Consider the following 141,497-nt stretch of genomic DNA (forward strand, 5'->3'; position numbering starts at 1 on the left):
AATGAGCTGTTGCTAGCACAATGGGCTGAAAAGCCTCCCACTGTGACATTGGTGTGATAACAGCGATGCACAAGGAAAATGAGATAGAAGGGCACAATCATAAAGTCATACAGTAAAGATGCCATTCAGCCCAACAGGTCTGTACCACTTCATATTATATTGCTAGCTATGCAAGTCCCACTTTCCCATAACATTCCAGGCTATGGGCCTGGCATGATACTTTAAGTGCTCATCCAAGTACTTTTTAAAGTTTGTGATGTTTTGCATCACAGGTTATGCTACAAGAGTTAAATAAAGAGAGATGAGATAAGTCTCGCATAAAATACAAGCACACACAAAAACTGGTTGACCCGAATCACTGCAAACTCAAGGTAAATAGATCAGAGAGGAAATTAAAAATGGACATAAATTGAGGCAATTTGAGAGCAGTCCCAAGGAACTGTGATACAGTCACAGCACAGTGAGATGGTCGGGTGGTGAAGCAGCAGGGACAGCTGCCAGTACATTGCACTGGTTAATGCAGAGGACAGAGAACCTTGAGAAAGAGATTTATGAAGATTGGTTGGGTCTCTCTTGGAGGGTCATGAGGTTTTGGAACTCTTTCCTTCAAAATCTGATAGAAGCAAAAGATGTGGGAATGGTGGTGAAAAAAATATCAGGGTGTAGGGGGCAATGTGGAGTAGTACCATAGGCTGTGATGTTATTGAATGGGGCAGCAATCTCCAGAGCCAAATAGCCTACTCTGTTCCTAACACAGAGAAGTTGGTTCTGCTATAAAACAGAAGTAATGTCCTTATGTAATTCCATGTTATAAGAAAATCCTGAATAGCAGCTCCATTAAATTAATAGAACTGGAATTGCCTTATAACCAACACACATTTCAAACATTTGCACTTTAGAAACAGTGTCCCCAATTGTGTTACAGTGAATTTGCATTAATGAAACGTGTGTTAGAGCAGAACACCCTAGATATGTATATGCAGGTGTACTGTATTCCCAGCTATGTAATTGGAAGAACAGAGCACAAAACTGAGGAACGTACAATGGAACATTCATAAAACACTGTTTTGGTCACAACTGGAGTATAAAGTCTAATTCTAGTCATCTTGGGAAGAATTTGAATGGTTTAGAGTCAGTGAACATTTATGACAATGTGTCGAGGGAGGCATTATTGGAGAAGCTGGGTTTGCTCATGGAGAAAATTGAAGAGATTTTACAGAAATTTCAAAATCATGAGAAGTCTGCCTGGGTAAGATCGGGAAAAAATGCCCACATTTGTGAAAAAGTTGAGAACTGGAAGGCAGAGATTTAAAGGAGATTGGTGAGAGATGCAATGACCATAAGAAAAACATTTTTATGCAGATTTGGTTGTGGGTTTGGAAGGTATCATTGGAGGATCAATGTTGGAGAGTTGTTGCAGTGCATCGTGTAGATGGTACTCACTGCTGCTACTGAGCGTCGGGTGGGGGAATGGAGTGGATGTTGCAGGGATGCCAATCACGTTTGCATTAATGTTAACACCAGTATTTATAGAGTTGGTCCAGTTCAGTTTCTGGCCAATATTGTTGGCAGTCCTAAATGCTCTTGATGAGAAGGTGGTTTGGCAAAAATATTGTATGATTTGGTTGGTGAGAGTATGGAATGAGCTGCCAGAGGAAGTGGTGGAAGCTGGTACAATTACGACATTTAAAAGGCATCTGGATGGTACATGAACAGAAAGGGTTTAGAGGGGTATGGGCCAAGTATTGGCAAATGGGTTGAGATTAATTTAGGATATCTTGTCGGCATGGACGAGTTGTACCGAAGAGTCTGTTTCTCTGCTGTACATTTCTCTGACTCTATTATCCATGTTTAATAAAATGGGGCGATATTCAGAATGTCAAGGGATATGGGTTAAAAAAATCACACAACACCAGGCTATAGTCCAACAGGTTTATTTGGAAGCACTAGCTTTTGGAGCGCTGCTCCTTCGTCAGGTAGCTAGCAACCTGATGAAGGAGTTGTGCTTTGAAAGCTTGTATTTCCAAATAAACCTGTTGGACCATAACCTGGTGTGTGTGATTTTTAACTTTGCTGACCCCAGTCCAATACCGGCACCTCCACATTAAGGGATATGGGGCAGTGCAGGAAAATGACTTCAAGATAGATCAGCCATGATGATATGGAACAGCAGAGGGAACTTTATGGGCTGAATGGCCTCTTTCAACTGCTATTTCCTAATTTTGGGTCTTTTGGTTTGAGGGTGGGAGAGAGCTGTACATCATCGTTAATGGGGAGGTAAGGAGAAATGATGAAGCAATTGGAAAATTAAAAGGGACTGCTGATCCGATAGACATAAACAGACACAGTTATGCATTGACCTTGGATATATGGAAACGACATACCCACAGACATCAAAGTATGGCTGCAAGATATTTCAGTCCTTCAGAGATTGCTTAAGGTGCAAAAAAAGCTCACTCTTCAGGCTCCACTCTGCCCATTTCCGATCAGCATTCTAGAAAATTCAGCAGTATTTGGAGAGGAGGCAGCAAATCAGAACATAGGTCCCAGAAGATGGCAGGGATGAACCATAAGGAAAGATTGGAAAAACCCACAGAGGGGCATTGAGAAGGGACTGAAAGATTAGAGTTAAACAACCCAGAATAATCCAGGGGAAATAAATTATTTGCAGCTTTCATAACCTCAAAGCATCTTATAGCCAACGTATACTTTGTTGAAATATCGGCTCTGTATAATGTCTTAAACATAGGTGCACAGAAAGCTCACACAAGGAGCAATGTGCTATTGGCTGCTTAATTGGTTTGTGTTGGCCGTGGAGTTAGTATTGGCCATGAATCTAGGGTGGAGAGACAGTGAGTGAGAGAGAGAGCGTGCGAGAGAGAGAGAGAGAGAGAGAGCCAGTGAGTGAGTGAGAGAGAGAGCCAGTGAGTGAGTGAGAGAGAGAGCGCGAGTGAGAGAGAGAGATAGATATCCCTTCAGCTTCCTTCCTCTCCTTAAGAATAATGCCCTGGGTTCTTTTAAGGGGAGGGGATGGCCTAGTGGTATTTTCACTGGACTGTAATCCAGAGAGCAGCGGACCTGGTTTCAAATCCAGCCAAAGCAGATGGTGGAATTAAGAATCTAGTGGCAACCATGAATCCATTGTCAATTGTTGGAAAAACCTATTTGTTCCTTTAAGGAATTAAAATATCATCCTTACCTGGTCAGACCTACCTGAAACTCCTGACCCACTGTTACCTGCCCTCTGGGCAATTAGGGATGAGCACTAAATGCTGGCCTAGCCAGTGATGCCCTCATCCTATGAATGAGTAAAAAAAGACATTCAGGGGCAGTAAAAGCCTCACCTTTACAACTCACCCCAAAAAGATAGCTCCTCTGACAATGTTGCATTCCCTCAGGAGTGGGGCATAATTCCTCGTTTTCCTGACTTCCCATAGCTGGAGCATTACCCATTGGCACCTGGGAGTCAGCCTGGTGCCCATCACTATCCTGTCACCCCTCTCCCATGGACGTCAAGGTGAACACCCATAAACATGAGAAAAGACAAGACTATGTAAAGGCACCAAAATTAGGGATGCACACCTCTCATTCCAAAGTTTATTCATTTTTTTGCAGAGTACAAAAGAAACTGGTACAGTTCTCACAGTTTGCATTAGATCAGGCATAACATCTTCTAAAAGACCAAATAAACCCAAAATACTATTTGTACTGAAATATTATTTTTAAAAAATCTAATATTTCCCATCGTTTACAGTGCATTCTTTTTCAACAAAAAGAAACCAAATTCTTCATATTTACACAAAACTGAATTCATTTTTGTCAAAACAAAACTGAGAAATGGCACTCGTCTCTCAACTTTCACCTGGATTGGCAACTGGAATATTTTCTCAGAGGCTCAAGGGTAACTGTCATGTGGAAGAATTGTTACCCCTGGGTAAATAATTGGAGCGTTGCCATTTATTGTCGGAAAGTACTCACCTTAAAAAAAGGGCGGGGGGGGTTACATTGCAACATCCCGCGAAAGCTGGGATTGGAAACAAATAATTAATCACCTAAGGAAGTCTCGTACCTACACAAAATCTTAGTTGGAGCAGGAGGACAATGGGAGTTTTGACAGTCCGTGATATTGCGGTGCCGTTAAAATTGCCCAGAGGAGAAATCTTTGCGTGAAGCCCTCATAGCCCCAACTCCCAGACTTGGAAGTGTGTACAATGACTCTTTGCTGTTCTCACTTCCCCTGACGTCTGCTGGCCCCCTCTCCCAAAGTCGTGATTTCCAGCAGCTCCCCCAAGCCATGAAGCCCCACTGCATGTGGTCTCTGAGATGCACTGCCCTGATTTTCCTGTGCCCCTGACTCCTCGCTTGCCTTCCTGAGCCAGAATCCTGACCCTTGCTGGTCTAACCAGTTGGTCCCCAATGCCTATTCCTCTGCCTCCTCCGTCGCCTGATTCCTGCTGGTTTGGTGAAATTAAATCCGCCACGTCAAAAGCGGTGTCAAAACGACACCCAGGTATCATACTCCGTAGCAAGCCACTTAGTCTTTTATCTGAGCTGTCCTAGGAAGCTGCAGGCCGCAGAATACCAACTCAAAATCCTCAGCCAGAATTCCAACCGCAGTTTTATGCAAAAGACAAAAACAAAACGTCAAACACGGATTCCCACAAAAACCAAGTGTTCAGTTGAACGGAAGAATCGTGTGGTCGAGAGCAAAGGGAGCTTGGATCGCCAAGATCTTCACTTTTAAATGAAAAGAAAAAAACAAACATAAATAAATAGGCCCACCCACTTGAGAGAGCTGGTGGCGGAGAAATAGGACGGGACAAAGTCATCGGATTCCGGGAGTGAATGTTGCTCGAAACACTTAAGGGAAAAGGACGATTAACTTTTGGAATATACCCTGCTATCCACTTCTTCAGTGACAGGCCACACAGGTACAGACAATGTACACACAATGTACACAGACTGATCAAGTAAGTTAAAGTTCGATTATTAAGACATTAAATTCTCTTTCTATCTCTTCTTTTTTTTTTAATAAACACATCACATCTTTTTTTTGTGCATAGGGATTCCACATGCTTTTCATTCCATGCGGTTCGTAGAGTTAGAGGGATTAGTCTTCTATTTCTTTTAACAATAGATTTGGACAAAATATGCATATATAACTATACAATATTTTAAACACTTGCAAATGCAGATACATGCAACACAAAATAGGCATCTTCCCCCATCCAACATACGGACACGCACTGTGTCTGTGTGTGTGTACACACACATATACACACACTTTTTACATACAATTTACACTACAGTAAGGGGAGAAGAACAGCCCCTGGCTACAGAGGGCAAGTTAAAATTTCCAGTGGAGGAAATTACTAGTGAGAAGTATGACCTTGCTCAGAACAGACATTAACCTGGTGTTGCAGTGTGAACAAAACAAAACCAGCTCATTTGAATTGACTGATTGTCTGCTTGGCACCTTTTGTGTTTACGTTACATCAAATCACAAAAAATTAAGATTCCCTCCGACGGCTACTGCCATCGAGAGATTGCGGCATGTCGATCCACTGTGCCACCCCACACGACCAAAACCAAAACAAACATCTTGTGCCTCTGACTGACAATGTCACCTCAGAATAAAAATACAAAAGGGGTAAAAGTTTGTGGAGGCATTACGTGCAGAGAGAAGGGGCGAAGCGAAGGGGAACCAAGCAAAAATAAAGGAATCAGAATGTTCAAACGCCTGTCACAAAGTGGCATCCAGTTTCTTTCTCACTTCCTGGTACAGGGTTGGCACTATGTGGAGGGCAAGGGGCTAACCCATGAGGGGCAAGCGGTGACCGGGTGGCATCATTGCCGGGAAGACCAGGTGCAAAGAAAAAAAGATAAGGGATGGGCTTGGGATTGGGGTTGGCGAGCTGTGGGTGAACAAGGGCTGTTTAAGAGGCCACCAACTGGTGCCAGTACCCCAAAGAGTGGTGGCAGGGCTCTCAATGGGGCACATGGAACTTAACGCCTATGGCACCTTGAACATGATTATCATGCCTTTCAGTACGGGTCACGACAGGGCAAAACCAAAAACAAATGGCAACATCCTCCTTATATTCATTTTATATATATGTACATATATATGTGTGTGCATATACATATGTGTGTATATATAAAATTACCATATAAAAACTGGTGGATCCCAATACCTTGGCATTCCTGGCAATAGATACAAGTTCCAATCATGCCAGCCAACAAGCTGCCTGTTAGCGCTGATATACATATATATCTATATTATATACACTTATACATATATATTATATATGCAGCATTTGTCCTTCTATCTAGCTGACCCAGATTGTATTGCACAAGACTTGGTCTAATGGACAAGATTGTCTTCTTGCTTTCGTTCCCCTCCATCCCAATGTCCACTCAATCAGGCTCCCGCTTTATGGCCGCTACTTTCTCCAGAATGCCGCTGGCGATTTCATTCTGATCCCGTAGCATACCAGGGACCGGGCCCTGGAGGTTACCCAGAGAGTCCTCGGGGGGCTCTGCTTTGACCGTCCGGCGACCAGGCAGCACTCCGCCACCGCCACTGGGCCGCTCCACCCTCTGAGCCACCGGCTGCGGCCTCCTCCTCCTGTCAGCCTCGGCGGTGCCCCCTTCCCCTGCTCTGGACCGGGAGGGCACCAGGCCCAGGCCGCCCCTCTGCAGCATGTAATAGAGGATGGGATTAGTCTTGGTCAGCCACGGTGGCTCGGTTGGCGTTCCGAGGGACGGGGCACGGTGCTCTGGCTGGGATTGTGCCAGGGCGGTGAGGGAGGTGGAGTTTTCCAGCGGGTAGTGTGCAGACGAGCTGGCAGCAGGCAAGACCCCGAGGTACCTGGCAGGCTCGAAGGCCAGCGCTGCCTCCTTCTGGTGACCGTTGAGCTGCTCGGGCTGGCTGTAGAAGTGAGTGGGGCGGTCTCCTCCCAGCCTTCGGTCAGGCCGGGAGCCTCGGTCACTGGCAGAGCCACCATTGTGAAGAGTCCTGTGCCCGGGCAGCACTTTGATGCCATTCTCGGACAGGAGGAGCTGTTTCAGGACGTTGAAGCCTTGGGGATCCTTCATGCTACTTCGGGACTCCAGCTCCAAGCCACTGCCTGGTTGGAAATCCAGCAGCCTGGCTCCGCAGGACGGAAAGCCATCCAGGCCATTGGCATCCTCTCGGAGTGGGGCGCCGTGACTGTTCAGCCCCTCCCTCCGGTCGAGGGTCTTGTGCAGGTCGTCCGGTTGGCTGGGGGAGCTGGGTGGGGGTTTCCTCTTCTTGGGAACGCTGCACGGACTGCTGGAGCCGGAGGTGGGGGCCCGGGCCTCAGAGAGACCGCTGGCGGGCGGGTGCTGGCCGAAGGCGTAACCGCCCAGAGGGGTCAAGGTGTTGTCCCGCTGCAGAAGTTGGCTCAGGACGCCCCCTTTCTGACAGGGGTGGCACTGAGCCTGTGCCGAGGGTGCAGCTGGGCTCACCACCTCTTGCTTCACACTGCCCAACGTGAAGGGTGGGTTTTTCTGCTCTGCCTTGCATTGTATCAGAGGCTGGCCATTGGCACTTTGTTCCGCCGGTTCGGCACCGGAGGAGAAGCACCCATCCTCTTCAACGGGTTCAGTCTTGACCTTGACCATGGATATTGGCTTGGTGCCAGCCGCTTGCCCGTTGCACTGGGCGTCTGGGGGCTGCGGGCCCACTGATACCTGGTGGCCCCCTCTCCTCCCCTGCAGGCAGGCCACTGGGACCCTTTCCCTCTCGGGATTCCTCAGCAGGAGTTGAAGGACGCTGCGTCTCTCGAGCAGGTTCTCAAGATCAGAGCTGGGTGCTGGGCGGGGCTGGAGTGGTGGCCTCTCTCTCCTGGCATTGGGCTCCAGCAGCACCGACTGCTGGAAGCAGAGGGGCTTGACGGACCGACCGAACGGGAGGCTCTCGGTGCTCTCACCCATCCTACTCTCCACCGAGGTCAGGCCGGCGTTCCTGTCCTCCCCGTCCGCTTGGGAGGTCTCTGGCGACTTGTGGAAGCCGGTATGAGCCAGGTCTTGCAGGAGCTTGCTGGCGCTGAAGGAGAAATTGGAAAGGGGGCTCTCACCAGCCAATGACTGCCGTGGGACATACTGAGTATTTGCCGCCAACTCCCCGGGGACGAACCGTTTGGGGAAGTGCTGAGCTTTGGCGGACTCAGAGGGGAGCAGAGGTTCCAGGGCCCGGTGACCCTTCGCAGCTTCCAATGGCTGCGGGAAGCGTTGAAGGTTCCTTGAGGGCTCGCCGTCGCCCACCAGCTTCCCCTGATGGGCCAGGAGGTGGTGGGTGCCATCGCTGGCGTGGCACAGTGCCGGGAGCTGGCGAGCGGCCGGCGGGCTATGGGTCAGCTTCACCACGGCGCTTCGCTCTGCCCCTGGGAAGGACGAAGACAACGCGGAGGACGAGGAAGACGAAGAAGAGGAGGAGGAGGAGGAGGAGGAGGAGGAGGAGGAGGAGACGGAGGAGGGAGCAGGAGGAGGAGGAGGAGGGAAGTGTTCCGGTGGCCGCTGGCCAAGAGCCAAACCAGTGGACAAAGTCTCGGACACGGTCACCGTGCTGCCGGGACGTTCTGGGGCTTGGGGTTCAGGTGTGCGGTTCCCTCTCGCTCCGTTCTGGTGACCCAGCAGCAGTTGGAGGAGAGTGACCTTCTGATGGCTCCTAGATTCAGGCCGGTTGCGCTCCTCCTTGGCTTCGGGGCTGCGGACCCTCGGGCCTTTGGGATTCCAGCTGAAGAGAAGGGACTCGGTCATCTGCTCCAAGCTGCGGGAGTGCAGGGAGATGGGCTCGCATATCCGGGGCTTGGTCGATAGGTCCATGGGCGTGCAACTGGAGCGGGAGCTCTCGTCGCTGCTGTACATCTCCTCCAGGGAACCAGCCTCCTGCTTAATCACCTTCTCCCAGGCCGGCAGACGGTAGTCAAAGGAGGGGCCGCCCCTCCTCTCAGCCCCCGGCCACCGGTGACCATTGGTGCTCTCGGTCCCACCGTCGGCCGAAGGCTTGGGGACGGTGTTGGTGTTGAGGAGGTGCATGAGGAGGCTGCTGCCGCCACTGTTGTTGGGTGACAGGGGTGACCTGTCCCGCTCGCTCCCCGCGATGCTCTTCTCCCTGGCACCGGACGGGCTCCTGGTGTGACCCGCCATCCTCAGCGATCGCTCGGAGACTCGCGGGTGGCTCCGCGACGCACTACGGCAGCGCCCGTCCTTCGAGGGTGGGCCCCGGGCCTGGTCGTGGGGCGGGGGCGAGGGCTCGGCCCCCTTCTGGCTGGCGATGGCCGCTAGCCTCTGGCTGGCGGAGGGGGGAGGGGCGCGGGCGCCCAGCGAGTGCTCCCGGGTGTATTGCTGCAGCTGAGTGTCGCTGGACAGCAGCAAGGCCAGTTGGCTGCACGCCACGCTGGGCTTGGGCGAACCGTCAGAGCGGGCGCCATTCTCCACCATGCTGGCCACCGCCCTGAGCCGGGCTGAGCAGGAGATTGGCTCGCCGGGGGCCCCTCGCCCATCCGCCGCGGGGGAGCTGGGAAACCTGGTGCGCTCGGGGGGGCTCTGGTACACTCCGTCCGCCTCCTCGCTCCGGCTCGGATCCCGGCTCTTCAGCAGCGCCCGCAGGTGGCTGGACACCAGGCCGTAGCCCCTCAGGTCGTCCTCAGGCGGGGTGCCCGGGGGTGGGGTCTGTGCCTGGCCCAGCCTGGGGACAGCCCCGTGCTGGGATAGTGCCACGTTCTGCAGCCGGGAGCTGAACGACTGCAGTAGGGAGGCCAGCAGGGTGCTGTGTTGTTGTTGCTGCTGCTGCTGCTGCGTCTTGCCCAGTTCGCCCCGCCTGGCGGTGCCATCTTGGTCATTGGACTGGAGCCCGTGCCCGCCTACTCTTCTCCGCTTGGCACTGTCACAGGCTTCAGCTTGCAGGAGCCTGGCCTTCTTCACGTTGAGAGCAGAAGCAGCTTTCGATGCCCTCTGCTGGGAGGGAGAGGCAGCAAAGTCTTCACCACCACCATCACCACCTCCCCCTCCTCCTCCGCTGCCGTGCCCATCGGAGCTTTTGCAAGCAGCACCTTCCCCCTCGGAGGTGCCCTTGGTGGATGGGGTGCCCATACTGCCCCCGGAGGCTTGATGCATTAAGACACTCTCGAGGTACGTTAACACGACTGAATCCTGGTGCATCTCAGAGCAAAGCTCCTCTCCATGGGTCATGTTCAAACAAAACCAAAACAACACGAAAAAAAAACAATGGAAGATGCGAAACAAACAAAGAATCTTGCTCCCAGGTTATGAGTCCATTTATCCACGAGCTGGATTAGATTGGGTATCCATTTTGCAGAGTGAATGTGTGGGGGAGTTTGGAATTGGGAAAGCCATTCCTAGGATTGATGGTTGGGGAAGGTCCAGCATAAGGCTCCAGGAAGAAAGCGTTCCTTCAGTTCTACAAGAAATTAGTTGGAGTTTGTAGTAGATCCCATTTCTCAATGCCCCGGATGTCCTGAACATAACCAAGCCGATCGCCAACACAAGGATAGGAACAGAATTCCCATTTGTTGCCCTTCATGGAACATGTGGAATTCCCCAGCGGATCAAGCCTCTGACATTTTCCTCGATAACTCCTTGGAATGGAAAACCAGCACCTGCAAACTGAACAGAAAACAAAAATCAGGAACTGCCTATTTAAGGAAGTGAAGTTACAGCCTTTCTAAAAGCTTCAGAATTTTGTTGAGAGGGACAGTGAATGAAGCACAAAATGCTTTTTAATTCCACTGATGACATCAAACAATCCCAGGACAGGTACACCCTGTAAAGCTTCCTCTTACTGCCTCCATCAAACACTCCCAGGACAGGGACAGCATGGGGTTAGATACAGGTAAAGCTCTCTCCACTCTTTTTAAAACAGGAAGTCAAAAGTAATGATGAAGCCCCTGCTGGGGCTCTGTGTTGAAATCATACACAAATTAACAGTTGAACGGAAGCTTATACACTGAAACAGAAACTTCCTCAATTGAAGTTGTCTGAGGTGACTGATTGATTGGTTGTTGTCACATGTACCAAGATACAATGAAAAATGTTGCTTTGAGTGTTACACATGCAGATCATACCGTACAAAGTGCATTAGAGTAGCACATACAAGAGTAAAACTTTCTCTAGACTGTCCCTCACCCTCAAGGACAGGGACAGCACAGGGCTAGATACAGAGTAAAGATCCCTCAACTCTTTTAAAGCTTCCCCCAACACTGTCCCCATCAAACACTCCCAGGGGAGGGACTGCACAGGGTTAGGTACAGAGTTAATTTCCCTCTACACTGTCCTCATGAAACACTCCCGGGACAGGGACGGCATGGTGTTACATACAGAGTAAAACGTCCCTACACTTATACCGCTCAAATACTCCTAGGCTGTACAAAAGAGTAATCGTTGCTTTTGCCTGCTCCAAACATTAGGTTTAAGCTTCAAGCTCTGAGGCCAACATGTTAAGCCACAATTGCAATATTTTACCCAATCGCCAGCTCACATTACTGTGCCCTCCCTCAGTGCCAATGCAGATGGATGGCAGACTTGTGTAGAGCTTTCTTCAGTACCTGTGTATAGTCTACACAGGAAGAGGACTTCTGCCATTAGACTGATGACTATAATCCATGCTCCAGATCTTCCAGTTAAAAGATGTTCATGCGTCTAAGACCAGACAGTGTAAGTTTAAGATGAGCAGTTAGTAGTTTGAAGGAGATCTGAGGGAACATCTTTTCACTCAGAATGTCCGAAAAATGCAAAGTGGCTGAGACAGGTACTCTCACAACATTTAGGAAACAGCATGACAAACACTGAAAATGCCAGGGCATAGCCGTGTTATGGACCAGGCCAGACCCCCTCAAAATATTTCAACAAAGGTAGCCTCAATCCTAACTTTGTTAGTTGTTTTAACCAGGTGTAAGGTAGATATTCCAGGAGGGATGCAGCCAGTCAAACCACTTAGTTTTAAACAAAACAGAATTTATTTACAAGATTACCGAATGAAAACCAAATTAAGAGAGAACAGAGTACTGAATTACTTAATCCATCTGAAAACCCAATAGATTATTCCAACTTAATGATACTGCTCCCAATACTTGCAACAATCCCCAAAAACACCCCTTGGCACAAAAGGTAAAATTAAACACACGGTCTTACAGGAGAAAGGGAGATGGCAGCATGGAACACCCTCTTCCATGGAGCTGTTTCTTGGACCAGCAGCCTCCAAACTGCCTGACTGCTTTCAGTGCACAGCCAAAGTAGACAAGCAGGAGGCCGGAAGAACACAGCAAGCCAGGCAGCATGGAGGAACAACACCTGACCTCCCACCTGGGCAGCCTACAGCCTGGAGAACTCAACATTGAGCTCTCCAACTCCAAATAACCTCCATTCCCATTCCAGTCTCGCCCCCTCCTTTCCGCTCCTCCTTGCCACCAACCGGATCAGTTCCTCCCATTTACCAACCAGGTCGCGCCCTCTGCCTGTCTTCACCTATCCCCATCTCACCACCCTGCTACCCAACCCCCCCACACCTCCACCCCCTTTATCTGGAGCTTCCCGTACACCCAGCCCCAGTCCTGAAGAAGGGTTATACCTAAAATATTAACTTCTCCACCTCCTGATGCTGCCTGGCTTGCTGTGATCTTCCAGCCTCCTGCTTTCAGTGAATAGCCAAACCAAACCAGAAAAAAGCTGAGCTGGGAGAACTGGCCATTTCCATTTCATTGTACAAGAGTATTTTTTAAGTCTTGAAAGCCTTTAGCCTGACGCAGTATCTGTTAGCTATAATCAATTTGATCCTAAAACCCACCCAAGCCATATTTTTCTGAATCGCTGCTTTTATGAGCTCTCTGTAAACAAACCAAGGACAACATAGCCTTGTTAAAGGACCATTATCATTATCACAGGAGCCTCTGTACCACATGCAGATAAATGGGAATAGTGTAGTTTGCTGTTTATTGGTCAGCAGAGAGATGGTGGGCCTGTTTCTGTGCTGTATGACCCTATATTTCATTGTGCACATCAGTATAAGATGAAACACAGCCTGGTATGGGAAATTCTGGTAAGTTAATTGTTAGGCCACTGATTAGATTAGATTCCCTACTGTATGGAAACAGGCCATTTGGCCCAACATGTCTGTACCAACCCTCCGAAGAGTAATCCACCCAGATCTATTCCCTTATTCTATATTTACCCCTGATTAGCACACCTAACACTATGGGCAATTTAACATGGCCAATCCACTTGACCTGCACATCTGTGGACTGTGGGAGAAACCAGAGCACCTGGAGGAAACCCACGCAGACACGGGGAGAATGAGCAAACTCCACACAGACAGTTGCCTGAGGTTGTAATTGAACCAGAGTCCCTGGTGCTGTGAGGCAGCAGTGTTAACCACTGTGCCATCGTGCTACCCACTTAAACAGGTGCCGGGACAAGGCAAGTTGAGGTTCTATCGAGATTCGAACTCAGATCGTTGGATTTAAAGTTCAGAGTGCTAACCATTGCATCACAGAAACAGCAAGGCCAGTGATCCGGTTTATAATTATTACATTATGGTGACCAATCAAGTGAACCACCAAGCAAAGATTTTTGGATGTTTTAAAATCACAGATCATATAAAGCCTCACAACCTGGTGTGTCAAATCTATTTTTTTTGTGGCAAACTCTTAGCAAATGAACAATGACTGGTATTCTCACCCAACCGACACTCCCAATGCCCTAGGCATTATCACCGACCTGAAACTGAACTGTGAGGAAGTGAGGACTGCAGATGCTGGAGAGTCAGAGTCGAAAAGTGTGACACTGGAAAAGCACAGCAAGTCAGGCAGCATCCAAGGAACTGGAGAGTCAATGTTTTCGGCATAAGCCCTTCATCAGAAATGTTGACCGTCCTGCTCCTCGGATGCTGCCTGACATGCTGTGCTTTTCCAGCGCCACACTTTCCAACTAGAAACTAAACTGTATCAGGTACACCAATACAAAGACTACAAGGGTAGGTCAGAGACGGAGATTTCTGTGGTGAGTAACTCACCTCCTATTTCCCCCAGGTCAGGAGTGTGAGAGAATGCTCCCTACTTGCCTGGATGAGCGCAGCACCAACAACACTTGAGAATCTCAATTGAGGGCGAAACCATGTTTACGGCCCCCTGATCAACCACATTCAACATTCACTTCCTTTCTCACTGACACACAGTGACAGCAGCATCTACCACCTACAGGAAGCACTGCTGCACGTGACAAAGCTCCTTTGACAACAATACAGAAACAAAGAGTCATGCTGCATTGCAACAGGCCCTTCGGTCCAACATGTCTATGCCGACTACAAACACCAAACTGCAATAATACCATTTACATACACTTGGCCCATAGCCTACTACGTCCTGACATTTCAATTGCTCAAGAAGATAATACTTAAATGCTGTGAGTGTACCTGTCCCCACCACACCCTCAGGCAGCACGGTCCAGAATTTTACCACCCTCTGGCTGAAAGGACGTTTCCTCAGATCCCCTTGAAACCACTTCCTCCTCACCTCAAACATGCACCTCCAGGTTTAGACACTTGGCAAACCCATTACCTCTATCATCTAGAAGGACAAGGCAGCAGATATTTGCGGGTATCACCACCTGGAAAATCCACTCACCATCCTGAACTGGAAATGTATCACCGTTCCTTCACTGTCACTGGGTCAAAAGCCAGGAACTCCCTCCCAAATGACCGTGGGGGTCAACATGCATCCAAAGACTGCAGCGGTTCGAGACTGAAGCTCACCACCACCTTCTCAAGGGGCAATTAGGAACAGTGGTCCAGCTAATCCAGCCAGAAATGCCCTCAAATGAATTACAGAGAAATACCCAGCACCCTTTCCATTATCCATCCACCAGTGACAGCCCCTAAGGAACATAGAACATAGAACATTACAGCGCAATACAGGCCCTTCGGCCCTCAATGTTATGCCGACCTGTGAAAATAATCTGATACTCATCTAAATTACACCTTTCTATTACTATCCACATGTATGTCCAATCCCCATTTAAATGCCCTTTACATCGGCAAGTCTACTCCTGTTGCAGGCAGGCCGTTCCATGCCCCTACTACTCTGAGTAAAGAACTACCCTGATATCTGTCCTAAATCTATCACCACTCAATTTAAAGCTATGTCCCCTCACATTAGTCTTCACCATCTGAGGGAAAAAAACTCTCACTGCCCACCCTATCTAACTCTTTGACTGAAGAAGGGCTTATGCCCGAAACGTCGATTCTCCTGCTCCTTGGATACTGCCTGACCTGCTGCGCTTTTCCAGCAACACATCTTTCAGCTCTGATCTCCAGCATCTGCAGTCCTCACTTTCTCCTAACTCTCTGACTATCTTATACGTCTCAATTCAGTCACTTCTCAACCTTCTTCTCTCCAACCAAAACAACCTCAGTTCCCTCAGCCTTTCTTCATGAAACCATCCTTCCATACCAGGCAACATCCTAGTAAATATCCTCTGAACCCTTTCCAAAGCTTCCACATCCTTCCAGAACTACATGCAATACTCCAGATGCAGCCTGACCAGTGTCTTGTACACTGAAGCATGACCTCATGGCTCTGAATCTCAATCCCCCTACCAATAAACACCACCATACCATATGCCTTCTTAACAACCCTATCAACCTGGGTGGCAACTTTCAGGGATTTATGAACCTGGACACAGAGATCTCTCTATTCATCTACACTGCCAAGAATTTTACCATTAGCCCAGTACTCTGCATTCCTGTTACTTCTTCCGAAGTGAACTACCTCACACTTTTCTGCACTAAACTCCATTTTCCACCTCTTAGCCTAGCTCTGCATCTTATCTACGTCCCTCAGTAACCCACAATATCCTTCGGCACTATCCACAACTCTGCCTACCTTAGTGTCATCTGCAAGTTTATTAACCCATCCTTCTATGTCCACATCCAGATCATTTATAAAAATGACAGCAGTGGCCCCAAAACAGATCCTTGTGGCACACCATTGGTAACTGAGCTCCAGGATGAACATTTCCCATCAACCACCACTCTCTGTCTTCTTTCAGCTCGCCAATTTCTGATCCAAACCGCTAAATCACCTTCGATCCCAAAACTCTGTATTTTGTGCAATAGCCTACTATGTGGAACCTTATCAAATGCCTTACAGAAGTCCATATACACCACATCAACCACTTTACCCTCATCCACTTGTTTTGTCACTTTCTTGAAGAACTCTATAAGGTTAGTGAGACACAACCTACCCTTCACAAAACTGTGTTGACTATCCCTAATCAAATTATTCCTTTCCAGATGATTATAAATCCTATCTCTTATAACCTTTTCCAACGCCTTACCCACAACCGAAGTAAGACTCACTGGTCTATAATTACCAGGGTTGTCCCGGCTCCCCTACTTAAACAAGGGGACAACATTTGTTATCCTCCAGTCTTCTGGCACTACTCCTGTCGACAATGATGGTATAAAGATCGAAGCCGAAGGCTCGGCAATCTCCTCGCTGGCTTCCCATCCCATCCGACCCAGGGGTCTTATCTATTTTCAGATCTTGCAAAATTGCTAAAACCTCCTCTTTGTCAACCACAATCCCATCTAATCTAGTAGCCTATATCTCCATATTCTCACTAACTTGCCCTTTTCCAATGTGAATACTGATGAAAAGTATTCACTAAGTGCTTCCCCATGTCCTCAGATTTCACACACAATTTTCCATTACTGTCTTTGATTGGCCCTAATCTTACTCTAGTCATTCTCCTATTCCTGATGTACCTATAGAAGGCCTTAGGGTTCTCTTTGATCCTATCTGCCAATAACTTCTCTTGTCCCCTCCTGGCTCTTCTTAGCCCTCCCTTTAGATCTTTTAACTTATAACTCTCAAGCCCCCTAACTGAGCTTTCACGCCTCATCCTCACATAAGTCTTCCTCTTCCTCTTGACAAGAGCCTCACCTTCTTTAATAAACCATGGCTCCCTCTCTCGACAACTACCTCCCTGCCTGACTGGTGTATACTTATCACAGACCCGCAGTAGCAGTTCCTTAAATAAGCTCCACATTTCAAGTGTGTCCATCCCCTGCAGTTTCCTTCCCCTTCCTATGCAATCTAAATCTTGCCTAATCACATCATAATTGCCTTTCCCCCAGTTATATCTCTTCCCCGGCGGTACATACCTATCTTTGCCAATTGCCATTGTAAACATAATTGAATTGTGGTCACTGTCGCCAAAGTGCTCACCTACCTCTAAATCTAACACCGAGCCGGGTTCATTCTCCAGTACCAAATCCAATATGGCCTTGCCCCTTGTTGGCCTGTCTACGTACTGTGTCAGAAAACCCTCCCACACACATTGAACAAAAACTGACCCATCTAAACTATTTGAACTATAGTATTCCCAGTTAATACTGGGGAAGTTAAAGTCCCCTATAACAACCACCCTGTTATTCTCGCTCCTATCAAGAATCATCTTTGCTATCCTTTTCTCTACATCCCTGGAACTAATCAGAGGCCTATAGAAAACTCCCAACAGGGTGACCTCTCCTTTCCTGTTTTTAATCTCAGCCCAAACTACCTCAGTGGATCAGTCCTCAAACATTATCTCAGCTGCTGTAATACTACCTTTGATGAACAATGCCACATCCTTCCTCTTTTACCATCTTCTCTGTTCTTGCTGAAATATCTAAATTCCGGAATCTGCAACAACCATTCCTATCCCTCCTCTAGTCATTTCTCTGAAATGGCCACAATATCGAAATCCCAGGTACTAACCCATGCTACAAGTTCACCCACCTTGTTCTGGATGTTCCTGGCATTGAAGTAGACACATTTCAAAACCCAACATCCTGATTGCCGGTGCCCTCTCGTGACCTTGTGAACCTATCTCGGGGGTGTTCCAGGCGGGCTTAATGGGAGTTAAGTGTTGCGTTCTGGCCTTTCAGCTAGACGATGATGAGGAATCGCAACACAGTCTCCTGTCTTATGGCCCCTCTTTGGGAATGCTAGCGAATTGCTGCTCTGTTGATTTATAACCCTGTGCTCTTGTTGTAATATGTTGCAAATTATTCTTTGCGGTGAACAGGCACCACACTACCCTCAACCTCCTCTACAGTGGAACTACAATTCAGGTTCCCATTCCTCCCCCACCCCCCCACGCTGCATTAGTTTAAACCGCTCCCCCCTCCCCACTCCGAAGAGCATTAGCAAACTCCCCCCCGAGGACATTGGCAACCCGCTGGTTCAGGTGAAGATCATCCTGTTTGCAGAGGTCCCACCTTCCCCAGAATGAGCTCCAATTATCCATGGATTTCTGGTTGGGACATCATATTTCTCTAACATAGCCTCAGGGACCCACAAGTGACCCAGATTCTTCCGAACACATTTCGGAGGACCTCTCGTTGACAGACTCTCCAATTGGCTTCACTCACTCATTCTCAACTGAAACTGGACTTGGGGACCGTCAAAGACAGAGCAAGAGGTTACCAGCAATCCCAGACTGGACAGATCAGTCCCCAGAAGAAGGATGAACCAGGAGCCTTGTGGTCCTGAACGTTAAAGTAGAGGGAACTGTGCCTGTTCACCGCAAAGAATAATTTGCAACATATTACAACAAGAGCACAGAGTCATAAATCAACAGAGCAGCAATTCACTAGCACTCCCAAAGAGGGGCCATAAGACAGGAGACTGTGTTGCGATACCTCATCATCGTCTAGCTGAAAGGCCAGAACGCAACACTTAACTCCCATTAAGCCTGCCCTGAACACCTCCGAGACTCAACATGGAAGAACAGCTCTGGGTTTTGCCTCGTCCTATTGCCAACCTGCAGAGGGTTTGAGATTCCCAACAACCCAGTGCACTGAGCTTTGAAATCTGAGATCATCCCAAAGACTCCTAATTCACTTTCCAAGTCTCACTTCAATCCTGCCTGCCTAACCCAGCTGGCAAGCGCAGGAAGGAAGTTCGAGTTTAAACATAAACACATTCATCCTGAAGACAGTGACTCACAGTGTGCTTACGGTCCTTGGCATTGCCAGGTCAAAAGGAACTGCTGCATTTGTGAAACGTGACCTTATTCAAACCGGGGGCTTCAGTGACATCTCCTCAGCCCCAACTTCTGCTCCCTGACACAGGTCACTTCTCTGGCAACGAACCAATCGATGTTCAGCACTTGAGAGGGAACACATTAATTGTCCTTTTTAAATCCAAGTGTCCCCATCCTGGGCAGCCAACTCCCATTGCTGGCTCTCGTCTCACTATGCCTCACAGGATTTGAGACATGACTCATTGTGGGTGGATATCTCATTTCTAAGTCAGGGAAGGTCATGGGGGGTCAGTTTCCACTCCACAGAGCCGATTATAAAATGCTAGGCTAACGCAGCCAATGGAGCACTGCGGGAGTGTGACATGGCCAGGGGGAGCTGCCTCTTGTGTGAGCTGTCAATTCGCCCTGCCACATTTGAAGAAATCATCCAGGAAATATCCTCAGCCACTGTTTACACTTCAACCAACAACATCGAAAAAAACAGTCATTAACATTTGTCACACACACACTCACTCACTCACTCCAGTACAACAGTAACTTTATTTTTCTTTTCTTCATGGGATGTAGGCATCTCCAGCTAAGTCAGCATGTATCGCCCATTCCTAATTACCCAAAGGGCAGTTAAGAGTCAACCACATTGCAGTGGGTCTGGAGTTACATATTGACCAGACCAGGTAAGGATGGCAGCTTCCTTCCCCAAAAGGACATTAATGATCCAGATGGGTTTCATGGCAATTGACAACAGCTGTTATTAGACTCTGAATTCCAGATTCTCTTGCTGAATTCAAAGTCCACCCAGGATTCGCACCGGACCAGCAGAACATTACTGGGGTCTCTGGATTAATAATCTAGTGACAATATGACTACGCCATTGCCTCCCGCTTGAACAATAATTAATTCTTCTGAAAGTGTTGAGGCCCTGAGAGGGGCTACAGACTGACAATATGGAGAGAGGAGGTAAATATTTGTGAATCAACAAATTACAATCTGGGATATGCAGCTTGAAAGCACATCCAGTTGCAACATGCAAAGGGGAGGTGGAATAAAGTACTTGGACAGGAAAGAACTGCAGAGCACTGGGGGGGGGGGGTAAGAGCGAGGGTTATTGGACTGATTGGGATGACACTGTCAGCAGACTGTCAGACTATAGTAGGCTGAATGGCCTCTTTCTGTGCTGGAAGAGTCCATGAAGATTTTAAAGAAAACATCAGGAAACTCACTCATAAAACTCATCGAAGAGAGGCAGAAGCTGCCGGGGAAACTAACATACATATTAAAACGGGATGGAAATTGTTAAAGCCTTTTTTTTGAGCCAAAGGTACAGAGGTTTAAGTCGGAGAAAATTGTGCTTTTACTTACAGTGCTGGCGGAATGTTATCAACAGGCTGACAGCGCGGCGGTGAACCCGGGTAGGTGTGGGAGCTGTGACTCACAGTGAAGAGAAGTCACAAAAGTGCCCTCAATTCTCACCCTCGTGACACCCAAACGTACAACGGCGCACACAAACAATTTGTGAATTGAAGCCAGCTCGCGGTTTCGGAGCTGCTTCAACACAGAAGGAAGGGACTGCCTTCTGGAGATATATATAGGACTGAAACCAGGCAGCAACTCCCAGAGTGATGAAGGAGACTCGTTAATCTGCAATCGCCACATCTCTCTTTGATTTGTCCAATTTTCTTCCCCAGACCAAAGTCAAGCAATAAATCAGCAGCAAATTTTTCCAGTAACCTCCAACCTTTTTAAGTGAACTGCTAGTAAAAGGATTTTCTTTTACAAGTCCAGAAGCTTAAAATCCCTACAGTGCAGAAAGAGGCCCATTCAGCCCATCGTGTCTGCACCAACCCTCCGGACAGCATGCCATCCAGACCGACTTCCCCCTGTAACCCTGCATTCTCCACGGCTAATTCACCTAGCCTACACACCCCTGGTCACTCTGGGATATTTCTCCTGGCCGATCCACCCTAACCTGCACATCTTTGGACTATGGGAGGAAACCCACACAGACACGGGGATAATGTGCAAACTCTACACAAAGGGTTGCCCAAGGCTGGAATTGAACCCGGGTCCCTGGCACTGTGAGGCCATTTCATTTTTATTTTATTTTTGTATTTTATATATCACTTGTTTGCCTGCAGGAGTGCTGAGGGCAGGAGGACCTAGCTGGCATTTATGTTATTTGGAATCCATAGAATCCCTAAAGTGTGGAAACAGGCCCTTCGGCCCAACAAGTCCACACCAATCCTCTGAAGAGTATCCCACCCAAACCCATTTCCCTACCCCATTACTCTACATTTACCCCTGACTAATACAGCTAACCGACACATCCCTGAACTCTATGGGTAATTTAACACGGCCAATCCACCTAACCTGCACTTCTCTGGACTGTGGGACGAAACCGGAGTGCCCGGAGGACACCCACGCAGACACGGGGAGAACATACAGACTCCAAACAGACAGTTGCCCAAGGGGGGCATTGAACGAGAGTCCCCTGGCACTGTGAGGCAACAGTGCTAACCACTGAGCCACTGCGCCACCCTTCTAAAAGCCCAAGAGGTCACAGTGCACTTGACCCTCACTCTATGAAGTGCAGTCACTGTTGTAATACAGGAAGAGTCAGCAACCCAATTTGCTTGCAGTCAGCACCCACCCAAGAGGGTGGTGATACTGACAGCAGCTGGGATTTTTAAGCAATGTTATGGTTGAGAGATAGATGTTGCTTGAGTACATGGCAGGGGCTGAGGGGAAGAGGGGGGGGGGATCCTTTCCTGCCTTACCTCTGAATTATTGGGTCTTTTTTGTAACCAGCTGGAGTGCATCAGGTTCACATTGCCAGCTGGCTGGGCAGTGTTTCTCCAGGCTACACTAAGATCATTAGGCAGAGGAGCCGAAGTAGGCCATTCAGCCCATCGAGTCTGCTCTGCCATTCAAGGTGATTATGGCTGACCTGATCATCCTCAACCTCACTTCCCTGCCCAATATCCTTGATGCTTGCACTGATTTAGTTCTTATTAATTTTCCCATGGGATGTGGGCTTTGCTGGCTGGACAGCGTCAATTGGCCGTCCCTAATTGCCCTTGAGAGGGTGGGGATGAGCTGCCTTCTTGACCCACTGTAGTTCATGTGTTCTAGGTAGACCCACAATGCCCTGAGGAAGGGAATTCCAGACGTTTTGACTCAGCGACACTATGGTGAATGGCTTAGAGGGGAACTTGCAATTCCCATGCATCTGTTGTCCTTGTCCTTCTAGATGGAGGTGGTCATGGGCTTGGAAGATGCTGTCTGAGGATTTTTGGTGAATTGCTTCAGTGCATCTTATAGATGGTACACACTGCTGCTATTGAGCGCAGTTGAGGGAGGGATTGGATGTTTGTGGATGTGGTGTCAGTCAATACAGCCTTAGACAAACTTACTGACCCAGCCTTCTTTGGTCAAGAACCCCATAGATTTACCAAGAAATTTCCCTTTATCTCTGTCTTAAATGTGAGCCCCTTTACTCTGAGATGATGCCCTTTGATCCTAGACTCTCCCACAAGGGGAAACAACCTCTCCATATCTGTCCTGTCAGGTCCCCTAAGAATCTTCTACATTGATAGAATCATAGAGATGTACAGCATGGAAACAGACCCTTTGGCCCAACCCGTCCATGCCGACCAGATATCCCAACCCAATCTAGTCCCACCTGCCAACACCTGGCCCATATCCCTCCCAACCCTTCCTATTCATATACCCATCCAAATGCCTCTTAAATGTTGCAATTGTATCGGCCTCCATCACATCCTCTGGCAGCTCATTCCATACACGTACCACCCTCTGCGTGAAAACATTGCCCCTTAGGTCTCTTTCATATCTTTCCCCTCTCACCCTAAACCTATGCCCTCTAGTTCTGGACTCCCCCACCCCAGGGAAGAGACTTTGTCTATTTACCCTATCCATGGCCCTCGTGATTTTATAAACCTCTATAAGGTCACCCCTCAGCCTCCGACACTCCAGGGAAAACAGCCCCAGCCTGTTCAGCCTCTCCCTATCGCTCAAATCCTCCAACCCTGGCAACATCCTTGTAAATCTTCTCTGAACCCTTTCAGGTTTCACAACACCTTTCTGATAGGAAGGAGACCGGAATTCACGCAATATTCCAACAGTGGCTGTATGGTCACCTCTCATTCGCTAAACTCCAACGTGGACAGGCCCAACCTACTCAGCCTCCCCTCATAAGGCAGTCCCTCCACACCTAGGATCATCTTGTGAACTTTCTCTGGATTACATCCAATGCCAGTGTACCTTCCTTTAGAGTAAGGAGCCCAACACCATTCACAGTATTCCAGCCTCAGTCCGACAGTGTATAGTTTTAGCATCGGCTCTCTAATTTTATATTCCATTCCCTTAGAAATAAAGGCCTATATTCCATTTGCCTCCGGGATTGATTTGCGCTCAAAAGTGAGGCTCAAACCTGTGAACGTGCATCCAACAGGCAAGCGCGATGCCCATGAAATGCAAGACGTTGGGGGTTCATAGAATCCTGACAGAGCAGAAAGAGGTCACTTGGCCCATCAAGCCTGCATCAACCCTCTGAAGACCACCTCACCCTATCCCTGTAAGCCCACATTTGCCATGGCTAATCCACCAAGCTCAAGTTGAAAATCACACAGCACCAGGTTCCTGATGAAGAGCTCATGCTCGAAACATCGATTCTCCTGCTCCCTCGGATGCTGCCTGACCTGCCGTGCTTTTCCAGCAACACATTCTTCAACACCAGGTTATAGTCCAACAGGTGTATTTGGAAGTACAAGCTTTTTGAGCACTGCTCCTTCGTCAGGTAGCTTGTACCTCCAAATAAACCTGTTGGACTATAACCTGGAATTTTGTGATTTTTAACTTTTTTCAATCCAGTCCAACACCAACACCTCCGCATCATGGCCACCCAACCTACACATCCCTGAACACTATCAGCAATTTCCCATGGCCGATCCATCCTAACCTGCACATCTTTGGACTGTGGGAGAAAACCAGAGCACCTGGAGGAAACCCACGCAGACACGGGGAGAATGTGCAAACTCCACACAGACAGTCGCCCGAGGCTAGAAGTCCCTGGCACTATGAGGCAGCAGTGCTAACCACTGAGCCTCCCATGGCCTTGGGGAGGGGTGGGAGACATGATTCTGGGCAGGAATGCAAACTGCATGATGGGGTAGAATGTTAAAAAAAGGACGAGAGGTTACAATGGAAGAAAAGGGCGAAAGGTGCTGTGAAAAACTGCCAACTTCAGTCAAAAGAGCAGAAAAAGAGAGCCTTGCAGACAGCCTGACGCCCACACTGTATCAACCTCAAAAACACTGTGGTTTAAGAAGCTAAGAAATGAGGGCGCTTTACTGGGGGCGAGTGACCTTGATACAAAAGGGTTGGCAAGAAGTAGAGAATGTTATTGTACAGAAAGAGGCCATTCATTCCATCATGTCTCTCCTGGCTCTTTCATAAGAGTGAATCTTTCATTCCCATCTCCCTCTGCTCTATGCCAAAGCTCCACAAATATCCTTTCTCTCACATTTATCCAAATCTTCTTCCACTGTCCCATCAAGCAACACGTGCCAACCAGCTCATAACAGCTCACTGTCTACAAAGAAATTCTTCTGTCTAGTTCTTTTGCCAATTTATCTAAAATTTGTACCTTCCAGTTATGAACGCTCCTGCCACTGGGTACAGTTTCTCGTTATTTATTCCAGGGACATCACAGAGCTAGCAGTGGGCAGCCAAGAGTTGAACAAAAACACAGGCATATTAAAATACATCAGGCACATTAAGCCAACTCAGTGGTTAGCATGCTGCCTTACAGCGCAAGGACCCGGGTTTGACTCCACCCTTAGGCGACTGACTGTGTGGAGTTTGCACATTCTCCCAGTGTCTGTGTGGGTTTCCCCCGGGTGCTCCGGTTTCCTCCCACAGTCCAAAGATGTGCAGTTTAGGTGGGTTAGCCACAGGAAATGCAGCATTACAGGAAGGGGGTAGGTCACTCTCTGGAGGGTGGCTGTGGATTCGATGGGCCGAATGGCCTGCTTCCACACTGTAGGGATTCGATGAGAACTGGTCAGAGGAGAGGAAGAGAGGTACAGTGAGCAGTACGGTCTCCTGCTGTCACAAACAAACACGGAAACTCAGCAGGTCTGGCTGCAACTGTGGAGAGAAAGCAGAGTTATCTCTGAGTGCTAATGAAGAGTCACTGGAACGTTGACTCTGTTTCTCTCTCCACAGGTATTGCCAGACCTGCTGAGTCTCGCCAGCACGTGCTGGGTTTTGTTTCAGATCTTCAGTTCTTAGCTTTAATTTACTGTTTCTTGCTCTACCACCGTTCAGTGAAACCCACGCCACTACCCCCTCCCTGTGCCCTCAAAGTCACGGTTTACAACATAGAACATTACAGCGCAGTACAGACCCTTCAGCCCTCAATGTTGTGCTGACCTGCGGAACCAATCTGAAGCCCATCTATCCTACACTATTCCATTTTCATCCATATGTTTAACCAATGACCATGTAAATGTCCTTAAAGGTGGCAAGTCTATGACTGTTGTTGGCAGTGCATTCCACTATTTACTATTGACTCTGTACAGTTACAGTGAGTGACCCTCACCCTGAATAAACACTATTCTCTGAGTAAAGAAATTACCTCTGACATCCTTGTTTACCACTGATTGAGCAAGAGAACAAGCAATGCCCTTGTCCAGGACAATTAGGGATGGGCAATCAATAGGATTCAGCCAGTGTCACCCACATCCAAACTGAAAGAAAGTTGCCAGGGATCACCAAGAAATGGCAGGGTCTACACATTGCGATCAGGTACTGCTGCTCCTGAACTTCCAGATTAAAACTTCATTTCCAGGGAAGCAGAGGGTAGGATTCCAGTAAAATATATCGTGTGGCATTAAATATGTCCAGGTGACTCTCTGCTGTCCATCCCGATTCAAACTTCTTCAAAGGAGGTGTGGAAGGAAAGGCTATTTCACAGACTCCCTGCAGTATGGAAGCAGGCCATTCAGCCCATCAAGTGCACACTGATCCTCCAAACAGCACCCTACCTAGACCCACCCCATTACCGTATCCCCGAACCCCTGCATTTTCCGTGGCCAATCTACCTAACGTGCACATCTTTGTACTGTGGGACAAAACCCAGAGGAAGCCCACGCAGACAAGGGGGTGACATGCAAACGCCACACAGATAGACAGTCACCCCAGCGCGGAATCGAACCCGAGTCCCTGGCGCTGTGAGGCAGCAACGCTAACCAATGAGCCACTGTGCTCCCATTTGACCAAACAGCACTGTTTTAGGAAGCATACACTGAAACTTCCAGAGGTCGGTCCCATGGGAGTCGGCAGCGTAAATGGCCTTACACAGCAAGAGTCCATGGGGCAAGGAAAAGGGAACACTCTTGCAGCCTGTCACTCTGTTAGATCCTCAGCGGCTGTTCACCAGTCACAACTACATCGCCATACATCACCCAAACTCATAAATCGTATACAACCTCAGCCCACAGGAACTGTGAAAGTATCAAATGGAAAGATGTTCGGAAAGGTTTATTTTTGTGCCTAAGGTCATAGGGTCAATCCCCGCTCCAGTGACAGAGCACAGTGATTCAGCACTGCCCCAGGGCTACAGTGCACTGTGGAAGATGTGCTGCACTGTCAGACACCCCAGATTACAGAGACAATGTCAACCTGATTACCTGCCTTCCCACACAGGGTGGATGCAAAAATATTCATTTCAAAGGAAAGGAGATTACACTGCAGGCCATATTTACCCCTCAACCAACATCGCAAAAAAAAAATTATTGGCACAGTTATCAAACTATTGCTGGTGAGACACTGCCCTGCACAAGATGTGGAGGAGCTGGTGTTGGACTGGGGCAGAAAAAGTTAAAAATCACACAACACCAGGTTACAGTCCAACAGGTTTATTTGAGAGTAGAAGATTTCGGAGCGCTGCTATGTACAGTTACACTGTGACTCTCATCCTGAATAAAAACCGACTCTGTACAATTACACAATGCATGACCTTTAACCTGCTGAATAAACATTGACTCTGTACAGTTACACAGTGAGTAACCCTTACCCTGCTGAATAAACATTGACTGCACGGTTACATAGTGAATGACCCTTGCCCTGCTGAATAAACACTGACTCTGTACAGTTACACAGTGAGTGACCCTTACCCTGCTGAATAAACTACAGTTACACAGGGAGTGACCCTTACCCTGCTGAATAAACACTGACTCTGTACAGTTACACAGTGAGTGACCCTTACCCTTCTGAATAACCACTGACTCTGTACAGTTACACAGTGAGTGACCCTTACCCTGCTGAATAAACACTGACTCTGTACAGTTACACAGTGAGTGACCCTTACCCTTCTGAACAAACACTGGCTCTGTACAGTTACACAGTGAGTGACCCTTACCCTTCTGAACAAACACTGGCTCTGTACAGTTAGATAATGAGTGACCCTCAACCTGAATAAACACTGACTCTGTGGAATAGAATAGACTTGGGCTGAACGACGTAAAACCAAAGGGTGGCAGCAAAATGGTAACTGACCAAAGGGCTCCCTTTAAAGCAGAGATGTTTCAAACATAGATTCTGGATCAGTGGTGCTGGAAGAGCACAGCAATTCCTGATGAAGGACTTTTGCCCGAAACGTCGATTTTGCCTGTCCTCGGATGCTGCCTGAATTGCTGTGCTCTTCCAGCACCACTGATCCAGAATCTGGTTTCCAGCATCTGCAGTCATTGTTTTTACCTTGTTTCAAACATAGTGCAGGTACATTGCCATGAGAGGAATGGGTAGAGGAACAAATTCAAAACTTCCTGGATTGAAAAAGAGATAGAGAGTAACATCGAACACAAAGGTGTGCTTATGTCAGGTGGACAATATAATCAAGAACTTTGAAACAAAATAGAAACTTTCAGGTGAAAAAGCAAATAAGAGAAGCAAAGATCAAGGATGAGAAGAGACTGGCAGCTAAAATAGAAAGGAATCCCAATATTTTCGACAGGCATATAAAATTTTTGTAAAAGCAAGAACAGGATGGGTGATTTGCACAGGGAGGCAGGGGTCATTGCCCTTACTAACACCAGGTCATGGTTAAAAAAAAGATAAGACTTCAGACACTCGAAAAGCTTTAAAATTAATAGTCAGAGAGTCATACAGCACGGAAACAGACCCTTCAGTCCAACTAGTCTGTGCCGATCATGTTCCCAAACCAAACTAGGCCCACCTGCCTGCTTTTGGTCCATATCCTTCGATTCATGTAACTGACCAAATATCTTTTCAATGTTGCAACTGTACCTGCATCGACCTCTTCCTCTGGCAGTTCATTCCACATACCAATCACTCTCTGTGTAAGAAAGGTGCCTCTTGTCTCCTTTTTAAATCTTTCTCCTCTCACCTTAAAAATATTTCCCCTAGGTTTGAACTCCCCCAACTTAGGGAAAAAATACCTGCCATTCACCTGATCTATACCCCTCATGATTTTATAAACCTCTACAAGGTCACCCCTCAGCCTCCTACACTCCAGTGACAAAAGTCCCAGCCTCTCCAGCTTCCTCTTATAACCCATCCATTCCTGACTGCGCATATCAGGCTGATGGTTTTTCTATTCATTGTATGGGCTGCATAGGTAAGACAAAGGGTGGAGAGGTTTGGTTTTTAATCAACAACTTGTGGTGCATGGACATTGCAACCCTGGGCAACCACTGCTCCCCAAACCTTGTATTCTTCACCATCAAATGTCGCCCCTTCTATCTACCACGGGAATTTACCACTGCTATACTAACCGCTGTGTACACACCATCACAAGCAAAGGTTGAGGAAGCTCTGGATGTGCTGAACTTCACCTCTAACACCCTAAAGATGGAACATCCCGAGGCCCTGTTTATTGTAACTGGTGACTTCAATCAAGCCAATCTAAGGAAGGTGTTGCTCAAGTACCACCAGAACATTACCTGCTCCACCAGGGGCCAGAACATGTTAGGCCACTGCTACACCACTGTGAAAGATGCTTACCGCTCCATCCCCGCCCTCTGACCAGAATGCCATGCTGCTTCTCCTGGCTTACAGACCCTCCCTCGCTGATACAGATCCAGTGCTGGTCGGAGGCTGCAGAGGATCAGCTCCGGTACTGTCTGGAATCGGCTGATTGGGCCAAGTTCAAACAGTCTGCAGGTGCCTTGGACGACTACGCCGCCACTGTCACAGACTTTATCACCAAGTATTTGGAGGACTGCATACTGAGGAAGTCAGTCCGGGTGTTACCCAACAGGAAACCCTGGATGAGTCAGGACATACAGAACCTGCTAAAAACCAGGCATGAGGCCTTCAGATCAGGAGACCCACTCAAATATAAGGAATCCAAGTATGACCTTCGCAGACCCATTAAGACAGCCAAGGACCCATATCGACCCAAACTAGACACCCAGACAGACACCCGGCGACTATGGTAAGGTCAGAATGACATCACAGGTTCTAAAACGAGACACTGCAAGATAACACACGATCCCTCCCTGATCATCTCAACGCCTTCTACGCTCGCTTGAGCAGTATTTTGGCGGAGAGGTAACACCTATTCCAAGAAGTCCTGACGAACCTATCCCAACAGTCACTGCATCAGAGGTCAGATCAGTTTGCCTTCGTGTGACTCAAAGGAAAGCGATGGGACCAGACGGAGTACCAGGCCGTGCACTCAGAGCATGCGCAAATCAACTGGGAGAGGCCTTCTCGGACATCTTCAACCTCTCCCTGCAGCAGGCCACTATCCCTGCCTGTTTCAGGAGGGCCAACATCATCCCTGTGCCCAAGAAGGCTCATGCAGCATGTCTCAATGACGACCGCCCAGTAGCCCTAACTTCGTGGTCATAAAGTGCGTTGAAAGGCTGGTCATGGCATTATTCAACTCCAAGCTCCCCACTACTCTTGACCCACTCCAAATTGCCTATCGGACCAACAGATCCACATCAGATGTCACATCACTTGCTCTTCACTCCTCAGGAGGGTTGGATCTGCAACAAGGTGGGAGGAGGGGAGATGAGGAAACTGGTAAAATTGACATTGATGCTGTGTGGTTGGAGGGTCCTGAGGTAGGAGATGAGGCGTTCTTCCTCCAGGCATACAGGAGCAAGGATTAGGTGTTGGAGGCGGCCCAGGACTTGCATGTCCTTGGTGGAGGGCCAGGATTTAGCATTGGAGGAGGCCCAGTGGAATTTGCAGAGGCAATTGCCATAATGTTCTAGTCTTCGTTAGACGTAGGGCTAGTGTCAAAGGAGTGGTGAATTATAAAGATTACACCCTTGATGAAAAGAGGGGATGTCAGTCACACCTAGCAAGTATAGACCAGTCAGTATGACCTCAATGGCAGAAAATCTTCTTGAAATGCTCTTCGATAACAAAATTAGAAGTCATGTGCAAATGTTTGGATTAATTAAAGAAAGCCAATATGGGTTTTTCAAGTGCAAATCACATTGAACTCACTTGCGCAAGAGTTTGATGGGGTTGCAGTGAGGACTGATGAGATTTACATGGACTTCAAAAAGACATTTAATACAGTGCCATACAAAATCTTGTGAGCAAAATTATAATTCCTGGAAATAGAAGGGACAGGAGCAAATGGACACAACATTGGCTACGTGATAGGAAACACAGATCATGGATCTCTCCTTGGCATGGAGAAAGTTTGCCAAGGAATCCTGCAAGGTTCAGTTTTCGGATCCTCACTATTCCTGACACACATTAAATGACCTAACGCACAGGGCAGAAGTGGTGGATGATATACAGCTTGAAAGAATTGCGAACTGAAATGGCCAGTGGAGGACATCAAATGGACATGGACAGTATGTGGAGACAAGTGGCAAATGAAGTACAATGCAGAGAAATGAGGGGTGATGCACTTTAGAGAAAGGGTGTGGAGAGATGGCATAAAGGATACAAGTGTAAACAGGGTGCAGGAATAGAGGGATCTTGACATATATGTGCATGACAAGACAGGTTTCAAGGGTAGTTAATAACAGATGTGGTATTGTAGGCTTTAAAACAGCAGCATATAGTCCAAGAACAAGGAGGTTGTGTTCAACCTGTCAGAAACATTGGTTTGGATTCAGGTAGAATATTGCACTCAGTTCTGGACATCGCTCTTTGGGGAGGATATGAGGCATTAGAGAGGACACAGAAAAGTTTCACAGGAATGATCCAAGGAGAAGCATTTCTGTTGAGGTGCACAAATAGATTGGCGACATTAGAATAAAAATGGATAAGCGATGGAGAAGCTCAGCATCTGGTGAGAGAGATGCAGAGGTAACGTTTTGAGTCCAAGATGGCTCTTGTTCACGTTTGATGAAATGGAAATTCTGTCTGAGGGAAGAACAGAACTTCTTCGTGATACCCAGAAGAGAAGTGGCAGTGAAATTGGGAAAAACTGGGAACTGCTTTACTTCAAGCAATGGTTATGATGAGATTTTTGTGCGAGGTACCAAATTGTGAGGGGTCTAGTCAGAGTAGATAAGGAGAAACTGTGCCCATTGATTGGTACGTTGGGAAACAAAGTACAGATTTAACATAATCAATAACACGAGCCATAGTGAGAGGAGGGGAAACAGTGAGCGGTGAGGATGTGGAACGCACTGGCTGAGAGTGTGGTGGAGGCATGAGATATTTAAAAGGGGATTGCATTATTATCTCCAAAGGAAGAATATGCACTGTTACAAGGAGAAGGGCGCAGATGAACTGCTCAACTTAAGAGACAGTAGAGATACAATAAGCTGAATGGACTCCCTCTGGGATTCTGCAGTGGTCAGAGGAGATCATTTGATTCATTTTTCACACAACAGTGCTCTTCTGCCACAATAGTACAATTTAGAGCAAGGTTTCATTGCCTACCCTCCCCGAGTTTTGATCCAATTTCCTTTTGAAAGTTAGTATCAAATAAGCTTTCATAGTAAGAACTCACCGAGTTAAAATAAAAGCCTCTCATCTCCTATGTGGTTCTTTTGCCAATGATAGTATATCAATGCCCTTTGGGTTACTAACCCTCCAGTCAGGGGAAACAGTCTCTCACTATCCATTCTCTATCAAAACCACCAAGATTTAGAGACCTCAACCAAAACCACTTAAAATAGATGATTTGGTCACGATGACATCGCCGCATGTGGGACTTCACAAATCAATTGCCAGGTTCTTGACATCTTCTGAACTTTAAAACAATTTCATTGGCATTTTGTGATCTCCTGAGATGCTATGCAAATACAGGGTTTTTCTTTACAATTACTAAAGAAATTGAGGGTTTGGTTAAGATAAAGAAGGGAGGATATGTCAGGTATAGAGAGGATAGGCCGAGTGAATCCTTACGGGAGCATAAAGGGAGGTGGAATATTCTTAGGAGGGAAATCAGGAGGGCAAAAAGGGGACATGAGATAACTTTGGCAAATAGAGTTTAGGAGAATCCAAAGGGATTTTACAAATACATTAAGGACAAAAGGGTAGCTAGGAGGAGGATAGGGCCCCTCAAAAATCAGCAAGGTGGCCTTTATGTGGAGCCACAGGATATGGGGGAGATACTAAATGAGTATTTTGCACCAGTGTTTACTGTGGAAAAGGACATGGAAGATATAGAATGTAGGGAAATAGTTGGTGATAACTTGAAAAATGTCCATATTACAGAGGAGGAAGTGCTGGATGTGTTGAAACGGTTAAAGGTAGATAACTCCCAAGACCTGATCAGGTGTACCCTAGAACTCTGTGGGAAGCTAGAGAAGTGATTGCTGGGCCTCTTACTGAGATATTTGTATCATCGATAGTCACAGGTGAGGTGCCAGAAGACTGGGGGTTGGCTAACATGGTGCCACTGTTTAAGAAGGACGGTAAAGACAAGCCAGGGAACTATAGACCAGTGAGCCTGACGTCAGTGGTGGGCAAGTTGTTGGAGGGAATCCTAAGGGACAGGATGTACAGGTATTTGGAAAAGCAAGGACTGATTAGGGATAATCAACATGGATTTGTGCGTGGGAAATCATGTCTCACAAACTTGATTGAATTTTTTGAAGAAGTAACAAAGAGGGCAGAGCAGTAGGTGTGATCTATATGGACTTCAATAAGGCGTTTGACAAGATTCCCCATGGGAGACTGGTTAGCAAGGTTAGATCTCATGGAATACAGGGAGAACTAGCCATTTGGATACAGAACTGGCTCAAAGGCAGAAGACAGAGGCTGGTGGTGGAGCGTTGTTCTTCCATCCTGGAGGCCTGTGACCAGTGGAGTACCACAAGGATCCTTGATGAGTCAAATACTTATCATTTATATAAATGATTTGGATGTGAGCATAAGAGGTATAGTTAGTACGTTTGCAGATGACACCAAACTTGGAGGTGTAGTGGACAGCGAAGAGGGTGACCTCAGATTACAACAGGATTTGGACCAGTGGGCTGAGAAGTGACAGATGGAGTTTAATTCAGATAAATGCGAGGTGCTGCATTTTGGGAAAGCAAATCTTAGCAGGACTTATACACTTAATGGTAAGGCCCTAGGGAGTGTTGCTGAACAAATAGACCTTAGAAAACAGGTTCATAGCTCCTTGAAAGTAGTGTCACACGTAAAAAAGGTAGTGAAGGCGGTATTTGTTGTGCTTTCCTTTATTGGTCAGAGTATTGAGTACAGGAGTTGGGACGTCATGTTGCGGCTGTACAGCACATTGGTTAGGCCACTGTTGGAATATTGCGTGCAATTCTGGTCTCCTTCCTATCGGAAAGATGTGATACTTGAAAGGGTTCAGAAAAGATTTGCAAGGATGTTGCCAGGGATTGGAGGGTTTGAGTGAGAGTGAGAGGGAGAGGTTGAATAGGCTGGGACTGTTTTCCCTGGAGCGTCAGAGGCTGAAGGGTAACCTTGTAGATGTTTATAAAATCATGAGAGGAATGGATAGGATAAATAGAGAAGGTCTCTTCCCTGGGGTGGGGGAGTCCAGAACTAGAGGGCATAGGTTTAGAGTGAGAGCTCCCTTTTATATCTTTCCGCTAAGGGGCAACTTTTTCACACAGAGGGTGGTGCGTGTATGGAACGAGCTGCCAGAGGAAGTGGTGGAGGCTGGTCCAATTGCAATATTTAAGAGGCATTTGGATGGGTACATGAATAGGAAGGGTTTGGAGGGATATGGACCAGGTGCTGGCAGGTGAAATTGGTTTGGGTTGGGAAGTCTGGTCGGCATAGATGAGTTGGACCAAAGGGTCTGTTTCCATGCTGTACACCTCTATAAATCTATGACTTATGTCCTTCATTCATCCTGCTGTCAGGACAGCAACCTCTACACAATGGAAGTTCCAAAGTGCTTCGAACTATCTAGTTCATCTCCTCTCCATCCTCCTCATTGTCCCTCATCATAGGAACTAGAAGATGAAAACAGGATTGCTCACCCCATACTGATACTCAGTTAAATCCCACTCTCTCAGTCTCAGGCTTCATGTGGCACATGACCTCCAACTGTAGCCAGGAATCTCAACAGAGAATGGTTTCTGGATCACTAAAAGGCAATGGAAAAGCCATTTTGAATCATAGAAATGTACAGCATGGAAACAGACCCTTCCATCCAACTTGTCCATAACGACCTAATCTAATACCTTAACCTAATCTGAACTCAATTGCCAGCATTTTCTCATATCCCTTTAAACCCTTCCTATTCATATACCCATCCAGATGACTTTAGTAGCCTAAGCTGCAACATGTCCTCCCAACTCCCATATGCCATGCTCTGTCCAATAAAGGAAAGCGTACCAAATGCCTTCTTCACTATCCTATCTCCCTCCGACTCCATTTTAAAGGAGCTATGAACCTGCATTCCAAGGTCTCTTTGTTCAGCAACACTTCCCAGGACTTTACCATTAACTGTATAAGTTCTGCCCTGATTCACCTGGTCCTTTTCAATTTGCCGTGAGAGAAACTTAACTGAAGACAAGTTAGGTTAATGTTGTGGCTGTCACTGTCTCCAAAACCTGTCCAGCTGGAAGTCAGGAATGTGATGGAATACTCTCCACGTGCAGCTCCCAACAACACTCAAGAATCTCGACACCATCCAGGACAAAGCTACACACATGACGGGCACCACATTCGCACGTGTCCACTCCCTCCACCACCGACGCTTAGTAATAGCAGTGTGCATTATCTATAAAATATACTGCAGAAATTCAACAAAGATCCTTAGACAATATCTTCTGAACCTTGGACCATTTCCATCTTGAAGGACGAGGGCAGAAGATGCATGGGAACACCCCCCCCTGCAAGTTCCCCTCCAAAACACTCACCATCCTCACTTGGAGTTTGTTTTTATTCATTCACAGGATGAGGGTGTGGCTGGCTGGTCCAGCATTTATTGCCCATCTTTGATTGCTCAGAAGGCACTTAAGAATCAACCCCCTTGCTGTGGGTCTGGAGTCACATATAGGCCAGACCAGCTAAGGATGGCAGCTTCTCTCCCTCGAGGACATTAGTGAACTGGATGTTCTTTCAGTGTCGCTGGGTCAAAACCCTGGCACTCCCTCCCTAACACTGTCATGGCAACAGTACCAACACTACACTGCCATGATTGCTTCACCAGGCTGCTCTTGGGAGAGGCAGTAAATGATGACCTTGGCAGCAACACACATACCACAAATGAATAAAGAAAGATTTTTTTCAAAAAGGTCCAACAGAGTCTTTCCCCTGCCTGGGACAGCTTCCCAGGCTGACATACCTTCCAGCCCAGGCTCAGTGCTGCAGAGGGTAGCAGTGCTGAGACGAGATGCCAGGCTAAAGGGCCTGTCTGCTCCAGCAGATTCTCACAGCGTTGTAAGGGAAGCTCCCATCCAGTATCACGGTCAATGCTTCTCCATTAACCAGCAACACAGATTACATGCCTATTTTTTTTCATTGCTGTTTTGTGTGCAAATTGGCTGCTACTTCGCAAAAATATACAATAACAGAAACTGGCCATTCACCCATCTGGGTCTGTGCTGATTTATATTAGAGTCCCTACAGTGTGGAAGCAGGCCATTTGTCCCATCGAGTCCACACCGACTCTCTGAAGAGCATCCCACCCAGACTCATCCCGCATCCCATCTCTGTATCCTTGCATTTCCCTTGCGTAACCCACCTAGCCTGCACATCCCTGAACACGATCGGCAATTTAGTATGGTCAATCCACCCCAGCCTGCACATAGCAATTTTGTGGGAGGAAACCGGAGCGCTCAGTGGAAACCCACACAGACACAGGGAGAATATGAACCCCACATAGACAGCTACCTCAGGCTGGAATCAAACCCGGGTCCCTGGCGCTGTGAGGTAGCAGTGCTAACCACTGAGCCACCAACCACATTCTGAATGAATACGCTCCTGCAGAACATCATCCAATGTTATTAGTGTAATCTCCCATTCATTTCTCCCACCCTTTATTCACATGCATTCCACACATTCTCACGTCTCGCTGGGGAGAGAAATTCTGTTTCCTGAATTCCTACTTCAAGTTATTGCTAATCATATTTATGACCCCTAACCTTCTGTAACCCCGTGGCGAACAGCTAGACCCCCATAAGGCAGAAGCAAAGAGAAGCCAATCTCACATACACAGCAGTTGATTGTGGGAAAAGAAGGAAATACGACCAGACTGCTGACTGAGCAAATGATTGAGGCTAAAGGACACTCGGACTTTGTGGTGACTGTGTCAAGGACAGATAAGGCAACAATGGAACAGATGTGTCCTGTTTACCCAACCCTTGGATGGACGATCTCAGGGTCGTAAGGGTCACGGGCAAGGGAAGGTTATCAAATATTCAGAAAGACGGGAAGATGCAAAGAAACATATAAAAGACAGAACATCGGTGGTGACGATTTGGGAACATACAATGCAAAAGGAAGGCCCAGAGTTCAGAAATCAGAGAGAACCATGTCCCGTTGGAATGAACCTGATCAATTTGACTCACATGGATAACATCGCAGTCTGAGCTGAGAGTCTTGAGATTTAGTGCAATGGGTGACAAGCTACACTAGTGAGTTAGATGCAAAGTGATCAACAATTAATTGAACACCTGTATATTTGAAATGATTTCAGTCCTCAAAGATGAACAAAAACAGAAGTTGCTGGAAAAGCTCAGCAGGTCTGGCAGCATTGGTGAAGAGAAATTAGAGTTAATGTTTTGGATCCAGTGACCCTTCCTCAGAATAAAGATCAAGTTGTCCAAGACTTTAGTATAAGTGTCTCTCTGTCAGCCTTGCCCTATGAACACAACACTTCCCAATTGATAACAGTGATAACACACATACATTTCTACACTGCTTGCAAAATACTTTGGAAAGCTCAGTTATGGAGTCAGAAAGTAATACAGCACAGAAACAAACCCTTCAGCCCAACTCTCCCATACTGATCAAGTTTTTAAAATTGAATGAAACCTATTTGCCAGGATTTGGTCCATGTTCCTCCAACCCTTCCTATGCATGTACCCAGCCAGATGCCTTTTAAATGTTGTAATTGTACCAGCCTCTAAGACTTCCTCTAGCAGCTCAATTCCATGCATGCAACGTCCTGTGCGCAAAAACGTTGCCCCTTAGGTCCCTTTTAAATCTTTCCGCTCTCGCTTTAAACCTATGCCCTCTAGTTTTGGCCTCCCCTACCCTAGGGAAAAGACCTTGGCTATTCACCTTAACTATGCTGGTCATGATTTTATAGACCTCTATAAGATCATCCCTCAACCTCCCATGCTCCAGTGAAAAAAAGTCCCAGTCCATCCAGCCTCTCCTTATAACTCAAACCCTCCAGTCTTGGTAACATCATTTAAACCTTGTTTGCACCCTTTCAAGTTTAATAACATCCTTTCTACAGCAGGGCAGCCAGAATTTTATGCAGCGCTCCAATTGTGGCTTTAGCAGAGTCTTAGGAGAAAGTGAGGACTGCTGATGCTGGACAGTCAGAGTCGAGAGAGTGGTGCTGGAAAAGCACAGCCGGTCAGGCAGCATCTGAGGAGCAGGAGAGTTGATGTTTCGGGCATAAGCCCTTTATCCTAATGAAGGGCTTATGCCCAAAATGTCATTCGCCTGCCCCTCAAATGCTGCTGACCTGCTGTGCTTTTCCAGCACCACACTCTCGACTTAGCAGTGTCTTGTACAGCTGTAACAATGACATCCCAACAATTGTACTCAACGCTCCAACCAATGAAGGCAAGCATGCCTTCTTAACCATCCTGTCATGCCACTTTTAAGGAACTCTGCACCTGCGCCCTTCAGTCTCTTTGTTTGACAACAATACCCGGCCCTACCATTAACTGTCTAAGCCCTCTTCTAGGTGCTATATAAATGCAAATGCTTCCTGCTCATGCTTTAAGTTCAGGCACTGGCCTCCACATCATGCTGCAGTGGTGATTAAAGGGCAATGGGTTTCACTTCTTCATTAGACAACTGTAAAACACACCCAAATTGCTCTCAGTTCAAGGAACATCACCATGTTTCCAACAATAAACATCCTTTTTTTAAAAAGAATTCTGTCCTCTTGCTCCACATTGACTTCGACATGAGCCACAGGCAGCTGACCTTCACAGCTCTGATCTGCCGTGACCTTGCTTAGAGCTCCTTAAAGTCAATCAATAACTAGGACCTTGAACAAAATACAAGCGAAAGGGAGGGAAACTGGAGGTTAACAGAAAAGAACGCAATCTGCCTTCATCGCCCACGAGCGTGATATTTTGCTGATGATATCCCTTTGTGAAGTTAAACGATAGCACTACAAAGAGAAAGCTTTCTCCCGAAGGCTACTAATTAAAGTTTGCAGCATTAGTGTCAGCCTGAGAGAGAGACAGAGAGACAGAGAGAGAGAGAGAGAGAGACAGAGAGAGAGCAATGCAAGGTTAGATTGCTGTGTGTAGCTCTCCCCAGGGTGAATGTTCTCCCCAGGGTGGGTATCCAACGCCCAGCAGGGGCTGCCTGAGCTGGCGAACAGGAATTGGCCTTAGTGCCACTCAGTGCCTCACGGACACTCTGCTGCGAGAATTAGAGTCAAGCAGCAAACCAATGCCCAGCATTTTGAATCGAGGTGAGTTACTGTCAGGAAACAAACATTTCACGGGAAAGGCACACCATTGGGTTGGCTATGGAGTAAAGCTCGCTCTACACTTTTAACCTTAAAGTAAACGTCCCTCCACACTGTCCCCATCAAACACTCGCAGGACAGGGACAGCACAGGGTTAGTAAAGCTACCACTACGCTGTCCCTATCAAACATTCCCAGGACAGGGACAGCACGGGGGTTAGATACAGAGGAAAGCTTCCTCTACACCGTCCCCATCAAACACTCCCCGGACAGGGACAGCACGAGGTTAGACGCAGAGTAAAGCTCCCTCTACACTGTCCCCATCAAACACTCCCAGGACAGGGAGTGACACAGAGTTAGACACAGAGTAAAGCTCCCTCTACACTGTCCCCATCAAACACTCCCAGGACAGGGACAGCACGAGGTTAGATACAGAGGAAAGCTCCATCTACACTGTCCCCATCAAACACTCCCCGGACAGAGACAGCACAGGGTTAGACACAGAGTAAAGCTCCCTCTACACTGTCCCCATCAAACACTCCCAGGACAGGGACAGCACGAGGTTAGATACAGAGGAAAGCTCCATCTACACCGTCCCCATCAAACATTCCCCGGACAGGGACAGCACGGGGTTAGACACAGAGTAAAGCTCCCTCTACACTGTCCCCCATCAAACACTCCCAGGACAGGGACAGCACGGGGTTAGACACAGAGTAAAGCTCTCTCTACACTGTCCCCATCACACACTTCCAGGACAGGGACAGCATGGGGTTAGATACAGAGGAAAGCTCCCTCTACACTGTCCCTATCAAACACTCCCAGGACAGGTGCAGCGCTGGGTTAATTACAAAGGAAAGCTCCCTCTACGCTGTCCCTATCAAACACTCCCAGGACAGGGACAGCATGGGGTTAGATACAGAGTAAAGCTCTCTCTACACTGTCCCCATCAAACACTCCCAGGACAGGTGCAGCGCTGGGTTAGATACAGAGTAAAGCTCTCTCTACAATGTCCCTATCAAACACTCCCAGGACAGGTGCAGCGCTGGGTTAGATACAAAGGAAAGATCCCTCTCCTCTTTTAAACTGGAAGTGAAGCCCTTCTACTCTTGTGAAGCTTCCCCTACTCGATTAAAACTGACAGTAAAGCTCCTTGACATTGTCTCCACTAAACACTGCCAGGGCAAGGACAACATGGGGATAGGTACAACACTGCCCTCATCAAACGCTCCCAGGACAGAGACAGCACAGGTTTAAATACAGAGGTAAGTGTCCTCCACACTGTCCTTATCAAACACTCCCAGAACATTAACAACCACAGGGTTAAATACAGAGTAAAACTCATCTTACACTACCCACTTAAACACTTACAGTACTCCAGTTCCATACATATGTCAGATACAATAACAAACTTCAGAAATATCCCACTGGAACTGTACCCCACTGTTATATAGTGACAGACTTGTCCCCACTACACCTGGTCCCTGTTATAGTGACTGATGTCTCCTTACCAGAACTGTATCCTCCTGTTCGATAGTGAGAGATCTATACCACAAAAACTCGATCTATGTTATACATTGAGAGCTATATCCACAAGAATTCTATCCCAGTGTTACAGCAAGAAATCTATATCCATAAGAAAGTACACAGCTTTTTATAGTGAGAGACCTATCTCGACCAACACTGCACCCCATTGATATAAAGTGACAGATTTGTACTCAGAGGTATTGGATCCCTCGTGTTGTAATGACAGAGCAGTCTCCATCAGTACTTGACCCTACAGTTACAGCTCTTCAAAGCTGTCCTGTCAGCCTGCAATCACATCTGGAAGAAACCGACTGTACAGATGTTCAGCAGAGTTCTTATGAAATGCCTAATGATTTTGGGAGAGTTTTGCTTGGCCGTCTACTTGCTTTACAGAAGCTCTAATGTTGATATTACAGTGTCTGGGTGCAAGTGTTAAACTCCAGACAATCAGAAGATCACAGACGACACCTCTTTATCACTTTATTTTAATATTTGTACTGTGACGATCAATAGTGTTGTCTGTATAAGCCAGTCATTCAGCTCCAAATCAATGATCCCATAATGTGTTACATTACAATAGCGACCTCGGTGTTTAACCTCCCATGTGCCAGTGGGAATTTCGAATGGACTCTGTTAATCCTCCCGACAGTGGATCAGAGCAGGACGGAGACTGACAGAGTCTGTCAGGACACAACTAGTCGACTGCCTTCAGTCCCTGCTCCCCGGAACACACGAGACATAGTTAATACCGTTTAACGCCCTGCTCTGGACTGTTCATGAGTTTCAACAGCAGCAACAAAACAATGACTCCTAACAAGTACGGCTGGGCGTGAGCAGGGGATGATAGAGAGTGGGCTACAGGAGCAGGTAAATAGCAAGGTTTCGTTTCCAGATTACTGGAAGGAGACAGTGGCACAGTGGTAAGATTAGTAGGTGAGTAATCCACAGTCACACACTCAGGGAACAGGGTTTCGAATTGCACCATTACTGTTGGTGGAATTTAAACTCCATTTGCAAAGCTTCTCTTGATAATGGTGACATGACAACCATCACTGATTGTTCAGACTGACCCCAACCTAGCTCACCAATGTCCTTCAAGGAAGGAAATCTGCCTTCCTTTCTTGGTCAGGCCTACATGTTTTTTTTTAAATCACACTTATACATACATTTTTACTCCAGACCTACAGTAACTTGGTTGATTCTTACCTGCTCTCTGAAATAGCCAAGCAAGACACTCAATTCAATTCACAACAGGCTATTTGCCAGAGATACCCGCAACTTATAAAGGAATAAAAGGTTAATTGTTAGGAACAGGTTGCATACACTCACTGCAGATTATCAGGTGCTCCAATTAAGATGTTTAAAATTAGTGAAGGTGACAGTTTCTCCTCTGTCTGTCCTACCATATTTCTGCTTGTAGAGACACAACTTCAAATGAGAGTTAGGCCACACAGAGTGAAGTCAGGAAGCAGATGGAAGTGCTACGTGGATGATCCATCTCAGCCTCCTCCAGTAACCACCAGCAGCACAGATGCAAGTCTTCAGGCAATTCGATTCACTCCATGTGATATGAAGAAATTGTCAGAGACACTGGACCCTGCAAAGGCTTTGGGCCCTGGCAATGTCCCGGCAAAAGTACTGAAGACTCGTGCTCCAGAACTTGCCGCTCCCCTAGCCAAGCTGTTCCAGTGCAGTTACAACACTGGCACCTACCTGACAATGTGGAAAATTACCCACACACACAAAAAAAAAACAGGACATATCCAACATGGCCAGATTACTTCTCCATCAGTCTACTCTCGATTATTTGCTCAACGCCTAGTTGGGGTTTCATCAGGACCACACAGCTCCTGACTCCATTTCAGCCTTGGTTCAAACATGGGACAAAAGAGCTGAACCAACCCAGCTGGAAGGGCAGTAGGTACAGAGGGACATCACCCCCAGCAAGTTCCCCTCCAAGCCCCTCACCATCCTGACTTGGAAATATATCGCTGTCAATTCACTATCACTGGGTCAAAATCCTCGAATTCCCTCTCTAATGGCAATAAGGATCTACCTACATGCAGTTCAAGATTGCAGGTCACCACCACCTTCTCAAGGGCAAACAGGAATGGGCAATAACTGCTGGGCCCAGCCAGCAATCCCATGAACAAATTAAAAACATAACCACAGAGGGTAGATGGGGTTAAATTAATGGAGATCTAGTTCAATAGCAGAACAAGTACAAGTGATCCCTCATCGGTCCCTGTGGGAGGTTGGTGTCTGGGTGGCCAGCACAAGATTGGGACTGATCTCAACATTTCTCTCTTTCCTCCATGATCCTTCACTCTGCCTGAAATCCAGAGAGTGGGCATCAACCTCTCTCCAGCCCCAAAAGCCCAGTGGCCTGGGGATTGTCCTGACGGCGAACAGTCTGACAGCAGGAGGCAGCTCAGTGACAAGTTAACATCACAAAGCACCAAGCCGCGAGATCATCAGGTCAGAGAGAACAGGTGCAGGAACAGACCGTTCAGCCCATCACACCTACCCCGCTACTCCATGAGTTTGCAGCCGATCTGATGTGGCTTCAACTCCATTCGTCCATTAGAAGGCCGTAATCCTGGACTCAATTGCTTCAATAATCCGGTTCCAGTAGCCTTGAATACCCAGGTCCTACTGCTCATTGCAGGAAAGTTTTCCCAACATGAAATGGTTCAGAAAAGATTTACAAGGATGTTGCCAGGGTTGGTGGGTTTGAGCTATAGGGAGAGGCTGAATAGGCTGTTTTCCCTGGAGCGTCGGAGGCTGAGGTGTGAACTTATAGAGGTTTATAAAATCATGAGGGGCATGGATAGGGTAAATAGACAAGGTATTTTCCCTGGGGTAAACAGTCCAGAACTGGAGGACATAGGTTTAGGGTGAGAGGGGAAAGATTTAAAAGAGACTGAAGGAGCAACTTTTTCACGCAGAGGGTGGTGACTGTATGGAATGAGCTGCCAGAGGAAGTGGTGGAGGCTGGTACAATTACAACATTCAAAAGGTACCTGGATGGGTATATGAATAGGAATGGGATATGGGCTGGGTGCTGGCAAATGGGTCTAGATTAGGTTAGAATATCTAGTTGGAATGGACGAGTTGGATTGAAGGGTCTGTTTCCATGCTGTACATCTCTATGACTCTATGACAGCCCTTCAGAATAACTTCCTCCTCATCACTGTCTTAAATGGGAGGCCCTTCACATTGGAATCTGCCTCTATTATGAGACATCCACCCCCCCCCCCACCCCGCCCCATCCCACACCCAGAGATTAGATCAGATTACATTACAGTGTGGAAACAGGCCCTTCGGCCCAACAAGTCCACGCCGACCCACCGAAGCACAACCCACCCATACCCCTACATTTACCCCTTACCTAACACTACGGGCAATTTAGCCTGGCCAATTCACCTGACCTGCACATCTTTGGACTGTGGGAGGAAACCGGAGCACCCGGAGGAAACCCACGCAGACACGGGGAGAACGTGCAAACTTCACACAGTCAGTCGCCTGAGGCGGGAATTGAACCTGGGTCTCTGGCACTGTGAGGCAACAGTGCTAACCACTGTGCCACCGTGCCGCCCACGGGATCACCCTCAGGATTCTGTACCTTTCCTTATGATCAACTCCCTTTCTTTTCAACTCCAATGGACACAGCTTTGACCTGCCCCACCTTGCATCATAAAACAAACCCCTCAGCAAAAGGAATCAGCCTTGCGTGCTTTGGAGTGACTGGCTCGTGACCCTGAGAGGAAGATCTTGACCCTGAGAGACCGGCCTGGCACTCCAACTCACTGGCTGGTGACCCTGAGCAGTGGGCCGTGACCCTGAGAGGCCAGTCCGTGACCCCTAGTTACAGGCCTGTGACCCAAAGCGGTGGGCTGCGACCCCAAGTGACTGACCCGTGACCCCAAGATGCTATTCACTTGAGACTTCCCTTCCTCTATGTCTTAAATATCTCTGATTCTTCTCAAAACCTGGGAGACCGTTTCAGTTTTTTGGACTTGGTGGGGGTGGGGTGGGGGGACAGTGAGATGTCGAGCTGGATGTTTTTGTCATTAAGAGAGCCACAAGTGGCTGGCAATCATCTCCAGCCAAAGGTAAGTGAATCAAGGAGCTAAGATTCCCGTGGCCAGTTGAATAGTCCTCCCCCCACCAAACCACTCCTCAGGCGCAGGCTATGACCCCCAGAAGGGGTAACCTACTCTCTGAAACCAGGTGAGGCAGTGAGCGCCCATGGGTGGAGTGAAGGGGGGAGGGGGGGGGGGGGGGAGGGCAGGGGGAACAGGGGCTAGGAGGGATGTTGTCAATAGCCAGGTAGCATTGGAAAGGGAGTTACTGGGGGCAGGGAGACAACGGGGTCAGACTATCAGGCCACAAAGATGCAAATGCAATGGAGAGTGTAGTCATTCAGAGTGAGAAGCGGGAGCTTTTGAGGTGAGGCAAGGAAAAATCTTTTTCACCCAGAGGGTAGTGAGAATCTGAAACTCACCCATGTAAGGGTTGGAGAGACAAAACCCTCATAATATCGAAGAAATATTCAGCTGTGCACCAGCACTGTGTGTGTGTGTGTGTACGCACACGTGTGTGTATGCGTGTGTATCTGTGTCTTTGTATGCATGTGTATCTGAGTGTGTGTTTGTATATGTTTGTGTGTGTATCTGTGTGTGTGTTTGTATGTATGTGCATGTATGTATCTGAAGGTGTGTTTGTGTGTATGTGTATGGGTATGTGTATCTGAGTGTGTGTTTATATATGCGTTTGTGTGTGTATCTGAATGTGTGTGTTTGTATGTGCATGTATGTATCTGAAGGTGTGTTTGTGTGTATGTGTATCTGAGTGTGTGCATGCATGTGTGAGAGAGAGAGGGTGGGGGGGTGAGAGAGAGAGAGAGAGAGAGAGAGAGAGACACTAACCATGTGTAAGTCCATGAGAGACTGACAGCACTAATATCCTCAGAGTACTGACCACATCTGTACGAAATGATGGCAAGAAAATGTGTGAATAAGAAGAGAGCCTGTGGTTTGTCAATTCTTTCACAGAATGAGAGACACAGTTGGAATCCATACGTCATGCTGAAGGCCAAGGTTACCTCAACCTTCTGATACAGCCGTGATAATCCGTCTGATGAAAGGCGACAGGTTTGCCAGTTCTAGGAGAGCAGTGAGCATTGCAAAATTTCCTTCCTCTTATCAGCATGTCCTTCTGACCTCAGGCTGAACTGTGGTAGTCAAGAAAGTGAAGGAAAACTTCCTTTCCGAAACCCTTCCATAACTCACTTCACTTTCACAGCGAAAGGTTACAATAGTTTACTTATCTTGTGTTGGATTTTAGTGACCGCACTGAGGGATGTCAGAGTGGGTCATAAAACATTGTTGTTATCAGAACCCTGTATCCCAATAAACATTCCCAACAAAGGGAGTTCTCTCACCCACAGCAGAGCCAGTACAGCCACTATGTCCTTTAAGACTCGACCAATTCACTCAGTTGTGCTGCTGCCGAGCCACACAGGCTGATGGATTTTGAGATTGCGTGTTTGGTTGAAACGTTATTGCTGGAACAGCACAGCAGGTCAGGCAGCATCCAGGGAACAGGAGATTCGACGTTTCGGGCACAGGCCCTTCTTCAGGAAGGGCCTGTGCCCGAAACGTCGAATCTCCTGTTCCCTGGATGCTGCCTGACCTGCTGTGCTGTTCCAGCAATAAAGTTTCAACTTTGATCTCCAGCATCTGCAGACCTCACTTTCTCCTTTGAGATTGTGTGCCCTTGCCCACCCGAAGGTAGTCTCTCCTAGTGCTGCCCAATGTGGAGGAGTATTGATACATCAGTCAGTTGTGGGGCTAGTGCTGTGGTTGGTAATCAGTAGCTCTCCTTATCCACGTAGGACCAGATTCCATTAGACATCACCGTATCTGGAATTGATGTTAGGTGTCAGAGGTTAAGGGGTGGTCTTATAGAGATTTATAAAATCATGAGGGTGTGTAGGGTGAACGGCAGTGCCTCTTCGCTAGGGTGAGAGATTTCAAGACTAGAGGGCATATTGTTAAGGTGAGAGGAGAAAGACTAAAAAGAGGCATGAGGGGTAACTTTCTTTTTACACAGAAAGCTGATGCAATGAACATTCAGAGGAACTGGTGGATGCGAGTACAGTTACGTTTAAAAGACATTTAAATAAGTACGTGAATAAAAAATGTTCAGAAGGGTATGAGCCAGGTGCAAGCAGGTGAGCTTAGTTTAGTTTGGGATTACGGTCGGCATGAACTGTTTCCGTGCTGGATGACTTGATAGCTCCCCATGACTGTAACGCATATCTGATGGGTTAGCCTACCTGAGGACAGGGCACACCCAGGGATGGTAATGGTGGTGCCAGGCACGTTATCTATAAGGTATGATCCCATGAGACTGACTGTTGCTAGAATAGTCTTATGGAGACAACTCTGACTCCAGCCCCTACGAGATGAGTAAGGAGAACTTTGCAGGTTCATCAGGACTGTGTTTCCTGCTAACATTCCTAGTACCTAGTTTGATGCCAGGTACTGCACCTGCTTTCATTCCTTTGAGAATGGTTTAATACAGGGTACCTTGAGGGGCTATTTCAGAGGGCAGTTGAGTCAGCTACTTTATTGTTGCTTAAAAATGTGTTGCTGGAAAAACGCAGCAGGTCAGACAGCATCAAAGGAACAGGAGAATCGACGTTTCGGGCATAAGCCCTTCTTCAGGAATCAACTTTATTGTTGGCCTAGAGTCACATGTAGGTCAAAGCAGGTAAGGATGGCAGATTTCTTTCCCTAAAGGACATTAGTGACCAAGATGGGAACGTTTTAGGAAATGACAATTGACGGTGGTTACATTGTCATCATAAAGATGCTTTTTTATTCTAGATTTTATTGATTTCAAATTCGTCACAATGGAATCTGAATGCAAATTGCAGACACTAGTTTGGGTCTTTAGATTACGAGATCACCACACAGACCAGCAGCATGAGGCTGATATGTAACCAAACATTTAGAAGTAACCCCCTTTTTTAAAGAAAATTGTCAATAAAAATAACCCTGAAAGTGTAGGGGGTTGTGTGCTGTAATTAACCTTCTCAGGTCAGCTGTAATGCAAGGTTGGATGCAGAGTAACGCTGCCTCTATTCTTTTAAACTGAAAGTAAAGCTCACTCTACCGTCCCCTTCAAACCTTCCAGGGCAGGGATAGCACAGGGTTACATACAGACTAAAGTTCCCTCTAATCTTTTAAAATGGACAGAAAGCTTACTCTATTCTTTAAACTGAAAGTAAAGCTCTCTCTACTCTTTTTAATCAAAAAGTAAAGCTCCCTCCACAGAGTCCACAGCAAACACCACTGGTGTAACAACAACACGGGCTTACATACAAAGTAAAGTTTTGTCAGCTCTTTTAAATGAAAGCATAGCTCTATCTACTCTTTAAAACTGAAAAGAAAGCTCCCTCCTACACCGTCCCCATCAAACACTCCCAGGAGAGGGACAGCACTGGGTTAGATACAAAGGAAAGCTCCCTCCACAGTGTCTCTATCAAACACTCCCAGGACAGGGACAGCACGGGATTAGATACAAAGGAAAGCTCCCTCCACAGTGTCTCTATCAAACACTCCCAGGACAGGGAGAGCATGGGGTTAGATACAGAAGAAAGTTCCCTCCACACTGTCCCCATCAAACACTCCCAGGAGAGGGACAGCACGGGGTTAGATACAAAGGAAAGCTTCCTCGACACTGTCCCCATCAAACACTCCCATTACAGGGACAGCGCGGGGTTAGATACAGAGTGATGCTCCCTCTACACTGTCCCCAATCAAACACTCCCAGTACAGGGACAGCACAGGGTTAGATATAGAGGAAAGCTCTCTTTACCCATTTAATCAAAGTAAAAGGCCCGCGATACTGTCCCCGAACACCAGGACAGGGACAGGACAGGGCTACATGCAGAATAAAGCTCAATTTGCTCTTTTAAACTGACATAAGACTCTTCCTACACTTTTAAACTGAAAATAAAATTCTATCGACACTGCCAAACCCTTGCTGGGTCGATACAGCAGGGGGCTAGATACAGAATAAAGCTTCCCTCTATTCCTTTAAACTGAAAGTAAAGCATTCTCTATGTGGAACATCAAAACCTGCCATGACAGTTACAATACAGGATTACATACAAAGTAAATCTCCATCCACTATTTTAAACTGAAAGTTATACAAGGGTAAGGTTCCTGTGACACTGACCCCATCAAACACTCCCAGGACAGGGACAGCACAGGGTTAGATACAGAGTGGTGAGCATTTGGAACGCGTTGCCAGCAGAGGTGGTAGAGGCAGGCACGGTAGATTCATTTAAGATGCATCTGGACAGACGCATGAGTAGGTGGGGAGCAGAGGGATACAAATGCTTAGGAATTGACCAACAGGTTTAGACAGTACATTTGGATCGGCTCAGGCTTGGAGGGCCGAAGGGCCTGCTCCTGGGCTGTAAATTTTCTTTGTTCTTTGTTCTTTAAAGCTCCCTCCACACTGTCCCCATCAAACACTCCCAGGACAGGGACAGCACAGGGTTAAATACAGAGTAAAGCTCCCTCTGCACTGTCCCCATCAAACACTTCCAGGACAGGGACAGCACGGGGTTAGAACAGATTTCCATTTATATTTTCACAATCGACAGATTAATTACATCAGACTGTCACGGTGTGAACTACCAACTAATTATCGAGGCCAGCTGAAGACTAGATCGTGAATGTTAATCTGCTTTCACTTCCAACCCTGACCCCTTGCATACAAAGGATGCCTGGCTGCTGAGGATGTAAACCCAGTTACCTGAGTTTCAGCTCCAATTGAGTAGAATTCAGAAACCCAGCAACTGTTCAGAATTAGAATGGAACCACTCCCTTGGCCATCTTGTCTGTGTTTTTATATCATCTGGTGACTTCTTTGAGAAGGCCTCAATTAAAACAAGCAGAGATTAATGTACACTGTAATGGATCAGGCCAGACCCCCACAAAACATTTCAACAAAGTAGCCCAGACCCTAACTTTGCTCATTGTTTTAAGCAGGTGCAGAGGGATGCAGCTGGTCAAACCATTTCGTTTCAAACAAAACAGGATTGATTTACAAGATTGCCAAATGAAACACAAATAAAAGAGAACAGAATACAGAATAACTTAACCCTCTCCAAAAACCCAACAGATCATCCCAACTTAACGACACTGTTCCGAATTCTTGCAACAATCCCCATAAATGCCCCTTGGCACAAAAGGTAAAAATCAAACCCAGGGTCTTACAGGAGAGAGGGAGATGGCAGCATGGAACACCCTCTTCCATGGAGCTGCCTCTTGGTCCAGCAACCTCCAAAATGCCTGACTGCTTTCAGTGCATAGCCAAGGTAGACAAGCAGGAGGCTTGAAGAACACAGCAAGCCAGGCAGCATCAGGAGGTGGGGAAGTCAATGTTTCAGGTATAACTGAAATATATATCAGTGTTATTCTTCAGTGAATAGTTATTCAATGAAGAATTATTATTCACTTAATAGCCAGACTGTCAAAACCCAAATCAAACCAGAGAAAGGCTGAGCTGGGAGAACTAGCCACTCCCCTTTCATTGTACTAGTGTTTTTTAAAACTTGAAAGCCTTTTGCCTGAGGCAGTATCTGTTAGCTATAATCAAACTGGCCCTAAAACTCTTCAGCCCCAGACTTTTCAGAACCCGCGTCTTTACGACTTCCTGAAAAATGAAACCAAGGACCACATAACAGCACCATCACAACACTGGATTAGCATCGAGTCTGGGCACCACACTCAAAAATGATGCCCAATTATTGGAGGGAGAGCTTCCAAATGTTCCCAGGGTTGAGGGTTTTCTGTCTGCTAGGAGCAGGAAAGGTTAAAAGGACATTCACAGGGAGGGACACCCTTGGAAAATAAAGGGATTTCTTCTTTTTTCCCCGACTCTTTGGAAAGCTGAGAACCGGGCGACGCAGATTGAAAAGATAATGAGCAATAAGGCAAAAAGGAGCAGGACCTTTTTTACAGCCAACAAATGCAGGGGAAGAAAAGGCTGTCAAAGATAGACAGATAGACAGCAAAGTGATGGGGAAAGAGCAGCAGAGAAATGAAACAGCTGAAAATGCTCTGTCCTATCCCAGGCACAGCGTGCTGAATGGACTCAATGAGCAAATGTTGGTGACAGGGGCCTGGGAGAATTGGAAGACCATGACGCCTACACGGTAACCACATAGAGTCTCTACAGTATGGAAGCAGGCCATTCAGCCAATCGAGTGTGCACCGATCCTCCAAAGAGCATCCCACCCAGATCCGCCTCACTACTCTATCCCTGTAACCCTGCATTTCCCATGTCTAATCCATCTAGCCTGCACATCCCTAGACACTATGGGATAATTTAGCATGGCCAATCCGCCCTAACCTGCACATCTTTGGATTGTGGGAGGAAACCCATGCAGACACTGGGAGAATGAGCAAACTCCACACAGACAATCGCCCGTGGGTGGAATCGAGTCTGGGTCCTAGGCACTGTGAGGCAGCAGTGCTAACCACTGAGCCACCGTGCTGCTCCCTGTACCCTTGCATTGTGACCTCTTGTTCTGCATTCTCTGGTCGTTGGTAACATCCCTCCTGTACAATGTTGCTGGAAATCTATGGGATCACTCATTATTCCTCTCAACTCCGGTGAGCTTAGTCATAACCAATCCGGTCTCTCTTCATGCGTTGGTCCTGCCATCAGTCTGGGAAACCTTTGTTGCATTCAGTCTATTGCCAGGACATCTTGTCCATCAGCCTCAGGTCTTGTATCAGAGGTTGACAGTTTTTTACTCATTCATTCAGAGGATGTGACCATCTCTGTTTAGGCCAGTTGGGCAGGTAAGAGACAACCACATTGCCTTGGGTCTGGAGTCACATGCTAGCTTGACTAGGTTAAGGATGGCAGATTTTCTTTCTTCAAAGACACTCGTGAACCAGATGGGTTTTTCAGACAGTCAGCAATGAATTTATGGTCAGCATTAGACTCTTAATCTCAGATTTTTATGGAATTCAAATTTCACCATCTGCCATGGCAGGATTTGAACCTGGGTCTCTGGATTAACAGCCCAGCGACAATACCACTAGGACACTGCCTCCCCTCACAGTCCCAGTAGCTTATCAGCACTGTGGCTGCAGTGGCTAATCTAGACAGCCCTATCACCAGGATCAATGAGGAAATGATAGAGGGTGGGGTGCGTGGGCTGGTCACTGGTTGGGCAATGGAACATGGAGGGAGCTTGACCTAAAAGGCAGGGAAACATCTCCACGTGCCACATTTACTCAGGGAAGTGACCATGAGGAGCAAAGCCACTGATGGCCCACGTCAGAGATGAGCTAACCATGTGATGTTGGGAGCTGTACCATTTGCAAGGGGCGGAGTCTGAACCCAGCTCCACCACGTGATTAATCTAGCAACATCACTGACCCAACCAGCAGGAATATTCCACAGCTCAAAGAGTACAACAGTCAACAACAAAAGGAAATATTGACCAAATTGGCAGCACAGCTCAGTGGAAGGTACCAGGCTCGATGGGGCCAAACTGACAAGGCCACATGGGCAGAACATCAATGGCAACTCCAATGGCATTACTACCCGCACATGAGGAAGGAGCAGGAGCAAAGGGGAGAATGAACAGGGAGAGAATGGGAGGAGTGAGAGAAGCTGGAGACTGGAAAGAGGAAAGAAGGCAGAGACAGAGGGTGGGAATAAGAACCAAGGGAGATTGGGGGTGGGGTAAGATGTGGTTAGAGTCAGAGAGGATGGTGCCAAGGGGCTGGAGTGGGGAGGGGTCAAATGGGTGAGAAGGAGGAAGGAGGAATGGAAGGTAGAGAAGATGGAGGGTGAGAGAACTGGGGAGTGGAGGTACACAACTGGAAAAATTCAGTCCTGTATACATGTCCAGGAATAGCAGGACAAACATAATTCCCACATACCCTCCCAGCTCCTCGCCCAGTTCATCATCTTCTTCATTGTGCCTTGCTCACTCCAACCTCTTTCTTCCCCAATCCCTCACCAACCTCCCCCTGCACGTACACACTCAGGGAATTCTCCTCTCCCAGAGAATGGAAAGTTCCAATGAGTCACAGTGAGGCAAGGGAGGGAGAGCGAAGTGGGGGGTGGGGGAGAGAGAGAGAGAGAGAGAGAGAGAGAGAGAGAGAGAGATAAAAGAGAGAGTGAGAGCGACAGCAAAAAGAGAGAGAGGGAGGGAAGATTGGCACCAACAAACAGAGCCATTAAACTAAAATTGAATGCTGCAGTGAATTATTGTGCGATAAATCACAGGCTTGTTCAGCTCACACAGGCGCTGCCAACGATCTGAATTGAAAAACAGGAGGTAGGAGGTTTGATTCACTGAGATTTCACTGATCGAGGTCAGGGTCACAGATGAGCCACACGATTAGGGAAGAGACAAACACAACAGCTGGTAGTAATTCACAGCTCGGGCCCTCAAACAGGAACCTGCCAATGAGCTCCACACCTTTCGGTAAAGACCGCTCCGCATTCACAATCACACGTGCTGATGCTCACTGCCCAGCACCCTCATTTGGATCAGGCATGATGTTGTGGCCTGGCACAGATCGGTCAGAATTGATCCTGCAGTGAGTGCTCGGAAGAGGAGCCAGGAAGAGTTTTTCTCACCACCACCACCCCCCCCCACTCCCCCCCCACCTCCCCTCTCCCCCCCCGCCCCCATCACTGATTGCCTTCAACCCAATCAATTGTCTGTTCTGTTGAACACTGCCATTTGTATCTGGCTGTGTGCAATTTGGCTGTCCCTCAATTTCCTGCAGACCAATCAGTGTGACATTCTGACCTTGGACTGCAACATAAGGGCTGAGCACAGCAAGATCCCGCAAACGGCATTTCAAACAAATGGCCGGTTGACGAGCTGCTGACGGTGGTCACAGCATCAGAAACGCTGCCTCATGTATGCCGTAGTCATCCTCCCCACCCATCACGTGGGTTTCTACCCGAACTAAACAGGAAGCATCATTGGGACAGACACTACCCACAACAGGGTAGCACTCCCTCAGCACTGCCAGCACATGCTGAAGCCCGGGCAGAAAGGCAAGAGACCTGCACATGATGATGACCATGCAGCGGGCCGTTGGCAAGGTGGGCTGAATGGCCACCTGCTGGATCAACCAGCAGGAAACTAGGTACATGAGCACCAATTAGTCACCAAAAGACAGGTCCAACTACCACTGGTATCTGTACACACAGATGAAGAGGGACTCCAGTTCGACTGGGACAATACATCCATCCTGCGACAGGCTAAACAAAGACACGCACAGGAATTCCTAGAGGCCTGGCATTCCAACCAGAACTCCATTAACAAACACATCGATTTGGACCCCATCTACCAACCTCTCAGAAACAGAACCGGAAATGATATCACCCACCACAACAAACCAAGACCCATAGATAGCAAGCAGGACAGAACACCAACACTTCACCCGAGGATCACTGATGATGTCACCTAGCATGGTGACAAAACATTGGAGAACAAAACCCACCAGCTCAGCTAACAAACTTACAACCTGATCCACAACCTGAGCTACAAACCCTCTCCAAGACCTCAGTCCTCCTTCTGCAGCGGAGCACTAGTATGAATCTTCTGTGAAGCCTCCAGAGGGGTGGTCTTGAACCCACGAGCTGCCCCAAGTGCACAGCCCTAAAGAGCAAAAGAAGTTGTAGCCTTCATGCACTCAGCTGGAAAATAGGTGCTGCATCCTGCAGAAAAATCCTTCCTGCCTCCAACCTCGCTACTCACCACGCGAGCGACCTCCAGACTCTAACCATTCCCTGGATTAAGTCTTTCCTCCAGAGTTTCCTGTGGATTTGTTACTGAACATTCCAGGTTGCTGGCACTTTTGTTTTGGGATTTGCTTGTTAACGCTACAAAAACAGTGAAATACTATAAATGAATGTGTGATCAAACCAGGGGAGAAAGGGTTTCTTTCAGAAAGAAGTCGAACTGCTAAATATCAAAAATGTTTTTTTAAATGACAAATTCATTTTTTCCAAGTGTTTGTTAGTTTGTGAGGGCCTGTGTGCCATCAGGTTTGGTTTGTTAGCTCAGAGAGAGAGAGACAGTCGTTTTGGCTGTTATGTAATCACTCAATGCAACGGGGAAGTCAGTGGCTAACACTCCCCTCTCTCAAGTTACAACTTTGTGGCTTCATGTCCAACTTGAGAGACAGGAGCACAATGTCTCCCTGGCTTCCCAGTTCGAGTCATAGAGCTGAAAAGAAAACAGACCCTTCAGTCCAACATCCATGCCGACCAGATATCCTGTATTAATCCAGCCTCATTTGCCAGCATTTGGCACATGTCCCTCTCAACCTTTCCTACTGTTAGTGCTGAGGGAATGCAGCACCCCCAGAAGTGCCTCAACTTCCCATTTTCCTTCTCAGGTGACTATAAAAGACTCCAAGATGTGAATTCAGCAGGGGAGACCAATCCCAAAGGGCCATCCATTAGTGATGTGATAAACTGAGCCATCCCTGGAGCAGGATGGAAGCACGTGCAGAATCTCCCCTGATTTGTAGTGTCCCAGAATTCCAGTTTTACCTGTCTGCCATCCAATAGGGTTGTAGTGGTCTCGCAATCGATTCCTCCATTTGGTTTCCAGACCCTTCCATGGCACGTCTCAGCAGCCCAAGCTGAGAGAGCTCCGTGAATGACTAACGTTGCAGAGTGGACTGACCTTAGGGAGCGTCATCCCTTTTCTCCTGAGTGGAGGCTCACGCCCGTTGAGTGGGAAACTGCCTCTCGAAGGCAAGATGTAACCTGTCGGTGATGCAAATTTTGGCTACACCAGGAGCATGCTCGTCGATCTCCTTGATTCAGTGGGAGGTCTTCATAATCTGTCCATAATGGCCTGAGCAATAATTTGCAAATTCTCTCATGATAGGAACCCTCACATGAAAGGAACTGTCAAATAACAGGGCCTCAGGCCTTGTAAAGATGACCTTTAAAAACAAACAGTCACTGGTAAGTACTCAAGCACAGCTGCTGAAATGATAAACCCTCCAACATTCAACTGCATTTGCAGAACCAAGGAAAACATTTGAAAACTCTTTGTCCCCAAAGCCTCCATGACCTCACCCCTGGAATTCTCTCCCTGACCTTTCCATCTCCTCACATTTCTCCTTTAAAGTAAGATGTTCCTTAAAACCTCAGCTCTTTCACCGAAGCTTTTGGTGACTCGGATCTGTTAAGTGAGTTGGCTGTCAAGATTCTGCTCCAAGGAGGCACCTCCGGATGTTTTACTGCTGTGCAGTTGCGAAGTGTACGTCTCGATACGTAGAACATTACAGCGCAGTACAGGCCCTACGGCCCTCAATGTTGCACCAACCTGTGGAACCAATCTGAAGCCTATCTATCCAACGCTACTCCATTCTCAGCCATATGCCTATCCAATGACCATTTAAATGCCCTTAAAGTTGGTGAGACTACAACTGTTGCAGGCAATGTGTTCGAAGCCATTACTACTCTCTGAATAAAGAAACTACTGTTCTCTCTCTATCACCCCTCAATTTGAAGCTATGCCCCCTCGTGCTAGCCATCACCATCTGAGGGAAAAGGCTTGTCCACCCTATCTAGCCCTCAGATTATCTTTCATGTTTCAATTTAGTCATCTCTCAACCTTCTTTGCTCTAACGACAAAACCTCAACTCCCTCAAACTTTCCTTGTCAGACTTTCCCTCCATACCAGGCAACATCCTAGTAAATCTCCTCTGAACCCTTTCAAAAGCTTCCACATCCTTCCTATAATGCAGTGACCAGAACTGTATGCAATACTCCAAGTGTGGCTGCACCAGAGTTTTGCACAGCTGCAACATGACCTCATGGTTCCGAAACTCGATTCCACTACTAATAAAAGCTAACACACCGTATGCCATCTTAACAGTCCTATCAACCTGGGTGGCAACTTTGAGGGAACTGTGTACATGGACACCAAGATCTCTCTGCTCATCTGCACTCCCAAGAATCTTACCATTCGCCTAGTACTCTGCATTCCTGTTACTCCGACCAAAGTGAATCACCTCACACTTTTCTGCGTTAAACTTCATTTTCACCTCCCAGTCCAGCTCTGCAGCTTACTTATATCCCTCTGTAACCTACAATATCCTTCGGCACTATCCACAACTCTACTGACCATAGTGTCCTCCGCAAATTTACTAACCCAAACTTCTACATCCTCATCCAGGTCATTTATAAAAATGACAAACAGCACTGGCCCCAAAACAGATCCTTGCGGTACACCACTAGTAACTGAACTCCAGGATGAACATTTCCCATCAACTACCACCCTCTGTCTTCTTTCAGCTAGCCAATTTCTGATCCAAACCGTTAAATCACCCTCAATCCCATGCCACTATATTTTGTGCAGTAGCCTACCATGGGGAACCTTATCAAACACTTTATTGAAATCCATATACACCACATCAATCGCTTTACCCTCATCCACCTGTTTGGCCACCTTCTCAAATAACTTGTGAGGTTTGTGAGGCATGACCTACCTTTCACAAAACCATGTTGATTATCCCTAATTAACTTAGTCATCTTTAGATGAATATAAATCCTATACCTTGTAACCTGTTCCAGCATTTTACCCACAACCACAGTAAAGCTCACTGGTCTATAATTACCAGGGTTATCTCTACTCCCCTTCTTGAACAAGGGGACAACATTTGCTATCCTCCAGTCTTCTGGCACTATTCCTGTAGACAATGACAACATAAGCCCAAGGGATTTATCTATTTTCATACTTTCCAGAATTTTTAACACCTCCTTCTTGTGAACTTTAATCCCATCTAGTCTGGTAGCCTGTATCTCAGTATTCTCCTCAGCAACATTTTTTTTCTAATGTGAATACTGACAAAAAATATTCATTTAGTGCTTCCCCTATCTCCTCTGACTCCACACACAACTTCTCACAACTATCCTTCATAGTAAAAAAATCACACAACACCAGGTTATAGTCCAACAGGTTTAATTAGAAGCACACTAGCTTTCGGAGCGACGCTCCTTCATCAGGTGATCACCTGATGAAGGAGCATCGCTCCGAAAACTAGTGTGCTTCCAATTAAACCTGTTGGATTATAACCTGGTGTTGCATGATTTTTAACTTTGTCCACCCCAGTCCAACACTGGCATCTCCAAATCAGTCCTTCACAGTAGCTGTTGTTATAGTAGGAGACTCCAAGACAAGGAGGAGACATTTGAAGAACTCCAATCCCAATGTGCCTCAGCATCTGATTGCACCATCACAGGGTGTCAAGGAAAGGGTTAAGCTCAGTAACAGTTTTTGATTCCTCCCTAGTTTTCCCTCCTGCAAGCTCCTCCCATTCTGAGCTGAGACTGGTAGTCTCTATTTGAGAGGAACAGTAGTCAGAGACAGATAGAGGCTGTGTGGGACCGTGAGAGACTGTGAAACGTGTGGTGTTATACAACATATCCAAGGACTCAATTTGTACAGACCTACAACCCACACAGCTCAAAAGACAAAGAAACATTGTCACTACTGTCACATACCACTGTGTCACAGAGTAACAGAATGCTCCTCAACTTCAATTGTAGAGAATCTGCCCAGATGGGCAGTGGAATACTCTCACCCTTCCCTAGAAGCTGGGACTACTGGGCCTGTCAGAAACTTAGAACAGAAAAACTGTATATACTCGAGCAATAGTTGATCTCATGGAAAAAATGACCCCTATATTTGGCCAAATAACCTGGGATTTTCCATATATCTCATGTAAAAGTCAACTCTAGGTCTTCACAGATAACAGCTCAATGTTTATGAGTCAGCGTGCCGGCCATCATGTCCTGCTCCAGCGTTCCAGCCTGCCAGTTTTTCCGCTCTACTCCCGGTCTTCCAGTCCGCCTGCTGTTGTGTTCCGCTCTGGGTTTTCAGAATGACCATAACTCATTTTTTTTTCCTTTATTCATTTGTAGATCAGTTGGGATTCTGCTAATGATACGGTATGAACTTTGAGAGGCATGAGTTTCAGCCCCTCAAAAGTAGTATCCATGTAATAGTCAACCCCATAAATGCCACTATAAAAAGTCGCCAAACAATTCCATTATTACCCAAGTATATACAGTAGTTTTTTTTTGTTATTCACTTGCGGGATCTGGGTATGGCTGGGCCAGCATTTATTGTCCATCCCTAATTGCCCTGGAGAAGGTGATAGTGGTGAGCTGCCTTCTTGAACAGCTACTGCCCGTGTGCTTTGGGTTGACCCACAATGCCCTTAGGGAGGGAATTCCAGTGAAGGAATGGCGATATATTTCAAAATCAGGATGGTGAGTGGCTTTGAGAGGAACTTGTAGGTGGTGGCGTTCCCACGTATCTGCTCCATTTGTCATTGCAGATGGAAGTGGTCAAGAGATTGCAAGATGCTGTCTAAGGAGATTTGCTGAACTTCCTCAGAGCATCTTGTAGATGGTATACACTGCTACTACTGAACAACGGTGGAGGGGGAGTGGATGTAGACTCACCACTCTCTGGGTGAAGAAATGTTTCCTTATATCAGTCATCAAGAGGACTGTTTTGTCTTGGACAGTGTCAGGTTTCTTGAGTGTTGTTGGAGCAGCACTCATTCAGGCAAGCGAGGAGTATTCCATCACACTCCTGACTTGTGCCTTGTAGATGGGTGACATGATAAGGGGAGTCAGAAGGTCACAGATTCACTGAACTGTTATGACACAGAAGGAGCGTTAAGACCAGGAACAAAGAGCTAAAAAAAACCCTCACTATCACAGGAATCACAACAGTGAAATTAAAATTTTCAATAATCCTCAAAATTACCCACCTTTTCATCACCAGACTTTTGACAAATAACAGATCTGGTCATCAAGTTTATAATTTAAATTAACTTAAATTAAATTTATTACTAATACTGTAAGTTTAGTAGGACAAAGCTAAACAATAAGGTCATCTAATTAATAACTTTGATTTAAATCAAATCTTCTTCGAACACATTCCCTCAGTCTTCCAGAGACACAGTTAGGTAATAAAATGAAAATAAAATGAGTCTTTTTTGTCAGTTTAATTAAGCAGTTTCAAACGATGGATGCAAAGCCTTCATGCAATCCTTGGAAAATGAATTGTTCACAGACAAGTAACTATGTATCTAATTTTGAAGTCACCAGTGAAAACAAACAGATCAATAAGCTTCCAGAAGCAATACCTTTTAAAAAAAAACTGACTGGGCTTCTTTTCTCAGAACATTCAACAATTCATTAACTGCATGTAAAACTAGAGAGAATAAAAACTCGCAGATGCTTCCAAAATTACTCTGTATCTGCCAAATATAGCTCAAACTGTTTTTCTCCCTCCTTTTCATTTGTAATCAATATTCTCTGTAGTTTGATTGGTTAGCATCAGTCCACCCTTGATTGACCATCTCAACATCTAATCAACTGCCAGCCCTGGGCAGAGCAACACTTGATGTTGAACTGCTCATGGTATTCCTCACATCAGTAGTCAAGTTGCATTATCTTCCAGGCCAGTTCTCAAAAGCAAACATCGGTGTTTGTTTTTTTCTTCTCTTTTAAAATATGCAGCTTTTCAAAGTTCACCTCAATTCACAGTTCCAACAAAACAAAAGAGAAAAATCAACATAAAATAGTGAGGCTCTGTACAAGAGGCCATTTGTCCCATCATGTTTATATTGCTTCTATTCCCTAGTGCCAATCTCCTGCCTTTTCCCCCCATGTCCATGCACACCATTTCAATCCAAATAACCACCCAATGTCCCACTTGAATGTCTCAGTTGAACCTGCCTCCACCACACACAGAAGATGCAAGAGCTTAAACACATACTAACAGACTCAAGAACAGCTTCTTCCCTGCTGTTCTGAATGGACTTCTTAAATATTAAATTTAATGTCGATTTCACTCTCTGTGTACCTTCTCTGCAGCTGGAACATTGTGAACCTCTGTTCTGCTCCCCGAATGCACTTTGTACAGTATGATCTACGTGTATTACACTCAAAACAATACATTTCCACTGTACTTAGGTATGTAACAATAATAAAGTAAATCAAAAATCATATTTCCAAGCAGTGCATTCCAGATCCTAACTACTTGTTGAGTGAAACAGTTATTTTCTCACTTCATGTAACTTCTTTCATACCCAAATTTAAATCTATGCCCACTTTTTTTTTTAAAAGATATTTTAGATCGATGTATTCGGAGCACTGCTCCTTCGACAGGTGGAGTCTGACACTTCACCTGACTAAAGGGACAGCGCTTGAAAGAACATAGAACATAGAACATAGAACAATACAGCGCAGTACAGGCCCTTTGGCCTTCTATGTTGCGCCGATCCAAGCCCACCTAACCTATACTAACCCACTATCCTCCATATACCTATCCAATGCCCGCTTAAATGCCCATAAAGAGGGAGAGTCCACCACTGCTACTGGCAGGACATTCCATGAACTTACGACTCGCTGAGTGAAGAACCTACCCCTAACTTCAGTCCTATATCTACCCCCCCTTAATTTAAAACTATGCCCCCTTGTAATACCCGACTCCATACGCGGGAAAAGGTTCACACTGTCAACCCTATCTAACCCCCTAATCATCTTGTACACCTCAATCAAGTCACCCCTAAACCTACTTTTCTCTAATGAAAACAGCCCCAAGTGTCTCAGTCTTTCCTCATACGATCTTCCTTCCATACCAGGCAACATCCTGGTAAACCTCCTCTGCACCCGTTCCAGTGCCTCCACATCCTTCCTATAGTATGGCGACCAAAACTGCACACAATATTCCAGATGCGGCCGCACCAGAGTCTTATACAACTGCATCATGACCTCAGGACTCCGGAACTCAATTCCTCTACCAATAAAAGCCAGTACGCCATATGCCTTCCTCACCGCACTATTTACCTGGGTGGCAACTTTCAGAGATCTGTGTACATGGACACCAAGATCCCTCTGCTCATCCACACTACCAAGTATCCGACCATTAGCCCAGTACCCCATCTTTTTGTTATTCTTCCCAAAGTGAATCACCTCACACTTAGCTATATTGAATTCCATTTGCCACCTTTCTGCCCAGCTCTGCAGCTTCTCTATATCCTGCTGAAACCTGCCACATCCTTCCTCACTGTCAACAACTCCTCCGACTTTCGTATCATCCGCAAACTTGCTCACCCAACCTTCTAACCCCTCTTCCAGGTCATTTATAAAAATGACAAACAGCAATGGTCCCAAAACAGATCCTTGCGGAACACCGCTAATGACGGCACTCCATGAAGAAACTTTGCCATCAACTACTACCCTCTGTCTTCTTCCATCCAGCCAATTCCTAATCCAAACCTCCAACTCACCCTCAATGCCATATCTCCGTATTTTCTGCAGTAGCCTACCATGGGGAACCTTATCAAACGCCTTACTAAAATCCATATATACCACATCTACTGCTTTCCCCTCATCAACCTCCTTCGTCACCTTTTCAAAGAATTCAATAAGGTTTGTGAGGCACGACCTGCCCTTCACAAAACCATGCTGACTATCCTTGATCACATTATTCCTATCCAGATGTGCATAAATCCTATCCCTTACAATTCTCTCTAAGACTTTGCCCACAACAGAAGTGAGACTCACCGGCCTATAGTTACTAGGGTTATCCCTACTCCCCTTTTTGAACAAGGGAACCACATTTGCTATCCTCCAGTCTTCTGGCACTACTCCTGTAGACAAAGAGGACATAAAAATCAAGGCCAATGGCTCTGCAATCTCCTCCCTTGCTTCCCAGAGAATCCTAGGATAAATGCCATCAGGCCCAGGGGACTTATCTATTTTCACCTTTTCCAGGATTTCCAACACCTCTTCTCTACATACCTCAAAGCCATCCATTCTACTTATTTGTGACTCAGTATTCACATCGACGACAATGCCCTGTTCCTGAGTAAATACTGAAGAAAAGTATTCATTCAGTGTCTCCCCAATCTCTTCCGCCTCCACACGCAACTTCCCACTACTATCCTTGACTGGACCTATTCCTACCCTAGTCATTCTTTTATTCCTAACATACCTATAGAAAGCCTTAGGGTTTTCCCTAATCCTACCGACTAAGGACCTTTCATGTCCCCTCCTTGCTGCTCTTAGCTCTCTCTTCAGGTCCTTCCTGGCTACCCTATACCTCTCAATCGCCACAATTGAACCTTCACGTCTCATCTTGAGATAGGCCGCCCTCTTCCATTTAACAAGGGATTCCAATTCCTTATTAAACCACGGCTCCCTCGCACGACCCTTTCCTCCCTGCCTGACAGGTACATAATTATCAAGGACACTCAATAGTTGCTCCTTGAACAAGCTCCACATATCATTTACACTCTTGCCTTGGAGTCTACTTTTCCAAGCCACACATCCTAAGTCATGCCTCACCGCATCATAATTTCCCTGACCCCAGCTATAACTCTTGCCCTGTAGTACACACTTATCCCTCTCCATCACGAGAGTAAAAATCACCGAATTATGGTCACTATCCCCAAAGTGCTCACCTACCTCTAATTCTAACACCTGGCCTGGTTCGTTACCCAGAACCAAATCCAGTATGGCCTCACCTCTTGTTGGCCTGTCTACATATTGTGTCAGGAAACTCTCCTGCACACATTGAACAAACACTGACCCATCTAACGAACTTGAGCTATAGCTTTCCCAATCAATATCAGGAAAGTTAAAGTCCCCCATAACAACCACCCTATTACTGTCACTCATCTCCTGAATCACCTTCCCTATCCTTTCTTCAATGATTCTAGGACTATTAGGAGGCCTGTAAAAGACTCCTAACAGGGTGACCTCACCTTTCCTATTCCTAACCTCAGCCCAAACTACCTCAGATGGCAAGTCTTCATCCATCGTCCTTTCCACCACTGTAATACTATCTTTGACAAGCAATGCCACACCTCCCCCTCTTTTACCCCCACCTCTGACCCTACTAAAACATTTAAATCCTGGAACCTGCAACAGCCAATCCTGTCCCTGTTCTAGCCATGTCTCCGTAATAGCCACAACATCGAAGTCCCAGGTACCAACCCACGCTGCAAGTTCACCTACCTTATTTCGTATACTTCTTGCATTGAAGTATACACACTTCAAGCCACTTTCCTGTTTACAGGCACCCTCCTTGGAAATTGAGGCCATGTTCCTAACCTCCCTACACTCCAGGCCCTGCACCCTGAAGCTACAATCTGGGTTCCCATGCCCCTGCAGAGTTAGAAAGCTTGTGATTTTAAATAAACCTGATGACATGAGACTTCTAACTTTGTCCACCCCAGTCCAACACCAGCTCCTCTACATCATGGATGGATGTCCACTTGGTAAAGGGATCAACTGGTTACAAGATCTAAGTTGAGAACTGGATCAGCCGTGATTTAAATGAACGGCAAAACAGGTTTGAGGGGCCAAATGGGCTAAAATCATCTACTCCTCACTTCTGATCACACTCATCACCAAATTTCTAAAACACTAGACCTTCACGATGCCTTCAGCATGACCAAGTCTAATGCTGTTTCAAGTCTACCATTTGGACGTACATAAGCAGCTGATCGCCGAGATGGCCAATTCACAGAATGTTAAATTGCTTGTGGAGACCGTCAACCACCCATGTCTCAGGGTTAGCTGCAAGAGCAGCGTTTATGCATCAGTTAGGAAGGAAAGATGGGAAGGCATCGGAGAGTGTGGAGGAGAACTTTGGCAGAATGGTTCCATGGAGAGGGAGACCGCACTCCCTCGCTGGAGAGAAGGCCAAGAGGAGATAGAAAACATAGAAACATGGAAAACCGGAGCAGGAGTCGGCCATTCGGCCCTTTAAGCCTGCTCTGCCATTCATTAGGATCATGCCTGATCGCTCCATTCAATCAAAATGCTGTAAATCAGAAACAGAAACAGAAATTGCTGGAAAAGCTCAGCAGGTCTGGCAGCATCTGTGAAGAGAAATCAGAGTTAATATTTCAGGTCGAGTAACCCTTCCTTGGAATGCTCCGAGGAAGGTCACTGGTCCTGAAACATCCAATTCAGTGCCCTGTTCCTGCTTTCTCCACAGACCCTTTGATCCCTTTAGTCTTGAGAACTGTATCTTGAAATATTTTGGCCTCAATAGCTTTCTGTGACAAAGAATTTCCAGGATTCACCACTGTATGGGTGAAGAAATTTCTCATCTCATCCTAAATGGCCTACCCAAAATTGTGACCCTTCTGATTCTTGATCTCCTGGTCTTTAGGAACATCCTTCCCACATTTATCCTGTCTAGTCCTGTTAGAATTTTATAGGTTTCCACAAAAGCCCCCACTCCCCTCATTCTTATAAAGTCTACTTGAAATGTCTTAGCATTCAAAACTATGGGCCAAGCTCTGAAAAGTGGGACTCCTGCAGATTGAGAGTAGTTTTTATTGTCAGTGTAGACGCACTTGGTATCTTCTGTTCCATATGATTCTATGAATGTAGTCCTACCTGATCTCTTCATGTGTCAAGTCTGCCATCCCAGGGATCAGTCCACCATTCCAGGTACCAATGTGATTGAAGTTTTAGTGGGCGGCACGGTGGCACAGTGGTTAGCACTGCTGCCTCACAGCGCCAGAGACCCGGGTTCAATTCCCGCCTCAGGCGACTGACTGTGTGGAGTTTGCACGTTCTCCCCGTGTCTGCGTGGGTTTCCTCCGGGTGCTCCGGTTTCCTCCCACAGTCCAAAGATGTGCAGGTCAGGTGAATTGGCCATGCTAAATTGCCCGTAGTGTTAGGTAAGGGGTAAATGTAGGGGTATGAGTGAGTTACGCTTCGGCGGGTCGGTGTGGACTTGTTGGGCTGAAGGGCCTGTTTCCACACTGCAATGTAATCTAATCTAATCTAATGTAATCTAATCTAATTACAGCTATTGGAGTTCAAAGAGTGAATAGGGAGAAATTGGTTCCCACTCATGAAATGTTCAAAAATAACAGGGCGCAGATTTAAAGTACTTATCCAAAGAAGCAAAAAGGTGATTGTAACGATTGTAATGAGGTCAGCCAACTGGACATCACAGAATATGAGTTCCCTGATTGGACCAGATTAACAGCCCCAATCAGGGAGCCCTGGCTGAGAGGTATAAATGGGAGTTTCGTAGGGATGGGCTGCCTTCAAGTGGCTGGAAGTTGTGAGGGACGGGTGCTTTGCCGGGTTGCCAGGGGTATCTATGATATATGTCGAGAGTGTGGTGCTGGAAAAGCACAGCAGGTCAGGCAGCATCCAAGGAGCAGGAAAATCAACGTTTTGGGCAAAACCCCTTCATCAGTTTCCTGATGAAGGGCGTTTGCACGAAACATCGATTCTCCTGCTCCTTGGATGCTGCCTGACCTGCTGTGCTTTTCCAGCACCACACTCTCGACTCTAATCTCCAGCATCTGCAGCCCTCACTTTTGCCTGTCTGTGATACATGCACTGTTTTATTGTTCGGTTTATCAGACTGTCTGCATGTGATTGCGTTTACTGTTTCCTTCTTAATAACGTAAAGTGGGATTCGAGGTGCACCCTGGTTTTCCCTGTGAACTGTTATAAAGTTCAAGTCTGTACGGTGGGATTTGGGGTCTGGCTTTGCTGCCCCTTTCCCCTGTAAATCACTGTTTCTTGTAAACAGCTGTTAATATTAACTATTTGTTTGTTTGTAATTTGTACTGGTTAGTAAAATATATAACCAGGGGGAAAAAAAAGACAAAAAAAACAGGAGCGCAGGAGTTCTGTTCATTCTGAGGGCCGGCTCTGTGCTAGTTGGGTCAGTGTCATGTACATAAAGGGCGGCTTGGTGACAGGATACTGGCGTTTGTGGAATTATTCCGATGTGGGAAACACATTTACATGCAATGAGTGGTTAGGATCTGCCCGAGAGTATGGGGGAGGCAGGTCCAGCTAAGGGATTGGAAATGGAAGGAATGAGATGGTCATGCAGGGTTACAGGAATAACACGAGGGGGTGGGGGGGGGGGGGGGGGGGGGTGGATGCTCAATTGGAGAGCTGGCAGAGACACGACAGGCTGAGTGGTCTCCTTTTGCACTGTGACTATTCTGTGACCAGCTTTCCACTGTTTCTACAGTGACCCTGATTGTGAAACAAACATGATGCATTTCCGTGCTGCAATATTACACACAAAGAACATCCCTCGGTTAGAATCCAATCAGCCTCCACAGGGAAGGATCACGAAAACTTGAAACTGAGACAACTGATCAGACAAAACGGGACGACACTCAAGATGGAACCAGATTTCAGACCATTAACATCAGCTTTAGGGTCACCTCCATTAAAAAAAACCAGGAGCAGATAGGTGATGCCAGCGGAAACCATTCAGACCATCCTGCCGGCACTGGATATTTTCAATCAAAAAGCTATTAAATTAACTCTACTCCCTCTCGTTTTTCCCGTATTGAAACTTACAGGATTCCTCAGGGGAGATATGGAAAGGTTGGCTCCCCAGAGGGAACTAGAGGGCATCATCGCAGGCTAAGGGGCCACGTATTTAAGACACAGGAGGAACGTCTTTTCTCCGAGGGGAGTGGATCTGTGGAATTCTTTGCCACAGGGGACAGTCGACACTGGGCCGTCAAATATATTCAGGGTTGAGGTAGACATTTTTTAAAAATCAGTGAGGGGATCAAGGGAAAGGCAGGACAGTGGAGCTGAGGATTATCAGATCAGCTATGATCTCACTGAATGGCAGAGCAGATTCGATGGGCCCAACAGCCTACTTCTGCTTTGACATCTTATGCCCCTGCAAATGTTACCTTTTGCACCACCCATTCCGCCAGCACCTTCCAGATTACAACAACTTCTTGCTCAACTCAAATGTTTTCCTTCACTTCTTTTTGCCAATTATCTTCAATCGGGGGCTCCTGGAAACTGACCCACATCCCCTTAGGAACACAGATTCTCCTACTTACTTCATTAAAGCTCTTCACAACGGTGAAAATCTCAACTAAAGTTAAACCGTTAACCTTCTCTGCTCCAAGGAGAACAATTCCAGCCTCTGTCCTCTCCTCGCTAACTGGAGTCCCTCACTCCTGGAGATGACGAACATTTACTAAAGCTCCTTAACAGCTTTGAACAGTTCTGATCCTCAGCAATCAGCTTTGATCCCATTCAGTGCTTTCAATAAATCAAACAAATCCCACTGGCCTGACTGGGAGTTGGCCATAATGGGATGTCAGGGTCACGACCTGTAGGTGACCTCTTGGAGGGAGTTTGAGGTCGCGACTTGGAATGACCCCATTGAAAAAGTGTGACCTAGGAGCAGACTCTTTCAATGAGCTGGCACCATTCGCTTTGGGAGGTGGGGCGGGGGGGGGGGTTTGATCTCTTTGGAAAGTCAGTGAGTGTGAGCCGGAGACGATCTTTCCACCGAGCTGTTGGCATAATGAGATTGTGTAGCGATGGCTGAGAATTCTCCGGAACTTCAAAAGATGTTGTGCAGCCATTGGAAGAAGCAACAGAGAAAGATCACTTTATAAAAAGGAGATATGAAGGCCTGGTGGTATTACCACTGGTCTGTTAATCCAGGGATCCAGGTCATGTTCTGAAGACCTCGGTTCAAATCCTGCAGTGACAGGAGTTGGAGTTTTAATTCAATAAAACTCTAGAATCAAAAATCCAATAATAGCCATGAGCATAACTGTCGATTTTTGAATAGGGATGGAATCTGCCAACCTGACCTGGTCTGGCCTACACGTGACTCTAGACCCACAACAATGTGGTTGACGGTTAACTGCCCCCTGGTATGGGTAATAAATGCTGGCCTGGCCACCAACACCCGCATCCCATGAATAAGTTAAAAATTATGGAGAGGGCAGGGCACACAAACAGGCCATTCAGCCTGATTAATCCATGCTGGTGCGAATGCTACATATGAGCCATTTCCTCTCTAGTCCATCAACATGTCCTTCTATTCTTTACTTCTCTCATGTCCCTATATAAGATCATAAGACAGAGGAACAGAAATTAGGTCATTCAGCCCATCGAGTCTGCTCCACCATTCAATCATGGCTGATAAGTTTCTCAACCCTATTCTCTAGCTTTCTTCTTGTAACCTTTGATCCCCTTGTCAATCAAGAAGCTACCCACCTTTGTTTTAAATATACTCAATGACCTGGCCTCCACAGCCTTCAGTGGCAATGAATTCCATGGATTCTATTCACTCTGACTGAAGACGTTTTTCCTTAATTCTGTTCTAAAAGGTATTCCCTTGACTCTAAGGCTGTGCCCTTGGGTCCAAATCTCTCCTGCCAAGGGAAACATCTTCCCAACATCCACTCTATTCAGGCCATTCAATATTCTGTATGTTTCAATTAGATCCCCCCTAATCCTCCTAAACACCATCCAGTATACTCCCAGAGTCCTCAAACATTCCTCATATGTTAAGCCTTTCATTCCTGGCAACATTCTTGTGAACCTTCTCTGGACTCGCTCCAGGGCCACAACATTCTTCCAGAGTCTACAATTGTTCACAATCCTCTAAACCTTATAGAGCCTCAGACGTACATCCCTGCTTTTATATTCTAGTCCTCTCAAAATAAACGTCAACATTGCATTCGCCTTCCTAACTACCGATTCAACCTGCAAGTTTACCTTAAGAGAATCCTGGACTCGGACTCTCAATTCCCTTTGCACTTCAGATTTCTGAATTTTTGCCCCATTCAAAAAATAGTCTATGCTTCTATCCTTCCTCCCAAAGTGCATGACCTCACATATAACTTCCTCTTGAATGTATCAATGCTTAGGGTGTAGGTTTGCTCGCTGAGCTGTAGGTTTGACATCCAGACGTTTCATTACCTGGCTAGGTAACATCATCCGTGGCGACCTCCAAATGAAGCGAAGCTGTTGTCTCCTGCTTTCTATTTATATCTTTCTCCTGGATGGGGTTCCTGGGGTTTGTGGTGATGTCATTTCCTGTTCATTTTCTGAGGGGTTGATAAATGGCATCTAGATCTATGTGAAACATAGAGGAAAACAGAGGAGAACCACCTATACAACGTATTCAAGAAGAATGGATACTCAAATAATACAAATAATACTCCCACCTCAATACTGACAGAGTGCTACACAGTCGAGGGAACATTTCTCATTTGAGACATTAAGCTGAGGCTCTATTTTCCCTTCCGAGGTAGAAAAGATGCCACACAAGTTCAAAGTCCACTGAGAGGGCACTCTGCACAACTCCCAACCAATTACCATCTTTTAATCAACATTATTAAAAGAGATTATTTAGTCATTATTAAATTCCTGTTTTGAAGAGCTCACTGTGAGCAAATTGGCTCATTCCACATCACAGCAGTTACACTGTGACAGCCGGCCAAATTAAAATCTAATGATTTTTAAAAATGCCAGAAATGAAAATTACTATCAGTAATTTCAACCATGAGCGTGATCATCGAGAAGTCAGAGAAACCCCTTCTGGCTCACTAGCGCCCTCTGGGGGGGGGGGGGGGGGGAGGCCATCTGCTGACCTTCCCTGGTTATATTCCCACAGACAGCAAAGTGGTTGACTTTTGATTGATCTCAAGTGTAACCGAGGATGGGAGACAAATGATGACCATGCTAATAACACCCGTGCTTCAGGAAGTGAGCACACACACAATTGGCTGTAAATCACTTTGGCTTATCCTCACATTAAAAAGATGCTGGAGAATTGCAAGTTCCTGTTGAAGCCATACCTGCTCAGCACATTTCTTTTCTGATTAGATTCCCTATACTGTGGAAACAGGCCCTTCGGCCCAACAAGTCCATACCGATGAGTAACCCACCCAGTCCCACTGACTAATGCACGTAACACGATGGGCAATTTAGCATGGCCAATGCACCTGACCTGCACATCTTTGGACTGTGGGAGGAAACCCACGCAGACACAGGGAGAGCGTGCAGACTCCACACAGACAGTTGCCCAAGGCTAGAATTGAACCTGGGACCCTGGTGTTGTGAGGCAGCAGTGCTAACCACTGAGCCGCCGTGCCACCCAAATGTAGGAAACTGCTGTGGGATAATCAGATCAGGTCAGACCACTTGGGCATCGATGCTTGACCAATTTTCAACACAAGATTTTTTTTTTTTAAAAGGAACCATTGCAATTAGCAAACTAATTATAAAGAAATTCACCAAGGCTCCTCAGATAACACCTTCCAAACCCATGACCACTTCCATCATGTGCAGCAGATACATGGGAACACCACCTCCTGCAAAATTCATCTCCAAGGCATTCACCATCCTGACTTGGAAATTTATCACCGTTCCTTCACTGATACTAGGTCAAAATCCTGGAACTTGCTCCCCGAAGCACTGTGGGTCCACCTATAGCATATGGACTGCAATGGTTCAAGACAGCGGCTCACCACCACCTCTTCAAGGGCAAGTAGGGATAGACAATAAATGTTGGCCCAGATATCAATGCCCACAGCCCACAAATGAATGGGTGAAGGATCCATCTGATCCTCTTACCCACGCCAGGTCTTCAGCAGAGCTCCACAATTAGGATCCCACCCAGTTCTATCCCCAAAACCCTCTAGTAATGTTTTCCTTTTCAAGACTGAGAGTTGCAATTGAATCTGTGTCAACCAGTTATTCAGGCAACGTATTCTAGAGTGCACCAAGAAAGTTCTGCTCCTCTCACCCCAGTTTTCTTGCCAATTACCTTCAATTTGTTTCCTCAAATGGCCATTCTTCCCTCAGTACCAAAACCTCATTATAAACAAACATTGATGCGAGCATTACAGTTTGAAGGATACCAAACTGCCAATACGCCCACTGCTTCACACTGTGTGACAAGGGGGAAAGTGTACAAAGTAAGGAAGAACAAAATGGTCTCAGATTGTTCTTTTCAGAGCCTTGACTACACGAATATCAGGATAAACGCGATTGCTGCTCAAAAGCAATTCAATTGGAGGAGCTACAAGACTGGATATGCTGAGGGAGTTAGATAAACTCCATAAATGTACTACTGCCCCAGAGTCTTATCAGACCATAGGGCTGCTCTCTATGAGAGAAAGGTGACTGGTGGTGTTTTAACCTTACGATCTCTATGCCTCATCTGAGTAATGGTGTGGGGGAAAGAGATTGAGAAGGAGATTCCTTCATGGTAACCTCAGCTGGTATGGGATTTGAACTCACACTTTTGGCATTATTCTATCACAGACTAGCCATCCAAGCTAACCGACTGCCAAGCCCAACACCAGAGCAAAGGCAGCCCAGTAGAGGTGGGACCAATAAGAATAAGTCAGGTGCATTCAGACTGGTTCAGCGCAGAGGTGTAAGGGGGAAGGACCATGGAGTGGGCAACAGGAGAGACCACAGGAAATTGAGCCAAAGCTCAGTGAATGCACCTTTCTTGGAAGTGTCAATCCAAGAGACATCCATCTTGGTGAGTCCAGGAAAGAGAAAAGCATAATGGAGTCAGAAGGAGGTGAACAATGAGCAGGCAGAGGTAACTGAGGAGCCAAGTAGATCTGATCTCATCTTCCACCTGGGAAGTGACAAATACAAAATGAATTCCCAAAGCAATGTCCATTTGCCCCATTCAAATCACTGGCAGTCTCACAGGAATGCAGACTTAAACCCCAAAAGCAAAAATAAAAAGATTGCTTGAAGCTTTCAACATCTTCCCAAACTTTTCTTCATTCAGAGGAGTGTGAATCTTTGGAATTCTGAGAGAGAGGTTGTTGCTGAGTCACGCACGAAATGCAATCAGGGCTGCGGACAATAGGTTGGTGGATTCTAAGAGAATGAAGTGAGTTGGGTTCAGGGTAGGAAAGTGGAGTAGAGGCAAAATGAATTACAGTCAGTTCTTCCTTTCTCATATCTTCCTATATCCCGCATTCTAGAAAAATCGCGCTTTCAAAACAGCGCTTAAAGTGTCGGTGATGTAATCGCGTTACAGCCAACATTTGTTTTAAAAGTTTGTGCTTTACAAACAGCATCCCCAATTTGTCAAACACGTTAAAATGAATTTGCGTTGATGAAACATTGTTATAACAGAATGACCTGTACAGAGATTCCAGGGGTGGCATCACCAACTACTATACCCATTCACATTACCCTCTGCCCCTATCAATTGCCAAAAACCCAAACTGGGTGGCCTGCGACCAACACTGCCCTCGTATTAACATATAAATGACAAAACAGAGGCCATTTGATCCCTCAAGCCTGCTCTATCATTCAATAAACTCATATTTGATCAGGTGGTGGCGTCCACTGTACTTCCCTGTGCCACCCTATACAACTTCTCAATCAGGGATCTTTCTGCCTCAGCCAGAGAATTGCCCATGTGTTATGGATCAAGCCAGACCCCCTCAAAACATTTCAACAAGTAGCCCAGACCCTAACTTTGTTAGTTGTTTTAAGCAGGTGTAAGGTGGATATTCCAGGAGGGTTGCAGCTAGTCAAACCACTTAGTTTTAAACAAAACAGAATTTATTTACAAGATTACCAAATGGAACACAAACGAAAGAGAATAGAATACAGAATAACTTAACCTATCCGAAAACCCAACAGATCAACCCCACTTAATGATGTGGTTCCCAATACCTGCAACAATCCCCATAAACACCCCTTGGCGCAAAAGGTAAAAATCAAACCCAGGGTCTTACGGGAGAGAAGTCAGAGAGAGGAGGATCAGCATAGATCTGCTTCTTTGGGTCTAGCAGATTTTACAACTGCCTGCCTGCTTTCAGTGAACAGCCAAACCTGAGAAAAGCTGAGCTGGGAGAACTGGTCACTCCCCTTTCATTGTGCAAGTGTTTTTTTTTCAAACACTAGAAAGCCTGAGGCAATATCTGTGAACTGTAATCAAACAGGCCCTAAAAGCCCTTCAACCCCAGACTTTTAGGAGTCTATGTTTTTTACGACCTCTCTGAAAAAAAGGCAAAGGAACATCTTGGTCACACATGATGAGTCTGCATAGCTCTGGGGAAGAGATCCCCCTCAGACTAACAGCTGAGGGAACGATCTCCATATTGCCACCCTCGGATTAGTTGGGGGGTGTGTGAGGATGAGCCCTTTCTATTGATCTTGAGAACAGAATTTACATTCCCCTCCAAGGGGCACTGCCCTCTCAGCACCCACCCTGTCAAAATCGCTCAGAATCTTACATTTTTTTTATATGGAAATCATGCTAGGACCATAGCATCAGGATAAAGTGGGAGGGAATAGGTTTGATCAGCCACAGGGTGGAGTTAAAATGGACAAAAAGACAAATGTTGCTCAACTAGGTATAATGGGAGAGAACCCTCCTTGGCTGATATTGACATAATTACATAACCAAGTGTCCCAGCACTAACTGTGTGAGTGAGTGTGTGAGAGAGACAGAGTGAGAGAGAGAGAGAGAGAGAGAGAGAGAGAGAGAGAGAGAGAGAGAGACAGACAGACAGAGAGAGACCCAGCAGAAAGAGTGAATGTGTGAATAACAGGAACTGAATGCCCCAAAACTGACCTCCCTTCTCCGATAGTTTGGCCCATTTACCTGTACATCCCCTTTATCAACTGACCCCTTGCTCCTGATGAGGAGATGGGAGTTAAAGGTCACATTGACACATAACTCTATCCTCATAGGGCTGTGCTAAAATTAGATTTGTTTCTCACTGTTGAGAGTATAAGTGAATCCTTTCAGAAGATAACAGTTACCATGAAACGACAAAGGGAGAGACTTTTGCTTCAAGGAAAACAAATCCAATTCCTGCAAACTCCGTCCAATACTAATCTTTTCCACTGAGATTTCCATACAACTGGCTTCTTGTTTTTAGAGAGAAGACAGGACAACCTCTGACCTTAGCAATTACTTGTAGGAAAATGTTCATCAGAGTAGTGATAGTCATTCAAAAAGGAAACATGGCTACAGAGTAGGACCAGTGAAACAAAAGATGAAAAGTGAAGCCAACAAGTTCAGCAAACTCTGGATATCAAAGGATGCACAGGATTGAATTTGGGAAAAATAAAGGGGAGGCTTCTGGAAGATACCAAGTGCTCGAAACAGTAGAAACCCTAGAAGCTGGGTGTGTAACAGCTTGGTACGGTAACTTAAGATAGACAGAAGGTGGTGTGCACAGCCCAGACTATCACAGAAGCCAACCTCCCATCCATGGACTCCATTTACACTTCTCATTGCCGTGGAAAGGCTGCCAACATCATCAAAGACCCCTCCCACCCCAATAATGCTCTCTTACAACCTCCTCCATCAGGCAGAAGATACAGAAGCTTGAACACACACACCAACAGATTCAAGAACAGCTTCCTCCCAGCCGTTATTAGTCTGCTGAATGGACCGCTGTAACTTCAAATAACGTTAATCTCATTTTGTGCCCCTCCTGTACAGCTGTAACCCTGTATGCCTCACTCTGTCTAACACCCTATGATCAGAAAATCCATGTTTGCTGTGATCTGCCAGTACTGCTCACAAAACAAAGCTTTTCACTGTACTTAGGTACACGTGGCTTTAATAAATCAAATCAAAGAGTACAGAAAGTGCAGGGCGTTATTTCAAAACAATAAATTAGTAGACCGTTTTATAGATATATTAGGGTAAAAATGAAAACCAGAGAAAGAGAAGGGTGTGATTAGAATTAAAGTAGTAAACTGCTTGTGAAGCTGAAAGATAAAAGGTGAGGTTTTAAATGAATACATTGCATCAGTATTCACTCTAGAGAAGGACAATATAGGGACAGAAATCAGGGAGGGATACTCGAATAAATCAGCATTAAGGAGGTGGTACAAGTGTTTTTAGCAAGATTAAAGTTGGATAAACCCTCAGGCCTCGGGTGAGGTATATCCCAGACGGCTGTGGGAGACAAGGCAAGAGATTGCAGGGGCTCTGATATTAACTTTCAAATCCTCTCTGACGGTAAGAAGGGTGCCAGAGGATTGTTTAAGAAAGTTGATAGGGATAAACCAGGAAGCCACACGCCAATAAGTCTAACATCACTGATAGAGAAACTATTGAGCAAAATTCTGAAGGACAGAATTAATCTCCACTTACAGACGCATGGACTTATCAAGGATTTTCAACATGGCTATGTCAGCTGGAGATCATATCAAACAAATGTGATAGAATTTTTGAGTAGGTAACTAGTTGTACAGATGAAGGTAATTCAGTGAGTGTGGACTATATGGACTTCAATAAGGCTTTTGACAAGGCATGGCAGACTGGTTAAGAAGCTAACAGTCCATGGTTATTGGTCCAAAATTGCCTTAGGAAGCAAAGGGTGGTGGTCAAAGGGTGTTTTATAACTGCTAAGCCTGTGCCCAGTGGGATACCACTGGGTTCAATGCTGAGTTCCATCAACTATGTACATCAACAATCCAGACATAACTGGAGGAGGTTATATCATTGAGCTCATAGGTTGCATGAAAGTTGATGGCGTGGTAAAAGGAAGACATCAGAGCTACAGCATGGCATCGCTGGGAAGTGAAACCTAACCCTGAAAAATGACTGGCAACACATTTTGAGAAGTCTAACAATGCAAGGGAGTACACTATGAAGGGTAGGATCCTATAATCAGGTAGATCTCGATGTGCATGCCCATAGATCCTTAACGGCAACAGGACAAGTAGAAAAAGTTAACTTAGAAAGCATACAGTATATTTAGTATTGAATCCCTACAGCAGGCCATTTGGCCCATCACGTCCACACCAACCCTCTGAAAAGCATTCCACCCAGACCTGCCCCATCACCTGGCTCCGCATTTTCCAAGGCTAATCCAACCTAGCCTGCATATCCCTATGAGCAATTTCCCATGGTCAATCCACCTAATCTGTACATCACTGAATTGTGGGAGGAAACCCATGCAGACACGGGGAGAACGTGTGAACGCCACAGAGAAGTCACCAGAAGCTGAAATCGAACCTGGGTCCCTAGCACTGTGAGACAGCAGTGCTAACCACTGAGCCACCATGCCACCATGTGTACCTTTATTAGTCAGACACTGAATATGACAGTAAGGACAATATGCTGGAGCTGTACGTAGCATTAGTTAGGCCACTGCTGGAGTACTGCGTGTAGACCTGGTCAGCACACTATGGGAGGGGTATGATTGCACTAGACGGAGATTCACCAGGATGTTGCCTGGGCTGGAGAGATTCAGCTATGAAGAGAGATCAGAGAGGCTGCTCTTAGAGCACAGAATGCTGAAGGAATATCTGACTGAGGAGTACAAACTTTAGGGCGGCATGGTACCTCAAGTGGCTAGCACTGCTTCCTCACAGCACCAGGGACCGGGTTCGATTCCAGCCTCGGGCAACTGTCTCTGTGGAGTTTGCACATTCTCTCCCTGCCTGCGTGGGTTTCCTCCGGGTTCTCCGGTCTCCTACCACAGTTCAAAAATATACCAGTTAGGTGAATTGGCCATGCTAAATTGCTCAAAGTGTCCAGGGTGCTGTAGGTTACGTGCATTAGTCAGGGGTAATTATAGGATAAATAGGGTAGGGGAATGGGTCTGGATGGGTTACTCTTCGGAGGGTCAGTGTGGACTTATCGGGCCGAAGGGCCTGTTTCCACACTGTAGGGACTCTGCTCTATTCGCTGGTAGATAGGGAAAAATGTTTCCCCTGATAGAGGAGTGAACATTTTAATGCAAGAAGGGAGAGGTTTGGAGGGGATTTTAGAAAACTTTTTTCAGCCAGAAGGTGGTGGGGTATCTGGAATTCACTGCCTGGATGAGTGATAGAGGCAGGGACTATCAGAACATTTAAGTAGTACACCACAGGACACAAGGCCACGGGCCAGGTGATGGAAAATGTGATGACCATCATGGACACGACAGACTGAGGGCCTTTCAGTATGATATAAAACTCCACGGCTCTTCCAACAGCAAACAAGCCCAATACCCACCGACAACAGTCAAGACAAGAAAGGGAAAATGCAGGGTTGTGTCAGGATTAAATCCTATCTCCTCAAGGAGAACGTGGGATGGCAGGGAGATGGTTTACTTGTTGTGTCAATATAGGGAACCAATGTAGAACTGAACAAGATGAGCCAGTATGAGGGACCTGGGACTAAATTAAAATGAATGACAAAAGGTAATAATGCCTGCATTATTACCTGAACCATGACCAAATTAGCATGGAATAAATAAGCTTCGAGAGTTGAATTAATGACTCAGAGACTAGTGTGGGAGAAATGGGTTTTGATTCGTAGGGCGCTGACACTAGCACTGGGCAGAACGGGAGCTATATTGTTGGGATGATCTTCACCTGAACTACAGTGGGACCCATGACACAATGAATCATATAACAATGGGCTTTAAACTAAATAGTAGGAGAGGATTCATACGAGGGAAGATTTGGAAAGTTAATGTGGAAGAACAGACTGTATGTAATGTGATGGCATGAGGAATGATAATCAAAGTGTGACAGGAAGACTGAACTGAAGGCTTTTTATCTTAATAGGGATGCAACACTCATAAGATGGATGAATTGACAGTGGAAACAGAAGTAAATGAGAATTATATGATAGCCATTTCTGAGCCGTGGTTGCAAAGTGGTCACAGTCAGGACGTGAATATCTGATTGACAGGGGAATTAAAGGCAGGCAACAAAGTGAGGCCATACTGAGGTCAGCATGATCTTACTGAATGACAAAGCAGGCTTAGTAAGAGCAGGAACAGTCCACTCGGTCTATTTTCATGTTCTTACAATCTTATGATTAGTTCCTCCTGGCACAAAAGAGTATTGAACCCTCCTCACTGAACTCGGGGTGGGAGAAAGGGATTGTTAATTGGTGTGTTTGTTGCATCTCACGAGGTACAGGGGAGGCTGCAGTGACGAGGGAGGTGAAGCATACTTCCCCTTCCAACTTGACGATGAGCAGAGCCAAAATTACCTGTAGAAAACACAGTCTCCGAATCTAGGATAACTCCCTCTTACAGACCCTCTTACTGTCCACGTGCAAGGATGTGGGATTAAATCTCACCAGGAGGGAGGGAGGGAGGGTGTGTGTGTGTATGAGACAGAGAGAGAGAGAGAGAGAGAGACAGAGAGAGAGAGACAGAGACAGAGAGACAGAGAGAGAGAGAGAGAGAGAGAGAGAGACAGAGATAGAGAGAGAGAGATGCTAATAAATACAAATCAAGGTCAACTTTCCCAATTACTAACTCTCTCTCTCTCTCTCTCTCTGTACCAGTCCTCTCAGATCTCTCTATCTCCTATCATCTCTCTCACCACCACTGATACCTTCTTCTATCTATCTCCCTCCACTATCGGATACCACCTTCTCTTTCATCTCTCCAACACAAATAATTAACGAGCTCGTCTACTTTGCTGGGCTCATTCATCATCGTTCTGCCACTGACATCTCTTTTTTCCTGTCTGCCTGGGGAATAAGATGACATCCTGCGAGACTGGGGACAAGATAACATGACAAAGGCTTACAAAGGAACAGATAGTACAAAGCCATGTCTGCAACTGAATGAAGGCCCTTTGAATTCACATGTGTGTATCTACATATGTGCATGTGTGTGTGTGTGTGTGTGTGAGTCAGAGAGAGTGTGTGCGCACGTATCTGAGAGAGTGTGTGTGTATGTTTGGGTGTGAGAGGGAGTGTTTGTGTGTGTGTGTGAGAGGGAGTGTGTATGTGTGAGAAAGGGAGAGTGTATGTGTGTTTGTGTGTGAGTATCTGTGTTTCTGTGAGAGAGAGACTGTGCGTAAGCATTCACTTGCATGTGTGGGTTCAAAGAGGAAGAAATTAAGTTTAGAAAGTGATTATATGACCTTTTTCTTGATTCTCCTCAGTGCAGGATGCTATAGAGATGGCAGAGTCAGTGGGAGAGAGGAGAGATGGAGGAGTGTTAAAAATCCCTCTCTCCTAACCAGTATATTCATCGCTGAAAATATTGTCCTTGAAATATTGACCATGTCAACAGGCTCTCTGAGCCATGTGACTCATGTCATCCAGCATCTGGTGGAATGTCCACCTTCTCACGACCTCCATATCCTCTGATGACCTTCACTCATTTGGTTTCTACACAAAACACCTCCCACTCCCTCACCAAGGTCACAAGGGTCAGGCTGTCCTTGCCTTGTCATCCAGCAGTGATTCATCAGGCTGCATGCATGATAGAGAGAGGAGGGACACACACACACACACACAGTCAGAGACAGACGCAAATGCACACTCAGACGGACACACAAACATACCTACACACAAAAATTACACACTGGCAGGCACTACAGACACACACACACACACACACACAGAAAGACACACAAACATACCTATACACAAAAAATTGACACACACAAACATACACACTGGTAGACACAAACACACACAAACACAGAACAAGGACACATACAGACACAGACAGAGCAATGAAGAAATTGCCAGACAGCTGGCACACATAGCACAAAAAGCTGCAAAGAAAAGCTTTCACTTGTTAAAAGGGAGACCAGCTGCGGACAGCAATTACGCCAAGTTTTTTTTTAAATCAACGAGTCAGTTTTCTTGTTGGGTGTAATGTGCAGTCCACAGGCTGAAGCTGACGCAGCATGAATTATAAAACATACATAGATACCTGCTTAACCCTTGCTATGCTGACCACCATGAGGCCCAGGCCTAACATATGGCCCTAAAAACAATGGGAACATGAGTAGGCCATGAGCCACTGGAGCCTGCTCCAGCATTCAATAAAGATCAGGGCTGATCCGACTTGGCATGTGAACCACTGTCAGGCTTAGATGGCCAGAACCCTACCTCTCTCAATGGTCAAAACAATGACAGGGGATCTAATTCCCTCCTTTCCTTTCTAAAGACATTTACTCAAATCTCCTTCACAGACACACAAATTTAACTGCAAACTCACAAATGCATTGGGAGCTTGCTCACACAGATACACACATACACACACACACACTCTCTCAGACACGTGCGCACACACACTCTCTCTGACTCACACACACACAGCCGTGCTACAACTTCATCAATGACAAATTATGGTCATGATTCCTTACTAGGAAGGATTCGCCAGGATGTGAAGGTGCTGTGGAAAGGTCACCCGAGTTTCATTTCACAAAGTGACCTCGTCAGTGGGAAACCACAAAACTCACTGCTCTGGGGTGGGTTAATGAAACTATGAGAACAGAGAAAGAGAGAGAGACACATACACAGACAGACAGACAGACAGACAGACAGACAGAAAGGATACAAGGACTAATCTACAATTCAAATGGTTGGGTTTTTGTTCATAGCTGAATGTTGGCACACATGTATCTGCTTTTCCCTTTCTTTGTTTTCATGACTATTCTTCTCTGTATGTATCCATGCCTGACCACTGTACATATATGTGTTGTGTGCATGTGTGATTGTGTGTGAGAGATTGTGTAATGGAATTGTGTGATGTGTGCATGTGTATGTATGTCTGTGTGGGCCTGCGTGTGTCTTTGTGTGCCTGTGTGTGTGTCTGTGTGTGTATATGTGCCTGCGTGTGTACGATTGAGTGTAAATACCTCTGTTCCATGTATGTGTATTTCTCCGTACCTCAGTGTGTGGGCCTGTGTGTGTGCCTGCACGGGGATTGGAAAGAAAATGATGAGGTTCCCTTCAAAACAAAAAGATCTCAAATCCTCTCCATAGGATACAAGGCCTCTTTGAAGTGTTTGAGCGGCATTATTTGCATATTTTATTAATTAAATAATAAATGTCCTTGCAGATGTTCTGTGACTAATTCTTCCAGGAAATGGTGTGAGTGATTTCTCACTACCTCCTGCACACACAGAAACATCAGTATTGCCCGGTTACTTCCCTGATTTATTGATTCCTTTCTTGCCCCTCTCCCAGTCTCTCTTATCCTCTCTCTCCTTCCTCTCCTCCACACCTCCTGTGGGCTCTCTTCCATCATTCAGTCTTTTTCTCCCCAACCCGCTTCCCTGTTCTTTCCCTCCCTCCCTCTCTTTCCCCCCCACCTTCTCGATTGCCCCTCCTTTACTCTCCCTCTCCCAAGCCCAGCTGCCTCTTTCCTCTCTCTCGCCCCCTGTATATGAGTCGGAGTTCTTTGCCGAAACTTTGAAGGTGGGTTACTCTGACCTTGTGCCACTAACAGGAACACAGCAAGTGCTGAGCAGCCTGCAGACAGACACACTCTGCGTGCATTTACCAGACACAAACCTTGAGAGGAAAGTGAAGGACATTTGGAATTTCTTCAGAGGTTATGTGCTTGTGCTCCCCTCCTCCACAGCCCCTTCCTTCATGTTTCAAAATTAATTCTTTGTCTCGTTTAACCAGTTCACTGCTGAGGATGAACGAACTCAGGGCAGCGATGGACGGTTTAATCAGGATCTGATCTCCACAATTTCACCCCTCGGTTTTTAATTCCCTCCTTTCCTTTCTAAAGACATTCACTCAAATTTCCTTCACAGACACACAAATTTAACTGCAAACTCACAAATGCATTGAGCGGCACAGAGATAAACATGGACTTGCACAGCCTAATAAACAGAAACAAATGCTAGCACATTAGCTTGCTCACACAGATACGCACATACAAACACTCACAAACACTCACAAACTAACACAGACTGACCGATGTGGTTGATTCTTTAATTACCTTTCTGAAATGGTCTCAAGAGCCACTCGATTCAAGGGCAATTAGGGATGAGTAACAAATGCCAGGCTTCAAGCAACACCCACATTTCGTACACAAATGAAAACAAATAGACCCAAACTGTCATAACTGACTTAGACACATACACACACACACACACACACATATTCACTGAACATGTGTGTGTGTGTGTGTCTGGTAATAGCTCTCACCAATCCATGGAAAGGCCTCCCCTTTGAATCACCATATTCTAAGTCTTTTTGGCTGTAAAACCATAAAAAATGGGAAGACGGGGAGGCCATTCAGCCCTTCAAGTCGGCTCAATAGGATCACGACTGATCAGAGACACAGACAAATGGATAAATTCACACGCATTGAAGAATATTTAAACATACCCCACACATAGACATGGGTATATACATGCAGAGAAAAATAGGCATGAACACACAAGTACAAAATAAACCATTTCACGGTATTCCATTCATGGGGTTCATTTTGAAATTTCCTCTGGAACTCCTCTCACGGGTCAGTGACTGACAGAACCTGGCCCTGGCCCCGACCCTTCACCGTCACTGACCCATTCTCCACCTGACCTTCTGGCTTGTGACCTATCACTGGAAGTGTGCGGTGCTGGAAAAGCACAGCCGGTCAGGCAGCATCCGAGGAGCAGGAGAGTCGACGTTTTAGGCAGAAGCCCTTCATCAGGAATGTGATGACAAGTTTTTGTCACTTATGAATATAGAAATTTATCAATAAATTGTACTTTAAACACACAGTGTATGTTTTAAGTTTTGTTCCCTCATGATAAAGACTGTACAAGACCTAACCACAATTCGTAGGAGCTGCAGATCTGGAATCTATACTGAAAATAACCAATACTGGAGATCACAGCGGGTCAGACAGCATCCATGGAGAGAGAGAGCAAGCTAATGTTTCGAGCCTAGATCATCAGAGCCACAATTCTTGTATTGGGGAAATAAAATTTGCTTAAAAAAGTTATGCTTTTCAGAATCGCAATCCCACACATAGACAGAGGAGGGGACAGTATGAGTCCTAGGTAATGTTCTGAGGAACCAGCTTCGAATCCTGCCTTGGCAGGTGGTGGAATTTGAATTCAATAAAGTCTAAATATGAGCATGAAACTGTTGTTGATTGTTGGGAAAACCCATCTGGCTCACCAATGCCCTTTATGGGAGGAACCTGCCATCCTTGGTCTAGTCTACATGGTGGTTCCAGATGCACACCGACGGGGATTCTATGATTCTTCTATGAAGGTTGACTAGACCTCAGTGAGGGATTAGCAATAAATGTTGGCCTAGCCAATGAAAGCCACAGCCATGGGTGAATAAAAACAAATGCATGCACCAGTACCCAAACCCCAACACATGCACAGAAAGAACAGACTTGCATTTCTGTGGCACCTCTTTGTGATCTCAGATGTTCTAAATCAGCTTACAGCCAAAGAAGTATTTTTCTTACCATATACAGAAGACAGCAGCCAATTTGTGCACAAATGTTCCAGAACGAGGGTTCCTGTGCTGTCTTTTCCTGTTCTGCTTTCTCACAGGTTAGGAAATTGCGATCTCAACTCTAATTCATTTTTCCTTTCTTCTTAACAAAAATCCATTCATGGGATGTGGATGTCACTGGGTGGCCAGCACTTATTGCCTGTCCCTAGTTGCCCTGGAGATGGTGAGGTGAGCTGCCTGCAGTTTGTGTGTTGTGGGTGGACACACAATGCCCTTAGGGAGGGCTGTGGCTGCAGCTTTCATTTGGGGTGCCTTAGTCAATGCCCGTCTATTTTCATTCCTCTTCTCCTTTCAATCAGCAGTGATTTCACGGTCATCATTACACACAAGATATTTGGAACTCTTTTCCACTAACAGCAGTGGACACTAGATCAGTTGTGACCTTTACTTTCTCAAACTAAAGTTATTATGGGAAATGGGCCAAAGGGAGGTTTATGGAGTTAGGCCACAAATCAGCCACGATCACAATGAATGTCATGGGGCTAAATGGCCTTCTTCTGTTCCTAATAGACTGTTATTCCAGATTTTTAATGAATTCAAATTTGAATTCTCAGGTGACTGCTGTTCCTCAACACCTAGGTGATTCCCCTACAATCTATAGCCACTCAAAACTTGGTATCAGCAATTGATTTTATTATGTCCTTCATTCCCCCTCACTCTGAGCTATTCAACCTTGGTAATATTCTGCCCTTGTTGAACAAGACCTTGCACAGTGGGTCCTGAAGCCAACACCAGGGAGATATAACCCCTCACTGGGGCCAGTGGAAACTCCTTGTTCCATTCTGTCACACAACAGCCTCTCCATTTAGTGCAAGTATACACCCAGCTCAGATTCATCAATTCATTTTCATATCACTTCCAATATCAGACCTCATTCCCTGTAGGAAGGTTGCAGCAAGCAATCTGATGATCCCTTTAGCCCGAAGAACAATGTCTAAGTCCTTCCTGAAAACATTCAATGCTTTGGCCTCAGTGGCTTTCTGTGGCAGAGAATTCGCCCACTGCCTGGGCCAAGGAATATCTCCTCATCTTAGTCATATGTGTCCTATCCCATATCCTTAAACTGTGACCCCGAGTCATTGGGAACATCCTTCCTGCATTTACCCTGTCTAGTCCTGTTAGAATTTTACAGGTTTCCCCCACCATATCTACTAATGCAAGTGAATTCAGTCCTAATTGATCCAGTCTCCCTTGGAATCAGTGTTATTCTAATAGCGTTCACCTTTAACTGTTCGTAATGTTATGACTCTGCCTGACAGTTGATCCTCTGTGTATCCGTAAATTGCACACGCAATCATTTGCTTTACTGGACGATCGCTTATAAACGTGTTTTTCGGTAGACTGTCCCATGGAGTTTATCAATTCTACATGAGCGATTGATTATTAGACCATTGTCAATAGTAAGATACATATCACCCCCAGCCTTTGGGAGGGTGGTTCCTGTGGAGCCTCACTTGTCATTGAGACATTTGACGGTGCCACTGTACAAGTGACTGGCAGTGAGTGCCCAGCTATGGCACCCAAAGTACAAACAAGATACTGAGCCAGTTTGGAATTAAAGGCAGAGACTAATTTCCCCGAGAGTGGGCGTCATGGTAGGAGGAGGAAGCAGAATACCTTCTGCAGTATTACCTCCTGAACAATCTGCCCTGACCTTCATTAATAAGTAAACACGCTTGACCTGACGGTAAACTTTCCTGCACGAACTACAAGTAGCTCTTAAATTACACGCCGGCCCAGAGTCTGACAGGATTCCCGACTCGACTGAGCAGACAAACTGCGTCTGATCAACAAAGAGATTAGATGACTGAGGAATTGGGTTAGACAGGGAGGGGGATTAGGCTACATCGGCTGGGCAGAGAGCTTGTTGGCTGACTCAGAGCGGAGACGGGACGGGGTTTGCAATGTATGATCTCGTCACCAGGATTTCACTCCATGCCATGCTTGCATGACCATCAACAATAAATTGCATTTATGTAACAGCTTTAATACAGCAAGGTATACCAAGGCACAGAATTAGACACCCACCTACACAAAAAAAGGTGCGAGGAGATAGTTGACTATTAAAAAGTACAATACTTAAGCAGGGGCACAGAACAGAGAGAAAGCGACAGAGTAAAGACAGAGAATGTAAGAACTAGGAGCAAAAGTAGACAATCCAGTCCCTTGTGTCTATTCTGTTATTTAATACGATCATGGCTGATCTCATTTCAGCTCATCTCTACTTTCCTGCCTGCTCTCCATTACTCTTCAACCCATTACTAATTAAAAATCTATCTCCTCCTTAAATTAACTCAGTGTCCCACCAGCCACTGGAGGAGTGTATTCCACAGATTCATGACCCTTTGAGAGAAGTAATTCCTCCCCATCTCTGTTTTAAACCTGCCAGGCTAGATTCCCTACAGTGTGGAAACAGGCCCTTTGGCCCAACCAGTCCACACTGACCCTCTGAAGAGTAATCCACCCAGACCCATTTCCTTCTGACCGATGCACACCTAACACTATGGACAATTTAGCATGGCCAATTCACCTGACCTGCACATCTTTGGACTGTGGGAGGAAACCAGAGCACTCAGAGGAAACTCACACAGATACAGGGAGAATGTGCAAACTCCACACAGACAGTTGTCTAAGGCTAGATTCGAACCTGGGACCCTGATGTTATGAGGCAGCAGTGCTAACCACTGAGCCACATGCAGGTACTGCATTTTGGGAAAGCAAATCTTAGCAGGACTTATACACTTAATGGTAAGGTCCTAGGGAGTGTTGCTGAACAAGAGTTTGGAGTGCAGGTTCATAGCTTCTTGAAAGTGGAGTCGCAGGTAGATAGGATAGTGAAGAAGGTGTTTGGTATGCTTTCCTTTATTGGTCAGAGTATTGAGTACAGGAGTTGGGAGGTCATGTTGCAGCTGTACAGGACATTGATTAGGCCACTGTTGGAATATTGCATGCAATTCTGGTCTCCTTCCTATCGGAAAGATGTTGTGAAACTTGAAAGGGTTCAGAAAAGATTTACAAGAATGTTGCCAGGGTTGGAGGGTTTGAGCTACAGGGAGAGGCTGAACAGGCTGGGGCTGTTTTCCCTGGAGCGTTGGAGGCCGAGGGATGACCATAGAGAGGTTTACAAAATCATGAGGGGCATGGATGGGGTAAATAGACAAAGTCTTTTCCCTGAGGTTGGGGAGTCCAGAACTAGAGGGCATAGGTTTAGGGTGAGAGGGGAAAGATATAAAAGAGACCTAAGGGGCAACTTTTTCACACAGAGGGTGGTACATGTATGAAATAAGCTGCCAGAGGAAGTGGTACAGGCTGGTACAACTGCAACATTTAAAAGGTATTTGGATGTGTATATGAATAGGAAGGGTTTGGAGGGATATGGGCCGGGTGCTGGCAGGTGGGACTAGATTGGGTTGGGATATCTGGTCGGCATGGACAGGTTGGATCAAAGGGTCTGTTTCCATGGTGTACATCTCTACGACTCTATGACCTCTCGTTCCAGATTGCCTCACAAGGGGACGGGCTTCTCCACATCTGAAACCAGAGACAGAAATCACTAACTTTTTCAGTCTAAGAGCGGTCAAGTGTTATTTGCTTTCAACCCTTCCAGCACAGAAACCTGAATGTTATTTTAACAAGCATGTTGTCGTGGTAAACGTGATGGCTTTGCATATTCCAACGGAAGGAATTAATCCAAAAACTGAGCAGAAAACTGCTGGAAGAATGGTGTTTGGAGCTGTTCAAAATTTCACTCTAAGTGTGACACAAGAAATTTGTACACATATCCTGTTTTTTTCATTTGATAGAAAAATGCTTTAACCTAAAACAGATAATAAGTGGTTAGATGATATTCACGTATTTATATAGCTGAAAGAAGAATGACAAGTGGATGGAGATATGGAGACGAATACTTCCAATAGATTCACTGTGCTATTCTGTGAAGTAACTGGTGACTAATACCTTACATAATGCAGTTCAAGGACACCTCAAACAACTATAGCCTCTCTTGCAGTAAGCAGTCCCCTACAGCATCTTACTAACAGCAAGACTATTCCCCTGAACTCTACACCCACTCTACCACTTGACTGACGGAAAGGAAATCTTCGAGGAGAAAGTGAGGTCTGCAGATGCTGGAGATCAAAGTTGAAACTTTATTGCTGGAACAGCACAGCAGGTCAGGCAGCATCCAGGGAACAGGAGATTCGACGTTTCGGGCACAGGCCCTTCTTCAGGAATGAGCAGAGAGTGTTCAGCAGGAGAAGATAAAAGGTAGGGAGGAGGGACTTGGAGGAGGGGAGTTGGAAATGTGATAGGTGGAAAGAGGTCAAGGTGAGGGTGATAGGTCGGAGTAGGATGGAGGCGGAGAGGTCAAGAAGAAGACTGCAGGTCAGGAAGGCGGTGCCGGGCTGGAGGGATCCGGCTGAGACAAGGTGGGGGGAGGGGGGATGAAGAAACTGGTGAAGTCCAAGTTCATCCCCTGCGGTTGGAGGGTTCCCAGTCGGAAGATAAGACGCTCCTCCTCCGACCGTCGGGTTGTTGTGGTTTGGCGGTGGATGAGTCCAATGACCTGCATATCCTCGGTGGAGTGGGAGGGGGAGTTGAAATGCTGTGCCACAGGTTGGTTGGGTTGGTTCGTCCGGGTGGCCCAGAGGTGCTCTCTGAATCGCTCCGCAAGTAGGCGGCCTGTCTCCCCAATATAGAGGAGGCCACACCGGCTGCAGCGGATGCAGTAGATGATGTGGGTGGAGGTGCAGGTGAATCTGTGGCGGATATGGAAGTTTCCCTTGGGGCCTTGGAGAGAAGTGAGGGGGGAGGTGTGGGCGCAAGTGTTGCACCTCCTGCGGTTGCAAGGGAAGGTGCCGGGAGTGGTGGTTGGGTCGGTGGGGGGTGTGGATCTGACAAGGGAGTCGCGGAGGGAGTGGTCTCTACGGAAAGCTGATAGGGGAGGGGAGGGAAATATATCCTTGGTGCTGGGGTCTGTTTGGAGGTGGCGGAAGTGACGGCGGATGATGCGCTGTACATGGAGATTGGTGGGGTGGTAGGTGAGGACCAGTGGGGTTCTGTCCTGGTGGCGGTTGGAGGGGCGGGGCTCAAGGGCGGAGGAGCGGGAAGTGGAGGAGATGCGGTGGAGGGCACCGTCGACCACGTCGGGGGGGAAATTGCGGTCCTTGAAGAAGGAGGCCATCTGTGTTGTACGTATTTTGAACTGGTCCTCCTGGGAGCAGATGCGGCGGAGACGAAGGAATTGGGAGAATGGGATGGCGTTTTTACAGGGGGCAGGATGGGAGGAGGTGTAGTCCAGGTAGCTGTGGGAGTCGGTAGGTTTGTAGTAGATGTCCGTGTTGATTCGGTCGCCTGAGATAGAAACAGAAAGGTCTAGGAAGGGGAGGGAGGAGTCCGAGACTGTCCAGGTGAATTTGAGGTCGGGGTGGAAGGTGTTCGTGTAGTGGATGAACTGTTCAACCTCCTCGTGGGAGCACGGGGTAGCGCCGATACAGTCATCAATGTAGCGAAGAAAAAGATGGGGGGTGGGGCCAGTGTAGTTGCGGAAGATGGATTGTTCCACATACCCTACGAAGAGGCAGGCATAGCTGGGGCCCATGCGGGTGCCCATGGCTACTCCTTTTGTTTGGAGAAAGTGGGAGGATTGGAAAGAAAAGTTGTTCAGGGTGAGGACCAGTTCGGTCAGTCGAAGGAGGGTGTCGGTGGAAGGGTACTGGGTGGTACGGCGGGAAAGGAAGAAGCGGAGTGCTTTGAGTCCTTCGTGATGGGGAATGGAGGTGTACAGGGACTGGATGTCCATGGTGAAGATGAGGCGTTGGGGACCGGGGAAGCGGAAATCCTGGAGGAGGTGGAGGGCGTGGGTGGTGTCACGAACGTAGGTGGGGAGTTCTTGGACTAATGGGGACAGGACTGTGTCGAGGTATGCCGAGATGAGTTCGGTTGGGCAGGAGCAGGCTGAGACGATGGGTCGTCCGGGGCAGTCAGGTTTGTGGATTTTGGGCAGGAGGTAGAAACGGGCGGTGCGGGGTTGTGGGACTATGAGGCTGGAGGCAGTGGATGGGAGGTCCCCTGAGGTGATGAGGTTATGGACGGTCTGGGAGATGATGGTTTGGTGGTGGGGGGTGGGGTCATGGTCAAGGGGACGGTAGGAGGAGGTATCTGCGAGCTGGCGTTTGGCCTCAGCGGTGTAAAGGTCAGTGCGCCAAACTACTACTGCGCCTCCCTTGTCAGCTGGTTTGATGGTGAGGTTGGGGTTGGAACGGAGGGAGTGGAGGGCTGCGCGTTCCGAGGGTGAGAGGTTGGAGTGGGTGGGAGGAGTGTGGGAGTTCAGGTAGCGGTTAATATCGCGGCGGCAGTTTGCTATGAAGAGGTCGAGGGCAGGTAGGAGGCCAGCACGGGGTGTCCAGGTGGACGGGGTGTGTTGGAGGTGGGAGAAGGGGTCGTCAGAGGGTGGGCGAGAGTCTTGATTGAAGAAGAAGGCACGGAGGCGAAGGCGGCGGAAGAATTGTTCGGTGTCACTCCGTGTATTGAATTCATTGACCCGAGAACGTTGACGGAAAGGAAAACAAGGGATCTCAGGAGGGTGGTGACAGAAATGCAAGTATGTGCTTCATCAGTTGAGCTGAGCCTGAGTCAGCAAGCAACACCTCAAATCGCACTCTGCATCCCAAGGTCAAAGTGGTGCAGTGGTACTGTCCATACCTCTGAGCCACAAGGCTCACGCCCACCTACCCCAGGTGCAGTCATATCTCTGAGCAAGCTGATTAAAAATGTCTAAAACATGGATGTCACAGAATCATACAGGTCCGTCAATTCTGTACTGCCAAAATTGCGCTAAACCTGCACCAGTCCCACTCGTCAGCACTTGGCCCTTCACCTTGAATGTTATGACATTTCAAGTGTTCATCCAAAGGTTGGGAGACTTCCTGCCTTAAACAGCCCCATACGCAGAACATTCCAGGCCCCCACCATCGCCTGGGTGAGGAACATTTCCTCAAATTCCCTCGAGATCTCCTGCCTTCCACATTAAGTGTGCCCCCTTGATTTTTTTTATAGTTAACCTATTTTTTCCTAATCTACCTATTCAGGGATGTGACTACGCACCTTGTGGGACTTGAACCTGGCAAAGCCTTCAACAAGGTCCCACATGGAAGCCTGAGTAAAGAAGGTGAAAGCACATGCTGTTTGTGTGACTGGTGGCCTGTGCCTGGTGGTGTACCACAGGGATCAATGTAGGTCCCATTCTAAAAGATGAAAGATTTGACAGCAATCGAGTTTTGTTCAACATGTCACTTCAGTTGCGTGACACTGTGTTCTTTTGCTATAAATTCTGTGTCTGATGAACCTGCTCCACAACTACCTGATGAAGGAGCAGCATTCAGAAAGTTACTGCTTCCAAATAAACCTGGTGGACTATAACCTGGTGTTGTGAGATTTTTAAACTTTGGCCACCCCAGTTGAACACTGGCACCTCCTCATCATTGTATGTAGATAAACAGTAATGTGTACCTACTGTCAGGTCTACCCTGAAGGATAACAAGACAGTCTTGGGTAATTTATGTGGAAAGAAACTAGCTATTAAGTACTATGGAATAAATATACAAGATTGAGCCAATTCTGTCAAAGCCTTAATATGGGCAACCTTGTATCAGTGACTCAGAATAAATACCAATAAGGAGGATTGGTGGCTGTGAATCTACACAAAGGATCGCAGATGATTCCAGGGAACACAATCACAGCATACCTCAAGTTCCTGGTACAGCTTTCACCGCAGTTCGATCCCACATTGATCCAACCCTCCCCGAGACATGGTCCACCATGTTTCACTTGACAGCAGCCAAGCAAACACAGGAAGGATGTTCCCAATGACAGGGGAAATCCAGAACCTGGGGTTGCAGTGGCAGGAGATGGGTAGACGAATAAGGACTGAAACGAAAGAGAAATGTCATCACCCAGAGTGTGGCGAGCACGCGGAATTCTCGGCCACAGAAAGCAGTCCGTGAGGCTGGAACATTGAATACTTGTGAGAAGAAGAGATGCAGTTCTGAGGTAAAAGGGTCATAGGGCATGGGAAGAAACCTGGAGCATGGGATTGAGTTGGATGATCTTGTTGAATGGTGGAGCAGGCTCGATGGGCGGAATGGCCTCCTCCCGCTTTCTATGAACCAATCTAAAATCAACTTTTACAAATTAAACAAATTCTATTTTCTTAAACTTTACCCTCTCACTTCTTGTTATTTTTAGGTTTTAGGTTTTTAAATCACTCCTTATTTGAATATATATTTGAAAGATTCAGATGATACTGCACATGCTCCTGGATGTCAGTAGGTACAGTCATTCAAAGGTCAGGTCAGTAACTACAAAAGGGCGTTAGTTGTTGGGATTTGACAGGAGTTGGGCTTCTCGACAATGGAGATGGAAATTAGTTGCAGTTTACGGAAGATGGGAGGCCAGTCAAGAGAGGCTTTGAAGGTTGTGACCTTGCTATGATGTTTTAACTATTGGCCTTCACGCCTTGCCACACACTGTGCGGTACAAACTAACCAAAACAAAAAGGATATCATGTATTAAAGGAGACACATACAGTCTGACTGCGATGGCCTTCATCCTGAATGTTTCGATGTACAAGAGAGACATTGCTCCTTCAGCAAGGTCCAAAATCTCCGGGCGGTCAGCTCATCGCAGCTGGGTCTTCTCAGATTTCGGGTTTCTGTCATTGGCCCTGGACTTGAGAGTGAAGGAAGGAGATCAGCCAGATCTCTGACAACTATTTACAACCTGGTGACCTCTTTACACCCAGTCCCCATGAGATGTACATAGCAACTTGAGTCAGAAGGCTTCAAGCCTCAATGCAGTAACTCAAACAGATGCATCTGAGCAGGCGCTTCAGTGGAGCGCTGAAGGAGTGCTACACTGTCAGAGGCACCATCCTTTGGGTAAATTGCTGCAATGGTGCTGTCTGTCCGGCTGGATGTAATGTCCATAGACTTATTTGAAGAACAATGAGGAAGGTCTTGTGGTGTCCAGGCCCAGAATTCCTCCCTTACATAACCCCATTAAAACCAGGTCATCTGGCCATTTTGTTTTATTGATTCATGGGATTTGGGTGTCGCTGGAAAAGCCAGTATTTACTGCCCATCCCTAATTGCCCAGAGGGCAGTTAAAAGTCAACCACATTGCTGGGGTTTGGAGTCACATGTGCTTCAGACCGGTTAAGAATGGCACTTTCCTTCCCTCAAGGGCATTTTATTTTTCTCATAATTGACACTAGATTCCCATTTTCAATTTTTTTAAAAATTGAATTTAAATCTCACCATCTGCCTTGAGAACCAAGCTCCTCAGAATATCAGAGAAACAGAAACTGCTGGAGAAACTCAACAGGTCTGGTAGCATCTGTGGAGAGAGAAACAGAGTTAACGTTGCGAGTCGAGTGACTCCATGACGATACGGACGGTGGTGAGGAGTCACCGGACCTGAGCCATTAACTCTGCTCTCTTCCCATAAATGCTGTCAGACCTGCTGAGTTTCTCCAGCAAGCTTCATTGTTGTTTCAGGTCTACAGTGTCAGGAGTTCTTTGTTTTATTCCACAGAACATTACCGGATCTCCTGATTATTAGTCTGGTCATAACACCACTAGGTTACTGCCTCCCCTTTATTGCTGCTTGGTGACTGTATTTTTACTGATTATCAAGTGCTTCGGGAGCACCCTGAGGAAGCAAACAGGCGGCACATAAATGCAGCACCTCCTCCTGTTACGATCAATACCAGCCCATCCTGAGGAACGCAGTGTTCTCGAGAGCTGATGGAAGAGACAAGTGAAGAAGATTGAGAACATGAGTGATACATGCTGAGACAGAGCGGGCAAGAGGCACAAGCAGACCATAAGCATAGGAGATGACGCGGCAAAGCATGGGCGAGTCTGAGCTGGTATGGCAGTGCCTGTGCCAATGCACAAGGTTTGGACTGCCAGTGTGCCGGAGATCAGAAACTGAGGAATGCGGAGAGTCTGGAGGGCGGGACAGCTGGAGAAGTTATCCGGGGATTCAGGTTTAGATGGCAGTGATATGGACGAGAATTTGGGTGTACTTGATAAATAAGAAAGAGAATTTTCAAACATTGACAGAGAGAGAGGGACAAAACAGCTGATCAACAGTTAAGAAATTATTAATTAAAGCCAAAAGAATTTATGTAACAACTAAGAAAATGAAGTAGTTAGTGCACTTATCAAAAATCCATAAACTACAATCTATGGTAACTAGGTCCAGTGTTGAGGTTAACCTATTTTTGCACAGTCCCTGGACTTTGTCTCATTCTAGCTCAATCTCAGTCCCCTTGAGAAATCTGGGAAGTTCTTGTACCTTCAGATCAAATCTACTTACAATAACACACTGATCTGTTCCTTGGAAAGTACAAAGGCTACTTTAAATATCCAGTAATGTGCAGATATGGGGACAATGAAGTTTTTCTTTAAGTGTCGTGGGTGCAAGGCCAGGAATCACACTACTGCTGAGAGAAAGCCCGAGGGACAGAGAGGTCAAAGTGTCGAGGTCACTGCAGCAGCAAAATGGTCCTTGGCTTGTCAAAGTCATGCCTCGTTCAATAACAAAAAATGTAAAGACAAGCCCAGGAACAACGGGCCAATAAATTTAACTTGCATGGTGGAGAAATTTTGAGAAATACATATTTTTAAAAATTATTTGCTCACAGGATGTTTGTGTCACCAGCATTTATTGCAAATGTCTCTTGATCTGAGTGACTTGTTAGGACCATTTCAGAAGGCATTTTAGATAGAATCCTGACAGAGTAGGAACAGGCCATTCAGCCCATTGCGTCCACACTGACCCTCAGAAGAGCACCCCCCCACAATTCCTATAACCCTGCATTTGTCACGGCTGATTCATCTAACCTACACATCCCTGGACACCATTGGCAATTTTCCCACGCCAATCCACCCTGCCCTGCACATCTTTGGACTGCAGGAGGAAACCGGAGCACCCGGAGGAAACCCATACAGACACAGGGAGAGCATGCAAACTCCACACAGACAGTTGCTCGAGGGTAGAATCAAACCTTCTGGTACTGTGAGGCAGTAGTGCTAACTGCTGAGCCACTGTGCCGCCCCAGTTAATTGACGCCATTGCTGTGGGTCTGGAGTCACATGTAGGCCAGACCAGCTCAGGAGAGCAGATTTCCTTCCCTAAAGAACATTAGTAAACCTGATTTTTTTTTTAATAACAACAATCAACAATAGTTGACATCAGACAAGCTATTCATCACAGATTTTTATTGAACTCAGATGTCACCATCTGCCATGGTGGATTGGAACCCACGCCCCGCAGCCTTGGCCTGGGGCTCTGGGTCCAATGATATTATCACAATGCCACTGGTTTTTTTCAAAAATCATGGCAAAATGGGCAAATGAGGATTAAGGAAAGCCGGCACAGATTTGTCAAGGAAAAGTTACATTTAACTTACTCATTGGATTTTTTTGATTTGAAAGGTTGATGAGGGTAATGTTGGTGATGTGGTGTACATGAGCTTTCCAAGGACATTCGATATGGCACCACATAAAAGACCTGCGAGCAAGAATAAAAGGGATAGTAACAAGATGGATGCAAAATTGGTTGATTGACAGGAAATGGAAAAAGTTCAGTTATTTTTCTGAATGGAGGTGGGGTGGAGGCTTTAATGGGCTCAGTCCTGCATTTCCTGATATATAATAATGACCTACATCTTGGTGTATCGGTAGACAGCTATTGGGCTAAAGGGTTGAAAGGTAATGGGAAGGAGGCGGGAACAGGGGACTCAGTTGACCAATCAGCAATGACCATATCGAATGGCAGAGCAGGCTCAATGAGCTCAATGGCCTACTCCTGCTCCTAGTTTCTACATCCTAATCTCGCCTCGTAATCCATTAGAAGCCCGAAAAAAAAATTCAGACAGCAGGCCAGGTAAATCAGGGAGCTGTGTTTAATTAATTCCCAGGTTTTTTAATCAGGCTATCGATGGGGAAATTGGAGGGAGAAAGATTACGGCTTGGGGAGAAAATGGATAGGAGATGCTGCAATTGTTCGGATCTCAATATCCATGGCTTAATGGATGGAGATTAATGATATACACTGTGACTTTGTCAAGGGAAGGTGCAAAGAATGACATTAAGATCAGAACATTTGCCAGCATTTGGCTCACCATATTGCCCTTGCAAAACTTCGCTCAGACCTTTAAGCAAAGCTTAGATTTTATGTGTAAAAGTACCAAACCAGGCCTAACATTTAACAGTTACAGGATAAACATAGACTCTGCACAGTTACACAGTGAGTGACCTTTACACTGAATAAACAGTGATTCTGTACAGCTACAGTCAGTAATGTTTGTTTTGAACCAGGTCAAAATATTCTCCCCACCCCTCCCACCCAAGAGGACAACTCTTGCGGTTTTGTTTCTAATTTCAGGGGCTTCTTTTTCATTCTAACCTATGTATTAGGTGATGTATCCAGACTGTACTTGTGCTGATGTATCAAGTACCTGATTCACATTGAAACAGAATGAGAAAATTTCATCAGCATCCTCGTCAATTATCAACTCACCATCAAACAGAACGCCATGGCACACAAGGAGAGTATTAATTTCCTTTTTACAACAACAATTTAAATTACAACAAGATAACAGACAGAAATTAGCAACACAAATGTCTCCCCTCCAAAAACAATACACATGTCCACAAAGAAAAGAAAAAAAAAATACCTTAAAAATATCTTCCACAAACTGGTAAGGTCATAGCTGATGCATTTCCATCATACATGCACAAAGCTAAAACAGTAAGTCAGGCTTCCTATAAATCTATTTTTTGCATCCCAGATCTCATTCTCAGAATTAAATGTAATTGATACTGTTCATTATAGTAGGTTCCACTACATTTTACCACCTCCTCCTCAAAGTATAGTATCTTCTGAATTTAATCTACGTTGAACTAGAGATTCCACATGGAAGTCAAAAGGTTGATTACTTCAGTGGTTTTAACTTTCAGTTTGTGAGTACTCCTTTCTCTCTCCTTTACAGCCCCTCTTTTTTTTTTCACTCATTATATATGCATCGCTGGCTAAGCCAGCATTTATTGCCCATCCCAAATTGCCCGAGGACAGTTAAGAGTCACATTGCTCTGGGTATGGAGTCACATGTAGCTCAGACCAGGTAATAATGGCATTTATGTCCTGAAAGATTCATGATCATCATTTGACTCTTAATTCCAGATTCTTTACTGAATTCAAAAAGCAGTTAAGAAGGCATACAGTATACCTGCTTTTATTAACCGAGGTGTAGCGTTTAAAAGCAGGGAGGTTAGAATGGGACTGCATAAAATGTTCACGAGGCCACAGCTGGAGTACTGTGTGCGGCTCTGGAATCCACATTATGGAAAGGATGGGATAGCCCTGGACTTGGTGCGAAGGAGATTTACCAGGATGGTGCCTGCGCTGGAGGGTTTCAGTGATGAAAAGAGATTGGACAGACTGGGGTTATTTTCATTACAGCAGAGGAGACTGAGGGGGGAGCATGATAAAGACGTATCAAATTGTGAGGGACACAGTCAGGAAGAAACTTTTCCCCTCGATGGAAGGATCAATGACCAGGGGGCATCGACTTCTAGAGGACGTGTGGAAAATCTTTGTCACCCAGAGGCTGCTGGGAATCTGGAATTCACTGCCTGTAAGGGTGGGAGAGCCAGAAACCCCCATAACACCAAAGAAGGATTTAGATATGCACTTGCGATACCAAAGCACACAGGTTTATGGGCTAAGAGCCGGGAAATGGTACGAGACTGAAGGGTGCTTTCACTGCACACTATAAAACCAAGGTAAAAATCAACTCACACTAATCTCAGAGGGAAAAGGCAATTGAAATGAATCCTGTGAAGATAATTTCAACTCTCTGACCCTGTCCTCTGTCCTACCAGCATTTATTGAAAGCTGGGTTCCTGAAGCATGACAGATCAGGGTCCAAGGAGCATTGAATGTTGCAGAACAGAAGGAGGCCACTCAGCCCAGGAAGCCTCTGCTGGCTCTTCGAAAGACCTGTACAATTATGATTTGGGGATGCCGGTGTTGGACTGGGGTGTACAAAGTTAAAAATCACACAACACCAGGTTATAGTCCAACAGGTTTATTTGGAAGCACGCTAGCTTTTGGAGCGCCACTCCATCAGGTGGTTGTAGTCCACAATCACCTGATAAAGGAGCAGCGCTCCGAAAGCTAGTGCTTCCAATTAAACCTGTTGGAGTGTAACCTGGTGTTGTGTGATTTTTAACCCTATACAATGAGTTCCATTCTCTCCCCATACAGCTGTACATTTTGGACTTCCAAGCATTTATTTAATCCTTGCTTGACACTTCCTCTGGAATTTGCTACCCTTCATCCTTCCAGAAAGTGCTTTCCAAATCACAACTTTAAATTAAAAGCAAATTCTCCTCTCTTCTTTTTGATTGTTTTTGCGAATTACTTTAAATTGCCCTCTGAGACAAAGCTTTCTGTAGTGCTATGTCTCACAGTCAGTACGTCTGTATACTAAGAGATGTGCTCATGACATCATCACTGCATCGGTCTCCATCTTGGCTGGGACCACAATAAGCACGATGTGCTATAAGAAGGTTGTTTCCTCAGCTGGAACTTATTGGTTTAACTTTAGCCCGGGCAGTTGTGTTTCTGTAAGTTTAAAAATTGTGCATGATAGCCAGATGATAAAACAAGCCAATTCAACCTTTCTGTTCCATGTCATCCTCACTGAGTTTGCAATGAGGCATAACATTAGCATTACTGTGTCAGGTATTATAAGCACCTGGGGCAAAACTCCTCAGTTTCTCCTCTGTTTCAGAATAAAACCCTTCCTAATTTTTGAGCAGCTTTTGTGACGATGCTGCTCCTTTAACAAGGTTAGGTTGTTCTTGTTTTTTTCCTCAGAGGTGTTGTAAATGCACAGATTCCAAAGTGTCTGGTTTATCTACTTAGAGTCATAGAGATGTACAGCACAGAAACAGACCCTTCGGTCCAACTCATCTATGCTGACCAGATATCCCAACCCAATCTAGTCCCACCTGCCAGCACCTGGTCCATATCCCTCCAAACCCTTCTTATTTTGAAGAAGCTTTTAAGTTTATTAAACAAACACTTGTACAATGAAAGAAGAAAGTGTGGACTGCAGATGCTGGAGACCAGAAACAAAAGGTGTGGTGCTGGAAAAGCACAGCAGGTCAGGCAGTATCTAAGGAGCAGGAGAATCGATGTTCCAAAGAAAGCTCTTCCTCAGGAATGAGGGGGTGGCCCAAAAAGAGCGGAGAGATAAATGGGAGGGAGGTGGGATGGGGGAAGGTAACTGGGAATGCAATAGGTAGATGAAGGTGGGAGTGAAGATGATAGGTCAGAGAGGACGATAGAGCGGATAGGTGGGAAGGAAGATGGACAGAGAGGACAATGCTAAGTTGGAAGTTTGGATCTGGGATAAAGGTGGGCGGGGGGGGGGAGGGAAAATGAGGAAACTGGTGAAATCCACATTGATCCTGTGTGGTTGGAGGGTCCCAGGGTAGCAGATGAGGCGTTCTTCCTCCACGTGTCGGGTGGTTAGGGTTTGACCATCCTCCTCTCCAACCTATCACCATCACCCCCACCCTTCATCTACCTATTGCATTCCCAACTACCTTCCCTTCAGCCCCACTGATCCTCCCATTTACCTCTCAGCCCCATTCATTCCTGAAGAGCTTTCTTCGAAACGTTGATTCTCCTGCTCCTCGGATGCTGCTTGACTGGCTGTGCTTTTCCAGCACCACCCTTTGTGACACTTGTAAAATGAAAGGTGATTGGCCAGTTCTCCCAGCTCAGCTTGGCTGCTGGTCAAAGAAACAGGTCCATGCTGATCCTCCCTCTCTCTGACATCTCCCCAGTGTTTGATTTCACCTTTTTTTGCCAAGGGGTGTTCATGGGGATTGTTGCAGGAATTTGGAACAGCATCATTAAATTGGGATAATCTACTGGGTTTTCGGATAGGTTAAATTATTCTATTCTCTTTCGTTTGTGCTTCAGTCAGTAATCTTGTAAACAAATACTGTTTTGTTTAAAACTAAGTGCTTTGACCAGCTGCATCCATCCTGGAATATCCACCTCACACCTGGTTAAAACAACTAACAAAGTTAGGTCCAGGCTACTTTCTTAAAATGTTTTAGGGGGGCTGGACCTGGCTCATAACACTCTAAAATTTCACCTCAAGTTTCTCAGCAATGAGGAAAACTATCCCAATTCTGAAGAAGAGTCACTTTGGTTTCAAAACTTGAACTCAGTTTCTTTCTTCACAGATTCTGCCAGACCCACTGAGACCCAGCTTCTCCAGTCTTTTGCTGTTGTCGAATCCTTCACCGTTGGGCTTGTTGTGGTCAAGAGACTGTACAAGGTTCATCCATCCATCTTAATGGGACCTCAATCAGTGCAGGGTCAGCCATAGCCCAGGGAAGATCCCAGGAGAAGTTGCAGACTGAGGGAAGGGCTGGGTCAGTGTGATGTTAACTCCAGAGGATTCTGTTGTGAGAAAGGGAGTTTAAAACCCGTCATCACACCATGCCCCAAAAAATTCCCTTCCCACCCGGCCTCAGACAACATGTGCTGAAAATGTGTTGCTGGAAAAGCGCAGCAGGTCAGGTAGCATCCAAGGAACAGGAGAATCGACATTTCGGGCATAAGCCCTTCTTATGCCCGAAACGTCGATTCTCCTGTTCCTTGGATGCTACCTGACCTGCTGCGCTTTTCCAGCAACACATTTGCAGCTCTGATCTCCAGCATCTGCAGCCCTCACTTTCTCCTCAGACAACATGTGGTCTAACAAATGGGGTTAATTAGGAAATGATCGAGTTTTCAAAGTATGCATCATTGTCAGCTTTCCTCTTCCCATCTCAGCTACATTGTGGCAACGTTGGTAATCCAGCTGCCCAACACACCACAATCAGTAATCCAGCTGCCCAACACATCAATGTCAGTAATCCAGCTGCCAGTCACACCAACATCGGTAATCCAGCTGCTAGTCACACCAACATCGGTAATCCAGCTGCCAGTCACACCAACGTCGGTAATACAGCTGCCAGTCACACCAACGTCGGTAATACAGCTGCCCAACACATCAACGTCAGTAATCCAGCTGCCAGTCACACTAACATCAGTAATCCAACTGCCTATCACACCAACATCGGTAATCCAGCTGCCTGTCACACCAACGTCAGTAATCCAGCTGCCTGTCACACCAACATCGGTAATCCAGCTGCTTATCACACCAACATCGGTAATCCAGCTGCTTGTCACACCAACATCGGTAATCCAGCTGCCTATCACACCAACATCGATACTCCAGCTGCCTATCACACCAACATCGGTAATCCAGTTGCCCATCACACCAACATTGGCAATCCAGCTGCCTATCATACCAATATTGGTAATCCAGCTACTTATCACACCGTCGGCAATCCAGCTGCCTATTACACCAACGTTGGCAATCCAGGTGCATATCACACCAACATCGGTAATCCAGCAGCCTATCACACCAACGTTGGTAATCCATCTGCCCGTCACACCAACATCGGTAATCCAGCTGCCTATCACACCAACGTCGGCAATCCAGCTGCCTATCATACCAATATCGGTAATCCAGCAGCCTATCACACCAACGTTGGTAATCCATCTGCCCGTCACACCAACATCGGTAATCCAGCTGCCTATCACACCAACGTCGGCAATCCAGCTGCCTATCATACCAATATCGGTAATCCAGCTGCTTATCACACCGTCGGCAATCCAGCTGCCTATCATACCAATATCGGTAATCCAGCTGCTTATCACACCGTCGGCAATCCAGCTGCCTATTACACCAACGTTGGCAATCCAGCTGCCAGTCACACCAACATTGGTAATCCAGCTGCCTATCACACCAACGTTGGCAATCCAGCTGCCAGTCACACCAACGTCGGTAATCCAGGTGCCCGTCACAACAACATCGGTAATCCAGCTGCCTATCACACCAATGTCGGCAATCCATCTGCCCGTCACACCAACATCGGTAATCCAGCTGCCTATCATACCAATATCGGTAATCCAGCTGCCTATCATATCAATATCGGTAATCCAGCTGCTCGTCACACCAACATCAGTAATCCAGCTGCCTATCACACCAATGTCGGCAATCCATCTGCCCGTCACACCAACGTCAGTAATCCAGCTGCCCAACACAACAACGTCGGTAATCCAGCTGCCCAACACACCAACGTCGGTAATCCAGCTGCTCGTCACACCAACATCAGTAATCCAGCTGCCCAACACACCAACATCAGTAATCCAGCTGCCCAACACACTAACGTCGGTAATCCAGCTGCCCAACATAACAACGTCGGTAATCCAGCTGCCCAACACACCAACGTTGGTAATCTAGCTGCCCAACACACCAATGTTGGTAATCCAGCTGCCCAACACACCAACGTTGGTAATCTAGCTGCCCAACACACCAATGTTGGTAATCCAGCTGCCCAACACACCAATGTTGGTAATCCAGCTGCCCAACACACCAATGTTGGTAATCCAGCTGCCCAACACACCAACGTCGGTAATCCAGCTGCCCAACACACCAACGTCGGTAATCCAGCTGCCCAACACACCAACGTCGGTAATCCAGCTGCCCAACACACCAACGTCGGTAATCCAGCTGCCCAACACACCAACGTTGGTAATCCAGCTGCCCAACACACCAACGTCGGTAATCCAGCTGCCCAACACAACAACAACCTACACATTCTTTAAAGAAGTGGACGCAAAATGCTCTCACATCGCTTCACAGAAGCTTAAACAGAAACATAGAAAGAGAACAGTACAGGCGCTAGGGCTCTCAACGTTGTGCCAGCCTTTTATCCTACTCTAAGATCAGTCTAACCTACATACCCTTCATTGCAGTATCATCCATGCACCTATCCAAGAGTTGCTTAAATATCCCTCATGTATCTGACTCTACTCAGAAAGTGGTGGGTGTGTGGAATGCACTGTCAGTAGTGGTAGAAAAGAACCTACCTCTGACATCTCCCCTAAACTTTCCGCCAATCACCAAATATGGGCCAAATGACAAGCTCTTGGAAGAGGTTCCCCAAAAAGAGAAATACAACTTGCACTTGCACACACACTCTCAGCAAGGTTCAAAGCCCTTCCTGGAAAATGAACACTTCTTCTGAAGACGAGACAGTGGAAATTCAGCTGCCATTTTATACACAGTAAGCTCTGCCAAATTGATGTGCTGGGGATCTAATTAATCCATGTTTTTGCGTCATGCTGCCCGAGCAACAATATTGCCCAGGGCACCAAGGGAACTCTCTGGCTTTTTCTTTCAGCCAAAACAGTGCTTGGAAATCTTTCCCAACTGGTCAGAGAGATAGCACCTCCCACAGGGAATACGTTGCGTGTGTTAGACACACCCGTGGAGCAGGCAGGAAGGTGGAAGAGAGGCCCAGGCGAGATTGTCCATGATTGCATTAAGTGGTGGAGCAGGCCCGAGGAGCTGAATATCCTCCTCCTGCTCCTAGCTCTTCTGTTTCGCACCGATGGAATCAGGAACTCAACCCCAGAAATATCCATGGTGGGTCAGATTCCCACTGAGCCACAGCGAGTGGGTTCAGGGAGGGGATTGCAGAGCCTGAAAACCACCTGCCCCCTGCCCTGCCAATACGAGAGCAAAGAGGGAAATGTATAGAGGATGGAGTCAGTGGAATGGACGGACAGTAAGGAGGGAGTGAGCACCATGGTTGAGGTTGGGGGGGGGGGGGGGGGGGGGGGGGGGGGAGACACGAGGCAAAATATGGAACACAATGGCGAGAATTTTACATTTCGGTAGTATGGGCCACAAATGGCCAACAAGGAGGTGCTTTGTAACTCCAAATTCTACTGCCAATGTGACCTGCTGCTTTGGGTTGGGAGTAAATGTCAGCTGGTGTGTGATTGACCTTAAGGACATGGTTTAAGTGGCCCCAGAAGCAACCATTTTCATTCACCATCCTTGATCTGTCTGATCCCCTCCCCCACGCCAGGGACCTAGGTTAGATTCCCACCTCGGGTGACTGTCTGTGTGGAGTTTACACATTCTCCCCGTGCCTGCTTGAGTTTGCTCCGAGTGTTCCAGTTTCCTCCCACAATTCAAAGATGTGCAGGTTAGGTGAATTAGCCATGCTAAATTGCCCATTGTGTTCAGGGACGTGTACATTGGGTGCATTAGTCAGAGGTAAGTAGAGTAAAAGGTGTAGGGGAATGGGTCTGGCTGGGATACTCTTCGGAGAGTCAGTGTGGACTTGTTGGGCCTAAGAGTCTGTTTTCACACTGTCGGGATTCTATGATCACACCTGATAGGTAGGAGCAATCCTAAGTACACCGTCATCATCACCCTCCCCTTACCATGAATCTACCTCAAAAACATTGATGGATATGTAGGCCCAGTCTGGGTAAGGATGGCAGATTGCTTTCCCTAAAAGGACATTAGTGAACCAGATGAGCTCCTGAGCAAATGATAAGTCTCGTGGTTACCATTCCCAAGACAAGTCTTCAATTCCAGAATTACTGATTGAATTCAAATTGTTGACTGAGTATTTGAGCATACACCCTTGAAGGATTTGCGTGGGCCCCTGGTTTATTAGTCAAATAACATTGCTATCACACCACCATCTCAAGCATGGGTTAGACTGTTTATGACATGACAGAACTCACTACCTGTAAGGGTGTGCAAAGCAGAAACCGTCATAACATCGAAGTAGTGTTTAGATGGGCACTTGCAATGCCAAGGCACATAAGGCTATGCCAAGTGCTGGAAAACAGGATTCAAATAGTTAGGTGGCTGTTTTTGACCAGCATGGGCTCAATGGGCAGAAGGGCCTGTCTGCGTTGTATGCCTTTATAGCTCCAGTAGCGACAATACTTCAAAAGTAATTTATTGGTTAGAAAACACTTTGGGACGTTCGGTGATCATGAGAAGCATGAAGGAGCAGCGCTCCGAAAGCTAGTGCTTCCAAATAAACTTGTTGGACTATAACCTGGTGCTGTGTGATTTTTTTTTTAAACTTTGCTCTCCCCAGTCCAACACCAACTCCTCCAAATTATGCATACAAAACATGGCAGTGGGTTTTCTTCCCCCCCAAAGAAAAAAATCTGGAGGCGATCAGCAAAACTACAGCTCAAAGCAGAAATGCTGACTCAACCAGTCTCCCCCTTCCCTCCTGCGAGGACCCTCACCCCCGATGTCCATGGCTCCATCTCACACTGACCTGTAAAAAAAAAATCAAACCAGTGGGATCAGGAGGAGAATTTAATCCGATAAGGAAGGGCTGCTGGACAATTTATTTTCAAAGGAGATAATGAAGAGTCAGAAAACAGTCAAAGAGGAGGGAAAGGAGAGTTCCAGTTTTTCAACGTGGTTGGAACATTCTCTCTTGACAGGAATTCCATTCGTAATCCTTCCTTAAGAACTCAGCTCGGAGAGATCAGAGCTTTCAGAGATGCAGGAACAATATCCTACCCTTGACCCCATGACCTCTCACCTTTTTTTTTTAAGCGAGGGGTCACGTACCATTATTTGAGCAAATAATTGCTGGTGCAGAAAAAAAAAGGAACCTTTCTAAAGCAGAGAGTAACTGGTCCTCTGACCCGCACCTTTCGATCCCTGACCTCAAAAAGGTTATCAACGCCAGAGGCACAGTTCAGCTTATCATGCAAATCTCATGGACGTGGCATCACCTCTTGGACAGCTGCACAATGGTGCCAGCTTCAAAACAAAAGGCTGTTGAGATATTGAGAAAGGAGACCGCCCAGCCTTTTCCCTCATAAGTGAGGCACTCTCACCTTGATGACCAAAGGCTGTGGTTTATATCCTATTTCAGAGCGGTATCGAAGGAGCACTGCCCTGTTGGAGAAGCATTCTCTTCACAGGAGACACCAAACCAGATCCTTAGATGGTGCACATATGTTAATGAGGAGAAAGTGAGGAGTGCAGATGCTGGAGAGTCAGAGTCAAAAAGTGTGGCGCTGGAAAAGCGCACCAGGTCAGGCAGCATCCGAGGAGCAGGAGAATCAATGCTCCAGGCATACACCCTCCACTGGGGCATTTGTTAACCCCAATGCAATTCTCCTCTGTACAGACAAGGAACAAGAGTAGTCCACTCGCCCCTTCGAGCCTGCTCCGAAACTCAATAAAATCATGGATGAGTTGATTTTAAAATCAATTCTACAATTCCCCTCCATAATCTTTCACCCCCTTGGCAGTCAAGAGTATCTAACTCTTTCTTTAAAATATTTGAAGATTCTGCATCCACTGCCTTTTGAGGTAGGGAGGTAGGGAGTTCCAGACACAATTTTAATCCACCAACCCTCACCACAATAATAAGATTCTCTCTTCACCATCACATTGCTGTTTGTGGAAGCTTGCTGTGTGAAAACTGGCTGCCACACGTGCCTCATGACAAGAGTGGCCACACTTCAGAAAGTAGTTTGAGGTGGTGAAGCATTTTGAGGTTGTGAAAGGTGCTATGTAAATGCAAGGCCTTCCTGACTTGCTCACTCCCCAGTTCCCTTCTACAGTCTGCCCTTGCTTCCTCCTTCAAGAGATTTTACAGAAGGGACAAGCCAGGTTCGCTCCCAGAAACACATCGAACACATGGATCTGTGTTCATCAGGAAAAAATCACTCCAGAAGAGATTCATTTACAGACTGGACCCAGACAGGCCCAAACTCTAGAAACAAAAGCAACTTAACAGCTTCCAACAGCAGCAAAGCCACAAAATGGAATCTCAAGAAAATTCAAAGACTAGTTGGTAATCATTCTCAGAGAGCAATAAGAACTGGTAACATAGGGGTCAAATGTCAGAGAGAAACAATTTTGTCCATCAAGCATCGTTGGCCTCACTTACTTATTGTAACCCAGCTTCATAAAGGGAATAACCCAGGCTGCTTGTTACATGAGGGAGCAGTGAGCAGACAATCCAAGGACATATCAGTATGATAAGCATTTGTGATTGTAACAGATTGCAACTCTTCACCTGTTGTTTTGTTTATTAGGATCAGTGCACTGACATGAATTAGACTATTCTGACAGCAATTTTTTGTTAAATTGTGGAAAATCTCAGGCCTTGTCCCAAAAAACAAGTGTTTGTATATTGGTTTCCAAAGGATGCTTAATATCAGGTTTTTCTCCCCCAGTTATTCTGCTAAATCCTCCCCTTACACCCACGTCTAACGTCCAATGGATTTGAATGCAAAGTGGTAATGGGATGCTTCATGATTTCATGCTACAGTGCCCCTAGTGGCCAGAACCTGCAACCAACCTGTGACTGTTGACATAGCAAAACTCAACATGAAGAATGTGAACAATGCAACTTCCAATGGGGAGCTTGGAGAAAATAGAGCAATGAAGAACCAACAGCAATGAGAAGGAAGGTTTGGGAACAGCAAAGGTAGGCCCCTGTGCACAGTTTCTAGTGATAGTGGAGCATGAATGCGAACTTTATTCTGAATTTTGAAATTTATTTGTCGAATGCCGATTGTCAGAAAGTTTTAAAGTCCACCTGAAGCTCATTTACTCCAATTTGGACTAATCCTTCCAAAGGTATCAGAAAGCTGGAGGCACTCAATCTCTGCGGAGCAGGGCTCCATGCACAAACAGCATTGCATTAAAAACCACTCAGTGGGTTCCAACAGAAACAGAAATCACTGGAAAAACTCAGCAGATCCGGCAGCATCTGTGGAGAGAGCACGAGTTAACATTTTGGGTCCACTGCCCCTACTTCAACACTGTTTCTCAGCTTTTCTCCACAGATGCTGCCAGACCAACTGAGTTTCTCCAGCAATTTTTGGTTTTGTTTCCAACTTCCAGCACCTCCTGTTCTTTGTTTCATATGAATGTGTTCCAACAATGCTGGCTGAGGGATAAGTAAGTGCCAGGTCACCAAGCAAAGCAGATTATTCAAATTATGCCACGCAATCTACTGCATCCACCAGAGAGGTCTCAGTTTAATATCTCATTTGAAACACACTTCCAACATCACCACACTGCCTGGATTATGGATTCAGTTATCCAATAGAGCATTAACTCATAACTCTCCAATTGAGATGGCAGTGTTTCACTCTGTATATAACCCCACATTGTACACATCCTTGGAGTGTTTCATGGGGACAGTGTCAAGGTAGTTTTACTTACAGAGCTTTACACTGTGTCTGACCTTGTTCTCTACCTGTCCTGGGGGTGTTTGATGGGGAACAATGTAGAAAAAGCTTTACTCTGTACCTACTCCCACACTGTATTTATCCTGGGAGTAATTGTTGGGTGAAGTCTACAGGGAAACTTTAGTTTTGATTTAAAAAGAGTAGGAGGTACATTACTCTGTCCCAACCCCATCCTGTCCTTGCCCTGTGAGTGTTTGATGGGGACAGTGTAGAAGGACCTTTACTCCATACCTAACCTCTGTCCTGGGAGTGTTTGATGGGAACCGTGTCGAGGGAGTTTGTAGTGACATTCATTCCAGCGTTGGCAGCATGGTGCTCGGGCCCTGTACCTAACCACCAGGCCCAGGGCGGCGCACTTGACAAGAAGAACTGTAAATCTGGACACACTTTTTTTTATTGCTTTACTTTTCTGTCTTTATATTCCAAGTTTTGGTTTATTTTTCTGCGTTTTAAGAAGACATCGAAGAGAGGTGACACTATACTACACTTTTTACTGTATTTTGTAACAAAATACACATGATCATAAATAAAATCAAATTAAACGTAATGTTCAGTTTTAGAGAGTCATACAGACATACAGCACAGAAACAGACCCTTCAGTGCAACTCTGCCATGCCGAACAGATATCCTAAATTAATCTAGTCCCACATGCCAGCACTTGGCCCATATCCCCTCCAAACCCTTCCTACTCATATACCCATCCAGATGCCTTTTAAATGTTGTAATTGTACTCAAGGGAATGTTACTCTGTATGCATTCTCTTTCGTGGGTGTATTTAAAGGACCAGTGTTATTCTCTCGAACCTTGATGTAACTGGCTTCCATGGTGGAACGGACTATAAAAGAAAGTTGAAGAGTGACATCCCTACAGCTTAACGTTCACAAAAATTACTGGACAACGACAAATCAGGAATGTCACCCTCAGATCCTCGCGGCCTTTTGCTATCATTTACGTAACAGGCAAATAGTTGCAAGGAATAGAAATGAAACAACTTTGTTAACAAATGCTGTTCATGATGCAAGACTTTGTCTGCGATGATAAAATATTGAAAAAACCAAGCAAGCTGTGTTAACTGAAAAATGAATCAAGTTGATCAAAATCCTCATGTCGAGGATCTCATCTATTTATTAACAGCGGCACGGTGGCTCAGTGGTTAGCACTGCTGCCTCACAGCACCAGGGACCCAGGTTCGATTCCTGCCTCGGGTGACTGTCTGTGTGGAGGTTGCACGTTCTCCCCATGACTGTGTGGGTTTCCTCCGGGTGCTCCGGTTTCCTCCCACAATCCAAAGATGTGCAGGTTAGGTGGATTGCTCATGCTAAATTGCCTATAGTGCTAGGTGCATTAGTCGGGGTAAATATAGAGTAGGGGAATAGGTCTGGGTGGGTTACTCTTCAGAGGGTCAGTATGGACTTGTTGGGCCGAATGGCCTGTTTCCATACTTAAGGAATCTAACCTAATCTAATCCTTCCAACCTACAATAATACAAAACAGATTAAAGAGTAGGGGATTCGTCCCTTCAAGCCTGCTCTCCCATTTGAGTAGATCATGGCTGAATCTGAACTCCATTTTCCCCCACCCCATCTTGCCATCCTCTTTGATATGCTCATTAATCTGCCTCTAAACTACAGGAAAAATGTGAAAGTACATTTCATCTGGCAGTACCTGGCAGGCTGCATCATTTGACTACGTGAAAATTATGTCAGTTGTTTTTTTTCCCCCCCCCAAGCTAAGCATTACTAATTGTGTGGTGAAAGTGCTCATTTTGGATAGTTGGCCTGCTTTGCTATTGCAAACCTTCATTGTCACTTTCACTAAATTCTGCAGTACAGCATGCAGACTAGTGTTACACAGGGCAGAAACTGGTGAGCTGGGTGGGCAGTACGGGACTCTTGCATTGTTGATTAAAGTAGAATCATAGAATTCCCTACAGTGTGGAAAAAAGCCTTTCAGCACATCAATTCCACACGGACCCTCTGCAGAGCATCCCACCATGACCCACCCTCCTACCCTATCCCTGTAATCCCGCATTTCCCATGGCTAATCTCCCGAACCTGCACATCCCTGGGTGCCACGGGGCAATTTAGCAACGCCAATCCACCCTAAGCTGGACACCTTCGGATTCTGGGAGGGAACCAAAGCACCCAACAGAAACCGGCTCAGACAAGGGGAGAACATGCTAACTCCACACAGACAGTCACCCAGGTGTGGAATTGAACCCGGGCCCCTTGCACCGTGAGGTACAGTCTGGCCACTGTGCTGCCCTGCATGGAACACAACATGGCACAACCAGGGAAGTGCCAGAGCAAAAAACAAAGATATTTTTCCATATCTATAGCATCTTTTGCGATTTCCGAACCTTCCAAAACATTTCCACAGCATAAAGCGTACTTCCCCCCCCCACCCGAGGAAAATTTCATGTCTATTTACACTATTGTCTTTTTATAAACTACTGTCATTATTGCAGAATTAGGAAACTTGACAACAAATTTTCCAGTAGGGTCTCACAACCAGCAATATGGTAATAGCTAAGTAATGTCTTTCAAAGATCTGGGTTGATTTGTAAGTGAGGGAGAACACCTGAAAGAATTTGGATTAGTGGTGCTGGAAAAGCACAGCAGTTCAGGCAGCATCCATGGATGCTGCCTGCTCTTCCAGCACCACTAATCCAGAATCTGGTTTCCAGCATCTGCAGTCATTGTTTTTACCTGAAAGAATTTCCCTGTCCTTCCAATATGGTGGCATTGGATCTTTATCAGAAGTCCATTTGGACAGATGGGTGCTCATTTGAAAAATATGGAACACCAGACAATGCAGCACTCCCTCAGCACTGTACTGAAACGTCAGCTTGTATTCTCCACTCAATATCTATGAGGTGAACTTGGACCCATAACCTACTGAACTCAAATATTGCTCACTCAGACAAAAAAGGCATGAATTGTGAAAATTCGATGAACTACCGAATTGTTCAGATGAAGAGTTAGTGGTACAACAGTGTCCCTCAAAGTTTACAAAGCAGTTCTTATTATGAAATGTTTAAATTTGAAATCTGACAGGAGGTTCCAGGAGTGCAAGTCTGTTTTAAAACTCCACCAATAGATATTTTAACACACAGAGATCCACAAAGAAAGAACGATGCTTGCAAAGGATTGAAGTATGTCAGGAAACAAATGGTTATTTCCAATATTCTGTATGTAAGTTTTCCTCAAACTGAGATGCAGAACAAAAAAGGAAAATCCCCACAGTTCTTCAAAACTAAACCCTAACTGAATTCAGCACAACAACTCCCCAAAGAAATGGAATAATCTAAATGCCAGACACATGTCATAGAGCTAAACAGCACAGGAACTGACCCTTTGGTCCAACTCATCCATGCTGACCAGATATCCTAACCTAATCTAGACCCATTTGCCAGCTTTTGGCCCATATTCCTCTCATTCCTTCCTATTCATATACCCATCCGGATGTCTTTTAACGATTGTAATTGTACCAACCTCCCCCACTTCCTCTGGCAGCTCACCCCATACACACACCACCCTCTGCGTGAAAAAGTTGCCACTCAGGTCCAGTTTAAATCTTTTCCCTCTCACCCTAAACCTATGCCCTCTATTTTTGGACTCCCCCGCCCCTAGGAAAAGACCTTGTCTATTTACACTATCCAAGCCCCTGGTGTCTATCTTCTATTGTGCTAAAACGTAGTTGATCCACATTTGAATCGAGCAAAGACATTTCCGAGGAGCATAAGCAGGTTAAAACAGAGGCCAACCAATAGGAGGAGATAGGGAAGCCAAACAGCTTTTAAGGAAAAAGTCTTAAGACACAGCAGAGGGCCATACACATAAATGTATGAATTATGACCAGGAGGAAGCTACCTGGTCCCCCAAACATGCTCCATCATTCAATAAGATTGTTGCTGATCTGAACACTCTACCTTTCCACTTATCTGCACTAACCTTCACCCCTCTGCTAATCAACAATCTGCTTCTGCTTTAAGGAATATCGAAAAACCTGCTTTTGAGGAAGACAGTTCCAAAGACAAAAGCTACAGGAGTGGTGAGAGACAGCGACAGGGCTTAGGCCTCAGACACCTGAAGCCACATGGCCAATGGTGGGATGTAGGAGATGGAGGATAGCCAAATCACTCGAAGACACACAATTCTGAGTGAGGCTGAAAGGAAAGGAGACAGGCTACTGACAGTCGTCATCATCGGAACAGAAACAAGAATCTTAGAATGGAAGAACTGCTTGAAAAAGAGGTGCTACTTTGTTGGACTCCAACACACAACGATTCAGAAATGGAATATGAAAGACAGCAAAGGAAAAAGACTTTGCATTTACATTATTCTGTGGAAATCCTCAAGCACTTTACTGCCACTGATGTATTTTTAAATGTTATTGTTGTAATGTAGGAAATCATAGAATCTCTACATGTGGAAATAGGCCCTTCACTCATCAAGTCTGCATCGACCCTCTGAACAGCATCCCACCCAGATTCACCATCCCATCATATCCCTGTAACCCAGCAATTCCCATGATGAACCCACACATCCCTAGTCATTGTGGACAATTTCACATGGACATTCCGCCTAACCTGCACAATTTTGGATTGTGGGAGGAAACCGGAGCACGTGGAGGAAAACCAATCACAGACGGGGGAGAACGTGCAAACTCCACACAGACAATCGCCTGAGGCTGGAATTGAACCCGGGTCACCACTGAGCCACCCAAACGTAGCAGCCAATTTGAACACGGCAAGCTTTCCAGCAAAAGATTCACCCCACCCCCCTGCTGGTGTTCTTCAAAATATGACCATGGGTTGCTTACACCCACCCAACTCCACAGTTAGTTCAGAATCTCAGGCAGGATCTCTAACAATGCGACGTTCCCTCAGCACTAATCTACAAAGTCAGCCCCAGGGCTCGGGTACTTGAAACCCATACCCTCTGACTCAGAGCTACCCGGTAAGTCACGGAAGAATGGAGAAGCTGGTGGTGAGGGGAGAGGGGGAAAGAGAAGGGTTTAGGACTACAGAGACACAGTTAAAAACCATGCAACACCAGGTTGTATAGTCCGACAATTTTATTTGAAAGTACTAGCTTTCGGAGCGATGCTCAGGTAGTGCTCCAAAAGCTAGTGTGTTTCCAAATAAACCTGTTGGACTATAACCTGGTGTTGTGTGATTTTTAACTTTGTCCACCCCAGTCCAGCACCGGCTCCTCCTCATCACTACAGAAACAGAGCAAGGGAGAGGCCATAAAAGGATTAGAATATGTGGATTAGAAGCTTCACATTTAAGGTATTGAGGGGACATAATCCAATTGAAGGTAGTAAGTGTGATGGTGCGAACAACAGCTCCAACAACTGACCCTTCTCTATCTAACAGGTTCAGCATGTACAGCCAATATCTCCAAATGACCAGAGGTCCTAATGGCTGTCCCCTTTAGTTCTGGACAGACCCACAAAAGAAACCATGCTTTTCACCCTGTTTGCCTTGCCAAGACCACTCAGAATCTTATACATTTCAATCAAATCACCCTTTACTTTTCCAAACTCCAATGATATCCAACCCAAACTGTCCAACTTATCCGCATAAGATGACCCAACTTGCTCCAGACATCGCGATGGCACTGGAGTTAGAAGGTGTGAAACTGGAAGAGCACAGCAGGTCAGACAGCATCTGGAGGGCAGGAGAGTCAACGTTTCCAGTCAAAACCCTTTGTCAGGACTGGGGAGGGGGAGGGGAGCCCAGAAGTAAATGCAGCGGTGGGGCTGGGGGGAATGGTTGGTGAGATGGCCATTGGTGGATGCAGGTAAGGGGTTGTTGTGATTGGTCAGTAGAAAGGGTGGAGTGGATAGCTGCGGAGGAAGATGGACAGGTTGGGTCAGGTCAGGGAGGAGAGGGAGGGTTGGACATGTGATAAGGCTGGGGGAGGGGCGGTGGAGGGATTTTGAAGCTGGTGAAGTCAGTATTGAGACCATTGGGCTGTAAGCTACCCAGGTGAAATATCGACATGACACCTTCTTTGATTCTTAGATTGTAAGTTGGCGGGGAAAATGAGAAGTCCCAGAGATCAGAAGGGCAAGGAGACAGCGGAGCTGATGGTGTGGCCAGTGTTGGTCCAGGCAGGGATGAGGAGGGATGCTGTACACAAAAGCTCAGAAAGCAGATGAGAGTGCAAAGGAGCAGAGTCCAAGCTAATATCAATAAAATGGGGAAAGAAAGTAAATACACTAGCCAAACATTTTGTTTTGCGAGTGTCGTAATTCCTCTCACTTCACTTGTAACACCCAATCAGTGATCAATCCTGTGGACTCCAGTCCATTCTTCATGATTTCAGCAATGGCTCAAGGGCAAGGGCACTTTCTACAACATAAAACTGAAATCGCTGGTAAAGCTCAGGCCACCCAAAATGTTAGCTCTGCTTTCTCTCCACAGATGCTGCCAGACCTGCTGAGCTTTTCCAGGACTTTCTGTTTTATGTTGTAGAACGTGCCGAAAGCTCACCAGGTCTGGCAGCACCCGTGGAGAGAAAGCAGCGTTAAGATTTTGGGTGGCCCGAGGTTTTCCAGCGATTTCCATTTTAGGTGCTGATTTACAACACCTGCGAATCTTTCTGTTTTTCTTTAAAGGGCATTTTCCACCTTGGGGTCAGACACAGTTGTGGCTTGAAGTCCCACAGGGAGACCTGAACTGTAAATTGGAGCTGACTCCCCCTTGCGGCTCTGGCAGAGTTCAGTACAGCCAGAGATGACCTCGAGAAGGACGGACAGGCTCCCGTGGCAACCATTTGAAGAAAAGCAGGGGGGAGTTCTCCTGGTGTCTGGGTCAATGTTTATACCCCAGTGTACACTGAAATAGGGTAATCCTGTTGTTCTTGCTGTCCATGGGAACCTGCTGTGCACACACAGCCATTTTTCCTGCATTGCAACACAGTCCCTGCAATTCGAACATCAGCTCTGAAGGCTTTTCTCTCTCATTTTACAGGATGTGGGAATCGTTGGCCAAACCAGCACTTTTTTTGCCCATTCCCAATTGCCCAGAGGGCAGTTAAGAGTCAACCACATTGCTGTGGGTCTGAAGTCGCATGTAGGCCAGACCAGGTAAGCATGGCAGTTTCCTTCCCTAATGGGCATTAGTGAACCAGATGGGTTTTCCCAACCATTGACCATGGATTCACAGTCATTATTAGACTTATACTTCCAGATTTTACACATTGCCTGGGTCTCAGGATTAACAATAATACCACTAAGCCATTGCCTAACCTTTCTGGATATCCTGAGATGCTGATAATAAATGCCTCCCTTAATCTTCCCTTCACTATCCTAGAAAGTCAGTTCCAAAATTCCTAAAGCCAGAGCAGAGAGTAAATCCGATTGCATTGGCAGTCAGGTGGGACTAGTTTAGTTTGGGATTATGGTCAGCATGGACTGGTCGGACCGGAGGGTTTGTTTCCGTGCTGTGTGATTCTATGGCCACCTGCCAACAGTGCGTGCTGGAAGGATTTGCAGGAAGATGTTCAACTCGTTGGGCCACGTGACCCTCAAAGAGAGAAAATCCAGGGCCTACAGCACAGAGATGGGAACACCGCCTATGGTGGAATGCTGCCCTGTAAATACCTTGTGCCCTGTGGTCACAGACCAAAGGGAAAGCGAGTACTGCAGATGCTGGAGATTAGAGTCAAGAATGTGGTGCTGGAAAAGCACAGCAGGTCAGGCAGTATCAGAGAAGAAGGGAAAATCAACATTTTGGGCAAAAGCCCTTTCCTGATGAAGGCCTTTTGCCTGAAACATCGACTTTCCTGCCCCGCTGTGCTTTTCCAGCACCCCACTGTTGACACAGAGCAGAGGGAGGCAATGATTGGGGAAGCACTACTCTAGCAACCAATTCCCACCTCAAGTCAATGTCCAAACACACACTTCCCTCAGTGGTAAGTAGCAGGAATCCTGAAGTAGTTTTTCCCTTTTACTAGTCCAGGGGCAGCGAGACCAGTTCCAGAACATTCTAGACAGACAGCCATATAATAAGCTGGCACAACTACATTAAGCACAGGTTACTATGCAAGATGAAAATAAACAACTTGCTCACCACCAAGATACTGACCACAGCACATAGCTCAGTGTATACAGTACAATGGTTTTGTTATCGGACTAATAATCCAGAGAGAACAAATTAAATCTCACCCAGAGATAACAAACTCTCACCATTGCAACTAAATTAACTTTTTTAAAAAAGAAATCTGGAAATAACAGACAAGCACTGGTTAAAAACAAACATGACGCTGTCAGATTTGTATGAAAACCACATTATTCCTCGGGCCTTACTAGGGTAGGGCTTACATGTGACTCCAGATCCACACCTGATTATTCTCTTGTTTTCTGACAAGACGCTTGGTTTTACTAAATCTCCGTGAGGTCGGTTTACTAATGCATTCCCTAGGAACCTAGGGATGGCTATAAATGCCTGTCCTGTCAGCAACAAGCATGAAGAAATAAAAAGATCCCTCCTGTTTCATAGTAACAATACTTTGAGCAGTGCTAATACTGTGTGGGATAATAAATATTAATCCAATATTTCAATAGATTAAACAAACAGAGAGATGCATAATGTAAGATCAGATTCCATGTATTTGGTACACTAGCTCATCCTAACTGGGACTGTAGTGGGATTGCTGAAATTGCTGTCAGTTGGCAGGGAAAGAGAAATTACCTGGAGTTCCTGTTCCTGATCCGGATTGTTAGCGTGGTTGTCTGTGTGTGTGCGCATCTGTCTCTGTGTGTATTTGTGTCTGTCTGTCACTGCATACACTCAGGCATGGTCAAGATTACAGCTAGCCAACTGATTATAGAGGTGGGAAGGGGACCTTAAGACACTTCACAGAGCTAACGCACACGAGAATAGGTTAAGCCTCAGTTACTTACAAAGTTGAAAAAAAAATCACTTCTCATCAACGCCTTAATGTGAAAGTTCTCATCCTCATCTTCCAATCCTCCCTGGCCTTGCCCCTCCCCTACCTCTGTGACCCTCTGGGAAATCTGCCTTCTTGCTAATCTGGGCTCTTGGGCACCTCCCACACACTTCACTCCACCATTGGTGACTGCGCTTTCAGTGGCCTGGTACTTGAGTTCTCGAATTTACTCCTTAAACCTCAACACCTCTCTCTCTGTCCTTGTTCAAAAATCTACATCCTGGACTGAGCTTTCAGTATTCACTCCTGACATCTTCCGATGTGGCATCGCTTCAAGTGTCCAATCACGTGCCTGCCTGCACAGGCTCCTTCAAAATGCCTTGCGGCGTTCTACCAGGCTGAAGGCACTATACAAATGCAGGTGGTTGTTGACTTGAGGAGGCAGTTGAATGGCAAGGTGCCCTGGGGAGATGGGCATTCTGCCGTTGAGGACACGGGGAGGTAACAGTGCCATCCGCAGTGCATTAGCCCACAGGCTGCTGACAAGCAGGAATCACAATGGGGAATTCTGAGACTTGGGTGGAAGGGAAACCATTCAAGGACGAGGAGCTGGAGGAGAGGGGGATTCAGTGTTACTGGGATGGAGTAGAACAGGGTACGAATTGAGGGGGGCGGTCAGAGGAGGATAACAGAAAACTAAACCCGAGCAACTGAAGGCCATTAAATCCTGGTTTTATATAGATTTAAAAACATTAAATTAACCACATGGTGAATCAATAGCCTGTGGCTAATATAATTCAAAAGATTTGCCCTGTAGTTTCTGTGCATTGACCACTGACCACACTGAAACAACTTCAGAACAGTAGGTTTAAAACAGTCCCGTTTACTGACAACAGCTCTTTCAAAATGGACATTAATAAAAAGGTCTTTATTGTTTAAAAAGAGGATATTACCTCAACGCTAGCAACTCCCAGTCAGGCTGTACAGTACAAGCCAAAGGCTGGGAAAACAATACGGAGAGGCCCAAATATCAAAATGTGGTACATGAATATACACACAACGCAAACCAGCTATAGAATGGCGATATTAACTCTTTAACAACACAATGTACGTTTTTTTTTTAAAAACAAATGTAAGATAACAAGTCATTCCAAAACAACAAAGGCTTCCTGATTCTCTCCCCCCCCCCAACAAAGTGTCAGTGGGTTAATTGAGATGAAGGTAGCTGATCATTAACATCCTCTCTGCGGAAGGGGGGGGGGGGGGTTGTGAAGGAGGAGGCAGCACTGGAGATCTCAAAACAGAAATACCCTGGGACTGGGGAAAGTGGGAACAGCATTCAAGTCAATTTCACCAGACGGAAATTCACTGGGCCCCACCATCCTGCCCATCCTCTGCATTTCAAAAAAAAACATACAAACTGATACTGAATACGTTTTAAATAAATGATAGACGATATCTTACCTGATCTTCCCCCCTTTTTTTTAACACAACAGCTCCAGGAATCCCAGCCAGAAATCAGGAAACGCTGCAGTTTCTTTTTGTAAATGGTTACAAAGGAAATGTCTTAGCTTGTTGTTACTGCTGCTGCTGCTGCTGTCGCCTGGTTTAATTCAGGATTAGCGACCAATCCTTCCCCTTCACCCCCTCCCAAAACCTCCACCCCCCACCCACCCCCCCCTACCCCCACCCCCACACACTTTCCCAACCTCACCACCGACAAATACTAGATTCAAAGGCCGGCATCAGGAATACAAAATAACTGGGTTGTAAAATGTATCTCCTGGAGCGATCCAACATTTTGTCTTCAATTTTTCCCAAAAAAAATCGCAGAGAGACAGGTCAAAGCAAAGGCTCAATTGTGATTAAGACTGAAATTAATGCAGTCTAATGCAGGGAAATAATGACTCTGAAGGGGTTCTATCTCGCACCCACAAAACACAACCCTTCTCCGGCCAAGCTATAGAGAGAATGAGGCGGTCTAGGCCGACTTAATGCCTAGGCACCTCCCAATTCAAGACATCTAGAAAAAACACACACACACACGACACAGTACAAGCTAAAAGCTAAACCACTCAACACGAGCAAACTCTGAGATTCAGATTGCTCCACACAGCCCTCGGAGCTTACAGTATTTACTTAACCTCTTGAGGCAACGACCACTCAGAGCTCGCTGACATTGGAAATGCTTCCCAGAATATTTCCCCTGGCGAACATTTTATCGCCCTGTTCCCACCCCTTTCTGACTTCTATTTTATTATTCGTATTTCCTACCACCCTTTGTGTTTCTCCCTTCGCCCTCTCCAGTTTCTAGGGAAGGATTTGCGTTGACAAAGCGCCTGACCACACGCTGGAGTGTTTTTGCGTTCAATTCCGGGCACCTTGCTTAAGGAAGGATGTTAAAAACCCCGCAGGGAGTGGACTGGAGGTTTACCAGAATAATTGGAGACGGAGCAAATTATTGCTGGGGTCTATTTGAAAACGAAAAAAAAAATGCTGGGGGTCAGGCAGCATGATGGAGAGAGAGAGAGAGAGAGCAAGTTGCCTTGTCATCTCCAGCAATTTTTTTTGTTTTCAAAAAGATTAGAGAAATTGGGCTTATTCTCCTCAGAGCAGAGGTAGCCTTATTCAGATGCTCAAAATGATGAACAATTCTGAGCGGGTAAAGAAGGAAATTCTGTTTCCACAGGTCGTTATGTCAGTAACCAGGGGTGCCGAGTTCACGACTGTCAGCAAGAGAGCTAGGAGTGAGGGGGGGGAGAAATCTCTTCACTCGGGGAGTTTGGAACGCGCTGCTTGGGAGAGTGGTGGAGGCAGATTCCGCAGGAGGGTTCAGAACAGAGCTGGAGATACATTTGAAAGTGATGAATTCCGAGGGCTACAGAGATAGGGCTGGAGAATGGGGCGAGCTGGTCAGGTCTTTTGGAAGCCAGTACTCACATGATGGGTTGAATGGCCTCCTTCTGTACTGTACAATTCTATGACCTCAGCCACTTCATGGCCAGATGTGGGTATTTTGTTTTTGTGTCACACTGTTGTCACGTAGGGACCACAGTGAGCTCCAGCTTGTATTTAGGTACACAACAAGCTCCCACAAACATCAACACGATCATGGTCTGTCCAAGTGTCACAGTCACAAAGCAGTACAAAGTTTGGACGAATAAGGAGAAATACAAACAGAACCTTCTGGAAACACTCAATGGGTCAAGCAGTGTCTCCAGGGCAACATCCCAGTTCATAATCATAGAAATCATCATAAACATCATAGAATCCCTATAGTGTGGAAACAGGCCATTTGGCCCAACAAGTCCACACTGACCCTCTGAAGAGTATCCCACCCAGACCCAGTCCCCTACCCTACTACTCTACATTTCCCCTAAGCAATGCACCTAGCCTACACACCCCTGAACACTAAGGGCAATTTCACATGGACAATTCACCTACAACATAGAACATTACAGCGCAGTACAGGCCCTTCGGCCCTCGATGTTGCGCCAACCTGTCATACCAATTTGAAGCTCATCTAACCTACACTATTCCACGTACGTCCATATGCTTGTCCAATGGCGAATTTACCCTGCGCAGCAGTTCTGCTGATAGGTCTGGAATTAAAAGTGAGTCTCACAGTGACTATATAACTACTGCCAATTGTTAAAGTAACTTTCCTCACTCCCACCAAAAATCTAAGGAATTCCAAATGCAGGAAATCAGAAACAAAAACAGAAATTGCTGGAGAAACTCAGCAGGTCTGGCAGCATCTATGGGAAAAAAAGAGTTAATGTTTCAGCACCAATGATAACTGAGATAAAACATAATTTATAAATGAAAACACAGTTACCTCACTAAACGTTAACTCTATGTTTCTCTCCACTGCCAGACCTGCTGAGTTTCTCCAGTAGTTGCTGTTTTCATTTTAGGTTTTCAGCAGCTGCGGTATTTTGATTTCGGAAATTAGTGGAACTTTGTTTATGCTGTTATGACTGGGAGAACACTGCCTGAAACTGCCTGCTTTATAAACTGTGTTGTATTTGGAGCTTATTTTTCATTCATTGATGGGAATCATTGGATAGGCCAGCATTTACCGTCCAAAGTGCAGTTAGGAGTCAACCACATTACTGTGGGTCTGGAGTCACATGTAGGTCGGACCAGATTAGAATGACAGTCATGATGCCCTTCCCCAAAAGGACATAAGTGAATCAGATGTGTTTCTTTTTAACTCAACAGTTCAACAGTAGTTTCCTGGTCTCAAGCATTTGAATGCCAGATCTTGACTAAATTCCATTGTTTCTCCATTCCTGAAGAAGTGCTTATGCCCGAAACGTCGATTCTCCTGCTCCTCGGATGCTGCCTGGCCTGTGTGTTTTTTCCAGCACCACATTTTTCAACTCTAAATTCTATTGTCACTATCTACCATGTGGGGATTTGAACCAGTATTAAAGTGCTAGGGTCACTCACCAAGTCATAACAGCATAAACGAAACTCCACTAAGTTCCAAAATCAAAATACTGCAGCTGCTGGAAACCAGAAATGAAAACAGCAACTACTGGAGAAACTCAGCAGGCCTCAGTGGAGAGAAACACAGAGTTAAAGTTATGTGGTGTAACTGCTTTTACCTTTGTAAATTACGTTTTATCTCAGTTATCACTGGTCCTGAAATGTTAACTCTGCTTTCTCTCCATAGATGCTGCCAGACCTGCTGAGTTTCTCCAGCAATTTCTGTTTTTGTTTCTGATTTCACACATTCGCAGTTCCTTAGATTTTTGCTGGGAGTCAGGGGAGTCATTTTAACAATTGGCAATAATGACATGACCACCATCTCCCCTACATGAGGGCTGGTAGCATGTGTGATAAGAGAGACAGAGTTAATGTTTCATTCTTCTCAGGGGAAGTTATACTAGACCCAAAATGTTAACTTTGTTTCTCTCTCCACGGATGTTGCCAGACCTGCAGAGTTTCACCAACACTTAATGGTTTATATTTAGAATCCCCAGCATCTGCAGGATTTTGTATTTAATTTAACGTCTGCATGAGTGGCCCAGTGTGGCACTCTCACCTCTGAGTTAGATGGTTATGGGTTTGAGACCCACTCCAGGGACAAGGGCTCCAGCCTGAGGGGAGCACTATAATGTTGGGGATGCCAGCATACAGGTAAGCATGTCCTGAAGTCCTGATTGGCTCCTCAGGTGTATAATAAAGCTTCCACAGGCCTCTACATCAAAGGAGAGGCCTCAAGGTGGCCTGGCATTTATCTCTCAACTCATATCATTCCAGACAGATAATCCAACCTCTCCCACCTTGTGGTTTGTGCAAAATCAGACCACGTTTCAGCCATTTCAACATTGAGGTGCCCAGTCAAAAATATCCCATTCAATAGATGTGAGGCTGGAAAAGCACAGCAAGTCAGACAGCATCCGAGGAGCAGGAAGGTCAACATTTTGGGCAAACAACTAGTCCTGACGAAGGGTTTCAGCCCGAAACCTTGACTTTCCTGCTCCTCGGATGCTGTCTGACCTGTTGTGCTTTTCCAGCCTCACATCCATTGACTCTGACTTCCAGCATCTGCAGCCCTTACTGTCTCCAAAGATATCGCATTGTCTCTCAGATGCTGCTATCACACTTTCCTTCAATCAAACACCACAGTTAACGTTGAGCAAAGGTGGAGGTGGGGTGAGGCACTTGGGAGGGAGGGTGGCTGCTGACAGTGTTAGCCGTTACCAATAATCCAGACTTAATGAAAAACAAAGAACTGCAAACGGTGGAAGTCCGCAACAAAGCCAGAAATTGCTGGAGAAACTCAGCAGGTCAGGCAGCATCTATGGAGAGAAAGCAGAGTTACCATTTTGGGTCCAGTGACCCTTCTTCAGAACTGGGAGACCTGTATCTAGATCAGAATCTAGGCACCTGCACTAATCACCAGGAGTCAAGGTTAGAGTGGTGCTGGAAAAACACAGCAGGTCAGGCAGCATCCAAGGAGCAGAAAATCGATGTTTAGGGCAAAAGCCCTTCATCAGGAATGAAGGGCTTTTCCAGCACCACTCTAAACTTGACACCTGACACAGGAATGATTCCTGATGAAGGGCTTTTGCCTGAAATGTTGATTTTCCTGCTCCTCAGATACTGCCTGACCTGCTGTGCGTTTCTAGCACCATTCTAATCTTGAATCTGACCTCCAGCATCTGCAGTGCCCACTTTCAACTAATCACCAGGAGACAATCATTCAAAGGCCATGTAGCAGCTGGAGACATTTTAATTTAATTCATTAATTAAACATCAATAAAATTCTAACGTGATTCTGAATGATCATGAATCTGCCAGATTATTGTAAAAAAAACAGTCCATCTGGTTCACTCACGCCCTTGAGGGAATCCTTACCTGGTCTGGCCTACATTGTCTCCAGAAACACAGCAATGTTGGAACTGACCTTGGCACAGACTGAGCAAGACATTCAGACCAAGGGCATAGGGACATCAAAATAGGACCAGGAGTGGACCATTCAGCCTCTCAAGCATGCTGCACTATTTAATTATATCATTGCTAACCTGGTTGGTCTCCTTTCCATTCCTTTCCAGCCTGCTATTTGTGATCATTGACTCCTTTGTGGATTTAATCTCTGCCTTGAATGTATTCAATGACTCAGCCTCCTGGAAGGAGAATTGTAAACATTAATGACCCTTTGAAAGGAGATAAGTGTTAACCCCACCAATAACATCTGCGTCCCAAGAATGAAGATATACAAATCCAAAATGTGGCATTGGTGTGGAAAGCTGTGGCTTCCTCGCCCAGCAGATAAGGACACATTATTCCCACTCAGGATAAGATCGAGAGGCCACAGATTTAAAACATTTGGCAAAAGCAGTAAAAGTGAACTGAGAATAAAAGGGCTTCACTCATCGAGTTGTTAAGGTCTGGGAATGCACTGACACTGACAGTGTGGTGGAGGCAGGTTCAATCAAGACTCTCAAGACGGAGTTAGATAGTCATCTGTAAAGGGGAGATAAGACTGTGAGATATGGGAACGGCAGTAGGCCATTCAGCCCATCAAGTCTGCTCTGCCATTCAATAAGATCATGGTTGACCTGGTAATTGTCAACTCCACTTTTCTGCCTTTTCCCTTGATTCCCTTATCCATTAAAAATCTGTCTGTCTCAGCCTTGAATAGACTTAATGACCCAGCCTCAACAGAGTGTTCCACAGATTCACTACCCCCCGAGCGAAGAAATTCCTGCTCATCCCTGTCGTAAACATGTAACGCCTTATTCTGATATTACACTCTCTGGTCCAATACTCTCCCACAAGGAGAAACAATCTTCCCTCAGCTATCCTGTCAAATCCAGCAAAAGCCAACTTACTCAACCTCTCCACGTAAGACAGTCCATCCATACCGGGTATGAGCCGACTGAACCTTCTTGATACTACCTCTAAGGTTAGTATGGCTTTCCTTAGATAATGAGTCTAAAACTGTTACAGCATTCCAGTTGTAGTCTGACAAGTGCCTTGCATAGATTTAGCACAACCTCCCTAGTTTTATACTATATTCCTGTTGAAATAAATATCACCACTCCATTTGATTTCCCTATTTCTCATTGAACTTGGATGCGAGAATTTTGTTGAGCGTGTGGTGCTGGAAAAGCACAGCTAGTCAGGGAGCATCCAAGGACAGAAAAGTCAACGTTTCAGGCATAAGCCCTTCATCAGGAATGAGGCTTGCAGGCCAAGGGGGCTGAGAGATACATGGGAGACGGGTGGGGCTGGGGGGAAAGTGGCTGAGAGTGTGATAGGTGGATGAAGGTGGGGGATGATGGTAAAAGATTGGAGAGGAGGGTGATGCGTATAAATGGGAAAGATGATGGACAGGTCAAGAGGGCGGTGCCGATTTGGAGGTTTGGGATTGGGAGAAGTTGGAGAGAGGGGAAATGAGGAAATCCACATTAATCCCATGTGGTTGCAGGGTCCCAAGCAGAAGATGAGGCAGTCGCCCTCCAGACATCAGGTGGTTAGGGTGCTAGCTTTTTGTGTTTCATGTAAGAGGGCTCCCAAATCCCCCTGTGCTGCAGCTTTCTGCAGCCTTTCTCAGGGCGGCACGGTAGCACAGTGGTTAGCACTGCTGCCTCACAGCACTGGCGACCCAGGTTCAATTCCTGCCTCGGGCAACTGTCTGTGTGGAGTTTGCACATTCTCCCCGTGTCTGTGTGGGTTTCCTCCGAGTGCTCCGGTTTCCTCCCACAGTCCAAAAATGTGCAGGTCAGGTGAATTGGCCATGCTAAATTGTCCCATAGTGTTAGCTGAAGGGGTAAATGTAGGGGAATGGGTCTGGGTGGGTTGCTCTTTGGAAGGTCAATGTGGACTTGTTGGGCCGAAGGGCGTGTTTCCACACTGTAGGGAATCTAATCTAATTTAAATAACATTCGACTCTTCCACTCTTCCTGCCAGAGTGCATAATCCCATACAAAAACAGAGACTACAGCATTAACTCCGGCAGCAGCTGTAGAGGGAGCACAGAGTTAATGGTTCGAGTCTGATGATCCTTTATCATAGCTGGGAAAGGGGGATATTTATGCTGATGACAGGGTGGGGGTGTGAGTGGTAAGTACAATACATAGAAACAGAGCTCATAGAAATGCAGAGAGAGAGAAAAAAAGGGATGGGCAAACAAAGAGATAGCTGATGATAAGTCAGAGATAGGTAGGATGCTAGGTAGGATGAATTGTGGGCGGCACGGTGGCACAGTGGTTAGCACTGCTGCCTCACAGCGCCAGAGACCTGGGTTCAATTCCCGCCTCAGGCGACTGACTGTGCGGAGTTTGCACGTTCTCCCCGTGTCTGCGTGGGTTTCCTCCGGGTGCTCCGGTTTCCTCCCACAGTCCAAAGATGTGCAGGTCAGGTGAATTGGCCATGCTAAATTGTCCGTAGTGTTAGGTAAGGGGTAAATGTAGGGGTATGGGTGGTTTGCGCTTCGGCGGGTCGGTGTGGACTTGTTGGGCCGAAGGGCCTGTTTCCACACTGTAAAGTAATCTAATCTAATAATTTAAAAAGGTTTGGCCGTGCAAGGAGTCCCCAAGCAGTGCAGGAGGTAGGAGTGTTGGCGAATGATAACTGGCATGGATGAGGGCATTTTAGATATTCCATCTGTCAAATATTTGCCCGCTCACTTCGCCTATCTCTATCCCTTTGCAGATCCTTTGTATCACCCTTGCAACTTACCTTCCTACCTATTTTCCTCACCTGCACACCTGGCTACAGTATGTTCATTTTCCTCACCTAAGTCATTAATGAGGGAAAGAAATAATTGTGACTCCAGTACTGATCTTTGTAGCTGGTTGCCATCATGAAAATCCCCTCATCCCAACTCTCTGTTCTTTGTTAGTTAACCAATCCTCTATTCATGCTAATAGACACTCCCCAACACTAGGTATGCATATCTTATTAAATGCAGAGGAACCTTGATTGTCCGAACGAGATGGGCAGGCACTATTTCTTTCGGATAAGTGATTATTCGATTAGTTGATTCAATTTCCTCTGGGGCTCGGAGTTTTCCGTTAAGTCTGCTCCCCGTTCAGGAGATGAGTCAGCAGCACAACGCTTGTGAGCCCCCTACCGTCCCTGCCCACCACCCCAACCCTGTCCAACATCGGCCTCCTACCCCACCCCTGCCCACCCCGCACTCCGTCCAACACCACCCCTCCTTGCCCCCACCCACTCCCTGCCTGCCCTCACCCCCACCCCCCCAACCCTGTCCAATACCGTGCCCCGTCTGTCCGTCCACACTCCCACCCTGTCCAACAGCCGGACAGGACACCAACAACAAGGCTGCTGCTGCTGCTGCTGCTTATGGGGAGTGAGTCTCCAAATAACGCGCACACACACAGGCAGACACACAAGTTTTTACTGCAACGTTTTGACAGGTTCCACCTTTGCCCTGTACAGGACAATGTTGGAGAGATTATCTGGGCAAGGGGGGTTTAGGGTACACTCCTGTGTAGAACTCCAGGGAAAGTGTGTGGGGGGAGAGAGAGGGCAGGAGGTCAGTCATTTGGAGATGGTGCCTGGGCTCCCATCAGTCCAGGACTGTTCTCGGCAGCATTTCAGTGAGGCGAGATCACTTTTACTCGCTGTAAATAAAAGACACGATCAGTGTTGGAAACATGTCTTTGATGTAATGTTTCTATTGGGACCTCGAGATCTCCTTCAGATAATCTGATATTCGGATAATTGATATTTATATAATTGAGGTTCCTGTGTCGTCTAATATGTATCAAATGCCTTTGGAAATCCAAATATATTACATCCATTGGTTTCCTTTTATCTCTCCAGCTTGTTACGTCCTTAAGGAATTCTAGTAAAATAGTCAAACCTAATTTCTCCTTCATGAAGCCATGCTGACTCTGCTTGATCACATCATGTATTTCTAAATGCCCTGCTATTATATTCTTTATAATAGACACTAGCATTTTCCCAATATGAGATGTTAAGCTAAGTGGCCTACAGTGACCTTGCTTTAAAAACAAAGCTCTTATGTTGGCAGTTTTCCAGCCTCCTAGGACTTCTGAAGTTTCTTGCAAGATTATTATCGGTGTGTCCATTATGTCCATACCTAGTTCCTCTAAGATCCCAGGATGCATCCTATCAGATCCCATCAGATAACTGAGGACTTTATCTGTCTTTAGCCCCATTAATTTCCCTAGTACTTTTTTCAAGTAAGTGATTGTATTTATTTCTAAAACTTTCCCAATCCTCTAGCTTACTGGGAATCTTTGCAACATTATACCCTTTTTCTTTCAATGTGATGCCGACCCTTAAGTTCCCTGGTTAGCCATGGTTGGTTGATCCCCTTTCTAGAGTCCTTCTTCCTCACTGGAACATAGCACATTCTCATTATCTTCTGATTTAGTCTCTGTCCCACCATTTAGGCTCCTGTGAGGAGCCATATAGTCTACTCCTCCTGGTGTTTTCTTTCCCTTTTGATCTCTTACCCCTGCCCATATAGATAATAAATCTTCAAATTCACCATTATTTCTTGCTATCAAACTTGTTCCATCCCTACCAACAGCGCTATCCACAACCCTTTCCTTCCTGACTCTCACAAACAACAGAATATTTAGCTTCTACTTTCGATCTCTTTGTAACCAAGTATCTGTCGTGGCTATAGGATCATATACATTAACCTGTATTTGTGCTGTTAATTCACTGATTTTTTTTCCAGATACTACATGCATCCAAAAAAGGGAGCCATTAATTTTGTCTTTTTTGCAACTTCTTTTCTCCCCTTTTGACCTTATTTATTGTTTTTTTTTTAATGTTTGTAAATTCTGCCTTCCTTGTCTCACTCTGGGTGTCTTTATCCAATGCTACCATATTCTCTCACTTTTCCCCTTCTCCCAAAACCACTAATACGTTAAAGCCCTCTGCAAAGCCCTTTATTTTAGATCTTCCAGGTCATTGGTCCCAACCCATCGTACCAAAACAGCCCTTTCTACCCCAGTATTGGTGCCAGTATCCCACACATTGAAACCCAATCCATCTGCACCAATCTCTGAGTCATGCAGTCTCAGCTACACAACTTCAAAAGCCTTGTAAACCTATTGGAACACATGTAGGCCAGACCAGGTAAGGACAGTCGTTTCCTTCCCTGAAGGACGTTAGTGAGCCAAATGGGTTTTTCCAATAATTGACAATGGTTTCATGGTCATTATTAGACCCTTAACTCTGGATTATCAGAAAAATTGAATTCAAATTCCACCATCTGCCAGGGTGGGATTTGAACCCCGAACATTACCAGGGTCTCTGGATTAATGAGAGTCATGATGTGGAGGAGCTGGTGTTGGACTGGGGTGGACAAAGTTAAAGATCGCACAACACCAGGTTATAGTCCAACAGGTTTATTTGGAAGCATTAGATTTCGGAGCGCTGCTCCTTCATCAGGTGGTTGTGGAGTATAAAATCATAAGACACAGAATTTATAGCAAAAGTTTAAAGTGTGATGCAACTGAAATGATATAATGAAAAGACCCGGATTGTTTGTTAAGTCTCTCATCTGTTAGAATGAACATGCTGGTTTCAGTTCTTTCATATGTAAATCACAGAATCTTTTTTAAAAGTTACATTTTCAATAGAACTTTAATAATAGGTGCCATTAATGAGAGAAAGTGAGGACTGCAGGTGCTGGAGGTCAGAGTTGAAAAGCGTGGTGCTGGAAAAACACAGCAGGTCAGACAGGATCCAAGGAGCAGGAGAGACGATGTTTTGGGCATTAACCCTTCATCAGGAATAATTCCTTTCCAGATTAATGGTCTGGTAATGATACCATTATTGGTCTGGTATAGACCATTGTCTTGCCTGTGTGAAGTTTTGCAGTTGCTTCTTGCCCTCGCTACAGCAATGGTCTGGGTCCACTGCTTGTGACAGGGAAGACAGAGAGCTGCAATTTAAAATTTCTTGTCATTTTGCAAAATCCCTCCAAAACCTGTCATGCTCCTTTCCCCAGACCTCCTCCTCCAGCCCCATACTTTTCCATGCTCTCTGCGTTCCTTAAATTCTGGCTTCATGAGTTGCCTCAGTTGTAGTTGCCACATCATTGGCAGCTGTACCTTCAGTTAGATGGGCCCTAAACTCCCTCCCTAAACCATTCTGCAAACCTCTCTTTTCAATTAAAATGCACCTTATAAACTGTATTTGACCAAAACCTCTGGTCACCTTAACACTTCCTTATGTGGCTCACTGATATATTTAATTTGATAACGCACATGAAGCACTTGGATGTGTTTATAGCATCAAAGGTGCTACATAACTGCGAGTTGTTGCTGTATACAATCCAAAGGTCTATATGGATGAGTGGAGGGTCAACAGCCATCTCTCTAGGGTTAGGGACGTTATTAGAGATGGACTCCAAACAACACAGGCCAAAGTGAGGACTGCAGATGCTGGAAATCAGAGTCCAGATTAGAGTGGTGCTGGAAAAGTACATCAGGTCAGGCAGCATCCGAGGAGCAGGAAAATCGACAGTTCGGGCAAAAGCCCTTCACCAGGAAGGAATTCAAGAAAAGTAGGAAGTCTAGGCTACAGGGGTTTGTTAGCCCAGTTGGCACGGCAGGCTGGAGTGATGCCCACAACGTGGGTTCAATTCCTGCCCTGCCTGAGGTTACCATGAAGGACCTTCTGAACTTCTCCCCTCGCCTCAGATTATCCAATCATCAGTTATTGTTCTCAAATAAGAGAGCTGCCCTCATGAAGGCAAAGATAGGGTGCATAGTCAAGGTCTTTTTGCCGGGGTGGGAGAATCAAAACCAGAGGTCATCAGTGAGAGGGGAAAGATTTTAAAGGGACCTAAGGCACAAATTTTTCATACAGAGAGTGGGTGCGTGTATGGAATACACTACCAGTGGAAATGGTGGAGGCTGGTGACTCCAGACCCACAGTATGGCGAGTGACTCTCAACTGCCCTGTGAAATGGCCTAAAAAGCCAGTCAGTTCAAGGGCAACTCGGGACAAATGCTGGGCTTACCAGTGTCACCCACGTCCCAGGGCAAACTGAAGATGGCAAGCCCTGTTTTGTGGATGAGATTCCTGTTTGAAATGCCCTGTCCTTTTCCGAGTTTGGGTCGGGCCTAAGAGCTGGGTCACGTGCCCCCTAAAAAAGAGGGGCGGCTGGCTAATGAGGCTGTCAGAGCCCCAAAACTCGGAGGCACGGACTTGTAGGAGAGAGGGCAGTATTGAGGAGCTTTGCGAACTCCCACTCCGATAAGGTCTCGCTCACCAAATCCAAACTGCGGGCTGGAAATACAAGGAGCGACAGATGCACAAGAAAGAGAGCGGACAAGGTGACTCACAGGGGAAAAAAAAAATCAGTGGCAGCAGACCTGGCTGCAAAATACACCATTGTATGTCAGGAAGCTTCCATCAGAAAGGGAGCAAGGCACACAACCTGATCTGACTGGGCCTCTGCCCACTCATCAGGAACAACATGCCAGCCACGCATAAGGGTTACTTAAAGGGGAATTGTACTCATTGAGCGTGTCATACTGTCACAGCAGGAGTCTTATTGCACAGAATCTTTCACTAAGTGATGGAACCCTAGGGCTGCCATCTGTCCAGTTTCGGTCCAGCATTTTTCTTCCTCTCTCTCTGTCGACCATCTGGATATTATAAGATTATAAACCAGACAATAGTCCTTTTAATATTCACAGTATCACTGAATCACAGAGTTGTTGCGGAGCATAGGGAGGCCATTCAGTCCCTCGTGCCTGCCCTAGCTCTATTAGCCAGTGCCCATCTCCTGCCTGAACACCAAATAACCATCCAATGCCCTTTTGAATGCCTGATTTGAACCTGCCTCCAGCACATTTCCAGGCACTGCATTCCACACCCTAACTACTCGCTGTTTCAGGAAGTGTTTTCTCATGTAACCATTGCTTAGCCTGCACATCGTTTTAAATCTGTGCCCTCTTATTCTTGTTCCTTCTAAAAGTGGGAACAGCTTCTCCCTATCTACTCTGTCCAAGCTGCTCATGATTTTGGAAACCTCTCTCAAATCTTCTCTCAGCTTTTTTTTTCTCTTCAGGTAGAACAGTCCCATCTCCTTCAGTCTATCCTCATCACTGAATGTTCTCATTCCTGGAGCTACTCTAGTCAATCAGCTCTGCACTCTGTCCAATGTATTCACATTGTTCCTGTAATGTGGGGCTCACAACTGTACACATTGCTGTAGCTGAAGTCTAACAAGTTTCCTGTACATGTTCAGCCTCATCTCCTTTGCTATTGTACGCTATGCCCTGATTAACAAAGCCAAGAACACTATGTACTTTATTAACTGTTCTGTCCATCTGTCCTACACCATCAGTGATCCATGCACCCAAGTCCCACTGCACCTACACCCCTTTTAGAATTGTACTGCCTATTTTACATTGTCTCTCACTGCTGTTCCTCAATATGGACAGTAGAGAAACTGGGATTGCTTCCCTGAGGGCTAAGAGGTTAAGAAAAGATTTGGATCAAAATCGTGAATCTTATCTTAAATACAATGCAGAAGGAGGCCATTTGGTCCATCATGTGCCTGCTAGCTCTCTGCAACAGTGCATTCCACTCCCCCTCACACTTCCCCATAGACCTGAGATTTTTTTTTCTCTTCAGGTGCTTATCCAGTTCCCTTTTGAAAGTTATGGTTGGATATGCCTTCACTACCCTCTCAGATAGTTCATTTCAGATTCTTGCCCACTCACTGAGTAAAAGGATTCCTCTTTATGATGCCATTAGTTCTTTTGCAAATCGCCGTGAGTAAATATCTTCTGATTCTCGACACTTCTTTCACTTTTTATTCAGTCCTGGGCACGGACGTGACTGGCTGGCCAGCATTTATTGTCAAAGATGAAGACAAAGAACATTACAGCACAGGAACAGGCCCTTCGGCCCTCCAAGCCTGTGCCAATCCAGATCCTCTATCTAAACCTGCCCCCTATTTTCTAAGGATCTGTATCCCTCTATTCCCTGCCCATTCATGGGTCTGTTCAGATACATCTTAAATGATGCCATCATTCTTGCCTCTACCACCTCCCCTGGAAACACATTCCAAGTACCCACCACCCTCTACGTAAATAACTTTCCACGCATATCTGCCCTAAACCTTTCCCCTCTCACTTTGAACTCATCACCCCTCGTAATTGAATCCTCCACCCTGGGAAAAAGCTATCCACCCTGTCTACACGTCTCATGATTTTGTAGGCCTCAATCAGGTCCCCTTCAACCTCCTTCTTTCCAATGAAAATAATCCTAATCTACTCAACCTCTCCTCATAGCTAGCACCCTCCATACCAGGCAACATCCTGGTGAACATCCTCTGCACCCTCTCCAAAGTATCCACATCCTTCTGGTAATGTGGCGACCAGAACTATATGCAGTATTCCAAATGTGACTGAACCAAGGTCCTATACAACTGTAATATGACCTGCCAACCCTTGTACTCAATACCCCATCCAATGAAGGAAAGCATGCCGTATGCCTTCTTGACCACTCTACCAACCTGCGTTGCCACCTTCAGGGAACAATGGACCTGAACACCCAGATCTCTCTGTACACCAATTTTCACCCGGGACTTTTCCACTTACAGTATAGTTTGCTCTTGAATTGGATCTTCCAAAATGCATCACCTCGTGTTTGTCTGGATTGAACTCCAGCTGACATCTACACCCTTTCCCTCATCAATCAACTTCCATCATTGATCCATCCCTAATTGCCCTTGAGAAGGCGCCTTCTTGATTAATCGATAGTGGAATATTGTAGCCTTACATTGGGTAATATCGATAGTAATGACATTAGTAGTTGAGCAGTCAGATTTGAGATTCTTGACTTTGTAATTTAGCTGAAACAATTGCATCCTTTTAGCCTTTTTGACATGACTGTCTTCCAGTACTCGGGGTGAGAGATTAGTTCTATTTATTTACCTACAGTGAAGGTGTGTGTAATAGTTATACCTAAGCTTTGATCTTCACAGCACACCAGTCCACACTAATATATTAGTTCACTACCACACACAGACTATTGGTTATTGTTGGTTTCTAACCCCATTTTTATTTAATCCTGTTTGGGTAAAACACAAATGTGTCTTTCGACCCATGTCACCAGTCTGGATTAAAATTCACAAGAGATATTGTCCTGCTGAGGGGATTGCCTTGCACAATTCCCTCCTGAAATCTCACTCTTCCTTGATCTTCTACGTGTTCCATCATTCACAAAAGGACTTTTTCATCAGTCAGTGAATTCCATTCTTCCAAGTTCATACTCAGCCAGGCTTTAAAAAAAACCACACATCTGGTCTGAATGTTCAATATGTCCTAAAGTAAAATGGGGATCTTGTCTGACAGCATGACAGCCTCTACCTCATCTTTCTGAGTTCAGACTGGTGCTGGGATACAATTGTCAGGGCACTAGTAGTCTCCCGGTAGATCAGCGATGGTCTTTTGGACCCCAGACAATTTGGAATGAGCAGGGTATTTCATGATGGGAACAAGAAGTAGTGCTGTCCCTGATCTCATCTCTGCCCAGATATACAGGTACAGTGTCTGTATGGAGGAGAAAGTGAGGTCTGCAGATGCTGGAGATCAAAGTTGAAACTTTATTGCTGGAACAGCACAGCAGGTCAGGCAGCATCCAGGGAACAGGAGATTCGACGTTTCGGGCACAGGCCCTTCTTCAGGAATGAGCAGAGAGTGTTATAAAAGGTAGGGAGGAGGGACTTGGCAGGGTGAGGGTGATAGGTTGGAGTAGGATGGAGGCGGAGAGGTCAAGAAGAAGACTGCAGGTCAGGAAGGCGGTGCCGGGCTGGAGGGATCCGGCTGAGACAAGGTGGGGGGAGGCGGGATGAAGAAACTGGTGAAGTCCAAGTTCATCCCCTGCGGTTGGAGGGTTCCCAGTCGGAAGATAAGACGCTCCTCCTCCGACCGTCGGGTTGTTGTGGTTTGGCGGTGGATGAGTCCAATGACCTGCATATCCTCGGTGGAGTGGGAGGGGGAGTTGAAATGCTGTGCCACAGGTTGGTTGGGTTGGTTCGTCCGGGTGGCCCAGAGGTGCTCTCTGAATCGCTCCGCAAGTAGGCGGCCTGTCTCCCCAATATAGAGGAGGCCACACCGGCTGCAGCGGATGCAGTAGATGATGTGGGTGGAGGTGCAGGTGAATCTGTGGCGGATATGGAAGTTTCCTTTGGGGCCTTGGAGAGAAGTGAGGGGGGAGGTGTGGGCGCAAGTGTTGCACCTCCTGCGGTTGCAAGGGAAGGTGCCGGGAGTGGAGGTTGGGTCGGTGGGGGGTGTGGATCTGACAAGGGAGTCGCGGAGGGAGTGGTCTCTACGGAAAGCTGATAGGGGAGGGGAGGGAAATATATCCTTGGTGCTGGGGTCTGTTTGGAGGTGGCGGAAGTGACGGCGGATGATGCGCTGTATATGGAGATTGGTGGGGTGGTAGGTGAGGACCAGTGGGGTTCTGTCCTGGTGGCGGATGGAGGGGCGGGGCTCAAGGGCGGAGGAGCGGGAAGTGGAGGAGATGCGGTGGAGGGCACCGTCGACCACGTCGGGGGGGAAATTGCGGTCCTTGAAGAAGGAGGCCATCTGGGTTGTACGTATTTTGAACTGGTCCTCCTGGGAGCAGATGCGGCGGAGACGAAGGAATTGGGAGAATGGGATGGCGTTTTTACAGGGGGCAGGATGGGAGGAGGTGTAGTCCAGGTAGCTGTGGGAGTCGGTTGGTTTGTAGTAGATGTCCGTGTTGATTCGGTCGCCTGAGATAGAAACAGAAAGGTCTAGGAAGGGGAGGGAGGAGTCCGAGACTGTCCAGGTGAATTTGAGGTTGGGGTGGAAGGTGTTAGTGTAGTGGATGAACTGTTCAACCTCCTCGTGGGAGCACGAGGTAGCGCCGATACAGTCATCAATGTAGCGAAGGAAAAGATGGGGGGTGGGGCCAGTGTAGTTGCGGAAGATGGACTGTTCCACATATCCTACGAAGGCACCTTCCCTTGCAACCGCAGGAGGTGCAACACTTGCGCCCACACCTCCCCCCTCACTTCTCTCCAAGGCCCCAAAGGAAACTTCCATATCCGCCACAGATTCACCTGCACCTCCACCCACATCATCTACTGCATCCGCTGCAGCCGGTGTGGCCTCCTCTATATTGGGGAGACAGGCTGCCTACTTGCGGAGCGATTCAGAGAGCACCTCTGGGCCACCCGGACGAACCAACCCAACCAACCTGTAGCACAGCATTTCAACTCCCCCTCCCACTCCACCGAGGACATGCAGGTCATTGGACTCATCCACCGCCAAACCACAACAACCCGACGGTCGGAGGAGGAGCGTCTTATCTTCCGACTGGGAACCCTCCAACCGCAGGGGATGAACTTGGACTTCACCAGTTTCTTCATCCCCCCTCCCCCCACCTTGTCTCAGCCGGATCCCTCCAGCCCGGCACCGCCTTCCTGACCTGCAGTCTTCTTCTTGACCTCTCCGCCTCCATCCTACTCCGACCTATCACCCTCACCCTGCCAAGTCCCTCCTCCCTACCTTTTATAACACTCTCTGCTCATTCCTGAAGAAGGGCCTGTGCCCGAAACGTCGAATCTCCTGTTCCCTGGATGCTGCCTGACCTGCTGTGCTGTTCCAGCAATAAAGTTTCAACAGTGTCTGTATGCCAATGGTGAAGATTTGGTGATCCAGGCGGTTCCTACTATGGAAACACAGAATTTAATCAATCTGGTTATCTGCACCAAGGGTTAAGGATTAAGAGAGTTGTGGATTACCAAAGAAAGCCAACTGCCTCACTTTCATATCAGAGGTTGCTGCACTCACATTCTGGACAGTGTTGGGGCCCAATCTTACACTCTGTCACTGTTTGCTCAGGAGCTCAATTAAAAAGGACAAAATATATTCCAGTCTTATCCTCATGTTAAAAAGAAGCCAATTGACTGGGAACCTTATCTCCCTTTTTAGCAATCCCCAATCTGGACATTTACATATAACACCTTGCCTATCTCTCCTGACTTGTTCATCCTGACTACAAACATCAGGTAAACCATGGTTATGGAACAGTGTATCATCTCCATCCCAGATCAGACTAAAGAACACACCGTTGGAATCGGAGAGCAAACTCTGCTTGCTTAGGTCCACAGTCTCTTGATGCAAAACCTAGGACAGGAATAACAAAACCAGTTACTGCCTTCGATCAGCTCCCAGCTCAGAAACAACATGGAGCCAGCTGCAAGGACCCAGGTGCTAGTTTATCAAGCCCCATGTTCTCAGCTTGAAATGTGGACAACTATATCAAGAGAGTGTGATGATGCTGCTTCTTTAACAAGGTCATGGTGTCCTTAGTTGTTTTTTTCAGAGAGGTCATAAAAGACAGATTCTGAAAAGTTTGGGTTTGAAGGGTTTTAGGGCCAGTTTGATTATAGCTAACAGACACTGCCTCAAGCAAAAGGCTTTCAAGTTTTTTAAAAAGCACTTGTGCAATGAAAGGGGAGTGGCCAGTTCTCCCAGCTCAACTTTTGCTCTGGTTTGGTTTGGGTTTGAGCAGTGGTGTTGAAAAAGCTGCTGGACCCAAAGAGGCAGGTCCAAGCTGATCCTCCCTCTCTCTGACATCTCTCCTATAAGACCCTGTGTTTGATTTTACCTTTAGTGCCGAGGGGTGTTTATAGGAATAGTTGCAAGTATTGAGAACAGCAACATTAAGTTGGTATAATCTGATAGATTAAGATATTCTGTATTCTGTTCTTTTTTGCTTGTGTTTCATTCAGTAATCTTGTAAATAAATTCTGTTTTGTTTAAAACTAAGTAGTTTGACCAACTTCATCCCTCTGGAATATGTGTGTTACACCTGCTTAAAACAACAAGCAAAGTTAGGGTCTGGGCTACTTTCTTGAAATGTTTTGAGGGGGTCTGGCCTGGTCAATAACACATGGGGAACTCAACAACTTTCATTTCTGCTGTTGTGGTGCACTCTGAACACAATTGCCAACGCAGCAGTCATCTCGAAAATGCCTTTTAATGAAGTGGTTCTTGAGTGTGGGCAGCACCTTGCAGACCCACAATTACCCAGAGGGCTGATGGGAGTCAGCTACATTGCTGTGGGTCTGGAGTCACGTGTAGACCCGACCAGGTCAGGGCACACGATCTCCTTCCCAAAAGGACATTAGTGAGCTATGATGGAGGTTTACAATAAACAACATGGTCATCATTCAACTAGCTTTTTAGTCAAGGTTTTGTTCTATTAACAAATTCACTCTCACAATGAGAGTCAAACTTAGGTCCCCAGAAACCAAAAGAGAAAATGCTGGAAAATCTCAGCAGGTCTGGCAGCATCTGTAAGGAGAGAAAAGAGCTGATGTTTCGAGTCTAACTGACCCTTTGTCAAAGCTGCCAATTGTCAAAGGGTCAGTTAGACTCGAAACGTCAGCTCTTTTCTCTCCTTACAGATGCTGCCAAACCTGCTGAGATTTTCCAGCATTTTCTCTTTTGGTTTCAGATTCCAGCATCCGCAGTAATCTGCTTTTATTAGGTTCCCAGAACATTGACCTGGGGTTCTGGATTACTAGACGAAAGTGAATACTGCAGATGCTGGAGATCAGAGTCAAGATTAGAGTGCTGCTGGAAAAGCACAGCAGGTCAGCCAGCATCCGAGGGATTACTAATCCAATGACATTATCACTATGGCACCACCAGCCCTTGTGTGACCAGAGGTAGCTTCACCTCTGATAACTCAGGAATATTCATCGATGGTCACATGCCTACTGGAGGGTGCTGAAGGTGGAATCAGAGGATCTGTAGGTTATCCAGGCTTCAAGGATGTTCATACGTACTGCACAAAGGCCCGCAAGGTTTGATTTTTGCTCTGCTGGTAACCACAGATCTTGGCAACACCCACGGTGGGTCATCGTGTGACAACATGACAGCAGCTTGCCAATGGGCATCAACCCGAACAACAACAACCCACAATGAGCTCCTGATCACCACTTCACTTGTGGCACTGTGCCTCATATGCATTAGTTTCTGCAGCCATCAGCAAAAATATGAAGTGAATCCCATCACGGGGGCGGGGTTTGGACTTGCTGTATGCCCATCGCCTTCTGTGCAAGGTAGGATGCAGAAAAACAACCATACCCTGCATTTGTGTCGCAACAATCCCCAGGTACTTCACAAGAATGTTATTGGTCCAAAGTTGACACCAAACCACAAAAAGACACACCATCTTTATAGCGCAGGCTAATGCTGATTGGAGGTCTCCCACAGCAGTGCGTAGAATCTGACATCGATTCAGACGGGGGAGGTGATGGTCTCGTGATATTATCATTAGACTATTAATCCAGAGACCCAACTAATGTTTTGAGGACTGAGGTTTGAAACAGATGGTAGAATATGAACTCAATAAAAATCTGGAATTAAAAGGCAAGTGATCACCAGGAATCCATTGCCCAGTTGTCCGAAAAACCCATCTGGTTCACTATTGCCCTTTAGGGATGGAGACTGCCATCCTTACCTGGTCTGGCCTACATGGGACTCCAGACCCACAGCAATGTGGCTGACTCTCAACAGCCCTCTGAAATGGCCAAACAGTTAAAGGGCAATTAGGGATGGGCAGTAAATACCAGTCTTGCCAGCGATGTCCACAGCCCATGAAAGGGTAACTTAGAGAATTGTTGTTTGGGTGATTCAGTCCCACACTGAGAGGGTGATGAGGTGATGGAGATGGTTGTAAGGGGGTAGATGCACAATTGAAATTATTCTCTGGGAAAGCTGATGGCTTTCTATCCCGTACTTTGTTTCCTAGCCAGAGCTGCTGATTCTCTCACGCCACACCACAGTTACAGGCTTGCTTTTTTCTGGGAATTCACCGAAGGGAAACATCCAGAGCTCTGGGAAGCTTTGAACTTTGAACCTTGGCTGGACCTTGTACCAATCGGTAACAGGGAGGTGGGACTCTGCACAAGGAACCCATGCTCAGAGTGCAAGGTTTGCAGCTCACTGAGATGAGACTTTGTTCATGTGGAACTTGATGATTAACTCTCATGAGCAAACAGCGTCAAAGAAAAGGTCATCCTGGGAGTATAAGGACATTTATTCACTCCTGGCCACAGCTCCTAAACAAAGATGTTTGTCAAAACAGGAACTGAGATGCACACACAACTGATTGGATTTCAGGACTCTAGTGTTAATAGTAAACATTTGCAAGGGACTCCAATGTTATACTGATAGTGTCCCTAACTCTGGGACAGGAGGTTTCACCTGTCCTCAGATGTGTCAGAGCAGGTTAATTTTAAATGGGTAGTTTAAATACTCCCATTGACATCTGGGCTCAGAAAACCAGGTACAAACACCCCTTCCTGAATTCATACTGTAACATGTCTGGGCAGGTGCATGGAAGATTTCTCTTTTAAACAGCTTCCTCTACACTATCCCCTCAAACATTTGCAGGTCAGAAGCAGCACGGAATAAATTCTCTACACCTGTCCCCAGCTCACCGACATCTTTTAAGCAGGAAGTAACAAAAGTGGTTAAAACGCTGTGTATGGAGACAAAATGTGAGTTAACGGTGGAACAGAACCTTGCATAATGAATCAGAAACTTTCTAAATTGAAATCGCACCCCACAGCCCAGTGCGGCGCCCCTAGTGGTCTTGATAGGCCGGTGCTCCTTCTCCGGCAACACCTGAACACTGACATAACGGTGAAAGAGGGTCAGGAAGCGGGAGGCCCTCCAGTGCCAGGAGCTGGGACCTGTGAGTGGCCATCTTGGCTAGGCCCAGGAGCAGAGCCATGAGAAATTCCTTTGACCAATCTGGGTGCCCGTTGACCAGGAGAGTGAGACTGACATTTAAGAGCAGCCCCATCATTAAACTAAAAAATTTCAGCAAACAGAAGCGTGACATTTTTTCCCCTATTCATTCACAGGATGAGACCAATATTCGTTGCCCAGAGGGCAGTTAAGAGTCAGCCACGTTGCTGTGGGTCTGGAGTCACATGTAGGCCAGATCAGGTAAGGATGGCTGTTTCCCTCACTGAAGGACATTACGGAAACCAAAGGGGTTTTTCCTGACAATCGATTCATGGTCATCATCAGAATTCTAATTACAGAATTTTATTGAATTCCAATTCCACCATCTGCCATGAGCAGGGCTTGAACCTGGGTCCCCAGCATATCACTGGGGTCTCTGAGTTAGCACTCCCACGATAACACCATGAGGCCGTCACCTGCCCTAGTTGCATTGGGGCAACAAAAGCCAAATGTGGCCTGGAACCTGATGTACTTATTCAAACTGTGATTGTACAGGACTTCTGTGTGCAGCACTCTATCCCAGATCCTCGATGGAAAAGGGGAGGACCCCATTGTTGAGCTCCTGACAGTGGGCATCTCTGCTGCCAGAGGATAAAACGTTACACCCAGGCCTCTCTGTGCATGGTAGGATATAGAGTAGCAACCAGAGCCTGTATTTGTCTAGCAACAATCCCCAGGCACTTAACAAGAATGTTATTGGTCAAAAGTTGACACCAAACCGCAAAAAGACACATCATCTTTCTGGTGCAGGCTAATGCTGATTGGAGGGCCTCACAGCAGTGATTAGAATCTGACATCAATTCAGACTGGGGGAGGTGATGGCTCCGTGGTATTATCATTAGGTTTTCAAGGGATTCACTTCATATCTTTGCTGATGGTCGCAGAAACCAATGCATGTGAGGCACAGTGCCACAGGTAAAGTGGTGATCAGGGGCTCATTGTGTTGTTCAGTTTGATGCCCGTTGGCAAGCTGCTGTAGCCACAGGCTGTCATGTTGGCAGCTGATGCAGAATAAAGCTCCCACTACACTGACCCTGCCATCTAACACTCCCAGCACAGGGACAGCACGAGGTTAGACACAGAGTAAAGCTTCCTCTACACTGTCCCCATCTAACACTCCCAGCACAGGGACAGCACGGGGTTAGATACAGAGTAAAGCTTCCACTACACTGTCCCCATCAAACACTCCCAGCACAGGGACAGCACAGGGTTAGATAGAGAGTAAAGCTTCCT

The 141,497-nt window shown here is 46.3% G+C and overlaps 1 protein-coding gene across 8 annotated transcripts; it reads right to left on the minus strand.

Annotated features, from left to right (window-relative positions):
* Positions 1–3,568: 3,568 nt before the first annotated feature.
* nrip1a (nuclear receptor interacting protein 1a) lies at positions 3,569–119,118 on the minus strand. 8 transcript variants are annotated; one of them, XM_087992457.1, is made up of 4 exons: positions 118,432–118,594; positions 95,277–95,377; positions 69,532–69,687; positions 3,569–10,653 (listed from the first exon to the last, which is right to left on the minus strand). In XM_087992457.1, exon 4 carries the CDS (start codon positions 10,216–10,218, stop codon positions 6,418–6,420), a length of 3,801 nt encoding a protein of 1,266 aa, XP_087848583.1. In that variant the 5' UTR covers positions 10,219–10,653; positions 69,532–69,687; positions 95,277–95,377; positions 118,432–118,594; the 3' UTR covers positions 3,569–6,417. The 8 variants fall into 8 exon arrangements, with proteins under 8 accessions (XP_087848583.1, XP_087848582.1, XP_087848584.1 ...); XM_087992456.1 differs by lacking the exon at positions 95,277–95,377; XM_087992458.1 differs by lacking the exon at positions 69,532–69,687.
* Between the last annotated feature and the right edge of the window lie 22,379 nt (positions 119,119–141,497).

Source organism: Chiloscyllium plagiosum, unplaced genomic scaffold (assembly GCF_037043375.1).
Source record: "Chiloscyllium plagiosum isolate Xiang-an unplaced genomic scaffold, Cpla_swu_hap1 HiC_scaffold_12, whole genome shotgun sequence".
In the NCBI taxonomy this organism is placed as follows: domain Eukaryota; kingdom Metazoa; phylum Chordata; class Chondrichthyes; order Orectolobiformes; family Hemiscylliidae; genus Chiloscyllium; species Chiloscyllium plagiosum.

Bases quoted from the DNA above. Each gene is read 5' to 3' on its own strand.
- nrip1a (XM_087992461.1), bottom strand. From the start codon at position 10,218: ATGACCCATGGAGAGGAGCTTTGCTCTGAGATGCACCAGGATTCAGTC.